At 38.8% G+C, this 119,141-nt stretch overlaps 10 protein-coding genes, 1 long non-coding RNA gene and 1 pseudogene across 16 annotated transcripts; 11 read left to right on the top strand and 1 right to left on the bottom strand.

Annotated features, from left to right (window-relative positions):
- Positions 1-4,463: 4,463 nt before the first annotated feature.
- On the top strand, positions 4,464-10,339 carry LOC144654456 (uncharacterized). The gene is made up of 3 exons (XM_078514611.1): positions 4,464-4,869; positions 6,850-6,879; positions 9,097-10,339. Exons 1-3 carry the CDS (start codon positions 4,836-4,838, stop codon positions 9,507-9,509), a joined length of 477 nt encoding a protein of 158 aa, XP_078370737.1. The 5' UTR covers positions 4,464-4,835; the 3' UTR covers positions 9,510-10,339.
- Positions 10,340-12,496: 2,157 nt separating this feature from the next.
- LOC144654411 (uncharacterized) lies at positions 12,497-26,412 on the top strand. Of its 2 annotated transcripts, none has more exons than XM_078514556.1 (4): positions 12,497-12,846; positions 13,760-13,789; positions 20,480-20,650; positions 25,354-26,412. In XM_078514556.1, exons 1-4 carry the CDS (start codon positions 12,813-12,815, stop codon positions 25,929-25,931), a joined length of 813 nt encoding a protein of 270 aa, XP_078370682.1. In that variant the 5' UTR covers positions 12,497-12,812; the 3' UTR covers positions 25,932-26,412. The 2 variants fall into 2 exon arrangements, with proteins under 2 accessions (XP_078370682.1, XP_078370681.1); XM_078514555.1 differs by having other exon boundaries at positions 12,516-12,846; positions 25,351-26,411.
- On the top strand, positions 12,744-32,725 carry LOC144654392 (uncharacterized). 2 transcript variants are annotated; one of them, XM_078514533.1, is made up of 6 exons: positions 12,744-12,762; positions 27,494-27,570; positions 28,590-28,625; positions 29,328-29,513; positions 31,875-32,063; positions 32,159-32,725. In XM_078514533.1, the coding sequence occupies exons 2-6, from the start codon at positions 27,537-27,539 to the stop codon at positions 32,665-32,667; spliced, it is 954 nt and encodes a 317-aa protein (XP_078370659.1). In that variant the 5' UTR covers positions 12,744-12,762; positions 27,494-27,536; the 3' UTR covers positions 32,668-32,725. The 2 variants fall into 2 exon arrangements, with proteins under 2 accessions (XP_078370659.1, XP_078370660.1); XM_078514534.1 differs by lacking the exon at positions 12,744-12,762 and having other exon boundaries at positions 26,523-27,570; positions 28,590-28,619.
- A 3,828-nt stretch (positions 32,726-36,553) lies between these two features.
- LOC144654477 (uncharacterized) lies at positions 36,554-41,017 on the top strand. The gene is made up of 4 exons (XR_013570902.1): positions 36,554-36,669; positions 38,086-38,115; positions 39,176-39,363; positions 40,511-41,017. It is a non-coding gene; the product is annotated as an uncharacterized LOC144654477 (long non-coding RNA).
- Positions 41,018-49,457: 8,440 nt separating this feature from the next.
- LOC144654433 (uncharacterized) lies at positions 49,458-54,412 on the top strand. The gene is made up of 3 exons (XM_078514584.1): positions 49,458-49,960; positions 51,080-51,109; positions 53,555-54,412. Exons 1-3 carry the CDS (start codon positions 49,927-49,929, stop codon positions 54,067-54,069), a joined length of 579 nt encoding a protein of 192 aa, XP_078370710.1. The 5' UTR covers positions 49,458-49,926; the 3' UTR covers positions 54,070-54,412.
- A 2,448-nt stretch (positions 54,413-56,860) lies between these two features.
- On the top strand, positions 56,861-59,424 carry LOC144655097 (uncharacterized). The gene is made up of 3 exons (XM_078515314.1): positions 56,861-57,038; positions 58,050-58,079; positions 59,003-59,424. The coding sequence occupies exons 1-3, from the start codon at positions 56,861-56,863 to the stop codon at positions 59,188-59,190; spliced, it is 396 nt and encodes a 131-aa protein (XP_078371440.1). The 3' UTR covers positions 59,191-59,424.
- A 176-nt stretch (positions 59,425-59,600) lies between these two features.
- On the top strand, positions 59,601-66,010 carry LOC144654436 (uncharacterized). Its single transcript, XM_078514588.1, has 3 exons — positions 59,601-60,611; positions 62,287-62,316; positions 63,858-66,010. The coding sequence occupies exons 1-3, from the start codon at positions 60,578-60,580 to the stop codon at positions 64,355-64,357; spliced, it is 564 nt and encodes a 187-aa protein (XP_078370714.1). The 5' UTR covers positions 59,601-60,577; the 3' UTR covers positions 64,358-66,010.
- Positions 66,011-72,653: 6,643 nt separating this feature from the next.
- On the top strand, positions 72,654-79,129 carry LOC144654440 (uncharacterized). Its single transcript, XM_078514594.1, has 3 exons — positions 72,654-73,137; positions 74,719-74,748; positions 78,011-79,129. The coding sequence occupies exons 1-3, from the start codon at positions 73,104-73,106 to the stop codon at positions 78,484-78,486; spliced, it is 540 nt and encodes a 179-aa protein (XP_078370720.1). The 5' UTR covers positions 72,654-73,103; the 3' UTR covers positions 78,487-79,129.
- A 2,031-nt stretch (positions 79,130-81,160) lies between these two features.
- Positions 81,161-87,358, top strand: LOC144654439 (uncharacterized). Of its 3 annotated transcripts, XM_078514593.1 has the most exons (4): positions 81,161-81,334; positions 82,921-82,950; positions 86,248-86,652; positions 86,683-87,358. In XM_078514593.1, exons 1-4 carry the CDS (start codon positions 81,301-81,303, stop codon positions 86,721-86,723), a joined length of 510 nt encoding a protein of 169 aa, XP_078370719.1. In that variant the 5' UTR covers positions 81,161-81,300; the 3' UTR covers positions 86,724-87,358. The 3 variants fall into 3 exon arrangements, with proteins under 3 accessions (XP_078370719.1, XP_078370717.1, XP_078370718.1); XM_078514591.1 differs by having other exon boundaries at positions 81,166-81,334; positions 86,248-87,358; XM_078514592.1 differs by lacking the exon at positions 82,921-82,950 and having other exon boundaries at positions 81,166-81,334; positions 86,248-87,358.
- A 1,940-nt stretch (positions 87,359-89,298) lies between these two features.
- Positions 89,299-98,002, top strand: LOC144654431 (uncharacterized). 2 transcript variants are annotated; one of them, XM_078514582.1, is made up of 4 exons: positions 89,299-89,682; positions 91,398-91,427; positions 92,593-93,930; positions 94,675-98,002. In XM_078514582.1, the coding sequence occupies exons 1-3, from the start codon at positions 89,649-89,651 to the stop codon at positions 93,138-93,140; spliced, it is 612 nt and encodes a 203-aa protein (XP_078370708.1). In that variant the 5' UTR covers positions 89,299-89,648; the 3' UTR covers positions 93,141-93,930; positions 94,675-98,002. The 2 variants fall into 2 exon arrangements, with proteins under 2 accessions (XP_078370708.1, XP_078370709.1); XM_078514583.1 differs by lacking the exon at positions 92,593-93,930 and having other exon boundaries at positions 96,441-98,002.
- Positions 98,003-104,066: 6,064 nt separating this feature from the next.
- On the bottom strand, positions 104,067-113,400 carry LOC144655096 (epididymal sperm-binding protein 1-like). Its single transcript, XM_078515312.1, has 8 exons — positions 112,744-113,400; positions 111,551-111,632; positions 110,549-110,578; positions 109,483-109,632; positions 108,407-108,556; positions 106,197-106,310; positions 104,725-104,982; positions 104,067-104,182 (listed from the first exon to the last, which is right to left on the bottom strand). Exons 2-8 carry the CDS (start codon positions 111,570-111,572, stop codon positions 104,067-104,069), a joined length of 840 nt encoding a protein of 279 aa, XP_078371438.1. The 5' UTR covers positions 111,573-111,632; positions 112,744-113,400.
- Positions 113,401-115,927: 2,527 nt separating this feature from the next.
- Positions 115,928-118,619, top strand: LOC144654371 (uncharacterized; annotated as a pseudogene).
- Positions 118,620-119,141: the final 522 nt, after the last annotated feature.

The raw sequence follows: 119,141 nt of genomic DNA, 5'->3' as shown, positions 1-119,141 counted from the left end.
ACAATGCGAATCATAGGGAGTTACACGTTTCAACCCTTATGGGTTTCTGAAAATAACATTTAAATTTTTATTTAGTTAAGTCCTTAGCCAGACAAACAATGATAAAAAGATCCACATCGATTATACACTTTACAAAGATCTTGAAAAGTCAGGTAACGTTACCAGCCAATCAGTAGGGTCTTTAGCATTGAAATGCGTAAATAAATACCCTGTAGTAACGTGCCGTTCGTAGATCATAGTAACGACAAGCTAAGATATTAGAACCATTAAAAAAATATCAGCTAAAGTAGATAGAAACAGTGTCTGGATGGTCATAACTGCAGGTAGAGAAGAAGGGACAGTATAAGATTGGAAAAATTTGAGACGGATAACATCATGAAGAGTTCTGATCTGCGGATCTGCCTCCCCTCCCCCCCCCCCCCCCGCCCCGCCCCATCAAACTTTTTTTAAGCTTTGTTTCCGTCACGTTCAGTAAATTTTTCCAATTGCAAGCCTTTCTCCCAAAGATAATCGGCAACTTTTCGGCAACTTTTCATCTTTCGAGCAATTTTCGAGCAACTTTTTGTGACTTCTAGCTAGACCTAAAATTTGCAAAGATGTCCGGGTGTTGCTCGATAGCCAGAATGGATTTGGACAGGTGGGACAAAATCTGCTAGGACACCGGTTCGCCCGGATTGAAGGTTTGTTTATTATGCGTCTCCTTTCTTATCTCTCTGGCGAGTTTATCGTTGCTTATTTTTTTATTATTTTATTTATTTATTTTGTTATTTTTTATTAAGATTTTTAAAACAAATATTTACAACTAAAAAAAAAGAAAAAAATTAATATATAATAAAAAAATAGTGGGAGGATAACAGTAGGGGGGAAACTGAATTCCCATGTAAAAGCGGTTATCCTTTTTGATGCCAAAAAAAAAACAAATTTCAATTCACGGTAACAACATTTGAGATCAGAGATTGACACTTGCCATTGATTAGTCTCCTTCGCAGCCGTTATTTTGGTCGTCACGCAAGGCTTGTCCCCAGGCAGCGTTGCGTGACGAGCCCAAACAACGGCTGCAAAGGAGACTACCATTGACTAGAGTAAAACACACTTCGTGTAAAGCCACATTAAACCATACGCCACACAAATTCCCTATTTGCTAAAAAAACTTGTATAATGTGGCAAAAGGTTGGATTCCACTGTGGTGCGAATACATTAACTAATTACCGGAGGTTTTTTTCGTAGTGGTGGGGCGGGGGATACTGTTTCCCTTAAAAAAAGGGTTTGAGTCCATTTCAACACTCATCAAAGAGTAGATGTAATTTAATTTACTTAGGTAAGGTAAGTTTCCGTTTGGGCCAAGTGGCCATTCAGGCCAGAGCTTACGTTAAGCGACTACAAGTACAGTAGAACCCCGGTAACTCGAACTCGGATAACCCGAACACCCCCGCTAACTGGAACTAACTTCCAGTTTCCTTGGAATTGACCCCTCTTTTCAGTCATCTTTACTCGGTCTACTCGAACTCGGATAACTCGAAAACCCTGCTAACTTGAACTAAATTTGATTTTCCTTGAACAAAATTTGGGTCAAATTTACCCCGATAACTCGAATCCCGGTTCTTGCAACTAGCCACAATTGCCCATTGAATAGAGCAACGAACAGATCACGTAGAAGAATGTATGATATCCTGTTAGAGTACCTGACAAGATAAGTTCAATTTGCACTTGACTCAGTATACTGAAGTGCTGAAAATCAGTAAACTATCAGTTATTAACTTGGCAAATTAAATATTCAATCGACCCCGATAACTCGAAACCCCACTAACTCGAACTGTTTTTCGTTTCCCTTCAAAGTTCGAGTTACCGGGTTTCTACTGTACTTCTTCTCCTACCTGGATGGGATGCTATGCCAAACCCCAGTATTAAATTTGCATGTACCAATTTATATATACCTGGGTTAAGAGAGGCACTGCGAGAGTGAAAGGTCTTGCCTAATAAGAACACAACACACCTTAACAGTTGAATACTACGTCAGTGAAATTACAAGTATCTTTCAGTTGAATGCACTTTAGCGGGTGTGCCCATGGAAACGCAGAATGTGCCAATTTCGGACCCCGATTCTGGTAAACCGTAATAGACTTGCATGTCATGTCACGTGACCCCGTGTGTGCTGGCAATTTTTTTTTTTTTAACTTGTGCAACACAAGTTGTCCCTGCGACTGTCCCTTTAACATGTTCCCTTAGGTTAACAGATCATGATTATGTCGCTATAGCAACACGTCTCTGCAACGTGAGCCCCTCCTGAAAAGAATTTTGCACATTTAAGGAGAACGGAAGGCAAAACAGCGCCGGATTGTTTTCTAAACGGATTTTTGCTACAATGTTGTGTTGTTAATCGAATGTGTTAAACTGCTGGTTTGTCTTACCCAAAATATAATCAGATTATTTCGAAGCCATAAGAGGCACACGCAATCTCAAACGCTTGTGACAACTACTAGTTGACAATTAGACCCGGCCAATAGCCGATGAGGCGAAGCCGAATTGGCTATTGATCCGTGGCCCTTTAGGGCGAAGGGTCTTATTGTTTTAGTATCACCCAACTAGCTATAGTCGGACAGAAAAAGCAATAATAAAGTTAGAAAATGCAAGTTGAAAAAAGATTTATTTGGGAACTAAACGAAAGAAAGCGTCACGCTCTATTGCGCCAAATTTGCATAAATTCACATAACTGTCACGTTTTTAAGCATTATCGAAATGCGTAGCTTGTGAAAATTCGTTCATTCAGATGTTAAGTTGGTAAAAAATCCAACCAAACTGTTCATAAAAAAGACATCTAAAAACTCCTTTAAAAATTTTTCACAAAACGCAAAGCGGTCGCCATTGTTTTGGTAGGTTTTCAGAACCGTCGAATTTCGCTACTCGATGACTATTACTACCAGGGACAACTCTCTTCCATATAAACAGGCCCTTATGGTAGGAGGGTTACCCTCCATACCGAGCCACCCCAGGCGAGAAAGCTTTTCATACGTTTTTTTATAAATAGCTGCGAACTGTTTATATGAGAAATTGCAAAGTTGGCTCGGGGGGCAGGGTGACCCTGGGTGGAGGGTCACTCGCTTTGATGGTAGGGTGACCCTGGGGAGCGAGCCAACTTTTTTCCATATAAACAGTTTGGTTATTTTTGCCTCGCCTACCAGGGACAAGTTGACACATACGGAGCATGCGCAAATGCTAGAATCGGCCAAAACAACATCGAAGTCGGCGGAAAATTTGTCTAAAATGGTCTTCGTCGATGTTCGTCGATGTTCAGCGTTCCTGATTTTAAAAAAGGCAGCCTTAATAGATATTTCAAAATAACTTTCGCCAGTCTTTTGAACCGAGAGGGCCAAGTTTTGGCTCGGTAAACAGAGACAACTTTCTCATATAAACGCTCGGTAAAAGATAGCTCGGGGGAAAGGGTTAACCTCCTACCAGGGACAACTCTCCTCCATATAAACAGGCCCTAATAGTCCTCTTGTGGCGTACCGTAATGATTCGATTTTAATTACCGCCCGAGGCGCTTATTTACTTTTGGCACCTCAAGGGAGGGCGCTTATTCGAGACAGGGCGCTTATTCGGGACAGGGCGCTTTATTATTTTTTGAGAAACAACCAAATGTTCAAAACAAAACTTAACAAATATTAAAATAACTAACAATAACAGATACTGTAACAGTAACAAATGTTGAAAGTTCAGTTACTTTTAGAAGAATTGTTCATTTTAGCAGTACCGGTATCTGGTAGGCCATGGGTTCGATTCCCATTGGGGACTCAGAATTTTTCTTTGTCCTATGCTCGTGTCATTGTTAAAAAATTCATTTTCATTAAATATATACCTGTACGGTAGAGTAAGTATTCATGAGTTTATCTATTCGACGTCAATGACTTCAGTAGGGAAAGTTATCCACGATAGGGACGTTTATTAGAATAGGGGCGCTTATAAGAGTGGGACGCTTATTAGAATGGGGGCGCTTATTGGAATAGGGGCGCTTATTAACAAAAACACATTCGAAGGGGGGCGCTTATTCGGAAGGGGGCGCTTATTGGAAGGAGGGCGTTAAATCGAATTATTACGGTAACCAATCAAAATGCAGGATTTGCATTAGCATACTAGTTGGGTGATACTAATTTATATTATCAGGGCGAAACCAATCGATGAAAGTCGATGATCGGGAACGAGGTTAAGCTTAAACCTGGTGAAAGAGAGGTCGTTTATTAAGAAAATGCAAAACTGAAGAGACTAATGTAACCGTTCAACAATAAATACAAGCTAGATGGTTAAAGGTAAGCTCGGTCGTATACGTAGTGTAGTTTGTTAGACCATTAGACAAGCAAGCAATCAAGCAAGCAAGCAACTTTTTGTCGACGACAAAAGAAAGTAAGAAGTATTTCATTTATGAAAATTAAAAATATATAAACAAATTAATAAAAGAAGCAACATATATTCCAACTTTATATATGATATGGAACGGGAACTTAAAATTTGCAGTTACAGTTTAATAAAGCAAAGGAGTACAAGTTACATCCATGATGTATTGAAATGTAGTCGAATCAAGTCAGTGATATCAGCGACGTCTCTGCGGCATGGATTACATGCGACCCACTTAAAATGCGGTATCTAAATTTGGCCTAATTAGAACTTCCCGAGTATGCCACGCCCTGGTGATTTGGTGGTAAAAGTCTCAAAACAATATAATATTCAAACTGATCACAACTAGCTAGCACAGAACTTAACCCAGTAACTTCCTTGTACGACAGTCGCGATAATTCTGCTTCCCTGCTCATTTGATTTACCGAAGAACATTCATTATAACTATGAACAAAAACACTTTGAACTTCGTTTTGCTGGGTAAGTTTTGTTTGTTATTCACTCTAGATTTAAGAGCTATTTTGTACTTGGCACTGACCAAACAGATCTAGATAATGAACTGTATGATGACTACGAGAGGCAAACGTTTACTTTTTGCTGGTTAATTAAGTAATCTGCACCTCATCACAAATTTTCCATAAGTGGAAAACACTGCAAGTAGCGATTACCTCAATCATGTACAAATGTTATGGGTAAAGATAGATGAGTAAACGGATCAACTATGCAATCGCATGCTATCGCGCGTAATTCTTTCCCAACGCGATCGTTGACTATTCGATCGTTTGTCCTGGGAATACGGCCAGGTCTCAACTGGGTTATTGCTAATCTGATACGTGTTTCTGGGTTTTGTACAAAGCAAGGCGTTTCAGATAACGCTGACTGCATGGATCGCGTAGACGCGGAGCTGAGTTAAATGGGCTGAAAGGAACTGCGTATTTAGACCTAAGGAATATGCCTCGGCTAGCATGATATTCTAGGGCTTATTTTTCAAGAGGCTGCTTGTTTTCCATATATTCGTTTTCGAATCGCTTGAAAACGCTGGAATATCGAGGGATAATGGATTGTCTTCGTTAAACTTGTCGTAGGCGTGCCAAATCGATCTCTGACTTTTTTCAGTTCCTTAAAAGTGAATCGCCCATCATGATCATTTTGTATCTTGGTCTCGTTTGTTCTTATTTCTTCTCCTATTTTTTTTGTAGTTAAGAAATCACAGACCTTTTAACTCAGAAACAATTTGTGCAGCCTTTAATGTGTTTATTCTAGCCGCCTACATCCTTATTGCCTATCTGCTAATTAAATACTTTCCCGCCGCGGCGGATCCGATCAAACATGTAAACAACCGGCCCATAGCTGTGAATCTGTTTTACCGGGTGGATGCGTAATAGCCTGCAGGCAGGGGTAGTTCGGATGAGCAAGCAATGAACATTCCATCGTGTTAAGATGGCTAGAGCGGGTGAAAAAACGGACATGAGAGCGGGAGTCAGGCAAAAAAGTGAAGATGAGCGTTTTTGCACTTTTTCACTAGCGTTTTTCGAACACAAAAGCTTGCCCACCAAAAGCGCCTGCACTGCAAAAGCGTAGTCTAAAGGGTCGACTCTAAATCGGTGATAAGCGTTTTTCTTTTAAAGAGAGGGAGGAAACGTGGTTTAACCATAGCCGAACTGATCACTCCCTGACGCAAAACCGGCGGGTTGACCTGTACCATTTGCAAGGCTCTTCAGTTTACCAAATATAACACTAGACAAAGAACAAAACAATGCCCCTAGCCCTTATAACAGTAGTGGTGCAGGTAGGCTTTTATAGATTGTGCTCCTAAAAGTGGCATATTATGCTACTAGCAGTGCTCAAAATTTTGCCAAATTATGCAAAAATTATGCCAGAATTCCCAAATTATGCTTCTGATTTCCGAAATTATGCTCACAAAATGACGTAGATTCTATACATAGAGGTGCGCAATAACGACACCAAATTATTTGTGTTTATGGCAGTTTACGGCCGTCAGCTGTCCAAATTAGCTGCTCGCATCTCTAAACCGTTTGTAAAATGCCTCCAACGACTTAACAATCACAATTGTATAGCTAAAACACGCATTGCAAGAACAAACTACCTAAATTTCATTTATTTCTGTAGAAAGTACACCATATTTACTACATTTTATGAATTTATGCTCCAAAAAGTGCTAAAAATTGCTAATTATGCCGTGGCAGTGCTCGTTTCACAAATTATGCTTTTTAGCTCCAATTATGCCAAAAATTATGCTAGCACAATCTATAAAAGCCTAGGTGTAGGGTAACAAGAACGAATAAAAATAGAACTTTTAAAGTGTTGCAGGTCAACTGAAACCGCGGGGTAACGCTCGCTTTTGTCAATCTGTCAGCAAACGCCCAATAACCGATCGAATTAACGCACACCTACTTTAATTTTGAATTTAACTTGGATGTGGTTTATATCTCTTTACAGTTTTGCTGACCCTTTTTCAAAGAGTTGAAGGTACCGTTTGTTGATTTGTGTTTTTTTTAATATTCCACATTATGTTTCACTGCTGGATGTCTTCTATTTATATTCCCGGCTTTTTATTCATTTATCAGTCATTATTTTAAACTCAGTTACCGTATGTACTCGATTAAGCCCCCCCCCCCCCCCGTCTGTAAACATTGGTCAAACTATTGTTAGCAAAAAGGGCAATACTGGAGGAAACAAGGATGCTTTGCCCCCCCCCCCCGAAAAAGCGCTGCCCTCGAATAAGCGCCGCATTTAGGACAAAAAACTTAATAAGCGCCGCCCGAATAAGCGCCGCAGTCCCGATGCGGCGCTTATTCCAGAAATTCCGTTTAACCAATAACAGCACTTATAAAGCAACTCTAAAACAAACTTGGACATTTCTTTCCATCAAAAGCGATGTTTTACAGTTCCAAGTGATTGTTGTACCGCTCGCCCATTAAGCCTCGCTTCTCTCTTGAGCAAGAGGCGAATACTAACAATCAAAAGACGCTATTTTCAATTACCGTACCCAAATTCGCAAGTAGCCAATCAGAAGCGCGATCTACTGTCCTGATATCCTACGATATCAAGTCACTGACCTGATATGCCACCATATCACAGTCACTTTGAAGTAAAGTAGTGTTACCGTACGATGAATTGAAAAAAGATTTTACCAATAAAACGGAACCTCGTATTTTAAATTTAGCTGGTGTTTAGTGGTCGTAAAAGGAGAAAAACTTTCCCGCCAAAACTAAACTTGAGCGCGCTCGCCAATTGCGCGATGTTTGCTGACGAGTACTGAGACATTCAGACTCAAACAACGGAGTCGGAATTTTCACATTTTTCGCTAAATTTGGATTTGGAAATTTAGAGAATGAAACTCCAAACAAACAAGTGGGCACAAAGGAAGAAGAGGAACTTGTTTAAAGTGTTGAAGACCAAAAACGTATTAATACAAGCAGGTCAACACAATTTGTCTTACGTACCTGGCAAGCATGTCTTCAACAGAGCGATAAATATAATCGGATTTTTGGCTGAATTTGGGTACGGTAAATACCTAATCGTACCTTTTTGGTACACTTCGGCTGCATATCAGGCTCGTTTGGTCTCGCCATGGGTATTTTGGCTCGACTGCGTCTCGCCAAAATACGAACCATGGCTCGACCAAACTCGCCTGATATGCCGCCAAGCGTACCAAAAAGGTACGATTAGGTATAATTACAGTAAAAGATAAGATTCTTTGTGGGTCCAAATTTTAAAATAAGCGCCGCCCTCGAATAAGCGCCGCACTTGAGGCGCGAAAAATTTGATAAGCGCCGCGGCGCGTAATCGAGTTAATACGGTATGGCTCTGTTAAGTTCTAAGCATCTAAAGGCTAACGGATGCTCGAACGCTAGATGACTCTGCATATAATTTGCTTTTAAGCAAGATTTTGAACGTTTGCATGCCATAGGAGGCGGAGCAGCCGAGCCGGGTCGGGGGGCAGGGGGCTGTAGCCCCCCCCCCCACAAACAAACATCTGGGGGGCTCAGCATCCCCACAGTGCCAAAAGCATCGCTAGCGTAGCATAAAATTGGTTTGTCAAGACACAAATCGTTTTATCAGGATCGTGCTTGGCGGGGTAATATGGCGTAGGACTTCCAACGAAACTCGTTTCCCCAAAGCGCTACTTGGAGAGGTCCGCAATCTGTTAAGATTGTATTTGACATTAGCTGTGGCATCGGCGACTTCAGAGCGTACACTTTTTGCCTTCCGACGTTTTAAGAACAACCCAAAAAGCACTATGAAGCAGGATCGTCTGAACTGCCTAGTTATGCATTGTCACAAAACGATTACGGACACACCAGATACTGTTAAAGACATTTTGGGAAATTTGAGTAGGGGAATGCCCCCCCCCGGGGGGGGGGGTGGTATGCGCTTCGCTTGGAGTACGATGGCCCCCCCCACGTTTCAAAACGTTCGGCCGCTTCTTTATGCAGTAAGCTTCACCTTCCTTGGCTGTAGTATAGATGCAGTATCGAGCTACTATAACTGCGCGCGAAAGAATCATTTTGTTTTCCAAAATTCCTTCCACATCAATCCTGTTGCGACGACCTGCGGGGTGTTGTTATATAATGTTACATATTTGGAGGCATGTTAAGTAATACGTTGTCTTATAAAAAAACGATGTTTAATAAATGTCAATCATGTGAAACAAATAGAACTTTGCCTTCTGTTTCTTTTCAGCTTCCTTCGTCGGTGTTATTATTGGCTATATCATCCTGGCACTCGTTATTTTGGGCGCCTGCGCCTGCGTCATAGCGTGCCTCTTCGGGGGATGCTGTGCATGCATCAGTGAGATGACGCGAAGCCACACAGGAACGACAACAACAAACACACTTGCGACCGTGCAAGCGGTTCATGTAGTCTGCCCTCAACAGTCAGGAGCTGCCAACCCAGACGATCTGCTGACCGTTTGCCTTCAGAGTACATCGCATCCGCAGGCACCATTTCAAGCAGTATGCATGCCCAGTACCAGAGAACGCCCATCACCAACAGCGCCTCCACTTGCCGCAGAGCCGCCACCACAATACCCTGTAATAGATCTTCCACCACCATACTCCGCAGAAGAGCCTCCGCCACCTTACTCCATTAAGTAGCATTGAAATGGCGTGGTGTATTTTAAGGGGCCATGTTCACGCTGTTTTAGGCGATTTCGAGGTGACCTTACTTGTCAGATCTATGTTGAAATGTAAAAAAAATATACATATTATGGAGCCAATAAGGAGCGTAGGTTGACGGTCGAAACTGAACAAGTCAAGCTAACGACTGAAAACGGATTGAACTTTTTGGAAGAGAGACAAACCAGATTCAATGAAATATTCACTTTATGAACATTTCATTCGTTTATTTAACAAATAAAGAAGCCTAAGCCATGTTTTATACTGTCATAAAACACGACGGGCATTTGAGAACACGAGGGAAATGTAGAAAACATGAGCCGCAGGCGAATGTTTTCTACATTTCTCGAGTGTTCTCAAATGCCCGGAGTGTTTTATGACAGTATAAAACATGGCTTAGGCTTCTTTCTTTGCTTTATGATATAGATTTTAGACACCGCGAGTGAAAAGTTTAATTAAAAATATGTACAACAAGAGCGAGTAAACAAAGATGAAAAGCAGAAAATAGTTTACGGGAAGACCAGAAAACTGACACAATTTCATTCAGTATTCGACGTAAAATAAGGCTAAGCATTTCAGGTAAGTTTGTTACCTTTTAATCTTGATCTTGTCTTTTTGAACTTCGATAAACTTCACCGACTGCACCGAGTGCAATTTCGTCTCAGCATAATATAAGCTTAGTAGTCTCGATGACATCCGTCCCTTGCTTCGTTCGACTTGAACAAGGCGTATAATTTCCAGAAAAGCTATTGCTTCAGATATTCCCGTAAACCTTAATTGTTGTCACAATCAAGTTCCAGCATGAATAGACGATTTAAGAGGAGATTGTCGAAGAAAATCTTTGAAAGAAAACTCTCTCGCTCGCTTTCCTTTCAAGTTTCATTCAACTCAAGCAGTGGACACCGCGCCACAATTTTTCCCGCCTCACTTCGTTTACATCAAAATGAAATGTCCAGTGGATTTATACTTAAAAAGGAATTTAATAAAACAATTATTCCATTCGCCCTTGTTGGATACGAGTGGTTATAGCCAACGAACAGTCAACGACGCGCGAAGCACTCGAGGAAAGCTGACGAAAAACAATAAAACATGATTTTTCTATGTTTTATACTCTGATAAAACATAGGTTTTTAGCCAATCAGAGCGCGCGTAGACTCCTATCTATATTATAAAAGGATATAAACAAGAACTGAATGATCAAAACGCAGTAAGACTTAGAAAAGAAATTATCCTAGCGCGATATATATAACTTGGTCAACTATATCATACTTTAGGACGAAGCGGTTGGCCTGGAGTAAAGTATTTAGTATAGCTATTATTTTACTGCCGCCCATATTATTATAACCAACTCGGTGATCCCCGCCTAGGTATTTTTTTTTACTAGATGTTCAATGTGCGCTCATGAGAGTAATTTTCTAAATAATTACAAAGTTGTAAAACTATCGAGCAAGATCAATAAGTAAACTAACTTCCGTGTACGATCGGCACGATCTACGTTTCGAGGCTTCTTTGATTTACTAAAAAAAATATTCAGTACAACTATGAAGTTTGCACTTTTAAAGTTTTGTTTGTTAGAAGTAGAAGAAAGTCGGCACAGTTAGTTTTCTTTGAAGACATAGCAGTTCCTGGAAACGGTGCGAGTCAATCAAGCCGTTGCTGAGAAAGACGTCAAACCAAAGTTTTGTTTTCTCAGAAAGATTTAAATATCAATGAAGGCAGGGATAACTTTAGTTTGCTATTTCAGCCATGTGACTATAGTTAGGTTTTACGCCTCGATGATTCAAAACAATTTAAAATAACTAATGCTGTACGCAGGAGGCAGAACTATCTTCACTAAAAATGTAAACGCATTGTTTTAATCCTAAAATTTCTTCGTCGTCACGTAGTTATGAAAACGCAAAATTTTGTGATTTCGCGTTACGTTTTAGCGTTGAAATGCAAATAAATATACCACGATTTTTCACGCACGTGAGGCTCACCAATGACGTAAAACGAAGAACGACCAAGTAAACAAACAACCTCAAAACAATAGAACAACGAGTAAATTTCGGTCGCTACGTTTTCATTACCATTTCTGTCGTGAATTGGTTTTACAACAAACACGACATGTTGACAACTTGAACTTTTCCGGAGACCTATTTCTCGCTTTAGAGACGCAACTGAGAAAACCTCTTTAAATGCTAAAGAAAAGGACCAAACTGTCCCACTAGCCGCCATGTTGCTGTTATTCGTTTTTTTCACGATCCCATAATACATCTTGTTTTATTTAAATAACCCCCCAAAATGTTTGCATAAGCATTGTTTTCAATTTCTCTGGGGACGATTGCACGTCACTGTAAATCCCAAGAGAAATTGAAAACAATGCTTATGCAAAAATTTTGGGGGTAAACAAGATGTATTATGGAAACGGTGAAAACAGCGAATTGCTGAAATTGTTTTGACAAGTTCAGAATGAAAGAAACTGGTCATGCGCCTTAGAGGTATCCGCTGACTACCACTCCGATAATTGCTTTGCAAAATGTGAGAACATCGCTCAGGGTCTTAAAATAACTGAGGAGAATATGCTGTCTTTGCAATAACAACTGCAAATGGTTAGATATTCTAGTCTTCTCGGATAAGGACGATAAACCGTAGGCCCCGTCTCCTGCATCTTGAGTGTTATGGTCAGCAGGGGACGTAAAAGAACCCACACACTTATCGTAAAGAGTAGGGCATGGAGTTCCCGGTGTTGTGGTCTGATCTTTGCCCATTGTGCCTCCGTACTGTTGAAATGCTCGGAGATATTAGCTATGTTAAAAGCTACTCTACAATCCGAGGGTAAATAAAGTATTCACTTCACTTCGCTCAGATTTCATTTAATAGAATGTATGGAAGGGGGGGGGGGGGGGGGAGTTAAAAAACAAAAAGTAAACAGCAATCTTTGCATCCTTTTCATTCTGCCGTCCAGCATCCTGTTCTTAATTCGAAATTTCTACCACGGTTTCCTACACGAATGTATAAAGTAATAAACAATAACCAGACAAAGCTTCCTCGGATCAGCTATGTTTACATTTTAGGGCTGTCACAAACTTTTTTCAAGTCTTATGTCATCGAAAGGCTAGTGACCGCAAAGTCGACCGCGACCACTAAGTATGACGTCATGTACTAAAGATGTGACAGAGAGAAAATACTTAGCAAAGGTACGTGACAGAACTAGAACTACTTCCGCTCACGATTGCCACGATAATTCTGTGTTCTGTTTCTCAGCTCTGTTTGATTCACCAAACGAAATGCGGTACAACTATGACAAAAAGCTGTTCTAGCCTCGTTTTCTTAGGTAGGTGATGTTTGCTACTTTCGCGTTGATTTAATACATGCGATCGCGTGCATGCATGCATGATGTCACGCCAATGTCGTTTGTCAAGGACATCGCTGACTATTCGATCGTTTATTATGAAAATACCACATTTTTAAATTGATTTCTTGCTCGTCTGAATAAAAAAGGGTTTCTGTTGACTAGTTAGCCACAAAGTACGGCATTTCATCAGGTATCGACGAGCGAATGTTATAATTAGCACAGTTCTGAATATTATTGATTGGATTGGCTGCGTATGGTTGGCGTGTTTTAAGACTGCTAGCTTTCCATATGCTCGTTACCAATCAACGGAATATTTTGATTTTTCTCAGTCAACTTGTCGTATAATTTAGCACAAAATATCTTACAACTAGCTCTACATTACTATTTCTCATTCAGTTCCCTTGAAGGCGACTAAAAGATGGTCACGCACTCGTCGCTAGCCAATCATGGCTATGGCCTCGTTTGTTTCAATCCCCTCTATGTTCCTTGAATTTTTTTGCAATTAAGAGTCCACTAGCACAAGCTATCATTACAATCACATAAACAGATGGCTAGGTATCTTTCTCTCAGTTTGTCTAGCTTTAAATGTTTTTTTTTTAAGCGATGGCGTATTAGTAAGTGTATTTTTTTCAGCAGCCTATGTTTATTTACTTTTTGCCTACTTTATAATCGATCTAATATGTAAGCTACGTGCTTTGAATCTGCTTTACTGAACACGCAGTTGCTACCCGGAAACAAACACGACTAACACTTTTTGCTGTCAAGCGACAGTGTAACGCTTATTGCTCAAAAACTGATCACGGCATCATTGCTCGAAAGACCGGGTAAAAATCTCCGATTTAAGGCAAATCAAGTTTAAAACTAAACGCATGATTTCCATATTTGTTTTCAGTTTTGCTGACTCTCTTCAAAGGAGTTGAAGGTACTGAGTAATTCAAGTGCAGCTAATGTTGTCTCGTGTTTGTTTGCTTGTTTGTTTTGTCTTTGTATTGGTCAAATAGACCTTTTTCGCTTGGGCGTTTTTTTGCCCCATTACAGACCAAGTGATGATACTCTTAAGAATTCTTGCTTTCAAATTTTTAAATAGTCGCGTGTAAATGAATGAATAAATTTTATGTGGACAAAAGGAAAATTCTCTAGAGAACATCACGTGGTCTGTAATGGAAAACAAACCGCCCAAGCGAAAAAATGTCTATTACAGAAAGTTTATGATGTATTTGTTGGGTGAACAGTTTAGAGACATTTTGTGTTCTACACTTCTACTGCTGAATACATGTTTGCCATGTCTGCTGAATATAAGTTCTATTTCCATCGATCGCTTTCAAGGGTGATCGATCCTAATGTTAAGATTTAATGATGCATTTCTTGTGTAAAGTTGCATAGATTGTATTATGTCTTGCTTGAAACAGTTTACAGTTATTTTATGTTCTCAGTGTGGTTGCCAAGGTGAAATCGTAAATCATCCGAAAAAAAAAAGTTGCCATGAGATTTTATCTTTGGCTTCATATACTAAAAACTACAGCTGAGAAAGAATTATTTTTTATAAAGTTTTAAAAAGCTCCATTTAAATCGCTTTATTGCTATATTCTTGTTTAAATGTGCAAAGCAATTTTTTTCTGTACACGCACCAGCATAATCCTTGCCCCGTGACTGACTGACAAAATAGTATGTTTATGAAGTAAGCGTATGCCAGCCCACCAGCCCGTACAGACTCAGAGGGAGGGGGGGCGTGAATCCAAAGGTAACCTAAATGGGAGGGGGGTAAATGTCATCTCTTCTTTTCCCTCCGGACGTTAACGTTAACGTTAACAGAAGCTCACATCACTTTCATATTTGATATTGGACATCCATGTTATGGTCAATTGACAGGTGTCAAAACAAGATATCCGCTGACCAGTTTCACATAACCATATCGCGCGCTTAGGTTTAGAGCTCAACGAGATAACATGTCTTTTTATTCAACCGCTGACCAGCTAATATTTTTCATTGGATCGCAGGCTCAAATTCTATACTTTTTCTGTCTAGGGTAATGACAGGATTTTAGCAGCGGAGTTTTTGTTTCGTTTCCTCAGAAACGATACGGTATTATTTTGGCTTCGATGTGAACTATTTACACAGTGGGGGCTACTATCCAATCAGAAGAACGGTCGTAACCACAAAGTAAATACGTTTGACCGATGGCAATTAATTTCGTAAAAACATGTTCTTCAAATATCGGAAAGATATTCCTCAGCATGATAAAAAAATATTGAGATTCGTTGCAAACAGAAATATCTGGCGACTGCAATGGTTTTAAGTTTGATAAAAGCGATGTATTGTAAGAAAACTAGAGAAAGCTCTCGTAGCGTTTAATTGTTAAGTAAACATTCTAGCGATTTTCTGAAACGGAAGTAAATTTCCACCAATCAGTGTTTGAAAGCGCAAACAAAAACGGGATGACTTGTCGTGTTTGCTCGCACGGGTGGCTGCTATCCAATCACAAGAACGGTCGTAACCACAAAGTAAATACGTATGACCGATGGCAATTAATTTCGTAAAAACATGTTCTTTAAATATCGGAAATATAATATTATTCCTCAGCATGACCAAAAATATTGAGATTCGTTCCAAACAGAAACATCTAACGACTGAAATTGTTTTAAGTTTGATTAAAGCGATGTATTGTAAGAAAACTAGAGAAAGCTCTCGTAGCGTTTAATATTATTCTGAAACGGAAGTAAATTTCCACCAACCAGTGTTTGCAAGCGCAAAGAAAAACGGGATGACTCGAGTTTGCTCGCACGGTAGAGCTTAAGTGCACTACAAAGAGCAAGTGCATATTTACAGGCGAGTTACAAAGTTAATTTCACTTCATGTAACAGAGGAATGTATAAATGTGGGAAATTGCCCTATTCTATTTGTACAAGAAAATTCACGGCATCGTCGACGTCACAAACAGCGCGAATACACGCAAAATTGCGTGGGTTCTCGCGTGGATGTACCCGGAATTGCGTGATCAGTGTCACGTGCGTCGCAAAAACATTCGAGTCTGCACGGAAAGTTGAGAACGAAAAAGAAGACAGTCAAGTTCTGTTCAAAGTTTAAATTTTGTATGGACAGTATCGTATAGCAAGGTGTGCAACTGCCGTGTCGAACTAAATTCGTCTCCTTAGTTGATGTAACGCTCAACATTAACTACCGTTGCAACTGCTGGAGCAGATTTCTGAGATTAAATTATTGATATAAACATTATTTGGATTATTCAAAGCCATCGCGGTCTGATCGAAACTCCACAGTATCGCCAAAAATGCAAATCGTTATTATCAGTGTTACACTGACAACAGAAGCAACTTGGCTGTGTCTTATTAGCTCTTATTCTGTGGAGATAATTTTATATTTGCCGGGAGAGCGTGCAGCGCGGATCGACCAAAATACAATCCTGGTATGACTATATATAACATATAACATAAACTTTCTTTAAACTTGAATTTTGCTTAATTAAAAATCCCGGTTAAAAATCTGTGTATGGTAGCTTTTTTACATTAATTTGCCCTTGTTGTTTACGTGTCTTTGTAAAGTGACAACAGGCATTTGATTTTGAAGAAATGGCTTCGAAACAGTGTGCTTATCTCTGTTGTTGTCGACCGGGGTTATGGTTTGTCTTGAATTTGGCATTTATTTGATTTGAGCATGTGATCAACTCAGAGAAGTATATACCTCAAGCTTTTTGTCAAAAGGTAATAATTTAATCTACGATTAAAGTGTTGTTTTGCATTTTATCAGAGATCAGTAGTCACAAAACACTTTATTTATGGGACTGATTTGTTTTAGGATTGTTTGTTTTAAAAAATAAACCATTCCCGACATTGATAGGAATATATTTAAATATTTTCTGTAAGTTATTTTTCCATTCATGTAACATTCAAAGTTATGCTATCAGGTGCCATTTTTAAGTAAAAAGTGTTCTGCAGAAATAAAAACAATCATTTTAATTTTCACTGGATGAGTAAAAACGATAAAGACAAGCTTCTTTCACTTAACTTAATTTGGAGAGAAAGACACATGCTATTTCTATAAAGAGAAATATTTGTGTGTTACTTGAACTCTTGAAAGCCAAACTGCATCAGGACGTAGTTTATGTCTCCTTTACATAAAATGGACAGTAGGTGTAAAATGAGAAGTTCTTCTTTTCATTCTTCACTCGTGCATAAATTCGGCAAATTCAACATACACTAGGACCTTCTCCAAATTAAAGTAAACCACAAACCCATCTCTCCTTAGTGTTACATTATTCTCACCCTTCCGCAATCTGGAAACGAAACACTATTTCTTTTTGAAATAGCTGCTTGTTGCGACTCGAGTTGACGATTTATTTCGGCTAGTAGACCTTTTTTGAGTAGTTGCGTTTAACCCTCGGACGTACAAGCAAATTCATACCCCCACCGTGGATGGAACCCCTCCCTAGTAGGGCTTTCCACAAGTTGCTCGAGATTTCCTAAAAAGTTGCCCGTAATTTCTCAAAAAGTTGCTGAAAAGTTGCTCCAAAAATCCAAAAAAGTTGCTTCTGACAATAAAAGTTGCTCGAAAGTTGCTCCAAAAAATCCAAAACGATTCTTCTAATCACGAGAATTTCTCTAAATATATGCTAATTTCCCTTTGAGATTGAGATTTCTAAGCAGTTTTATGTAATTTTACAGCAAAAGAAGTATCTAAATAACATATTAAGGGGAAAATTTGTTAAATAACAAAGATTTCTTTAACTGAGAAAAATCGTGAAGATATCAATGACGTCATGTTTGCTGACGAGTTTTGTAATGTTTTGATGCAAAATGAGCCGAAAGTTGAAATGTCTTCAGATGTTCCTCGAAAGTCTTCGGCAAACTTCGTAAATCTTCGGAAACGTTCGTATTGCCTTTGAACAACACTCGGATAATCTTCGGAGATCTTCGGTCTCAAAATTGCTCAAAATGCAAAAAGTTGCTCGAGAGGAAAAAAGTTGCTTGTAGGGGAAAAAGTTGCTCGAATCATGAAAAAAGTTGCCGAGCAACTTGTGGAAAGCCCTACTCCCTAGGGTTTTCGTTCAGTATAAGGCACAGCGAAATTATTTTGCACTGTGTAGAAAGCCCGTAGCTTACTCTACAAGAAGACATACTTTTTGCTGGCTGTGATGTCATATGACGTTATATGACGTCATTAGTGCCGCCATCTTGGATCCGCCATCTTGGATTTCACCATTTTCTTAGAAAGTCAGAAAATAACGAAAGTTGATGCAAAATCAAGCCAGAATGCTTATGAGATGTAACTATAAACAAATTGTACGATTTTGTTTCAAAAACATTGAAAAAATGTGACCCTCCACGGGAAAACAGTGAAAAAGGTGAACGCACGGGCACGCGTGTCATGGCACGGCACGCTACGCGTGTCACACATCGCACGGATATGCGCATATTTAATAAGTAAAACAAAGAATGGCACGGTTGATATTGTTTCGCACGCTAAATCTTTTATCTAAGAGAAGTGTGCTATTTGGCACGCTTAACGAGCGATATGACACGCGTGCGAAAGGACACGCGTGCGATATGGCACGCACGCGTGCGATAAGACAGGCTTCCCAAACCAGCCTTCGTTTGTAACTTTTACATCCGCTTAACTTCTTATGGCGCGGACGGGTCGAAGCTATCTAAAGGAAAACATGCTAGACAGAAAAAAAAATGCTTTTCAATTTTTTGTTATCATACTTAGACAAACAAGCTCGAATAACTTACGTACTTTCCCGATGAATGGCATAACAGTTAGCTAATTTCAGATCGTACGAGGCTTATGCATAAGGCGAAAATAAAATAGTGTTGAAATGTAAGCATGTATAGTTGCTGCTTGACTGGGGGGACTCAAAGTGGGGACGCAATAAACACGTGTCGATTTTGAAAGGGTGAAAGATTTGAAACCTGTTTTCCTTTTTTATAAATCCTAATTTGCTCATGGAACTGACCCTATTTTCAAACGGAACTTTGACCGAAATCGTTCAAATTAGTTACGAAATGTGACGGTTGAAAAATATATTCATCTAGGAAACTCTGGGGCTAGTGGACGGGGGAAAAAGAATCCGCGAGCGAAAAAGGTAAATGTGAAACGTTATAATATCAATTTTAATCTTTGAAACGAACGCAAAATTAAAGAACAATCGATCGCGAAGCTCGCTGCTCAAACTTCGCGCTCGATCGCTAGCTATTTCTAGAAGCTCGCCGCCCGAACTACACGCTCGATCGCTCCCTTTTTTTGCGTTCGTTCCACGGATTTAAAAGAAAAAGAGAGAATGCTCGCAGTCTAATAATCCTGTCCCGATTATCTGCCTTGGGCGGGAAGAGTAGTCATTTTCCCGTTTCCTGACCAGCCCATGCACGGCCGCGAAACACTGGGACCAAGGACTATTTTGTCAACATGGCGGGTCAGTCGGCGGATGAAACGTAGCGACAACGTTTGTGACAATAAATTTGGCTTTAGTTTCTAACGTAAGCTTTAGCTGGTTTTATCTCCGATTTTCTGTCGTTTACTTTGAATTGATACTCAATTAAAAGGCCGCGGTTCGTCGAAAATCTGCGATTCAATGTTTGATTGTTTCGAAAGTCGGCTTATACGGCTGCCGCTACAACTACGCTTATTGAGAACCGACCTTGCAAAGCTTGTACGTGTGATAGTTTTACAAGACGAGAGAACGGTAAGTATAACGTTTCTCTTGGACACGGCTAGCGTGTCATTTTGCACATTTGAATTGCGTGCTATTTGACACGCTGGCGTGCCATTTCGCACAGTACAGTGCTCGACACGGAACATTGTTCGATAAGACACGTGCCTTTGTTTTTATCGTGCGATACTAACAAAAGAAATTTTTTTAATTAGGCGTGCCTTCTGACACGCTGCTCGGAAGCCGGCGTGTCATTTTGCACACTGCCTATTGTTTAGCGTGCCATTTTGGCGTGCCCGTGCGTTCACCTTTTTCACTGTTTTCCCGTGGAGGGTCACAAATAAAGAAAAAAAAATGTTAAAAATGGCGTTTTTTGGTCAAATATCGTGGACTACTGAAAGTTTCAGCATTGTAGAGTAAATCTTCTTTTCCAAATTTCGAAAAAACCTCATGGGGGTGGCATCCACCCCCCTCCCCTCCCCCAGGATCTTACCGAAAGTGCTAGCACTTTTTTGGCATTTTTTTGCTTCGCAAGCATTTTTTTCTACATTTTGTCCCAAAAAGCACTGCTAGCATTATTTTGGATTTTCGATGCTACTGATAAAATGCTACTGAAAATCTGAAAAATGTAATACTCTGCTTAAAAAAATCGGAAAAAAGTGAGCATTTTTATGTAAACCACGAACACTTTTTAAAAAAATTAGCATTATTTTAGCACTTTTTTGGCAAAAAACGAGCACTGCTTTAAGCATTAAATGCTTTTTTACGAGTACTTTCGGTAAGAGCCTACCCCCCCCCCCAACCTTGTACATCGGAGGGTTAATTTCTTCGATGACAGTATTTTCGATAGGAATATTTTCACAAACTGTATAGAACCAGCAAAAAATGCAAATATGGAGCTCCTCGTTTAGGTTTGGCTAAATCTACATTACTCTTTTGCATTCCCTACAGCTGGTATTGATGGAGGATATTCTGAATGGAGTGAGTGGTCGGAATGTTCTTGCGCAACTAGTGTGCAGCAGCAGTCACGAACTTGCACCAACCTGAAACCAGAAGGAAATGGAACAACCTGTGAGGAAAAGGGACTTGGGCCTGCTAAGCAGTCAAGAGGTTGCATTTGCTGTAAGCGTTTCTCATCATTTGTGGGATTTTTTCCTTAACCTAAAAACTCATAGAGCTGCCTTATCGGTTGGTTTAATTGATTTTTTTTATCGTCAAAGTAAACATGTTTACTGATAATTTTTTTGGTTGAACGCCCCCATGAACGGGGAGGGTGTTTATTTAAAATCAAAGCTCTTCCAGCAACCTCATGGAAATTCGATGAAGTACCATCCTTTGCAATCTTTTTTCCAAATAAACATCCAATAATGTAACAATCTCACTTCATTCGCCTTTGAGTGTTGTAATGATAATGCCCCACTATACGGTGTAAACGTCAAGTCAAATGCCCGGGTATGCCCGGGGGGGATGGGCGGTCTTGGAATTAATTGATACATAAGTGGAGTGCAATGCACGATAGGTCAACATTATTTACTTTTCATGCAACTACAGTCGACTCCTGATAACTCGAACCCTCACTAAACTCGAATCTCGCATTTACTCGAACCAAAATCAATTTCCCCTGGATTTCCATTATGCCCTATTGTACTAATTTTCGCGATTTTAAATTAATCGCAAAATTTAATACGCGCGAAGAAAACACTGCGCGAAATTTAAACACTCGAAAATTAATATCATATTATACATCAATACAATACATATTTTAGTTGTTTGGAAATGCCAGTATCTACCTAGCCTGCGTGGCCGGCGTTCAAAGGGGAAGGAGGAGGGGAGTTCGAGCGTGATGCGCGAAGTGCGAGGAGAGAGCGCGAAGCGCAATCGGAGAAGGGGGAGGGGGGAGGGGAAGGCCTGCCATAACGCTATTGTTTTTTATACCGCCCCAAAAGTACGTGACATCTGCTTGCCCTCTGTGTTACGTCTGGCTGTCAAACTTATTCAATCCGATCTGTGCCGATTTTCGCGGGGAATAAAACCCTTCGCCGCTTGAATTGCCTATCTAATTTCCTTTCTTCTTGTCTTCTTGTCAGAAATATGACAAAACAAAACCTTTTCATGGTAGATCAGGTCAGATATATCTTCCTTGCACCCTTTCAACTGCGGATTTGTTACGAAAAGTTGCCGTTCTGAGACTGAGAGAACGTTTATTTCAATCAAGCAGCGTTTCCGGTGTTCGAGTTTATGGCGTCGGATTGCAACCGGCCGTGACCCAAACAACTTTATAACTCACAGCGTGTAGTGCTTACCGGCTGCTATAACTTGTTATTCTTTGCAAATTCAGTAGTTTGATACCAAATCTTACAACGGCCGATTTCTTTCAAAGATTCAACCGCTTCTCAGAGAAATCCCTCAAAACATTCGTCACTGGATTCATCTGCATTGAATGAAAGTTGAGAACAGACCACAGCAATCAAATTAATTGATTGAATGACATACATCTGACCGATCAGAACAATCAATTCACACATTCTATAAATTCTGACCAATCACGATTTTTGCGTCCAGAATCTGGACGTAAATCAAAGTCTCTTCGAGATATCGACGTTTCTGCGTGAAGTATGAGTCGAAGGTTTATCCTGTGCATTGTTCTTCGAACTTATCATTACAGTTTCTTTGTAGTTTAGTTTAACAATTTCCTATCTTCGCGGAGGAAATGCAGCCATTTAATTTTGTCAAAAATGGCTCGTCCGCGCCGGGTATTTATACACATATTCCTTAACATTACACAAATAAACAGTGCAAATTTCACCGAGATCTGACAATTCTATACTTTAAAATTCCAAGGACCTTTCGAGGCAGTCGATTACGGCAGCGAAATTAGCAAATGAAACAGCAAAATATGCGTTCGACGCTTTGTTTTTGCGACGCCATATTTGAATTGTTATAGGTAGACCGCTGTTCAATGTGTTCAAGGCCGTATCGTTACGATTGCTCCACGAAAAAGCACGAAAAAAAATACGGATATTTCCGACTACTGTCGGAGAAAACATTGCGCATATAATTGCGGCGTAAACAAGTCGTTACACTCAAGCTGCGTTTTGTCTAGGCTCTGCGAGGGTCGGATATCAAGACCCAGGATTAAACAAAAGCCATATATACAGTGAATGCTTTCGAATTATATTTGAAGATGAAATACGAAAGAATTTTGCTGTCTTTGACTGAAATTCCACTCGAACTGCGTAGATACGATCGCATGTTGTAAAGCCGATTCATGCAACATTTCTGTCAACGGCTCAACGCGAGGTCTCGTCCCTAACGACCTAGGCTGATGATGCATGTAGCGACCAAATTTGGCCTAATTTTTAACCGCTCCTAAGCTAAAAGAAGCCCCCATCTCTTGCATTTGTTTTAACTTCAATAATATCTTTGAAAAGAGCGAGTATTTTGGTATGGTTTATTTTTGACGTTTGTAATTTTTAAACGATGTAAGTGCTAGTGATTATTTATTCGTGTTTTAGTTACGCAATCCATTGTTTGTGCGACGCTTTTTATAGATCGCCTTTCAGACACACGTGCGTTGAGATAAGAAAGCTGACATGTCACTTTTAAAATTGTTATATAACGTTTGTAAATGTGACAAGTCGCGTTTTTTCCACGAGATCGCAAGTGATCACCCACAGCGGAAAGTAATCCCTTGAGAAATTAAAACAGTCCCTTGAAAAATTAAAAAAGTCCCTTGAGAGTTTACAAATATGTGGTTCCAAATCTTGTCCACATAACCCCTATTCTACCATTTTAGCTTGTAAACAAGCAAAAACGTCGAAAAAACGATAAAAACAATAGCGTCATGGCACATGAACGCCGGCCACGCAGGATAGTATCTACCCTTGAAAACATCTTTTCATCTTGTTTTTGACTAGCACCCTTCCTCTGATTACTGTTTTCCTCAGCTTAAAAATCCGTTAAAACCTCTTTAGAATAGCCACAAATGTTTTCGTTTGCAGGCAGTTGCAGCTAGTTACAAATTTCTAGAAAATAGAAAGAGATTTGAATAGTCAAAACAGGTTCACCATATTTAGTATACACCACACAAGCGAATGCGTGGTTTTCAAGTGACGTCATCGAAATTCTAAAATCAGAAATCGCAAGACCTTTGAGTTTTTATCCTTTACTGGCTGTTAGACATCCTTATTACATATATTGTTGAAGGTTTTTAGCTCGATAGCACCCGCCGTCTTTCCCATAGAGCATTCGGAATTTGGAGTTCCGCCCCACAGGACATCAAGATTGCCGCCAGAAGGCTGTCACGTATGCTTGAAAAAAATACCCTCATCCTGTAATTTTCAACAATCTGAACAGTTGAGGTTTGGCGAAAAGTATTTACGTGAATGCTTTTTTGTTTATTAGGCTAAACTAACAGAGTTTTAAAGCAGGTGTGAATTCCAGATGTTTTCATTGATTTCACGCGGCCATGTTGGTGCCCAATGGCTTGGACACCAACTGGCTTCTTCATACTGTGCTCTCTAAATTTGTGCGGAACATTTCGACGGATGACTAGAGTACAGAGAACCGTACAGACTTGAGACTTGTACATATAGATAATCTAGTAATTGTCTACAATTTGTTTGAATAGTTTTGGATTTATTTTCGCGGCGTGACAGTGAAAAACACCTATAGTGCTTTTTGTGCGCTCTGATTGGTTTATTTTGAGGTAATTAGCAAAGTACTATTCACCTTCAAGCAGCTGAAGGTAAAAACGTGGCTTCCGTTGTCGCTTTGGTTACCAAAAATAATGTTCTGGTCCACTAGCTTCGGTGAATTAATGTACTCAGTATAGAGTATCGTGAACTATATATGAGGGTAGTCATGTTTTTCCTTCCTTTATCTCACAGATGTAGGTAAATGACTTTCTTAAGGATTACAGGCCCGTATCCAGGATTTTGCATTGGGGTGCGCATGAGCGCATCCGGCGCGAAATCTCAAACGCCGCAGGCGCGAGAACGTAAGGGAGTGGCTGTTGTCCTCCTCCAGGAAATTGGGGAAAAATGGTTATCTGAGACAGCATTTCGTGCGTTGTGAAGATAGTTTGTTAGGAAACAAGGCAGGTAAAAGTGAAGATAGCAACGACAATAATTCTGGTACATTTTTAAATTTAAAACGTTTTTTAGAAACAGAACCTTGTAACGTGATTTACAATTTATTTAGCTAACAATTACGGCAGTTCAAGACGGCAGTACAGTATTACATCTGCAAGTCGAAAAGCCTCGAGGTTTCGAGCGGGACGAGCTAGATTTACCTTACGTATTCATTTACACCAAGATTTAACATTGATAGAAAGTCTTAAATAAACATAAGTTTTATCGAAATTTATTTAAGCTTACCTCAGATGTTTTCATTTCAATCTGGGATTTGCTGAGAAGCATATTCGGTCGCCGGAAGTTCTTCGCTCAGAGCGAAATGCGTGGCATTTTACAGACAAAGTTACTTGATCTGTTTGCCGCCTTTCTCTTTTTCTCGTTTTGTTCGAATCTACAAATGGTGGACCTTCAGTCCAAAGGACCAGAAATACCATTTCAATTTATTTATTTTGATATTTTTTTACAATGAGCGGACATACAAGGCTCGTGATTGAGGAGGGGGTATGGACGCACCCGCCTCATCCCCCCTCTCCACGGGCCTGGCCGATATTGTTATACCTTGCAACTAAGAAACAAATCACTCTGGCTTTTGACAGCATTTCAGTTGACAAGACGTCCACACGCAAGTCCAATATAATTATATTACCAGTCATAACAAATAGAAGCTGCTTTTATTTTCTTTTTCAGTAGGCCTCCTGGTAATGACATGCCTTATACTCGCCATGCTTGTGACGCCGCCTTTGGGGCTGCTTTGGTGTTGCATATGTCGCAAAAAGCAAAATCCAAGACAAACTGCAGCAACATCATTGGTATCGAGGGAATCAACTGAAGGAAGGCATCTACCAAGTTACTCCGAAGCACTAGTGCAACAACTTCATTCAGCCACGCCACAACAGTCAGGATCCATTTCAGAAACGTTGCAGGTCGTTAACCCACAAAGAACATCGCATTCACAAGCACACAGGTGGGTGCGTTTGCCTATTATTACGAGAGAGCGTTCAGTTCCAACGGCGAGTCCACCTGAACTACTTACAGTGGCACTTCCGCCATCTTACTCTGAAGAAGAATCTCCACCACCCTACTCTACAGAAGAAACTTCACCACCCTACTCTACAGAAGAAACTCCACTACCCTACTCTGGAGAAGAAACTTCTCCACCATCCTACTCAACAGATGAAACTTCACTACCCTACTCTAGAGAGGAACTTCCACCACCCTACTCTGGAGAGGAACCTCTATCACCATACGCTGTGACGACCCTGGTCTAGAATCAAGCAAAAACTTCCAAATAAAGACTTAAACATGTAGAAAGATTATATATAGTACGAATATAATAAAGAACTAACCAGTCACTCAGCGAAGCAAAGGAAAACCAAAGCAAACGCGAATTGCTTTTGACGCGCTAGCGAAAACGGACCTAAGGGACTATGCCCATAAAGGTTTAATTACAACAAGCGAATATTGAATTCGTGGATACCGAAAGTCATAAACGCTAAATTTAGAAATAATTGAGGCCATGGCATTATATTGCAACTTGTTAGTACAGCAAACTTTTGGAAAGCGGTTGCAGTAAACATAGTAGAATGTTGACATCATTTCCTTCTGTACTATAAAAGCAAGTAGTTCATTCCTCGCATATTCGATATTGGGGATTATATTACCAACTGTTAAGGGAAATGATCAAAACTATTGTACTCAGACAGGACCCACCGCTCTTCCAAAAGGCAGGTGGGTACAGTATCATAAAAATAATCGAATTGGATCAATAAGTAAACAAACTTTTGTTTACAATCCGGGGAGTCATTTTTTTCTGGGCTCATCTAATTTACTGAAGGATATTCAGGAAAAAGTATATGTTTAAAAAACCTTTTCAGCTTTTGAAGTTTGTTTGCTTAATTTTTTTTGTTTCTTCGAGATTTAAGGGTTATTTTGTGTTTGGAACAGAACAGTTTGTGATTTGTCAAATGATGGCAACGAGAAGTAATAACACTGCTTGGTTAAGTCATCTGCAGCACATCAAATCTTTGCCATGAATGCACAACTATAGAATCGGCTTCAAAATCAAAATGTCAAATGGGCGATTTTTCCGTAAACAAAACAGCAGTGAATATCGATCAAAGCACAAATTTGATGTGAACTCTAGTAGTGTGGCGTGATGTGACGTCATTTCATGTCTGACTAGATTGCGCTCGACCAATGATCATGTGATAGCTACTGCATGAAGCAAAGTAAAACACGTTACTGCCATGATGCGTTGAAAACTGGCCTAAACCAAAGCAATGAAATTAAACCTTCCTAGAGCAGTTTTCACTTGAGTGTCGAAAGTAATTCACATTTGCTATGATTTTGCGACTACTACGCTTAGTGATTGGTTTCAAAAACTCGCACCACTTTTTCAGCCAATCAAAACTTAAACTAAAACCAATCGCGACTCGCTCACGCACGTTTTCCCGCGCTTCGTGCCAGCTACAAGTATTTGATTCGAGTTTTGGTTGGCTCACTGGATTGTCTATGATTGGTTAGAGTGATTATTTTTGGTTTTGGTTTTTCGACACTCAATCGAAAACCGCCCTAGCATGACACACTCCAGTGATTGTTATTTAAGTGCATCACAGAATTACACACGTGGGGTCATATTTCTGTTTCACCTTGGCATTGCACCCATTTGTTGTTGTGTAATGTCTTGAATGACGAGCTCAAAACAATAACAAACGGCCGCAAAGTCAATTGGGCGAAACTGGGACAATTATTAGAGTTTATACATGTAACAACCCTCGGGAAAGATGGAGGAACAACTACTTCCATGCACATTGCCGCATTATAATCCTGTTTGTAAGCTCCGCTTGATTTACCGAACGTAATGTGGTACAGCTATGAAGAAAAGGTGTTCTAGACTCGTTTTATTGGGTAAGTGTTGTTTGTTACTTTAGAGTAAATTTAAGCTTTTATGTTTGTCAAGAAAAGACATAAAAAGGTTGTAATGAAATGAATAAGACGTGACAAGGAGAAGTTTACAATTATCTCTACGCTCTTTGTACCTCAGTACATTTTTACCATAAGTGCACAACACTTTATTCACAATAATGGGTATAAAGACTCTACTAACGCGTGCATGCATGATGTCACGTCGATTCCCATCGACGTTACTACTTTATCCTGAGAATTTTCAAACTGGTTACTCGCTTATCTTTAAAAACAACCGAAAAACAACATGTTTGTCTGTGACTAAAACTACAGTGACGACATTTCGGGTAGCGCTGTTGGAATATTGAAAGCATCGGATGTAACTGGGGCAGATGTGAATATTTATTGACAATGATCATATGGAAAGCTTCCAGTCCGTATGGCTGGCGTGTCTAATTACGGACTGGAAGCTTTCCATATGATCATTGTCAATCGTTAGAATATTTTGATTGTTCTCGTTAAACTTGTTGCGCAATTGAGCACAGAATATCTTACATTTAGTAGCTGTAAATCATTATTTCTCGTTATATTCCCTTGAAAGCGTTTAAAACATGGTCACGCACTCTATGAATAGTCCATCGTGGCTATGCAAAGCCTGGTTTGTTTCAATTCCTTGCAATCAAGAGTCCACAAGCATAAGCCATCATATATTTAAATCACATAATTTAAGGATGGCTAGATAAACTTCTTACCAGTTTGTTTAACTTTAAATTTTACTTTTGCCTACTTTATACTAAATCTAAAATGCAAACTACGTGCTTTGAATCTGCTTTACTGGATGAACGCGCAGTTACTACCAAAACAAACACTGCAAGAACTCGCTACAATGATAATGCTACTTTTAAGTCAAAAATTCTGAGCGTGGCAGTATTGGCTGAAAGACCGGCAACAATATAATTTCCGATTTGACGGAAGACAAGCATTGAACTAAACGTATGATTTCTATTATTATTTGTTTACAGTTTTGCTGAACCTCTTCAAGGGAGATGAAGGTACTGGTAGTTAAAGTGCAGCTTATATTATATCGTCTGATTGTTGTTTGTTTGTTTTTTGTTTTTATAGTTAGATTCCCAGCATATTCCAAAGTACTGTTTAATTTCGTTTAGTGTAAGGACAATTTTAAAAAGAGTGGAACTCGCTAAGCGTGGACCTAGAATGGAGCTCAAGTGTTAAATTTTTTAAGCGTTCTCTTTTTAAACAGATTTTAAATAATCAAATTCAAATTCTAAATTAATTGATTTCATGTTTTTAATATTTAATGTTGTACATATTTTTATTTTATTCTATTTTTACATTTTTAACATTATTATATTTCAGTTATTTTTTATTTTCTTTGTTTTTTTTTTAATACTTTTCTGAGGGCCACGAGTTCATTGTTTTTTTTTTTACTATCAATTGTTACCCTCATAACAATTTTACTTGCTTGCTTGCTTGCTTGCTTCCTTGTTTACTTGTGCGTGGCGGACCTTGTTCTGTACACTTTCACAAGCTTCTCTCGCTAATAGTTAATCATTTGGTCATTTGCGTTTTGAACGGGAGGAAGGAAAGGGAAGAGTGGAAATTGCTGTTGTGAAAATATGAAATAAATTGGAAATTGTGTGTTAGTAGTAGTATGGACAAAGGAAATGCAATCGAGGTGGAAAAACTCCTACCATTAGTATTAAGATACTTATAGGATTTTGCGTTTCCTACATATACAGCTGGTATTGATGGAGGGTATTCTGAATGGAGTGAATGGTCGGAATGTTCTAAAACTTGTGGAATTGGTGTGCGGCAGCGGTCACGAACTTGCACCAACCCTAAACCAGAGAGAAATGGAAAAACCTGTGCGGAACAGGGACTTGGGCCTGACAAGCGGTCAATAGAATGCTTCTTTGGAAATTGCAGTAAGTTGCCGTTTTTAGTCGTTTCACGTTAAAAACGTCTTTAAATGTCAAACACTCATAAAGCTCCTTCATCTGTTAACTGATTTCACTATTTTTCATGGTGAAGGTTTATTTAACACCCTAACTCATTCACGACCAATCTTCATTTTGTTAAACGACAGCCAATTTTTTTTTGTAATGAAATACCTCACGTTCACTTGAGATTGCCAAGCACCAAGCAATTAAAAAAAAAATGTTACATCTTTACTTCAATGAACTCAAGGTCCTTTAAAACTATAACAACTTCAGTGATATGATTATCTTCAATAACAAAGACATACTGATTGGTGGGAAACCTTTCTTGTTCAAAGAATGGCTTAATAAAGGAATCAGAACTATAATGCATCTTTTAGATATTAATGGCGATTTTCTTTCATTTGAGGATTTTAAATCTAAGTATTCTTTGAAAAAGACTAACTTTCTTCATTTCTATCAAGTAACCAGTGCCATATCCAATCATTTACTAGCAAAAGCAAAGAATACGAAACTCTCTTTTGGAGATCACGCGAATTTAAATTTTGACTTAGCCAATTTTTCGCTTGACGATAATACGAGTATAGATCTTTTTAAGATAAAATCAAAACAATTTTATTGGCTCTTAACTAATAAAATGTACACTAATTTGCCGGCTGGTCCTACACGTTGGACTAAGTCAATAAATCCCATTAACTCGACGTGGAAAGAGATATTTTTGTCAGGTCGGAGGTCATGTAAAGAAAATAAACTACGAGAATTTAATTTCAAATTTATTCACAGAATCATCGTAACTAGAAAAGAACTATACCGATTTAATATCAAAGATGATGGTAATTGTATTTATTGTGGTGAAGCAGACTCTATTGATCACAGCTTTATAAATTGCCAGTTCACTCGGTCCTTCTATCAGAAGGTATTGCATTGGTTTAACACAACTCACAATTCTACGTTCAGTCTTACCACTGAGAAATTTCTGTTTGGTATTCCAACCACATCCACTACACTTCGTAAAAAAATAAGCTATACTATCATGTTTCTGCGTTATTACATTTACAAAAAAAACTCCAGAATGATTCATTGTTACTTCCGGACTTTATTGATAAAATTATCTATAAATACAAAATAGAGAAATTAATGTAATGAATTATTTCGCTTATTACCTTATTCTCTTCCCCTTCCCTGCCCACACCATTGTAATTGTAACATTTCTTTATTTTGGCTTCATTTAAGTAAAGTAATTAATAAATAAGTTCATTTAAGTAATGCATTGTAACTCGAGGAATTATATTAGTTCATTTCAATTTTCTGTAGAGGGAGCGCACTGACATTTATTTTTCTTTTCTTATTTGTTATTTGTTAATTGTATTTATGTAGTGCCTTTGTTGTAAATAAAGTATTCATTAAATGCAAAAATAAAAATGTTACGTCAAGGCTTAAAGCTGTCGTTTTTTGTTGTCTATGAAAAAAAAAATAACAATTAAAACCTCGCAAAGCTGTTCCATCTGTAAGTTTCAATATTGTTTTTAGTCAAAGTTAACATGTCAGTTACCACTTTTTTGTTAGGTTGAACGGTGGAGAATTTAATTTAATACTCGACCTTCGAGACTCGATTTTTATTTAATACCATTAGTTAGTCGAGGCCCATCCATATAAAAGTAGGGTCTCATTTTACCATTTTGGGCAGACTTTGACAATGTCACTATGGTGTACGAAGAGTGCAATGCACGGCAGGTTAATATTGTTTAGTTTCATAAAGATACATGTACGTCTGTTGGCAGCTCCACATAAAAGTCGAATGACCAGTGTATTCATTTAGTGATGGGAATCATTAATGCAGAGTCGGATTTAAATAAATGCTGATAATTTGGAAAAATTGTGGTAGTTAGATCTGCCGTTTATCTGAACCGTTTAACCGGGAACCGACGTTTGATGGAGAAAATAAGGTAACACTAATATAAGATGTTCTTAACACGCTGCTTTGTTTAAAAGTTGCTTAACACTGAAAAACAACTAAAAGAATCAGTTGTTATAACCGGAAACAATATTTAGTCACTAATGTAATAAGGTCACAAATGTAATAAGGCAGGGGGGGGGGGGGGGGGGGAGTGGGGAATTATAAGAATGCTTCATACATAGCCACAAATTAATGCAACTAGAACTTATTTTGTCAGTCACCATTGCTTCAAAACTACAAAATTAATATTAATTTTGGAGAGCTTGTCAAAATGGACGTTTTTTTAATATTCAGTTTTGTTCGGTTGAAAAACGTACTTTTCTCAACTAGTGACATATTCAACTTGAATTTAAATTCGCTTATAAACTTATAGGTCTTTCGCGTTCTTACAGATGGTACTGACGGAGGGTATTCTGAATGGAGTGAATGGTCGGAATGTTCTGGATCCGGTTACGAAACTAGTTTGAAACACAGGTCACGAACATGCACCAACCCGAAACCAGAAGGAGATGGAAAAACCTGTGAAGAACAGGGACTTGGGAATGCCGAGTGGACGACAAACTGTTACCAGGAAAATTCCTGTAATTTGTTGTTGTATTTTTTTTCGTTTATGATACACTAAAACATTTGCATTGCCAGAGATGACAAAGGAAGCTTCCTTTTTTTTCTTTTTCAGTCAGCATCTTTGTATTTTTTACTTGGCCTTTGTTTCTTGTGACATTCGGTTTACCCTGCATCTTGCTTTGCGTGTTGGTGTCGGTCTGCTATTGCACCTTTTATAAAAAGCAAAGACCAAGACAATCCACAGCAACATCGTTGATAACGAGAGAAGTAACTGAAGGAAGGCATCTACCAAGTTACTCCGAAGCACGCGTGCAACAGCTTCATTCAGTCCCACCCCAACAGTCAGGATCCGATTCAGAAGTGTTGCAGATCGTTAATCTCCAAAGCACATCGCATTCACAAGCACACACGGGAGTGCGTTTGCCTATTACGAGAGAGCGTTCAGTACCAACGGCGAGTCCACCTGAACTACTTACCGTGGCACTTCCGCCACGTCACTCTGAAGAAGAACCTCCACCACCCTACTCTGCAGGAGAACCTTTACCACCCCACTCTAGAGAAGAACCTCCTCCAGCCTACTCCGAACCTCTATCACCATACGCTATGACGAGCCTGGTCTAGAATCAAGCAAAAACTACGTAATAATGACCTACACTTGTAAAAAGGTCTTTAAAAATTGGACTAAAGGTGGATTTCCACTGACGCGTAAATTTTTACGTACGTAAAACGTGCGTAAAAAAAGATACGTAGGCAAATTTCCACTGTCGCGAAAAAAGTAATAAAGAGCGTTTCCTTTTTACGCGCGTTGAACGTGCGTAAATGCCCACCATACTAAATTATCAAGTTGGTGAATAGAGTGCGTGATTGTCGGCCATATTGGAGGAGTGAAACAATAAATTGTTTTTCCTTTGGGAAAAAATCATTAACATTTTTATGCAAATATCTTGTTGTTTGACTCTTCCAACATGGCTGCCATGAAAACACTTTGTACCACACGCTAGAAAGAGAAATGCGTGAATATGACCAAGAGGCATTTTATAAATACTTTCGAAACACACCATCAAGTAAAAGAAGATTTGAGGCGACCTTCCCGGATTCCCGGTTCAAAGCCTACGTGACCTGACGCCAGGCGTTTTCTTTCACTACTGCGTTCGTGTAATTTGGTTCTGTAGCCAGTTCTATAGATTATTTCTTGAAATGTTAAGACTTTCTCGATGAGAAGTGTTTCTACATCTGAATGTTTTCCCAAGTAAATCGATGGGCGTTTTAAAACAAAATGGTTTTCCACATGGTAAGTGGTGTCATGTGACGAAATCCAAAAGTATGATTGGGTAAATCGTTGCGTAACCGCAGACAGCCGCGAAAAAAGTTGAACTCGGTTCAACTTTTTTCAAAACCCCCAAAATCGCTACGTGCGTAAACGTGCGCGTCACGTGCGCAAATACCTGAAAAAAAACGTGGCATTGGAAATTGGACAACGTAAACTCGACGCACGTAATCGCGCGCGTAAAATTTCATTTTACGTACGTTTATAATTTTTACGCGCGTTAACGTGCGTAAACAAAAACGCGACAGTGGAAATCCACCTTAAGTGAACAAATAACACAACTTGAAATCGGCCGAAATTTTAAAAAAGATAAGGAAATATAAACTTTCGAAAAGCAGCTGACTCGTTTATTGCCGCAAGACACATTAATTTTTTTTTTCTAGGAATAAAATGATGTACCGTAAACATTGGTCACTAAAAAAAGTCAGTGGCCACCAGTGGCCAGGATTTAATTCCATTTATTTGATATGACTGAGGAGGATTCTAAATACGAATTGCTTTTATTTCTGAGTTAAGTGTCTAAGATTTAACCCAGCAGTGTCAATTAAAATTAACCCTCGGACGTACAAGCAAACTCACACCCCCACCATCGTACAAGGGGGGGAGGGGGGGGGTGGATGGAACCCCTCCTCGGAGTTTTCGTTATATTAAGGCGTAGCGAAATTATTTTGGACTGATAAGAAAGCCCTTAGCTTACTCTACAAGATGAAATAGTTTTAATTGGCTGTGACATCATATGACGTCACGTGACGTCATTAGAGCCGCCATCTTGGATCCGCCATCTTGGATTTCAACATTTTCTTAGAAAGTCAGAAAATAATGGAAATTGATGCGAAATCAAGCCAGAATGCTGACCGAATGTAAAAATAAACACATCTTGCACCTGTGTTTTAAAAAAACTGGAAACAATTAAGAAAAATGGTAAAAATGACGATTTTTGGCAAGACCTGCTTGTATTTATCACGCTGCCGTGGCAACGTCAAATGGGGGGGGGGGGTGGCATCCACACACCCCCCCCTCCTTGTACGTCCGAGGGTTAAACATTTCATATGTGTAGTAAAGTGTGTTCATCAGGGTGTGATTCGTACGGCTTGAAGTCCGCAATGGAATAAATGTGGCATATACTGGGAAAATCTGACACAACTAACATAACAATTTGGAACACAAAATATATAATAAGGTTATCAAATGTGTAACACAAGTTTTAAAGGGGAAGTTCATTCCAAAATTGCACCTTTTTTTTCTTCACGCCAACGAAAATGTAATACCAAGATATGTCAGTCACCACAATTTCAGCTTCCAAAGAGAATTCAAACACTATGAAATCCTTGTTTGAAGTAGTCCGAAAATCGAAAACCCGCCGCCGCCATCTAAGAGTAACTTACCAGTCTTGCGATGTACACGGTGTGAAGTCAAAGAGCTCAACCTGAAGTTTGGCAGAAAGTGTATACATTGTTTAAATACTTGTCACTCCTTGTTTATTGCTTTTCGAAATGCATGTTTCTGCAGCATCACTTTGCACAAACTGAGCTCCAAGAGATAGAAAAAGATGGAGAAGTTTCATACTCTTTGAAAGCTGAAATTTTGGTGACTAACATATCTTGGAATTACTTTTTCGTTGACGAGAAGAAAAAAGGGCCTATTTTAAATGAACCTCTTTTTAAGCATATACTTGTAAAGGCAGTTAGTATAAAACAAGTCTATACAATAAGGCGATTTTCGATTGCGTGACGTAAGTAATCACTTTAACCAATTATAATTGCAATGGACACACAATTGCAATCCAGTAAGCAAATCAAAACTCGACGCAAATTCATTTAACTGGCAACGTAGTCGGAATGAAGCGCGAAAAAACGTGCGCAAGCGAAACACGATTGGTTTTGGTTTGGTTTTCCTTCTTATTGGTCAATCAAACTAAGCAAAGCAAATGAAAACCAAATCAAACGGAGATAATTTTCGACACCCTACACAGGAAGCTGAGGAGCCACATTCGACCTTTGTAAATATTTTAATCTGATCTACAAAATGTTCGATGTATTTCGTAGCGCATGTCATACGTTATCCCATCTTTTTGTTTACGGGACGGTTAAGCCAGCGGGAAACTCTTTCAATAATCTGTTGCGTAATCGCAGCGGGTAACGATCTTGTGGCGTCCAAGGTCATTGAGCCTGCGGCTACGCCAAGCTCAACAGGATTCCCGAGAGCCGCAGGTTCAGGAGTTTTAACCCAGGTTTAACCGTCGCGCAAACAAAAAGATCAGATAACGTCTGACAAGCGCTACGAAATAGATCGAACATTTTAATATTTACAAAGGTCGAATTAGTCTCCTCTGCTCCCTAGCTGTGCACCCGAGCAAGAATGACTCTAAGGGACTCTAACAATGCGTAATTCGTGGAGATAAGCGAAATTGATATATCAAAGTCAGAAACCTAAGTGAAGAAAGAATTAAACCCATGGCATTACATTACAACTTGAATAAGTATAACAACAGCAGACATTTGGAAAGAGGCTGTAGTGAAGCATTGATTTCAGTTTCACCTGTACAGAAGCAAATGCTTTATTCTTGCTTATTCAAGAGATTTAAGGGAATTGTTGTGCTTGGGAGAAAACGTTTGTAACATATCGAATAATACAACGATAAGTAATAAACAACTGCTTGGTTTATTCATCTACGGCTAATCACATCTTTCCCATAAGTGCACAATCTAAAAGCGGCCTTAAAATAATGTTAAAAAAAATGTCCAAAAGTCGATTTTCGCGTAAAAAACAGCGGTTTATATTGTCCAAAGTACAAATTGGATGAAAGCTGTGGCGTGATGTGACGCCTTTCAACGCCTGAATAGACGGATCTCGACCAATGAGCGCGCGAGAATTCAAAATTCTACAGTTATTGTATAAAGCAAAGTAGAACAAGCTACTACCGAGATTTATTACAGAAATTGGGCCTAAAAGGGCCTAAAACAACGCAAAAAATATAATCCCCCTAGCATGGCACAAAAGGCCAGTTTTGCCCACTTAGCTTTGCGGATATTGGTTATTGTTTTGAATGACCAGGTTGTTTAAATAAAAATAACAAACGACCGCAAAGCCAAATGGGTAAGCTTTGGCTCGCAATAATTGAAGTGTTTTATTATATACATGCCACAATATTTTGGAAAAGATGACAGAAATAGTGGGTCAATAGTACTTCTTTCGTTTCGATTGGCAAGATAATTCTGTTTCTAAGCTCCGCTTGATTTACCAAGCGACATGAGGTGTAACTATGAAGAAAAGTTGTTGTAGCCTCGTCTACTTGGGTAAGTGTTGTTTGTTATTTGCAGCGTTGATTTAAGCTTTTGTTTAGGCTTGACAAGAAAATACAGAAATGGTTGTAATGAAAGTATAATAAGAAATGACAAGGAGAAAAATAAGAACATCTCTACACTCTTTGTCCCTCAGTACATCTTTCCCAGAAGTGCACAACACTAGATTGATGGGTAAAACGAAGGAAGACTCTTTCGAGCGCGTGCGTGCATGATGTCACGCCAAAGCTGATTCCCAACGACGTCACTGACAATTCGATCGATTCATCTGAAAATACCACATCTTAAAACTGGTTGCTCATTTATCTTAATAAAAATAAAAAAGACACGTTTTTCTGTGACTATACCTACAGAGTACGGCGTCTCGGTTAGCGCTGAGGAAATATTTAAAGTATCGGATACAAATACGGCAGATGTGAATATTTATTGACTGAATAGACTGCGTATGGAGACTTGGCTGCCGTGTTTAAGAACGGACTAGGAGAAGTTTACAATCTATACTCTTTGTTCCTCAGTACGTCTTTTCCAGAAGTGCACAACACTAGATTGACAATAATGGGAAAAACAAAAGAAGACTCTCTACTAACGTATGGGATCGCGTGCATGCATGATGTCACGCCAACCCAACAACATCACTGACAATTCGATCAATTATCCTAAGAATACCTTATTTTGATTTGGCTACTCGCTTCTCTTAATAAAGTTCTTTTTGTGACTACAACTACAGAGAACGGCGTCTCGGTTAGCGCTGAGGCAATATTTAAAGTATCGGATATAAATAGGGCAGATGTGAATATTAATCGACTGAGTAACTTGAACTGCGTATGGCTGGCGTGTTTAAAGACTGCTACCTTTCCAGATGCTCGTTGTTAATCAAATGAACATTTTGATTTCTCTCGTTCAAGTTGCTGTATAATCTAGCCCAATATATCTCATATCTAGCTGAACATGATGACCTCATTCCCTTGAAAGCGACTAATAGATGGTCACGCTCCATGAAAAGTCAAATCGCGGTTTGACTTCGCTTGTTCCAATTTCCTTGCAATCAAGTGAAGGGTCCACTAGCAAAAGATATCATCCATAATTACATCAATGGATGGCAAGCTAAAATTTTTGCCATTTTGTTAAGCTATTAATGTTTTTCAGCAGCCTAATGCTTTGTTTATTTACTTTTTCCTACTTTATAATCGATCTTATATGTAAACTACGTGCTTTGAATCTGCTTTACTGGATGAACGCGCAGTTGCTTCCAAAACAAACACTGTAAGCACTCGCTACTGTCAAGTGACAATGTAACGGTTTGCTCAAAATCATCTGATCAGGCTTCACTGCTGAAAGACGAGTAACAATTTCCGATTTGACGCAAATCAAGTTTTAAACTAAAGGCATGATTTCCATATTTGTTTACAGTTTTGCTGACTCTCTTTAAAGGACTTGGAGGTACTGAGTAGGTTGACTGTTTGCTGTTTGTTTTTTGTTTTTGTAAGTTTAATTTCCCAGCATATTCCCAAGTGTTGGTCAAATTACAGTGTTTTTATCGGATGTCTTGTTTTAGATTAGTTTAAAGAGGTTTACATGCACTTGTTTGGGCTTACAGTTTACAAACACCTGCATGAGTACATGTTTGCCCAAGCTCCATTTCTACCGCAGGGTTAATCGATCCTGATGTTTACCGGGTAATAATTTTGATATCGACCCGAACAACACGTCAGACTGTTTCGCGCTCTCACCAACATAAAATATACTTTCTTCGAGCATTCCACTTTCAAGTCCATTACAGGCGGGTTCTTAGCTTCAGGCGCTTTTATGGCCGCAAAGCCGTACACTTCTTTCATTTCCTGGCCCTAGAATTCTCCAGGATTCCACTCATTCCATACCAATGTACACATATATAGAGTTATTAATGATGCCTTGCTTCGGTCAATTTACAAAGATTTTATGATGCACCTCTTGTGTATTTACAATGATTTTATGATGTCTTGCTTGGACCAGTTTACCGATACCTTATAATGTTCTCAGTGTTGTCGCCAAGTATATCATATATCATCCAAAAACAAAAATAGTTGCAGTAAGATTTTATTTTTAGCTTCGGAAGCTTCGTAGTCGAAAAAATGCAGCTGAGTGAGAACTGTTTTTTTTTTTTACTTTTAAAAAGGGTTACCTTTCAGTTTCTTTATCACTCTATTCTTGTTTACTTATGCAAGTCAAATTTTGTTCTGTACAATCTCTATCATAATCCTTGCCATACCGGTAAATTTTCATTTGGAGAATTGAAAATAGGCCGTGTCTGACTGTTCTACGTTGCAAGTTCAGGCTCTGTTGCCGACAGTTAATTATTTTGTCATTTGCGTTTTGAACGGAAGGAATGGAAAGAAAAGGGTGGAAATTGACTGGCATATGTGTTAGTATTAGTTATATTGACACGGGGAACTGTAACCTAAGTAAAACAATTCCGGCTATTTCTATTAAGATTCTAATAGGTCTTTTGCGTTTCCTACAGCTGGTATTGATGAAGGGTATTCTGAATGGAGTGAATGGTCGCATTGTTCTAAAACGTGCGGACATGGTGTGCAGCAGCAGTCACGAACTTGCACCAACCCGAAACCTGAGAGGGAAATGGAAAAACTTGTGAGGAACAGGGACTTGGCCCTACCAAGCAGAAAGCAGGCTGTTACCTTCAAGAATGTGGTAAGTTGTCGTTTGCCGTCGCTTATGAGACAATTTTTTCATTAAAAAGTCATAAAGTTGCTTCATCTGTTGGGTTCATTTTTTTTTTTATCTTGTGTAAGTGGGCATGTGTATCGTTTGTTTTTGGTTGAACGTACGGCGGAGGAGTTTCTTAAAACTTGGCCTTCGAGATTCGATTTTATTTAAAACCCTTGTTTACTCGGGGACCTTTTTTATTAATCCAGAGTTTTTACCATTATGGATAACCTTGTCATTTATTTTTTTAGGCGATGACGTATAGCCTAATGTCGTTGTGCGAATGGACAATATCTGCTTCGTTAGTTCGAACGATTAGAAGGATACGTTCGCCTTTTGAGCAATTCAAAAACTCTCTCCTCATTACACAAATCTATGTTTTGCGGGTATTTTGTAAATTTTTAGGTGGTTCTTGGGGATATTTGGGTGGAGATATTTTTTTCTCAAAGGGTTAGGTAAATTTGGAGAAATATGAAGTATTAAAGATTTAAAGTGATGTTAAAATTAGTTAAAAATTAGTAAAAAGACATTGAACAGCCCCTCTGATAACATGGGGTGCCTTGCGTGGGAATCAACTGTCTGTTGGAGTTCCAAAAATATATATAAAGAATTTCTTTCTTTTATTCCTTCTCTGTACCTCTCAAAATTTGACTCAAATTGGAATGTTCCCCTGCCTCAAGCTTGCTCGCGTGTATCGTATGTGGTTTATCGGATGTCACGCTACAATATTACGCAGCCTTTGCAACAACGGGAAGTTAAAAAATAAATAAAATATATAAAATCAAATTAAATAGTACTTGTTGTTTAACTGAGCAAATCTATAAAGACGTCATTTTATCTGCATCTTTGTGACTCCATATCTACCGTATCACATTGATATGAATCCTCGCAAAGTCAAAGCCAATTTATGCATTCACTAACATTGCGCTTTATGTCAAAAAATGTAAGCTGCAGTTGGATAATAGTCATTTTACGCAAAAGTTAATAGCTACGTTTATTTAAGTTAATTTGGCAAAATTGCTATGCTATAAGTGTTTTGTCTTATCCCGCAACTGAAAAACAAATTATTCTGGTTTTCGAAATTATTTTAGTTACCAGTCATAATAAAAGATGCTGCTACTATTTTTTTCAGATAACGATAGCTTCATCTTTCACGTATTAGTGATATTTCAAAGGAATTATGTCACGGTTCCGATAATTATAATTGGCCTATTTGTTTTGGTCTGCTGTTGTACTTATTGCAAGAAGAAAAAACCAAGACAAACCGCAGCAACATCACTGGTATCAAGGGAACAAACTGAAAGAGAACATCTACCAAGTTACTCTGAGACACATTTGCAACAGCTTCATTCAGTCCCTCCCCGACAGTCAAGATCCAATTCAGAAGTGTTGCAGATCGTTAACCTACAAAGCACATCGCATTCACAGGCACTCGGAGCCGAGTGTTTGCCTAATACGAGAGAGCGTTCAGTATCAACGGCGAATCCACCTGAACTACTGACAGTAACACTTCCGCCACTTAACCCTCAAGAAGTACCTCCACCACCCTACTCTTCAGACGAAACTTCACCACCCTACTCTAGAGAGGAACTTCCACCACCCTACTCCGGAGAGGAACTTCCACCATCCTACTCTGGAGGGGAACATACGCATGCACCATACGCTGTGACGAGTCTGGTCTAGAATCAAACAAAACCTTGAAAATAATGTACTAAACGTTTTGAAAGGTTACATATACTACGAAGTTAATATAGGCTTTGGTAGATTGTGCTAGCATAATTTTTGGCATAATTGGAGCTAAAAAGCATAATTTGTGAAACGAGCACTGCCACGGCATAATTAGCAATTTTTAGCACTTTTTGACACTTTTTCTACAGAAATAAATGAAATTTAGGTAGTTTGTTCTTGCAATGCGTGTTTTAGCTATACAATTGTGATTGTTAAGTCGTTGGAGGCATTTTACTAACGGTTCAGAGATGCGATCAGCTAATTTGGACAGCTGACGGCCGTGACAAACTGCCATAAAACACAAATAAATTTACAAGAACAGTTTATTTGAAAAACATCATAATTTGGTGTCGTTATTGCGCACCTCTATGTACAGAATCTACGTCATTTTGTGAGCATAATTTCGGAAATCAGAAGCATAATTTGGGAATTCTGGCATAATTTTTGCATATTTTGGCAAAATTTTGAGCACTGCTAGTAGCATAATATGCCACTTTTACGAGCACAATCTACCAAAGCCTAAGTTAATAATGAACTACATGAGCAAATAACACAACTTGGACCACAAAATATGTAATGAGATGCAATATATGCAGTATGGCGATTTTTCACTGAGTGAAGTAAATCCAAAACCAAAGCAATCACTCTGACAATTACAATGGACTCAATCCAATTTATTAAAACGTTTTGAAGATTTACGAAGAACCAGCAATAAAAACGTATTTCGATGAACGTTGCTGTAGCTCAATACGAAACATTTTGTTTATTTTGCTCAAGTTATACGCCTCTTCCCCCAAATATAAACTAGGCGCGCCTAAAACAACGAAGAACATGACACAAGAGGCCCATGTTGATCACTTACCTTTGCGGTTGTTGGTTATTGTTTTGAATGACGAGGTTGTTTTAAGGTAGGCACACACAAGGGGACTAATCGCAGGGACTTGCTTCGGGGACCAGTCCCCTAGTGTGTACTCGTATTTTGTATTGAAATTCTAGTCGCAGGGAGCACATTTTTAGTCCACGTCCCTGCGACTAGTCCCACGAATTAAGCTGGTTTTAAATTTCTTGGACTAGTCGCAGGGACCAATAATTCCACAAATCGGTCAATTTTTAGAGTGTACACACTAAGGGATAAGTCCCTGCGACTGTTCCCTGCGACTAGTCCCCTAGTGTGAGCCGACCTTTAAGACAATAACAAACGATCGCAAAGCCAAATGGGTAAACAGTTGAAGCGTTTTATTGTATACATGTAACACTATTTTGGATAAGCTGACAGAACTAGTACTTCTTTCGCTATGATTACCACGATAATTCTGTGTCTAACTCACCAAGCGAAATGCAGTAAAACTATGAAGAAAAGCTGTTCTAGCCTTGTTTACTTTGGTAAGTGTTGTTTGTCATTTAGCATAGATTTCAGCTTTACTTTATGCTTAATTGGCAAGGAAAGCCTTAAAAGGTTGTATTGAAATGAATATTAAGACATGACAAGGAAAAAAATTACAAACATCTTTATGCTCTTTGTCACTCAGTATATCCTTCCCATAAGTGCATAACACTTTATTGATAAAGATAAGTAAAAAAAAGTTTCTCAACTAAAGTATGCGATCGTGTGCATGCATACGTCCACGTAAAAGTCGATTCCCAACGACATCAATGTGAATTCGATCAATTATCTGCATTTTCAAATAGGTTACTCACTTATATTAAAAAAAAAAGTGTTTTGCGACTAGAACTACAGAGTACGGCGCTTTCGGGTTAGGACTGAAGCAATATTTAAAGTATCGGATATAAATAGGGCAGATGTTAAGCAATTATTGGATGAGGTTGAGCATGATATCGTGAATTATCAAAACCGAGGTCTGTGTTATCTGCCGAAGCCGAAGTCTGAGGCGGATAACACAGACATGAGGTTTTGATAATTCACGATATCATGTGAAAACCGAATTCAATAATTGTTTTATTATACGTTTTCAAACAATTTGCCATAACTTCCTTTAGCGCCGGCGTAAAACTTCGTGAAAACATTGGCCAAACCGGTTTTATCTTGTGGTTCCTCCAGGTTCATCTCCCTCAAATAATCATTCAGAATTTTTACACTTGTTTTTGTTGTTTTGTTGGTGTTTTTAGAATCTATATTCTCGAACAAAACGTTCAATTCCTCTTCGGAAACGGAGGCGAATCGCTCCGCCATATTTTTTAAAGTTTGACAGCACTACACGGACGAGCGGCTTGGAAACTAGGCAGACTTTGAACTCGACATTATAACCCAATATCTGCTGTAGATATTGGGTTATCATGTCGAGTTCACATGCTACTGTATATTGACTGAATGCTCTCGACCAATCACATGTTTCAAAGTAATTCTAATGTATAATAAAAATATATATTGGCTTAGTCAACTGCCTACGGCTAACCTTTCCATATGCTCGTTGCCAATCAAAGAGATATTTTAATTTTTCTCGTTCAAGTTGCTGTATAATTCAGCCCAAAATATCTCATAACTAGCTGAACATGATCACTTCTCATTCCTTTGAAAGCGACTGAAAAAGATGGTCACGCTCCATGAATAGTCAATCGCGTTATGGTTTTGCTTGTTTTAATTTCTTTGTAATTAAGGGTCAACTAGCAAAAGCTAACATATAATCACATAAATGGAAGGGCTGTCTATAATTTTGTACCATTCTGTTTAGTTTTAAATTGTTTTAACCAGCAGCCTAGCTAATGCTTTGATTATGTACTTTTTGCCTACTTTATAATCCATCTAATATGTAAACTAAGTGCTTTGAATCTGCTTTTTCTGCAAGCCCTCGTTACTGTCAAGTGACAATGTTACGTGTTGCTCAAAGACATCTGATCGATCACGGCATCACTATTGAAAGACCGGGTAACAATTTCTGATTTGACGTCTGAATAGACGGATCTCGACGAATGAGAGTGCAAAACTTGTTTAAAGTTATTGTATAAAGCAAAGTACAACACTCTTCTTACATGTTGCATTGCATAAACTGGGCCTAATGACAAACAATAACAAACTACCGCAAAGCCAAATGGGTAACCATGACCCGGTTGAAGTGTTTGTTATATACATGCAACAATATATTCGGGCAATATATGGCAGAACAAGAAATACTTCCGTTCACGTTTACCACGATAATCGTGCTTCTAAGCTCCGCTTTATTTACCAAAGAAGACATGTGGTATAGCTATGAAGAAAAGCCGTTCTAGCCTGGTTTTCTTGGGTAAGTATTGTTTGTTTGATGAGCGTAGATTTAGGAGTTATTTTGCTTGTCGAGAAAAGTTGTGATGACATGAACAATAATGACAATGAGAAGTTTTATAATACTATTGTTTTTATTCTTATTTTGCCTGTACCTCATTTTACTTTCCCATAAATGCCCTACACTATACATGACCAATGCCTTAGATTGACTAGGCGTCTGTATGCTTTTTTTAAGACGTATAAAAGAGTGCGCGATTGCGAGAAGGCCGTGCGAGGAAAAGGCGTCTTTTCCACTTTTTACTCGTGTGCTCATCCTCGCGCCTTTCGCGTTTTCCGCGCGCTCGAAACTACGGCGCCTGCTACGCACGCTGTAGATTGTCTTATACCTGGTTAGACGTATCTATCAATACATGTGATCTTGTAGATGCATGTATGCCGTATCACGCCAAAGAAAATTCCCAACGACATTGCAGTCTATTCTATTGTTTATCCTGGAAATGACGGATTTTTTATTATTTATTTATTTATTTATTTACAAACGTGCTTTGAATCTGCTTTTCTGGGTGAATGCGCGTACAGTTGCTATCAAAACAAACGGCCAACGGACGTCGCTACTGTCAAGTCACTGTGATAATATAACTTTTGAATGTGATCACCGAAAGACCGGGTATAACAATTCAATCTACGTATTGTAGACATAAAAAGTTGTAAAGTGAAATCAGCTTATACTCGGGTACACAGAAGCAGTAAGTTAGGGTAAAGAAAGTCGAAGAATAAAGGGGTGTTGAAATTAAAGTAGGAATGAAAGCGAGGAGCATCTGGGCATGTGACCTTGCAGCAATTGTTCCAAATGCTCTATAAATGCTGCTCCGGGGTGGGGGTGGGGGGGGGGTACTCAAAAAAGTTTTGTACGGGGAGGCTCCGCCCCGAGCTCTTAACCCTTACCCTTTTATATATCATTTTGCCAGATATTGAACCCCTTTTGTATACTTTTCAATGAGAAAAGGTTCCCCTTTCATATACCTGAAAGACATGGTATAGACTTAGAACATGACGTTTTCTTGTCATTTTCATGTAGCGTTTAATAAATTGAAATAATACAGCCATAAATTGCATCTGTTCGACATATCTTAAGTAAAGGCCCTTTGAAAAACCTAAATGAAAGATTTCCATACCCTTTCGTATACCTAGACTTGTGAAATCTCTACCCTTTTATATACCTGAAGCCTAAAAAAGGTACCCCTTTCGGGCGGAGCCTCCCCGCATAGGCCATTATAGAGAGTACCCCCTCCCCCCACGGATGCTGCTTCCTGATTTAGCAGGGAATATCCTTTACATTGTCATACCCTGGACTGCAGGTCTATAAAATTAAAGTCCGTTTCCTGTGCTCTTATACGAGATATACACAAAAGCTACTGATTTCTTGGTTATTCGTCAAGATGTTGCTCCGAAAGGGAAGCTTCGGTCACAGATTATCGATAGTAGGTCATCGCAAAGCTAGCGTGCTTTAAAAATATATGCAAGGGTATCCCCCTTTCCGATGTTGGCATTCTGGTTCTTTGATGAAAACTTATCTGCTTTTCTGTTATCAAAGGTCGCAGAAAAATATACACATTTTTTACAGACTTACCGGACAGGTATGCCGAGCGGCCGGCCAGCTATGCTTCACTGCCCTTGGGCGTCCTGAACATGTTCACGCATGGGTTGTTGATCGATTGCCCCTTTTTCTTTCGGTTCCATACATTCTGTTTGCTCGTGATGTTTACTTGACGACTGACCTTTGCGTTTCAAAGGAGCCTTATATGCTTTCATCACAGGCCTTTTTTTTCAATTTCAAGCTTCCTCATTGTCAAACATCCACCGAAACCATTTTTAAAAGCTTTGCCCAATTCGCCTGTAATGGTTTTATGTTTTTCGTCTGAGAAACAAGTGGTCACACACGGGCATATTTGATACATGGTGATGAGAGAGAATCGCAATTTGGGTATTTATTAGGCCGATTTCGTGGAAGTAAATCCATTAGTTTATATTTAACACGCAAAGATATCTTTCTTTTCTCAGGCTGACCTTTTCCTGCCTCCACACACTGACCTTAGAATTTTGAGGATGCAATCGACTAAACGTACGATTTTCATATTTCTTTGCAGTTTTCCTGACTCTCTTCAAAGGAGTTGAAGGCCTGAGTGAAACATATACGAAGTGTGCCTGGACAAAAAACATAATGACTGATCCACAAGGGAAAGCCTTTCCGTTGTCAATGACGGGGAAAGTCTGAAGTTTTTTATAGCATAACTTAAATATAGCGCGCGATCTGATTGGCCAATTTAGCATATTCGTGAACGCTGACGATTGGATGCAACATGACTCAAGCAATCAACGTAAAAAATGAAAGTGCAACTACTTCAAATTCAAAATTGCTTTTCTACGATTTTTTAAAAGTAGTTGAAGAAAATATATCCCTCTGAAGTAATGAAATACTGGCAATGTACGCCGGCCGTTTGATATCCTTCAGGGTTTTCGTCAGAAATTGCGTGAGTACTGCACGTGTTACTTCAAAGTTCAGAATGGAAACGTTAGCACGCCGTCATGTCTTAGAGAAACTATAGTAAACAATGTATAGTTATGCTATAGAACAAAATGGTAAGCACCACAGCTGCACGGGTTTTGGATGCACTTGAAAGGTTTGCTAGGCACACAAGAAGCTAGATCCGGCTCTAATCGCCTCGTGCGACTCTTACACCTCTTTCGTGCTAAGCAAATTCCCGCGTGCATCCACAACGCAAAAGTAATGAAGTGTTTTTATCTTGGAACTGTACATATAAATCATTTTGGCTTCGACAAGGCGAACATACAAATGTGCGAGTTTAGTTTTAAAACACTTGTATATCCGGTCCAGGGAGATGTAATTTGTGAGACGTGTCAAGTGGTAGTCTAAGCAAAACGTTGTTTTAGTTGCCAGGAAAAACAATGATAAGTTGTTTTCGTTTTCTTTTTCAGCTGAACATGACGAGTTTGTTTTTAAAGTTTTTATTCTTCCGTTCTCTGTTATTGGCGGCACCATTGCCGTTGTTTCCTTCGTTCTGTTCTGCTGCAGAGTATATCGATTAAGCAAAAGTTCCGAAGACAACATGCAGCAGCCTCAAACGTCACAATCCCCTAGATCTGCATCACTGGCATTGAGGGAACTAATTGAAGGAGAACATCTACCAAGTTACTCCGAAGCATATGCATGCGTGCAACAGCATCATTCAGTCCTGCCCCAACAGTCAGGATCCAATTCAGATGTGTTGCAGATCGTTAACCCACAAAGCATAGTGCATCCTGATGCGAGAGAGCGTTCAGTACTAACGGCAAATTCGCCTGATGTACTTACAGTGAGACTTCCGCCACTTCTCTCTGGAGAAGAGCCTCCTCCATCATACCCTAAAGGAGAACCTCCACCACCCTACCCTAAAGAGGAACCTTTCAGTATCACCATACGCTGTGACGACTCTCGTCTAGAATCAAGCAACAACTTCAAGAAAATTGCCCAGAACTACAAAAAGATTACAGAACCAAAGACCCATTAAACATGATTGAAAATTGAAATGAAATGAACAAATAACACAATTACCTAATTTCTGGTAGGGTGACATAAAAGAGATCGTGTTATAGCGTCCAAAAATTAATTTTGATTGCATCAACAAATGTTATTGTGCTTTAAGAAGACAGGAAATAATTGACGCAATAAAATAAATGTAATATAGTTCCTATACGAGTTAACTTTAAAAACTATTCAGCCTAACTTTTTTTTTTTTTTTTCTAAAAAACACATCGCTATCAAATTATTTTTCAATTTTTTCCAAATTTGTATCGTTTTGAATTCGGTGTTACTGAAACGTTTCTCATCAAATTAATTTTTTTATTTCACTCAATTTGATGACAATCAATCTTCTGATGTCTAAAAGTGGCTAAAACCGTGATGTCGTCTCTTTCAACAATGTATTTGGAAAGCAGTTTCCCATCTGTCGCTGCAAGAAATATTTTCTGAGTGAAACTGCGGAAATGTTTTTTCCTTTCATTCCTGGTTTTGAAGTCTTAGTTAGAACCCAGTAGTATCAATTTTACATTTGGCTTGTGTAGTAAAGTATGTTCATCCGAGTGAGAAATTATAAAAACACTTGAAGTATAAAACAAAACAGCTTTAATTTATCGACGTTTCGTTTGTTAATTTATTCATTCTAAATGTAAAGGTTAATTTGTGCTCGGAAGAGAACAGTTTGTGATGTGTCGAATAATGATTACAAGAAGTAATAAATAACACATTGCTGCTTAGTCATCTGTAGCTCATTGCATCTTAATTACCTGTAAATGCATAACACTTGGTGACCATTTCGTTTAACAAAACAGCGGCAAATATATCGAGCAAACTACAAATTTGACGCGCGCGTTTGTGTGGCGTGATGAGACGTCGGTTTCATGGCTCTCCGCCAGGAGCTGATTGTGCGAGAAATGCGACAGGTATCACATGATGCCAAGTAAAACACGTCACTGTCATGACAAATTACATAATTGGGCCTAAAACAACGCAAACAAGTGCAACCACCTTAGCATGCCACACTCCGGTGATTGCTTTAAAAGTGTATTGAAACAGTGTAGGGGCATGTTTTTTTATATCAAAGGCCCGCTTCACCAATTTGGCTTACCGGCTAATTGTCTTAGTTTTGAATGACGAGCTTGACAAGAAGTAATAATTAGTCTAATGCTGCTTGGTCTAGTAATCTGCGACTCATCGCATTTTTCCGTAAATGCACAACACTCAGGGATCTTAAAATTAAAATTTTCGCATTAACTTATCAGCGGTCATATCAACCAAAGTACAAAGTTGATGCACGCATTTGTGTGGCGTGTTGTGACGTTATTTCATGTCTGAATAGCGAAGCGCGCGATGCTTAAAAATAGAATCCAAATGATTATATCCCCTACGATTCCCAGGCAACATTAGCGTGTTCAGAGCAAAATAGAGAGAATCTTGGCGAAGTTTTTGTTCCATAAAAGTGTTTTAGGAACACCGGCTGTGTTAGAAAGTGTTTTAAGAAAAACGTTCGCCACTCCGGTCTGTTTGTCTGAGTCTTGTCTAAGTTATGATGACGTCACTCGCGCGCTTCACTTTTGACAGCTTTCGACCAAAAGTTGACTGCGCGAAAAAATGCGACAGCTACCGTATAAAGCAAAGTAAAACACATCATTGTCATGATGTATAACAATAACTGGGCCTAAAACAACGAGAACAAATCGAACCACCTAAACATGACACACTCCGGTGATTGTAAAAGTGCATTACATTTGTGAACGTTCATACTTTCATATCAAAGGCCCACTTCACTCACTTGGCTTTGCGGTTAATTAATTGTTATTGTTTTGAATGGCGAGTTTGTTTTAAAACAACAACGGCCGCAAAGTCAATTGGGTGGAACTGGATCCTTAATTATTGCAGTGACGCACGTGAAAAAATATTTGGAAAATACGATGGTTGAACTAAAGTAACTTTCTTGCACGAAATCTTTGACAATTCTGTTTCTCAACTTTGTTTCATTTACCAAAGAGAATGTGGTAAAACTATGAAGAAAAGTTGTTCTAGCCTCGTTTTCTTGGGTAAGCCGAGTTCAATTGGTCAATGTATTGTAGACTTAGGGGCTATTTTAACTTGAAGGGAACTGAACATTGCATGAAATTGAATAATGGCTACCAGTAAGAATAATCAACTCCATGCTTCTAGGAGTAATTATCTTTATTATATTTACTAGAAGTATTTAGCTTACAGTAGAGATGTCGTCGCTTCCCCAATCATTGATAATGATGGGAAAAAGAAGGAAGACGTGTTCTGTTAATGTATGCAATCGCAGTAACGCATGCACGATATCATGCATTAGTCTTTGCAGTTGGTTGTTCGATCGTTAACCTTAAAAATACCACCCTTTTTAATTCATACTGGGTTTTGCTTACAAAAAAACATTTTCTTTCATAACACTCTAGTAGGACGTTTCAGGTAGCGTTGATTAGTTCTTGTCGCATATGCAAATATCATGTTAAATATATTACAAGTAATTATAAATTTAAGTATTCCTTTGACATAACGTGCGTGACTGTTTTCGTTTAACTTGAAGTAAAATTTTAAATTATTGGAATTGAGCAAAAACTTGTTACGACAATCTATAGATGATTACATCACATTCCCTTGAAAGCGAAGCGAATCGAAGACGGTCACGCTTCAAAAATATAGTTAGAAAAATATAGCAGACGCGAATAAATTTATTTTTACACACAGTCCACACAGCCTTGCGAATTTTCACGCACTGGTAGTCACTGACTCCTTTTTCGTTTGGATACGTACTTTTTGTTTTCAAGTGAAGTTTACTTGACGACTGAACTGTTCGTTTTAAAGGTGCCTTTAATGCTTTGATCACAGGCCTTTTTTCTCATTCCAAATTTTCCTCCGAGACGGACACGAAAAAGCAAAAGCGGCAACAATCACTTGCTCCATACGACTGTTTTTATTTGTCTATTATAGTGAGCAGAGGGAACAGGGATTTGGGTATTTATTAGAATTTGGTGGAAAGAAATCCACTTGGTTACTTGATTAAATGCGTGCCGGAAATATGTTTCGGCCATAAAGCCATCTTGCTTTTCTCAGTTTTTCACTTCACTAATAACTGATCTTGGAATTTCGAGGGTGCAATCAACTAAACGTACGATTTTCTTATTTATTTGCAGTTTTCCTGACTTTGTTCAAAGGAGTTGAAGGTACTTAGTAAAAATATAAAATAGGTCACCAAGGGTGACATGAGTCTAATGCCGTATGGCATAGTGATACAGATTGCGCGGTTTTCGTAAGCCGGTTAAAATTGGTTAGAGGTTTGTGTTCGGGAGTTTAATTTAAAATGCTTATAGCAAGCTAGGGGCATCGTGGATGATTATGGATGAAAACGAAACAGTCATAAATGTTATATGCTTCACAAAATTTAAAGTATGAACAGGAGTTGATGTTACTTCTTCCGTATTGTCCGTAAAAGCAGAAACGATTAAACATTTGGACAAGATTGCGTGACGATTTACAAAAAGCATGTTCATTACAACAAGGGTTGAAGAACTTCACATCGTTTTCTTTCAGATTTTTCACCATTTTGATGATGACTCTTGAAACAGATTTTGCAATAAAAGCACTTGAAATAGTGACTGTTACTCCATTGTACTGTAAGCACTTTGTGACAGATTTTCCTAAAAACGGGTGTAAATGCTCACGTCAATATAATGATGACCTTTTGAACGCTGGAAACTAGGCAATTATTATCGAGCTACCATACACAGGAGCGAAGACTGTTTATCATGATGTACAAATTTCGCGAATCATCACTTCCATATCAATGTAACCATTTTATGATTTTTCTAGCTGTAAGAAGAACTTAAGATATCTGAGAGTCGTAAAAGCATGAAATTCGATTTCAGTGTATGTCAAAGGCCGGGACAGTGTAATACTGCAAAGCGGCCAAACAAACGCATTTTGATTTAGTCGCGTAACTTGATTTACATTTATCCATGTACATCTTTTATTTTTGAAGGTTTTTGTTTGCACTGTAAAGAAAAAAAATGGTCAAAATTCGAATGACTTAAATACAAAATACGAGGTAAAGTTTTCTATTTTTTAAAACAAAATAAATATTTGGTCGCATTGTGTAAATAAACGCGAGTCGCCGCCGAAATATTTTTTCTCAAAGACGTCTTGCTTTTTAAGCAAGACGAAAACACAAGTGCTTAACTGAACTGAAAACGAAGATTTATTTTCACAAAAAGCTTACAAATGTCTTAACTGGAAAATTATTACGTCCTGTTCAAGTGTTGAATAATCGTGACTTGAGAAAGAACTTTTAATTATGCGTGGGAACACGTGTCGCTGATTGGCTGTTTTAAATTGAAACTAATCGTGCGTGTCCGTACGGAGTCCGTTCTTGCAGCTGATCATTGTTTTCTACATTACAGCGAACGATTATCGATCCCGAACCATTCCCTTGGGATTGCTAACAGCTTTTTTCATATAACAAAGAGTCTAATGCGCATGCGCAAAGCGCACGCAAGCATTAGACTCAATAAAGTGTGCCTGAATAAAAACTTAAAACTGTATGTGAAGGAAATATATCCCTCGGAAGTAATGAAATATTGAGCACTGTACGCAAGAAGTTTAATCTACTTTGAGATTTTTGTTAGGGATTGTGTGGTACTGCACATGTTACCTCAAAGTTTAGAATGAAAACGTTAGCACGCGCAGTCATGCCTTAGAGAAACTGTAGTTAACACTTTATACTATTGACCAAATGGCCACAACAAAGGTGAATAGGTTATAAGTGCACTTGGAAGGTCTTTCTAGACACCCAAGAAGCTAGAGTTGCTCTAAGCTATCGCCTCTAGCAACTTTTACGCCTCTTTCGTGCTACAAGCAAATTCCCCATGTATCCACAACTCAACAGTGCATGCTGTGGCATTGATATTGACCTAAAGTCTTTTGTTTTTTCTTGCAACTGACATATAAACCATTCTGGTTTTCGACATCTTTTCGATTGATGAGTCGAAAATACAAATGTACGAGTTAAGTGTTGCGGTGCACTTGTATATTCCAGGGAAATGTTATTTGTGATACGTATCAACCCCGGGGGGGGGGGGGGGGTACTCCCATATGTGGCCTATATAGGTATGTGCCGCCCGATAGGGTATGGTTTTTGAAGTTCTCGGTCCTTAAATAGGGTATCATTTTTGCTACTTTTGGCAATGTGTTCCCGCTGTGATCCTTAGATAGGATACCTAAATTCTATTAGCTAAAATAAACGCCCAGCTGAACGAGAAAAAGATATCTGAAAACTGAATTTTCAGTTCAGGTATTAGAAAAGCGATTTTATAAAGATTTGTGTCTTGCCGTGCGCGGTTTGCCGTTATTTGGGTCGTCACGGAACGTTTCTCTTCCCCTTAAATAGGGTGTCATTTTTCGGTTTTGGGCCTTAAAAAGGGTATCAATTTTCGCTTTCTTTATCCTTAAATAGGGTCAGGGTTTAAAAACCTTGGCGGCACACCCCTATCCGAAATTTATGGGAGTACCCCCCCCCCCCCCCCCCCGGCGTATCAAGTGGTAGTCCAAGAAAAAAACACTGTTTTTGTGACCAGGAAAAACAATGATAAGTTGTTTTCTTTTTTTCTTTTTAGCTGACCTTGACCATGTCGATGATATTATTTATTCTGTTTTTATTACGCTCATTGTTCTTGGCGTCATCGTTGCCGTTGCTTGCTTAGCTCTGCTCTGCTGGTGCGGATATCAAATAAACAAAAGACAGACAGACAGCAGACAGCTGTCTCAAACATCACAACATATTCATTCATCCCCTTCTGGCCAGCCACAATTGTTGCAGATCGTAAACCCACAAAGCATATCGCATCCACAGGCACACGGAGCAGTGTGGTTGCCTAATGTGAGAGAGCGCTCAGTGCGAACGGCGAATACACCTGAGGTATTTATAGTAGAACTTCCACCACTTCACCCGGGAGAGGAGCCTCCACCACCCTACCCTGGAGAGGAACCTTCGCCACCCAACTATAGAGAAGAACCTCTACCACCCTACTCTAGAGAGGAACATTTGCCACCCGAATATAGCGAAGAACCTCTACCACCTTACTCTGAAGAAGAATCACTACCACCATACACTGGGGCAACAACGTTTTAGAACCAAACAATAAAAAAATGGCCCAAAACTGTAAAAAGATTAGACCCGCCACGAAGCGTAAAATGAACTAAATGAACAAAAAGCGAAATCGGCCGAAAAGTGTAACCTTTGTAAAGCAGCATTTCGTCCTTAGACACATTTTTGAGATAAAATGCCGGAAATTATATTTCTCTTTCCCACGTTTAGTGTCAAAGTCTGGACCCAGAAATAAAAGTTTTACATTTGTTACGTGTATTAAAGTGAGAGTAGTACTGCGTGAAGTCCGCAATCAGTAAACTGTGGGACATATGTGACCTCTCACGCGAAAACGTTCCTTAAATAAATGAGGAAAAACGACAACTTACTGCAACTGTCAGTATTACACTGCTGCGACCACATGGCAAGCCCAAGTCCCTGTTCCTCACAGGTTGTTCCGTTACCCTCTGGTTTAGGGTTGCTGCAAGTTCGTGACCGCTGCCGCTTTCCTCCTCCGCAAGGTTTAGAACATTCCGACCATTCACTCCATCTGTAGGAAATGCAAAAGACCCATAATGACACCTGCAATTAGTTACATATTCCAGTCCTTCTCGGATAAGGACGATAAATCGAAGGCCCCATCTCCTGCATCTTTAGTGTACTGTTATGGTTTAGCAATGGACGCTAAAGAAACCACACACTTATCGTAAAGTTTAGGGCACGAAGTTGCCAGTGTTGAGGTCTTGTCTTTGCCCGTTGTACCGTAGTAGTGTTGAAATTGCCTCGGAGATTTATCTATGTTGAAAGCTAATCTATACAATCCGAGAGTAATTCACTTCACAATAAAGAATAAATAAAGAATAAAGTATTCACAAGAGCCTTTATAGCAAATATGGCCTACTTAGATTGCATTTTTTCCCGTCCTTATAACTAATACTATCACACACATGCCAGTAACTTCCCAGTACATTCCCAAGTATTGGTCAGAACAGGGCGTTCAATAAAATCTCTGTAATTTTATCAATACTTGGGAATGTGCTGAGCATTAATTATATCACATGCAACTATAGCTGCATCTCAAATACTCAGTACCTTTAACTCCTTTGAAGAGAGTCAGCAAAACTGTAAAAAAAATGTAGAAGTCATACGTAGCTATACGTTATGTTCAAAACTTGATTTGCGTTACATCAGTGTTTGTTACCAGGTCTTTCAGCAACGCTGCGGTCAGTCTGAGTCTTTGAGCAAAACGTTACATTGTCACATGACAGTAGCAAGTGTCGGTTGTGTTTGTTTTGGTAGCAACCACGTGTTGACCAAGTTAAGCATATTCAAAGCACGTAGTTTACATTTTAGATCGATTTCAAAGTACGCAAAAAAAAATAGACTGCTGAAGAAACATTACGCTAAACAAAGTGGTGAAAATACTAGCTAGCCGTCAATTTTCGGTTTATATGATAGCCTGTGACTCTTGATTGTGAGAGAATTCAAAGAAATTGAAGGGGTTCGAAACAAACCAGATCATGGCCACGAATGATGCGTGACCATCTTGTTAAGCCTGGTTTTCACTAGCGACGCAAGGACAAGCGCAAGCGCAAGCGTGATCACGCAAAATGGGCAAGCACTAGAGAAAGCCTTAAAATGCAATGCGCTTGTGTTTTTGCTTGATTCAAAACCGTTTTCACGAAGAAATAAAAGCTGTTATCCTTGCGCTTGTGCTAGCACTTATGCTTGCGTCGCCAGTGAAAACCAGGCTTTAGTCGCTTTCAAGGAAATATAATGTACAGCGGGCTGTAAGATATTTTGTGCTCAATTATACGACAAGTTGACTGAGGAAAATCAACATATGCCGTTGATTGGTAAGGGACGTATGGAAAGCTAGCAGTCTTTTCTTTTGTTTGCATTGGCTGCGTATGGATGGAGTGTTTTTTTTTTTTTAAACACTCCAGCCATAATATTCAAAACTGTGCTAATTATAAAAAAAATACTAGAGTGATTTTACTTCAACCGTGAAATAGTTGCTACTCAAATAGATACTGTTAGACACTTATTCCATTGCTTTCTTTTGTTTAGTTTTCACTATTTAGCACTAATTGTTAGATGTTGTTTCACGGGTTAAATAAAATCACTCTAACATACGATAAAAAAAAATGTGGCTAGTTACAGAGACCCTTTTTTATTCAGAAAAGCAAGAAATCAGTTTAAAAATGTGGTATTTTCATGATAAACAATCGAATAGTCAGCGATGTCCTTGGGAAACGACATTGGCGTGACATCATGCATGGACACAATCGCATGTATTTCATGCTCCTATCAATGGTTTGCCCCAGGATGGGAGGGGGGAGCGAGCAACCCCAGGGGAATTTGAATTTTTTGGAAGCCAGAGTCAAATTCCCCACCCATGGGCACCTAGTGAATGTCAAATTTCACATATCTCCTCTTACATTTCGAGCCCAGCAGACCATTTTAGATTTCAAAATCCCTACCCTGGGAGAGCTTCACGTTGTCAAATTCCCATGGGTTGCCCCCCCCCCCCCCCCTCCCATCTTGGGACAAACCATTTAAAGGTGCATAAATATCAACGCGAAAGTAACAATTAACATCACTTACCCAAGAAAACGAGGCTAGAATAGCTTTTCATCATGGTTATACCGCATTTCGTTTTGTAAATCAAACAAAGCTCAGGAACAGAATTATCGTGGCAACCATGAACGGAAGTAGTGCTAGCCGGTTCGGCCATCTTTCGAAAATATTGGCCGTGGCGTGACATCACCGCCGTCAACTATAGTTGGTTCCGGTTAATCTTCAGATACGTGACGTCGTATTTCATGTAGTACACATGAAACAGGATCTCACTGTAGTTGACGTGACGGAGGCCATATTTGGCGAAGATGACAGAACTAGCACTACGTCCGTTCACGATTGCCACGATAATTTTGTTTTTATCCTTCGTTTGATTTACCAAAAGACATGCGGTATAACTATGAAGACAAGGTGCTCTATCCTCGTTTTTCAGGGTAAGTGATGTCGATTGTTACTCTCGCGTTTATTTTTTAATACATGCGATCGCGTGCATGCATGACGTCACGCCAATGTCGTTTCCCAACGACATCATTGGCTATTCGGTCTTTTATCGTGAAAATAACAAATCTTTACTCCGATGACATCGCCTTATCTCATAAGGGGGCGTCGGTGGGACACGTCGACCTGTACTGCATTCTGTTGCGATCGACCGATGAAAAGAACCGTAAGCCGGGACTGAGGAACTGGTAGTATCATCGTACACGGTACACGGTACACGACGATACTACCGAGAAACTTGCTACTGTTACGCGAAATCGCCGAAAAAACACGAAGCAAAATACTCCTAGAATGTTAGAGAGGACTAATATACAAAGTCTAAACGAAAGAAACAAATTACTGATGTATTCGTTGAGTCGTATTGGGCCTGTGTGGTCGGTCTGTGTCAACAATTTAATTACGCCGGACAGCTATTGACCTTCGCATGTCACACGCGAGAAGTATTGTATATCGGAAATCACGCTATTACGCTATCACGCTATTACTGCCGAGCGATCATGATCATTTAACACAGAAGTTATCAGCTTTTTTTTTATTTAGTGTAGGTTAATTTTTTGACATATTTTCTGAAAATTATTTTTGACCCTCTTGGGAAACGTCCGCCTCTGCGTGCATTGCATGCTGTTTAATCACCTACGCGCAATGAACAGGCATTCATGACCATGGGCCTGTTTTGTTTCAATTCAATCCTCTTTAATTTCCTTGAATTTTCTTGCAAACAAGAGCCTACTAGCACACGCTTTCGTGTAATCAACTTAATAGATGTCTAGGTCGCTATTCTCGCCATTTTGTTTCGCTTTAAATGTTAATTTTTTTCAACAGCTTATGTTAATTTACTTTTGCCTACGTTATAAAAGGCAGCACTTCTGAAAAGACCGTGTAACAAGTTTCCGATTGAACGAAAATCAAGTTTTTAACTATCGTATGATTTCCATATTTGTTTACAGTTTTGCTGACTCTCTTCAAAGGAGTTGAAGGTACTGAGTACTTGAAGTGCAGCTATTGTCATGTTGTCAGTCTCGTGTTTGACTGTTTTGTCTGTATGTTGAAATTACCCGTGTTCGTAAGTATTGGTCAAATAACAGAGAGTTATGATGTACTTGTTGGGGTTGACAGACATTTTGTGTGCCACTGCTGAGTAACGTTCAGTACATGTTTGCGTATGTTCGATTTCCATTCGCTTTGTTATACATGTACAGAGTAGCTGTAGTAAACACTTTATTAGAACAAATGGTCAACACCACAGCCGCACAGGTTATGGATGACATGACATGGATGCACTTCAAAAGGTTTACTTAGCACCCAGGCAGCTACACTCGCTTTAAGCTACAGTTAAAACCCGCTAGTAAGAATTGAACATTTAAGAACCTATTAGGCTGAAATTTGCAAATCAGACTCCCTTTTCAGTTATACGAACCTAATTAGCTTAAAATTTGGAAACAGAATCTTACTTTTAAACATTGATACAAGGCAGTACTGTGCATGAATATGTTATTTTTTTAAATGATTGGTGCTTCATTTGTACATAACCACTTATATGGTATGCAAATTTTATACAAGAATTAGGCCGAATATGACTACAAATTCTGTTAGTAACAATGCAAATTTTCTTCAGAAAATAAGAACCTATTGAGAACCTAAATAGTTCAAATTTGTTTTCACTGTCATTTTTGTAAGAACCTGTGTAGGCTAACCTGGAAAAATAAGGTTGGTCTCGCGGGTTTTTACTGTATCGACTCGGTCTCTTTCGTGCTTAGCAACCTCGCGCGTGCATCCACACCTCATCAGTGCATGCTGTGGCGTTTTCCCTTTGTTAAGTGACCCACCTAAAATTTAAGTTTAATTATGTTATACCTCGCAACTGAAAAACAAATCATTCTTTCTTTCGACATTCATTCAGTTGACGACGGAAATAAAGAAATGTACGAGGCCAATGTAGAAGAAATTCCACCACCCTACTCTAGAGAGGAACCTCCACCACCCTACTCTGGAGAGGAGCCTTTATCACCATACTCAAGAGAAGAACCACCGCCACCTTACTCTGGCAAGGAACCTTTATCACCATACGCTGAGACGAGCCTGGTCTAGAATCAAGAAAAAGCTTCTGGATAATGGCCTTGAAAGGTTACATAACACACGCAGATAAAGATGACAAAAGTTCAACTAAACAATATTAAAACTAGATTGAAATGAGCAAATAACACAACTTGGTGGAGCTTCACCAAAAAGATCCTAACAACGTCCAGAATTAATGTTGATTGGAACAAAAAAATGTTATTATGTCTTAACACGGAGTAAAAATACCCTGATTTTAAAAGTTCCTTTAAGGGATTAACATTGAAAACTGTTTAGCATTACAGTTTTTCAAAAATATAATTTTATAGGCAATTTGTTTTAGTCTTCCGAATTTATATCCATCCGTACTTTCTTTGGTATTTCCTGTGTTACTCAAATGTTTCAGAACTCTTTTAAGTAAATATTTAATATTTCTGTTAATTTGGAGGGAATTTTCTTCATCTAGATTTGGCTAAGACCGTGCCCCCTTCGATTTCAACAATGTATTCGGAACATAGGCTCGTCTATAGCCACCGAGAAAAATTTCCTGGGTAAAAAGTTAGAATAGTTAATTCCTTTCATTCCTGTGTTTAGTATGGAAGTTTAAACCCAGTAGTTTCAGTTTTATGTGTGGTACGCTCAGTTTAAAAGTGTGCTCATCCGAGTAAGAGTAGAACGGATCAAAGTCAACGAGTAAAATGTTAAATGCACTACCGTTATATCTTTCAAGTTCCACACAGAACTAAGCCCTTTTCTGTTTGAAGTTGGCATGATATTGTTTCGCGGCTCATTTGAGTAACCAAACAATAATCAGCAGAAGCAGCTTAAACTTTATTTTGAATTTTCCTTTGTTAATTTATTCAAAATTTAAGGGTTATTTTTTGCCTGGAAGAGAACAGTTTGTAATGTATCGAATGCTGACTGCAAGAACTAATAATTAATCCAGTGCTGCTTAGTCTAATCACATCTTTTCCGTAAATGCAAAACACATTAACATTAAACTAAAGACTTCGTGTAAACAAACAGCGGCATCGACCAAAGTACAAAATTGAGAAGCATGTCCGTGTGGCATGATGTGACGTCATTCCATGTCTGTATCGACGGCTCTCGGTCAAGAGCGGTGATTGTTAGTGCATTACTCGTTAAAAAGGTCATATTTTCATATCAACGGCCCGCTTCACCCTTTTGGTTTTGCGGTTAATTGCCATTGTTTTGAACGGCGAGCTTGTTTCAAAACAACAAGTAACGGCCGCAAAGCCAAATGGGTGAAACTGAGTAATTAATTATTGTAGTGACGCACATGTAAAAATACTCGGAAAAGATGGCTGAAGTAAAGTAACGTCCTTGGAACGAACTAGAAATCTTTGACAATTCTGTTTCTCAGATTCGTATCATTTACCAAGGGAAATGCGGTGTAACTATGAAGAAAAGTTGTTTTAGCCTCGTTTTCTGGGGTAAGTTTAATTTGTTACTGTATTGTTGATTTAAGGTTTTATATTTTAGCTTGAAGGGAAAATATTGCAATAAATTGAATGATAGCCACGAGAAAGAATAAGCATCTCTATGCTTCTAGGATAAATTATCTTAATTATATTTCCTTACAGTACTGTGCTTACAATAGAGTTGTCGTTGATTCATTGACAATGATGGGAAAAATAAAGGAAGACGTGTTCTGTTAATGTATGCAATCGCAGTAACGCATACACGATATCATGCATTAAGTCTTTCCAGTAGGTTGTTCGATCGTTAACCGTGAATATGCCACATATTTAAATTACTGGGTTGTGCTTGCCAAAAAAAAAACATGTTCCTGTCATAACTACAGAGTACGACGTTTCAGGTAGCGCTTTATAGTGGTTTTTGTCGCGGACGTGAATATTAAATATTTACCCGGCAGTAATTATAAATGACTCCTTCGAATGCGTATGATGTTCGCTGTCAATCCGGTTGAGAAATATCATTTCATTGTTTTCATTTAACTTCATGTAAAATAATGAATCATAAGAATTGAGCACAAAACATGTTACGACTTGTTGTGCATGATCACCTCTCATTCCCTTGAAAGCGAGTAGAAGACGGTCACGCTCCAAATTTATAGTTAATCGTAGCATGGTTTGTTTATTTTCCTTTAAATTTTCCTGTAATCATGGGTCAACTAGTAATAGCTATCATGTTAAACAGATGATAAGTGTTTTTTAGCTTTGTCCTGATTAAACATCAATTTTTATTTTCTGCAGCCTATGTTTGTTTACTTTTTGCCTACTTTATAATCAATGTAATATGTAAACTACGTGCTTTGAATCTGCTTTACTGGATGAACGCACAGTTGCCACCAAAACAAACACATCAAGAACTCGCTACTGTCAAGTGACAGTGTAACGGTTTGCTCAAAGACTTTGATAGCGGCAGTATTGCGTTGATACCGGGTAACAATCTATGAACTGTAGACCTTTAAAAATTTAGTAAGATCAGCTCATCTATAGATAGCCAGGGACAGTAAGTGGCCATGGGAGTGAGGGAAAGTCGGTGAAGAAAGGTTTGAGCGTGTGCTCTCTGTGTACGGAAACTTATCACACCAGTCCCAAATGGCTAAATAAATTAATGCTAATTCCTGATTGAGCAGAAAACAATGTTCCTTGCAATATCCTGTCCTGTTGGCGGGAGGCCGGTGTGCAGTAAATAAAAATTTTATAGTAGTTTCATCCAACTGCAATATTGTTCTTCAATTTCTTATTTCTTAGGTCTCACAAACACGACTGTAAATATTGACAAGCTAGATACGTTCGCCTGACAACTGATGATGTATGGGTTACAAAAGGGAGCATGTAAAATTTTGTTTTTAATTTTTGAACGTTTTGCCAAATCCGCCCGTAATGTTTCTCTTAAATTTTATTTTTGTCCAAGGCACGAAAGGACACAAACACCGGGCAACAATCATTCGCGTTACATGACCGCTTTCACCGAGGAGGGAATAAGTGATTTGGCCATGTATTTGGATTTCGCAAGGTTATATTATTTTACATGACCCTCAAGAGCCCTTGTTTTTCTCAGTTTTTCTTCTTCTGCAAACTGCCATGGGTTTTCGAGGATACGAAGAACTAATCGTACGATTTTCATATTATTTTACAGTTTTGCTGACTCTCTTCAAAGGAGTTGAAGGTACTAATGTTTGAAGTGTGCATGAATTGAGTTTTTTTTTCAGTAAGTGTCGTAATTATTTGTCATGTATAATTAGTATTGGTAATCAAATGGTGACGAGTGAAATTAGGAAATAATTTTACGCGCATTTTGTCAAAACGCTTATAATTTCCCGAGCCTTTAGGCGAGGGAAATTATTAGCATTTTGACAAAATGCAAGTGAAATTATTTCCTAATTTCACGAGTATACCATTTGATTACATTTTAATATCAAAGGTGACAAATTACGCTTGCAATCATAGGTTTTTGACTGGTATATTGCATCACGAACTCCGAGCTTTGAAAAGTTGAAAGCATACATTTTGCTCAAGTTCGCAAGGTTTTTTTAGTCTTTGAAGAAAATCTTCTTGAGATTCCTTTTTGCTGTTGACAGAAAGTTTCAAAGGTGAATCAACTGTCAATTATTTCTCACATTATGACCGTAGTTCGTCTTGAATGAACTGAAAACAGTGCCCGTGTAAAACGCTCAAAAATCCGCTCGATGCCATTCATGTAGATTGGCTTAAGTCTAGAAGTCGTTTGGACGTTTTGAAATATAAAATATCATCAAAAGTTTTATTACATGGCCAAGGCTAGCTGGCTAAGATGAAATTCAAGCGAAAATGTACAAAGTTTAAGCTTTAACTTGCCGCTAACTACGTTGCCATGGCAATTTTATAATTTCACATGTGAAATTAGAAATTAACGTTAAAATTTCGCGCCAAAATTAAGGAGTAATTTGTCACCTATTATATTAATATATTAATTAATTATAGTAAATTATCGGGAGAATATCAACCTGTTTAATCTTTTAAATAAATAAACCTTCATCATCATCATCGTAATCATCATCATCATCATCATCATCATTACCTCTCCAATGTTCAAAACAAAAATAAAGCGCAACTATTTCACGAGTTTCAATTTACGTTTTTATGATTTTTCTCCTAGAAACTTTGAAAAAAAAAAAAAATACTGAAAGACTGTGAACTGTACGCCCAAAGATTGATCTCCTTTTAGGTTGTTGTCAGGGATTGCTTGAATATTGCATGCATGCATTAGATTCAGACAGTAATCTTAGCAGGAGCAGTTGTCATACATGTATAGAGTAGCTGTAGTAAACACAGAAGAAATGCTAACCACCACAAGTGTTCAAGGAACTGTAGTCGCTCTGGGCTATGGTCCTGTGAGCAACTCTTAGCTACTCTTACGCTTCTTTCGTGCTTAGCAACTTCCAGGGTGCGCCCACAACTCATAAGTGCACGTTGTCGCGTTTACTGCCCCGAAGGGTTTTGTTATACCTCGCAACTGAGAAACAAGTCATTCTGTTTTTCGAGATCATTTTGATTGACGAGGTGAACATACAAATGTATAAGTCCATGCATCTTTGAAGGTAACGTATTTTTCAGGAAGTTGTAATTTTTTAGACGTGTCAAGAGATACGTTGTTGTCCAAGCGAAACACCCCGTTTTAGTTGCCAGTCATATTAATTACAAGTTATTTTCTTTTTTTTTTTTTTTTAGCTGATGATGACGAGAGCGGTCCTTCTTCCCTGGTTGTTTTTTTGGCGGTTATTCTAACCCTGGTTATTCCAATCCTCGTTATTTCCGTCATCGTTTTTTTCTGTTGTTTGTGCTGCTATTGTCAATCAAAGCAAAATAGACGCAAAGACAGGAGGTGGCGACATTCATTCATTCATTCACGCCCTTCTCAACACCCAGGATACAATTCATCGCATGCAGAGGCATCCGGAGCAGGGTGTGTGCCTAATACGAGAGAGCGTCAACGAGCAACGGCGAATCCAATTGAAACACTTACAGTAAGACTTCCGCCTCTTCACTCTGGAGAACAACCTTCACTACCCTTCAATGTAGAAGGAATTCCACCACCTTACTTTGGAGAGGAACCTCCGCCACCCTACTCTGGAGAGGAACATTCATCACTACCCTCTAGAGGAGAACCGCCGCCATCTTACTCTGGCGAGGAACCTCCATCACCATACGCTGTGACGAGCCTGGTCTAGAATCAAGCAAAAGCTACCAGACAATGGCCTGCAAAGGTTACATAACCCACAAAGATAACAATAACCAAAGTTCCACTAAACAATACTCAAAATGGACCCAAACGAGCAAATAACACAACTTTATTTTTGGTGGAGCTTCACGAAAAAGATCTTGATAACTTCCAGAAATGATGTTGATTGGAACAACGAATGTTATTATGTCTTAAGAATTAAGACAGACAATAATTGATGGAGTAGAAATACGCTGACTTAGATCCTTAAAGAGATTAACTTTGAAAACTGTTAAGCATTACAGTTTTTTAAAAATATATATTGCAATCTGTTTTAATCTTCCGAATTTTTATCCATCCGTACCTTCTTTTGTATTTGCTGTGTTACTCAAATATTTCAGAACTGTTTTAAGTGATTATTTTTATATTTTAGAGCGGTTTTCACTTGAGTGTCGAAAGTAAATTGCGTTTGCTTTGGTTTTGCATTACCATGCTTAGTGATTGGCTTAAAAATCTCGCGCCACTTTCTCGGCCAATCAGGAGTAAAACCAAAACCAATCGTGACTAGCTCGCGCACGTTTTTCCGCGCTTCGTGCCAGCTACATGTATTTGCTTCGAGTTTTGATTGGTTCACTGGATTGTCTGTGGCCTTTGTGATTGGCCAGAGTAGTTACTTGATTGGTTTTGGTTTTATGACACTCAATTGAAAACTGCTCTACTTAATTTGGGGGAAATTTTTGCCCAATTTTCGCCCTTCTCAACACCCAGGATTCAATACATCGCATTCAGTGGCATCCGGAGCAGGCTGTGTGCCTAACACGAGAGAGCGTCAACCGACAACGGCGAATCCACTTGAAACACTTACAGTAAGATTTCCGCCACTTCACTCTGGAGAACAACGTTCACTGCCCTACAATGTACAGGAAACTCCACCACCCTACTCTAGAGAGGAACCTTCACCACCCTACTCTGGAGAGGAACCTTCATCTCCACCCTACTCTAGAGAGGAACCTCCACCACCCTACTCTGGACCATACGCTGTGACAACCACAATGTAGAATCAAACAAAAACTTCCAAATAGTGTCCAAAACTGTAAAAAGGTTACACATAGCAAATTCATCCCTAGCTGCGAGACACATTTTTTTCATTCCTAGTTTAGTGTCAAAGTTTGAATGCAGAAATATTAGTTTTACGCCCTAGCCAAACGGTAACGGAAGTAAACGCAAGTAGTCGCAAGTTCAACTTGTGTACAGACTTGCGTTGGGTGGCCAAACGGACAAGCAAGTTTAGTCGCAAGTGCACGCAAATTTGCAAAAAGTCATTTAAATGCTACGAGGTGCAATTCAGTATTTGAAGTAAACTGCAAAAATGCGTTGACTTGCGTTGGGTGGCCAAACGGTGAAAAAATTGCATTAACTTAAGTGCAAATTTGATCTCGACCGTGAAAGTGAACGCAAGTCAACGCAAGTCCTGGCCAAACGGAGACGCAAGTGGACGCAAGTGGACGCAAGTATCTACTTGCGTTGCCGTTTGGTCAGGGCTTAAGAATTGGTTCAGTTATGCTTTGGGTTCGTATATCGAGTTTTGGATGCACGCGGGAAGTTTAAAGAGCTTCTTGAATTAGTCTCAACATGCACTCTCAATAAAGTTTGTACCTTTGAATCTTGGTCTTGTCCTTTACTACGTCAATTAAATAATGTCCTTTACTACGTCAATTAAGAGAAGAGTCTCTTAAGCCCCCCCCCCACTTAAAGTCACTAGTCAGCCCCCCCCCAGTTGGAAAAATGCTCCGCCGTCCATGCGCTAACAAGTACAATGTAAACCCTTGCTTCGTTCGACTCACACGAGGCGAATAATTATCAGAAAAGCTATTGCTTCGGATCTTTCCGTAAAACTTTATTGTTGTCGCAATTTTCCAGAATGTATAGACGACTTTGGAGGAGCTTGTTCGAGGAATTCTTCGAAAGAAAACTCTCTTGTTCGCTTTCCTCGCGGGTTCATTTAATCCAGGAGCTTGTTCGAGGAAATCTTCGAAAGAAAATTCTCTTGTTCGCTTTCCTCGCGGGTTCATTTAACTCAGGAGCTTGTTCGAGGAAATCTTCGAAAGAAAATTATCTTGTTCGCTTTCCTCGCGGGTTCATTTAACTCAGGAGCTAGTTCGAGGACGTCTTCGAAAGAAAACTCTCTTGTTCGCTTTCCTCGCCGGTTCATTTAACTCAAGAAGTGAACACCGCGCCACAAATTTTCCCGCCTCCTCGCATTATCACTCCGTTTACATTAAAATGAAATGTCCAGTCGATTTATACTTAAAGAAGAATTTTAAAATAAAACAATTTTTCCATTCACCCTTATTGTATACGAGTGATTATAGCCAACTCGGAGTAAACGATGGGAACTCGCAGCTATAACACTCGACTTAGCTTAAATGCAAATACACTCGTCATGCGATATACGCACGGTCGTGCGCAGATAGAGAAATACACCGTGATCGCTCAATAGGAACAAGAACATTGAGAAGCTTGAGAAGCTTAAAATCGGGCGCTTTGCCTTGAAAGGCAGGGTTCAGTACAGCAGAAACCACGAAGCAGTTACTTAAGTAGCACTCAGTCCGACTGTGTTTGTGTAAGTCACAGGGCTTGCATGAGCTGTATTAGTGTGCATAATATAATATCTAGAACGTTGTCGAGATTGCATTATTACTTAATGACATGATGGTTTCAATTTATAAATGTATTTCACACAATACAAATAAACGATTGAAGTAGACGACTAGAAAATGTAAAGTTTTAAGACTTAGCAAAGTGCAGTGTATTGGTAATACTGTAAGGTGCAGTTTCACCTGAAGGTCGTGTGCTTTTCGGTATTTTCCAGGCATTGCACTTTGATGGGACAGTACTACAACTGTTTACCGGGGAACTACTAATGTCAAGAAAATGATCACAACTTGTTGATGAATGATTGAACATTTGTTTCATACCATTACTGTAATAGCAATTGATGAAGGCTTTTAGTCCTGAACTAAGGACTGGGAAATACTGAAACCCATTATCAGCCACCTTAAACGGAAATATCTTGTTGGTGTTTCAAGGAATCCAAGGAAACTTCACTTATCCCATGTATCTATGTATTGCGGTATTTTGTAATTTTTTGAGTGATTTTTGGGGATGTTTGGCAGGTGATAGTTTTCTTAAAAGAATTAGTAAAATTTAGACAACTAAGAAATATTGAAAATTTAATGTGAATTTAACATTGGAATTTGAAGTTAGAAATTGGCAGACGGACACCAAACAGTCCCGTGACATCCTGGAGTGTTTTTGCATGGGGGTCAACTGTGTGATGATGTTTCCATTTTTTTCTTCAATCCCCACTGATAAAGAACTGTTGTTGGTGTTATGTTGGTGTTATCACATGTCAAGCCTTTAACAAGGTATGAAAGAACACAAGGATTGAAATTATTCTGGTGCTCAATTTTTGCGTAACTAAAATTAATGTTACTCAAATTCCTGATGGATTCTGTCTTAAACTGTTACGAGCTTAGTATTTCCAAATTATTGCATGTCAATGTAAGGCAAGACAAGACATGCCTTGGTTCTTATGTAATTCTCTTAAAAACATATAAGATATTGACTATAATTTTGTCTGTGCTATGGCAATTCACAGTGGGGTGGTCTTGATGTGTCTTTAACTTGTGTACTGGACTGGACTAGTAAAACGCGGACTAGTAAAACGCGGACTAGTAAAACGCGGACTTGTAAAACGCCTCTAGACACTTCCTTGGCCACAATCATCTTACGGCTCTCTTCAATACATAATGTCTCAAAAAAACAGTAACCTCAGAAAGAAGTCAGAAGCAAATAAGGTCGAAAGACCAAATTTGAACATATAACGGCAAATGTTCTAATGTCACGAACGTAGGAGTCGTGTAGGCCCGTCACCTTTATTTACCATTGACTGTTGATATCTGGACGGGCCCCGTTCTACCTCGTGCGAGCAATACAAACGACTGCACTCAACAAACGTCAAGTAGTGGAAAGAAAGAAACATATGCACACAACTCATAGCATCAATCCCGTTGTTTTAGTAGGGGTTTGCAGAACGAACATGTGCTATACTGCAAAAACATCTCCACGCTAAAACAGACCATAGAGTGCTCAAAAAAGCTAGAAATATGCCGTCGAAGAAACACACAAGAGCTTCAAACACAAATTGTTTCGCTCGCTAAACCGTTTAGTTTTATCCGATTTACAAGCGCTTGTTTTACAAGTCCGCGTTCTACAAGTCCGTGCTTAACAAGCCCTCGTTTTACAAGTCCGCGTTTTACAAGTCCGCGTTTTACTAGTCCGCGTTTTACTAGTCCAGTCCAGTCCTCGAAATACAGTATGCCAAAACTCCCCGCCCTCTAAAGATAAGTCCTTGACGGTTCTTGTCGTTTTTCGGTGCCTATTCATCTTAGCATCTTTCTCATCCACCTCTCGTTCTGTCCTGTGTCTGTCATCACACGAAAGAAAAGCTGATTCTCAAAAAATCTGCCACAAAAGGAAATTGATAAAAACAATATGAAAGCCATATATCGAAAGTTTCTTATTCTAAAATTTTATCATACGTCTTAATTCAGAGCTACAAAGAAGTTCCTCCTTTTGAGTTATTGATACTGTTCTTACAGTACCTCTTTCCACTAGCGAAATTTTACAAAATTCCTTCGCGGCTAAAAGGTAGCGCGAATCCAGAACAGACTCCAATCGAGAGTGGGTTAATTCTAGATTACTATTAATTAACTATTACAACATTCATTTTTAAAATAGTTTCCCATGCCGACTAAGCTAACTAAACGTCGAGTGTATCTTTCAGTAAACAAAACATGCCGTTATGACGCCGGAAATCCAGCTCACGCATACTATACCCCGTGACTCACGCAAACCTCCGACTTACGTGCTACTACAGTCATTCCTTTCTAAACATTTTTTTTGACCACCACCGTACCTTTCTACCCAAAAAACTCATGAAACCGCCCGGTTTTAACCTGTTTTAACCTTTCAAAAATTAGAGCGTTCGAAACTAAATAAGATCTGTAATCACAAACAACATACAGCCGTTTACCAGCACTCTTTAAAACTCCTGAAACCCTTCAAAATCAGGCAAAATAAATCTTTGCAAACCTTTATCAATGTTTCTTATTTTTTATTCAGTTCTACAAAATGCCTTTCATGCACTACTGGCAAACAAAAATTTCAATTTCCTCAAAGTTTCAAGACAAAAGAATAACAAATATTTCGTGCACAATGTAATTTGATTAAGCCAATATTATCACGTCTAAAAATACTTCAAGCAATTCAGTGAAAACCCGTTTTTTTTTCGTATCAACGAAAACCACTTTCGAATAATCAATACATGAAAATAACAATAAGATCAAAAGGAAGAAAGGAACCTTTCTAATTATTTGAAGACTTTCAAAGCCGTGATATTATGCATCCAATCCGCGATAAAATTTAATTACAACAAAATCCAAGTTCTCATTTTGAAGTCCATTTTTTTCAGTTGATACCTTTATCCAACTTGTGAAAAATTCCATTCAAGTTCCTATTAATACTGTACATTCCCAATGTTTTGCTCGGGTCTTCAGAAGCGTCTTACTAACCAAATCTAAAATAATTCCAAAACATGCTGTGCAAACATTCTACTCTTTGTGACAAACGACTTGACGACAAATTGTTCAGAAATGAAAATCGACACAGTTCTTGCTAAATAAAAAAAAAGTTTTACGGCGGAGTCAGGCTCAAAAAATATACCGCAAGATCACACCCCCATTCATAGTCAGAAACCAGCAAACCATCTAGTTTGCTAAAAAAAACACTGCGTGACATCAATGACGTTACCTTTTTCATTTACAAAAATAACTTTAACTTGTCAAAGTAAGTGCAATTTCACAATGGTGAATATCAGTACAGTATGGGGCCCAGTTCTCGGCCGGGTCCAGTTCTCGGCCACTTTGTGTTTAACGCGTTATTTCCTTCAAACGATAGACTGATTCATGTGCTTTAAGTATCTTGAGTTTGATCGTTCAATTTGATATAGAAAGCTCACACGTCGAGTTTACGCGGAGGTAGGTGAATTTGCATTCCCGAAAAATTTGTTTGTTTACGGCTCCATAAAATTCATGGATGTAGTTAAATTCGTATTTTATCCAAAAGCCCCCACCATACGAGCTAATTTTTGGCATGTGAAACGTAGAATAATTCAGCTTTCTGCTTTAGTTAACTTTTCGTTGAACCGTTGTATTTTTTGGTCTTAATTTACTTCGAAATTTTTTCTTGCGACGTTTGCGTATTTGCCAGTTCTCGGCCACCCTGCTCGCTATCACAGCTTAGCGCTTGGTTTTTAATATAATTTCATCTGCTGCTGCCAGAATGAAAGAAATAAATGTTTTGAAAATAAAGTTCAATCTTATTTCTAAGTTTTGAGCTGACTCTTGTCTTGTCTATTATTTCTACAACACCTAAATCTTTCAAGACCTTTTCACTGCAAAATAAACCATCTAAATGCACGGGTCACACAATGCGGTTTTGCCAGAACCTGCACATAGACAACTAGGCGCGTTTAAATCCTTCTTTTCTAAAGTAAAACAAAGCCTCATAAAAATAATTTGGGATCGATATAACATAAATAGGTTTACAGCGTGATTTTATGACTGTGAAAATTAATTGAGCATTTTTTTTACAGATAATTACGCACAAGCTTTTTAGTGGCCGAGAACTGGGCCAAGGTGGCCGAGAACTGGGCCCACAAATGGAGCTTTTATTTTTATTATTGCTCGGGCAAATTAATTTTTGACCGGTCGATAGCTTTACACCAAAAAGCTGAATAATGTAGCTAGCTCTGGGAGAAATTTCAAGTTCCTGCGGTTCTTCTGAGGTAAGAAATACAAGTTTACGTCAAAAGTGGCCGAGAACTGGGCCCCATACTGTACTTTGCCCCGTAAGCTTTTTTCTCTGTCCTTCCGCCGAAGCAAAAAAACACAACCTGATTACACATTAACCCAAAAGTCGACCAAGTGTGCCTGCAACGATTTCCTGTCAAAACTAAAATGAAAACCATTGCGGTATGCGTCACCCGTAGCGGTTTTGTAGTAACCCAAAGCTATCCCCGTCTTTTTGGCCGACAGGAGACTATGCTCTAGGACGACCAAAGGGTAAACTATAAATCGGCCACGCCCGATTAATTAGATAGGGCCAGCACGCGCGCTATGCTATAATTTACATTTGATACATATAGTAAAGTGTATTCATTCGGGTGAGAGTAGTACTGCGTGAAGTCCGCAATATTTTACTGTGTGGCATATCCGACCCAACCAAAAGTTGAGAAACACTTTCTGTACATCAGTAACAATGTAAAACACTAAATATGTGATGAAGTCGTCAAAGGACAGAACAAGTCTTTATAATTAAGCATACACTTGTAACGAAATTAAGTACAAAATAAACAAGTCTACAATAGGCAGTTTTTAATTGAGTGACGTGAAACCAAAACTAAAGAAATCACAATAGGTATACGACCCCAGTAAACCAAGCATATGCATGTAGCCGGCGGCACGAAGCGCAGGAAAATCTCAGTGAGCGAGCCACCATTGGTTTTGCCCGGTCATTGGGGCCTGTTTATATGGAGTAGAGTTGTCCCTGGTAGGAGCCGAGTTACCGCCTCTCCTGAGCTATCTTTTACCAAGCGTTTATATGAGAAAGTTGTCCCTGTTGACCGAGCCAAAAGTTGGCCCTGTCGGTTCGAAAGATTGACGAGAGTTATTTTAAAATATCTATAATGACGGCAATTTCTAAAATCAGGAACGCTGATTGCGCGAGAAATGCGACAGGCATCGTATAAAGCAAAGTAAAACACAACACTGCCATGATGTATAACAATAACTGGGCCTAAAACAACGCAAACAAATGGAATCTCCAAAGCATGCCACACTCTGGTGATTTTTTTTAAAAGTGCATTACACCTGTAAAAGTTAATTAATATTTTCATATCAAAGGCCCACTTATCACCCCCTCAGCTTTGCGGCTTATTGTCATTGCTTTGAATGACGAGCTTATTTCAAAACAACAACGGCCGCAAAGCCGAATGGGTGGAACTGGATACTTTATTATTGCAGTGACGCACGTGTAAGAATATTCGGATCGAAAAGATGGCTGAATATTGAACAAAGTACAGAATTGAGGAGCGTGTCCGTGTGGCATGATATCACGCCATCCCATGGCGGCTCTCCCATGGCCCATGGCGCCATCCCATGTTCTCCCATGCTCTCACATGGCGCCATCCCATGACGGCTCTCGGTGATTGCGCGACACAATGCGACTGGTATCGTTTAACATAATTGTTATGAAGTATTGTCGTAACTGGGTCTAAAACAACACAAATCAAAACACAAACAAATCGAACCTCCCAAACATACCACACTGGAGTGATTGTTAGTTCATTACTCGTTTAAAAGGTCATATTTTCATATCAACGGCCCGCTTCACCCATTTGGTTTTCACGGGTAATTAATATTGTTTTGAATGGCGAGTTTGTTTCAAAACAACAAGTAACGGCCGCAAAGCCAAATGGGTGAAACTGAGTAATTAATTATTGCAGTGACGCACATGTAATAATACTCGGAAAAGATGGCTGAAGTAAAGTAACGTCCTTGAACGAATTAGAAATCTTTGACAATTCTGTTTCTCAGATTCGTATCATTTACCAAGGGAAATGCGGTGTAACTATGAAGACAAGCTGTTTTAGCCTTGTTTTCTTGGGTAAGTTCAATTTGTTACTGTATTGTTGATTGAAGTTTTTTTTAGCTAATTGAGGGAAAATATTGCAATAAATTGAATGATAGCCAGGAGAAAGAATGAGCATCTCCATGCTTCTAGGATAAATTATCTTACTTATATTTCCTTGAAGTACTGTGCTTACAGTAAAGTTGTCGTTGCTTCATTGACAATGATGGGCAAAAGGAATGAAGACGTGTTCTGTTAATGTATGCAATCGCAGTAACGCATGCACGATATCATGCATTAAGTCTTTCCAGTAGGATTTCGATCGTTAACCGTGAATATGCCAAATATTTAAATTACTGGGTTTTGCTTACCAAAAAAAACATGTTCCTGTCATACCTACAGAGTACGACGTTTCAGGTAGCGCTTAGTGGTTCTTGTCGCAGACGTGAATATTAAATATTTACCAGTAATTATAAATGACTCCTTCGACTGCGTATGATGTTCGCTGTCAATCCGGCTGAGAAATACCATTTCATTGTTTTCATTTAACTTGATGTAAAATAATGAATCATAAGAATTGAGCACAAAACATGTTACGACTTGCTGTGCATGATCACCTCTCATTCCCTTGAAAGCGAGTAGAAGACAGTCACGCTCCAAATCTTTAGTTAATCGTAGGCAATGTTAGTTTAATTTCCTTCAGAATTTCCTTGCAATCCATGGTCAACTAGTAATAGCTGTCATGTTAAACGGATAAGTGTTTTTTTTTTTTAACTTTGTCCTGGTTAAACATCAATTTGTTTTTTTCGGCAGCCTATAAATTTTACTTTTTACCTACTTTATAATCAATCTTTAATGTAAACTACGTGCTTTGAATCTGCTTTACTGGATGAATGCGCAGTTGCCACCAAAACAAACACTGCCAACACTCGCAACTGTCAAGTGATAGTGTAACGGTTTGCTTGAAGTCTCTGATCACGGCAGTATGGCTGAGAGATTAGGTAAAAATCTATGAACGGTAGATCTTTAAAGTTTTAAAGTAAGATCAGCTTATCTTTGGATAGCCAGGGACAATTAGTTGGGACGAGGGATTTTAGTCGAAACCGTGAGAAAAAAGTCAGTGAAGAAAGGTTAGAGAGAAAGCGAGTGGCCCCTGTGTATAGACTAAGCCTTACCGCACCTGTCCCAAACGGCTTTATAAATTACAGTGTAATGCTAATTCCTGATGGAGCAGAATAAAATGTCCTTGCAATATCGGCTGGTTATAGGTCTACACTAAATATAAAGGGTGCATTCCGCAAAGGCCTTTTTGTTAAATTTTTAAAAGTTTTGCCAAATTCCCCCGTGATATTTCTCTTCTTTTTTGTCCAAGGCACAAAAGAACACCAATGGGAAGAATCATTTGCTCGACCTGACCGTTTTATTTAGCGAGGAGAGAATAAGTGTTTGGCCATGTATTTGAATTTCGCATATAAATCGAAAGGAAAATCCACAAATTTGTATTTTATACGACCCTAAAGAGTCCTCGTTGTTCTCAGTTTTCCTGCCTCCACTAACTGCCCTGGGTCTCTGAGGATGTGATGAACTAAACGTACGATTTTCCATATTTCTTTTCAGTTTTGCTGACTCTCTTCAAAGGAGTTGAAGGTACTAAGTATTGAAGTGTACATGAATTGAGGTTTTTGGCAGTTAGTGTATTGATTTATTATAGTATTTTTTTGGAGAATACCAACCTGGTTGATCTGTTAAATAAACCATCATCATCATCATCATCATCATTCCATTGTTAAAAAGAAAAATAAAGTACAACTACCACATGAGTTTTAATTTACATTTCTACGATTTCTACCGGAAACTTTTAAAAAAATACTGAAAGACTGTGAACTGTACGCCCGAAGATTGATCTCCTATTACGTTTTCGTCAGGGATTGCTTGAATATTGCATGCATTAGTTTAGTTTCAGAAAGTGGCCATAGTACGCGCAGTTGTAATACATGCATGTACAGAGTAGCTGAAGTAAACACTTTTCTAGAACAAATGGTAAACACAGCAGCTGCACAGGTTATGGATGCACTTGAACGGTTTATTAAGAAAAGCTAGAGTCGCTCTTAGCTATCGCCTCAAGCACCTCTTTGTTACGCCTCTTTCGTGCTTAGCAACCTCGCGCGTGCATCCACACCTCAACAGTGCACGCTGTGGCGTTTGCCCTTTGTGAAGTGACCCAACTGAAAAATAAATCATTCTGGCTTCCGACATTATTTTAATTGATGAGGGAAAAAACAAATGTACGAGTCCAATGTTGAAGCTGTTATATATTTTCCAGGGGGTTTAAATTTTTAAAAATTGTCGAGTGATACGTTGTTGCAGTAAGCAAAACACCATTTTTGTTGCCAAGTAGCTAAACAGAGGGCACAATTATAGAAGTTGTTCTCCTTTTTCGTTTCAGCTGAAGGTGAGATTATTTTTTACTTCTTTCTGCCGATCTTCTTTATTTGCCTCTTTTGTGGTTGCTCTTTCGTTCTCTGCTGTTGCATGCTCAAAAACTCTCGAGCTCGCGGAAACATCACTTGTATTGAAGGAATTAATTGAAGGAGCACTGACAGCTTCGTACAGTCCCTCCCCGACAGTCAGGATCCAATTAAGAACAGCTGTTGCAGATCATTAACCTACAAAACACATCGCATCCACGGACACCTGGAGCAGTGTGTTTGCCTGTTACGAAAGAGCGTTCAGTACCAACGGCGAATCCACCTGAACTACTAACAGTGGCACTTCCACCCCTTTATTCTGACGAGGAACCTCCACCACCCTACTTTAGAGAGTAACCTCCACTGGCTTACTCTAGAGAGGAATCACCAACCCCTTACGCTGTGACAAGCACGGTCTAGAATCAAGCAAAATCATCCAAATAATGGACTAGAATGACTTTGTAAAGGTTACATAGCTTAACAATTTTGATATTTCAGCTGTAGCAGAAATATTAAAAAAAAGAAACAGAAAAAAAAAACAAACGTAGGGGTCATGAATGGTGCATCATGATCAAAATTTTGCAGTGCTCGCAAAATTAGGCTTGTGCTCGGAATGCTAGCAATATTTAGTGTGTGCTCGTTTGCTCGTGGTCGCATATTTTTTGACAAGTGCTCGCGTGCTCGGTTTTTAGTGGAGGTAGCTTTTTGACAAGTGCTCGTTGCTCGCAACGATAACTTTTATCAGTGCTCGTGCTCGCAAAGAAAAACGCTGTGCTCGCATGCTCGCAAATGCTCGCAAATGCTCGCAAAGACCATTCGATACCCCTAAACGTTAAGGCAGATTCAAATGTTCGCAACTCTCACTTAAAGGATTGCTTTTAATTTAAAGAAACCCTCAAGATAGTAGTTTACTAAGGAAGGAAAACACAAACGGAGAAATGAAAACCTGAAAATAACCAAGGATTGTTTCGACTGACGAAGATATAGACGGATTATGAGCAATAAGCTTGAAGCAATTTGCCAATTTTTTCAAGTTGAGTTGTCCGTGAGCTTGCTTCCTTTAAAAACACCTACAAACGTAATGGCAATAACAATGAATTTATTGTATATTGGAAGGAAAATGTACAGCAGCGCTCATGGACTTTGAAGAATCGATCCGAAACATACAAATTTGCAGCTGTATTACTTCCTGTGGTCCAGGGAGACATAATTATGTGTTTGTGATAAAGCTATATTCTTTTTCATTTTGATGGCAGCCCTTTTAATATTTTACTTTTCGTTCGCATTTTTCTTTTAAAGTTGCATCGTTTTGCAATCAGCAGTGCCTTAGGATGAGAGCTTGCTTCTTTAAGTAATAAAGGAACTAGGGTCTGCACTACCCAAGACCACAATGATGTACCATTTGACAGCTTTCCTTCTCTTCAAGAAATCAAATTGGATACTCTGCAGCAAATTGCAGTTAAAAATAAAAGTACTGACATGTTTAACAGAAAGTGGAAAAACTTTATTTTAGCTCGTTTCGGCTTTTTTTAAATATTGTTTTACTCTTTTTTTGCCTTTTTCGTTGTTTTCCTTGTATACCTACCTTCCCTTTACCTTTTTACACCACTCTTTTTCTGTAATGTATTTACATAACATGCCTTAATTTGTAATGGATTGTAAATTGTGATACATTGTAAATTGTAATCAGACAGCATCCGTTTTTTTGTTTTTGCTCTTGTATTTTTTTTACTGTAATAAGTTGTATTTTGTTGTAATATTAATAAGAAAAATATTTTATAAAAATAAAAATGAAGGAACTAGGACACGCTGATATTATATCGTCAATTATTTCTATGGTCTCGTTGGTTATATGTATCAGCTCTCATCTGGCGCGTCCTCCGAGAAAAACCTGTTAAATTCACGTCTTAGGATTTAGTACCACGTAATCGGTGGGTCAAAATAAATAAATAGTCTCTTTAGGGTGGCTGGTATATTGGACAATAATCAGCCCGAAGCAGCAAGGCAGTCGGAAAATTAACAGTTGGCCGAGAAGCGAAGCTTTGAGAGAGGATAGGTATGAACTTTTGAGGACATGCTTTCAGCCAACGGAAATATCCTCCTGTATGGTCCCGTGAGCGACTTTTAGCTACTTTTACGTTTCTTTCGTGTTTAGCAACTTTCTGGGTGCGTCCACAGCTCATGAGTGCAAACTGTCGCGTTTACTGCCCCGAAGGATTTCTTTGTACCTCGCAACTGAGAAACCAATCATTTTGGTTTTTGAGATCATTTTGATTGACGAGGTGAACATACAAATGTATAATTCCATCGATGAAGCTAACGTATTTTTCATGAAGTTGTAATTATTTTAGACATGTCAAGAGATACGCTGTTGTCTAAGCGAAACACCGTTTTAGTTGCCAGTCATATTAATTACAAGTTATTTTCTTTTTCTTTTTTAGCTGACGATCACGGTCCTACCCTGTTTGTTTTTTGGTTTATTTTATTTCCAATCCTCGTTTGTTCCGTCATCGTTTTTCTCTGTTGTTTGTTCTGCTATTGCAAATTGAAGCGCAAGAGACGCAACGACTGGAGGCAGCGACATCAGGTATCACAACAGTTACATTCACGCCCTTCCCAACACCCAGGATACAATATATCACATGCACAGGCATCCAGAGCAGGGTGTATGCCTAATACGAGAGAGCGTCAAACGACAACGGCGAATCCTCTTCAAACACTTACAGTAAGACTTCCGCCACTTCACTCTGGAGAACAACGTTCACTACCCTACAATGTAGAAGAAACTCCACCACCCTACTCTAGAGAGGAACCTCCACCACCCTACTCTGGAGAGGAACCTTCATCTCCACCCTACTCTAGAGAGGAACCTCCACCACCCTACTCTGGACCATACGCTGTGACAACCACAATGTAGAATCAAACAAAAACTTCCAAATAGTGTCCAAAACTGTAAAAAGGTTACACATAGCAAATTCATCCCTAGCTGCGAGACACATTTTTTGAGATAGTCAATTTTTTTCATTCCTAGTTTAGTGTCAAAGTTTGAATGCAGAAATATTAGTTTTAAGCCCTAGCCAAACGGTAACGGAAGTAAACGCAAGTAGTCGCAAGCTCAACTTGCGTACAGACTTGCGTTGGGTGGCCAAACGGACACGCAAGTTTAGTCGCAAGTGCACGCAAATTTGCAAAAAGTCATTTAAAATGCAACGAGGTGCAATTCAGTATTTGAAGTAAACTGCAAAAATGCGTTGACTTGCGTTGGGTGGCCAAACGGTGAAAAAATTGCTTTAACTTAAGTGCAAATTTGATCTCGACCGTGAAAGTGAACGCAAGTCAACGCAAGTCCTGGCCAAACGGAGACGCAAGTGGACGCAAGTGGACGCAAGTGGACGCAAGTGGACGCAAGTATCTACTTGCGTTGCCGTTTGGTCAGGGCTTAAGAATTGGTTCAGTTATGTTTTGGGCGCGTATATCGAGTTTTGGATGCACGCGGGAAGTTTAAAGAGCTTCTTGAATTAGTCTCAACATGCACTCTCAATAAAGTTTGTACCTTTGAATCTTGGTCTTGTCCTTTACTACGTCAATTAAATAATGTCCTTTACTACGTCAATTAAGAGAAGAGTCTCTTAAGCCCCCCCCCCACTTAAAGTCACTAGTCAGCCCCCCCCCCAGTTGGAAAAATGCTCCGCCGTCCATGCGCTAACAAGTACAATGTAAACCCTTGCTTCGTTCGACTCACACAAGGCGTATAATTTTCAGAAAAGCTATTGCTTTGGATCTTTCCGTAAAACTTTATTGTTGTCGCAATTTTCCAGAATGTATAGACGACTTTGGAGGAGCTTGTTCGAGGAAATCTTCGAAAGAAAACTCTGTTGTTCGCTTTCCTCGCGGGTTCATTTAACTCAAGAAGTGAACACCGCGCCACAAATTTTCCCGCCTCCTCGCATTATCACTCCGTTTACATCAGAATTAAATGTTCAGTCGATTTATACTTAAAGAAGAATTTTAAAATCAAACAATTTTTCCATTCACCCTTAATGTATACGAGTGATTATAGCCAACTCGGAGTAAACGATGGGAACTCGCAGCTATAACACTCGACTTAGCTTAAATGCAAATACACTCGTCATGCGATATACGCACGGTCGTGCGCAGATAGAGAAATACACCGTGATCGCTCAATAGGAATTAGATAGGGCCAGCACGCGCGCTATGCTATAATTTACATTTGATACATATAGTAAAGTGTATTCATTCGGGTGAGAGTAGTACTGCGTGAAGTCCGCAATATTTTACTGTGTGGCATATCCGACCCAACCAAAAGTTGAGAAACACTTTCTGTACATCAGTAACAATGTAAAACACTAAATATGTGATGAAGTCGTCAAAAGAACAGAACAAGTCTTTATAATTAAGCATACACTTGTAACGAAATTAAGTACAAAATAAACAAGTCTACAATAGGCAGTTTTTAATTGAGTGACGTGAAACCAAAACTAAAGAAATCACAATAGGTATACGACCCCAGTAAACCAAGCATATGCATGTAGCCGGCGGCACGAAGCGCAGGAAAATCTCAGTGAGCGAGCCACCATTGGTTTTGCCCGGTCATTGGGGCCTGTTTATATGGAGTAGAGTTGTCCCTGGTAGGAGCCGAGTTACCCCCTCTCCTGAGCTATCTTTTACCAAGCGTTTATATGAGAAAGTTGTCCCTGTTGACCGAGCCAAAAGTTGGCCCTGTCGGTTCGAAAGATTGACGAGAGTTATTTTAAAATATATATAATGACGGCAGATTCTAAAATCAGGAACGCTGATTGCGCGAGAAATGCGACAGGCATCGTATAAAGCAAAGTAAAACACAACACTGCCATGATGTATAACAATAACTGGGCCTAAAACAACGCAAACAAATGGAATCTCCAAAGCATGCCACACTCTGGTGATTTTTTTTAAAAGTGCATTACACCTGTAAAAGTTAATTAATATTTTCATATCAAAGGCCCACTTATCACCCCCTCAGCTTTGCGGCTTATTGTCATTGTTTTGAATGACGAGCTTATTTCAAAACAACAACGGCCGCAAAGCCGAATGGGTGGAACTGGATACTTTATTATTGCAGTGACGCACGTGTAAGAATATTCGGATCGAAAAGATGGCTGAATATTGACCAAAGTACAGAATTGAGGAGCGTGTCCGTGTGGCATGATATCACGCCATCCCATGGCGGCTCTCCCATGGCCCATGGCGCCATCCCATGCTCTCCCATGCTCTCGCATGGCGCCATCCCATGACGGCTCTCGGTGATTGCGCGACACAATGCGACTGGTATCGTTTAACATAATTGTTATGAAGTATTGTCGTAACTGGGTCTAAAACAACACAAATCAAAACACAAACAAATCGAACCTCCCAAACATACCACACTGGAGTGATTGTTAGTTCATTACTCGTTTAAAAGGTCATATTTTCATATCAACGGCCCGCTTCACCCATTTGGTTTTCACGGGTAATTAATATTGTTTTGAATGGCGAGTTTGTTTCAAAACAACAAGTAACGGCCGCAAAGCTAAATGGGTGAAACTGAGTAATTAATTATTGCAGTGACGCACATGTAATAATACTCGAAAAAGATGGCTGAAGTAAAGTAACGTCCTTGAACGAATTAGAAATCTTTGACAATTCTGTTTCTCAGATTCGTATCATTTACCAAGGGAAATGCGGTGTAACTATGAAGAAAAGCTGTTTTAGCCTTGTTTTCTTGGGTAAGTTCAATTTGTTACTGTATTGTTGATTGAAGTTTTTTTTTTAGCTAATTGAGGGAAAATATTGCAATAAATTGAATGATAGCCAGGAGAAAGAATGAGCATCTCCATGCTTCTAGGATAAATTATCTTACTTATATTTCCTTGAAGTACTGTGCTTACAGTAAAGTTGTCGTTGCTTCATTGACAATGATGGGCAAAAGGAATGAAGACGTGTTCTGTTAATGTATGCAATCGCAGTAACGCATGCACCATATCATGCATTAAGTCTTTCCAGTAGGTTTTCGATCGTTAACCGTGAATATGCCAAATATTTAAATTACTGGGTTTTGCTTACCAAACAAAACATGTTCCTGTCATACCTACAGAGTACGACGTTTCAGGTAGCGCTTAGTGGTTCTTGTCGCAGACGTGAATATTAAATATTTACCAGTAATTATAAATGACTCCTTCGACTGCGTATGATGTTCGCTGTCAATCCGGCTGAGAAATACCATTTCATTGTTTTCATTTAACTTGATGTAAAATAATGAATCATAAGAATTGAGCACAAAACATGTTACGACTTGCTGTGCATGATCACCTCTCATTCCCTTGAAAGCGAGTAGAAGACGGTCACGCTCCAAATTTATAGTTAATCGTAGGCAATGTTAGTTTAATTTCCTTCAGAATTTCCTTGCAATCCATGGTCAACTAGTAATAGCTGTCATGTTAAACGGATAAGTGTTTTTTTTTTTTAACTTTGTCCTGGTTAAACATCAATTTGTTTTTTTCGGCAGCCTATAAATTTTACTTTACCTACTTTATAATCAATCTTAAATGTAAACTACGTGCTTTGAATCTGCTTTACTGGATGAATGCGCAGTTGCCACCAAAACGTACAAACACTGCCAACACTCGCAACTGTCAAGTGATAGTGTAACGGTTTGCTTGAAGTCTCTGATCACGGCAGTATGGCTGAGAGATTAGGTAACAATCTATGAACGGTAGATCTTTAAAGTTTTAAAGTAAGATCAGCTTATCTTTGGATAGCCAGGGACAATTAGTTGGGGCGAGGGATTTTAGTCGAAACCGTGAGAAAAAAGTCAGTGAAGAAAGGTTAGAGAGAAAGCGAGTGGCCCCTGTGTATAGACTAAGCCTTACCGCACCTGTCCCAAACGGCTTTATAAATTACAGTGTAATGCTAATTCCTGATGGAGCAGAATAAAATGTCCTTGCAATATCGGCTGGTTATAGGTCTACACTTAATAAAAAAGGGTGCATTCCTCAAAGGCCTTTTTGTTAAATTTTTATAAGTTTTGCCAAATTCCCCCGTGATATTTCTCTTCTTTTTTGTCCAAGGCACAAAAGGACACCGATGGGAAGAATCATTTGCTCGACCTGACCGTTTTATTTTGCGAGGAGAGAATAAGTGTTTGGCCATGTATTTGAATTTCGCATATAAATCGAAAGGAAAATCCACAAATTTGTATTTTATACGACCCTAAAGAGTCCTCGTTGTTCTCAGTTTTCCTGCCTCCACTAACTGCCCTGGGTCTCTGAGGATGTGATGAACTAAACGTACGATTTTCCATATTTCTTTTCAGTTTTGCTGACTCTCTTCAAAGGAGTTGAAGGTACTAAGTATTTGAAGTGTGCATGAATTGAGGTTTTTGGCAGTTAGTGTATTGATTTATTATAGTATTTTTTTGGGATAATACCAACCTGGTTGATCTGTTAAATAAACCATCATCATCATCATCATCATCATCATCATCCCCTCCATTGTTAAAAAGAAAAATAAAGTACAACTACCACATGAGTTTTAATTTACATTTCTACGATTTTTCTACCGGAAACTTTTAAAAAAAAAAATACTGAAAGACTGTGAACTGTACGCCCGAAGATTGATCTCCTATTACGTTTTCGTCAGGGATTGCTTGAATATTGCATGCATTTAGTTTAGTTTCAGAAAGTGGCCATAGTACGCGCAGTTGTAATACATGCATGTACAGAGTAGCTGAAGTAAACACTTTTCTAGAACAAATGGTAAACACAGCAGCTGCACAGGTTATGGGTGCACTTGAACGGTTTATTAAGAAAAGGGTGCTAGAGTCGCTCTTAGCTATCGCCTCAAGCGCCTCTTTGTTACGCCTCTTTCGTGCTTAGCAACCGCGCGCGTGCATCCACACCTCAACAGTGCACGCTGTGGCGTTTGCCCTTTGTGAAGTGACCCAGCTGAAAAATAAATCATTCTGGCTTCCGACATTATTTTAATTGATGAGGGAAAAAACAAATGTACGAGTCCAATGTTGAAGCCGTTATATATTTTCCAGGGGGTTTAAATCTTTAAAAAATGTCGAGTGATACGTTGTTGCAGTAAGCAAAACACCATTTTTGTTGCCAAGTAGCTAAACAGAGGGCACAATTATAGAAGTTGTTCTCCTTTTTCGTTTCAGCTGAAGGTGAGATTATTTTTTACTTCTTTCTGCCGATCTTCTTTATTTGCCTCTTTTGTGGTTGCTCTTTCGTTCTCTGCTGTTGCATGCTCAAAAACTCTCGAGCTCACGGAAACATCACTTGTATTGAAGGAATTAATTGAAGGAGCACTGACAGCTTCGTACAGTCCCTCCCCGACAGTCAGGATCCAATTAAGAACAGCTGTTGCAGATCGTTAACCTACAAAACACATCGCATTCACGGACACCTGGAGCAGTGTGTTTGCCTGTTACGAAAGAGCGTTCAGTACCAACGGCAAATCCACCTGAACTACTTACAGTGGCACTTCCACCCCTTCATTCTGACGAAGAACCTCCACCACCCTACTTTAGAGAGGAACCTCCACTGGCTTACTCTAGAGAAGAATCGCCAACCCCTTACGCTGTGACAAGCATGGTCTAGAATCAAGCAAAATCATCCAAATAATGGACTAGAATGACTTTGTAAAGGTTACATAGCTTAACAATTTTGATATTTCAGCTGTAGCAGAAATATTAAAAAAAAAAGAAACAGAAAAAAAAAAACAAACGTAGGGGTCATGAATGGTGCATCATGATCAAAATTTTGCAGTGCTCGCAAGATTAGGCTTGTGCTCGGAATGCTCGCAATATTTAGTGTGTGCTCGTTTGCTCGTGGTCGCATATTTTTTGACAAGTGCTCGCGTGCTCGGTTTTTAGTGGAGGTAGCTTTTTGACAAGTGCTCGTTGCTCGCAACGATAACTTTTATCAGTGCTCGTGCTCGCAAAGAAAAACGCTGTGCTCGCATGCTCGCAAATGCTCGCAAATGCTCGCAAAGACCATTCGATACCCCTAAACGTTAAGGCAGATTCAAATGTTCGCAACTCTCACTTAAAGGATTGCTTTTAATTTAAAGAAAACCTCAAGATAGTAGTTTACTAAGGAAGGAAAACACAAACGGAGAAATGAAAACCTGAAAATAAACAAGGATTGTTTCGACTGACGAAGATATAGACGGATTATGAGCAATAAACTTGAAGCAATTTGCCAATTTTTTCAAGTTGAGTTGTCCGTGAGCTTGCTTCCTTTAAATAAAAAAAAACATACATGTACAAACGTAATAACAATGAATTTATTGTATATTGGAAGGAAAATGTACAGCAGCGCTCATGGACTTTGAAGAATCGATCCGAAACATACAAATTTGCAGCTGTAATACTTCCTGTGGACCAGGGAGACATAATTATGTGTTTGTAATAAACCTATATTCTTTTTCATTTTGATGGCAGCCCTTTTAATATTTTACTTTTCGTTCGAATTTTTACTTTTAAGGTTGCAACGTTTTGCAATCAGCAGTGCCTTAGGATGAGAGCTTGCTTCTTTAAGTAATAAAGGAACTAGGGTCTGCACTACCCAAGACCACAATGATGTACCATTTGACAGCTTTCCTTCTCTTCTAAAAATCAAATTGGATACTCTGTAGCAAATTGCAGTTAAAAATAAAAGTACTGACATGTTTAACAGAAAGTGGAAAAACTTTATTTTAGCTCGTTTCTGCTTTTTTTAATTATATTGTTTTACTCTTTTTTTGCCTTTTTCGTTGTTTTCCTTGTATACCTACCTTCCCTTTACCTTTTTACACCACTCTTTTTCTGTAACGTATTTACATAACATGCCTTAATTTGTAATGGATTGTAAATTGTGATACATTGTAAATTGTAATCAGACAGCATCCGTTCTTTTGTTTTTGCTCTTGTATTTTTTTTACTGTAATAAGTTGTATTTTGTTGTAATATTAATAAGAAAAATATTTTATAAAAATAAAAATGAAGGAACTAGGACACGCTGATATTATATCGTCAATTATTTCTATGGTCTCGTTGGTTATATGTATCAGCTCTCATCTGGCGCGTCCTCCGAGAAAAACCTGTTAAATTCACGTCTTAGGATTTAGTACCACGTAATCGGTGGGTCAAAATAAATAAATAGTCTCTTTAGGGTGGCTGGTATATTGGACAATAATAAGCCCGAAGCAGCAAGACAGTCGGAAAATTAACAGTTGGCCGAGAAGCGAAGCTTTGAGAGAGGATAGGTATGAACTCTTGAGGACATGCTTTCAGCCAACGGAAATATCCTCCTGTATGGTCCCGTGAGCGACTTTTAGCTACTTTTACGTTTCTTTCGTGTTTAGCAACTTTCTGGGTGCGTCCACAGCTCATGAGTGCAAACTGTCGCGTTTACTGCCCCGAAGGATTTCTTTGTACCTCGCAACTGAGAAACCAATCATTTTGGTTTTTGAGATCATTTTGATTGACGAGGTGAACATACAAATGTATAATTCCATCGATGAAGCTAACGTATTTTTCATGAAGTTGTAATTATTTTAGACATGTCAAGAGATACGCTGTTGTCTAAGCGAAACACCGTTTTAGTTGCCAGTCATATTAATTACAAGTTATTTTCTTTTTCTTTTTTAGCTGACGATCACGGTCCTACCCTGTTTGTTTTTTGGTTTATTTTATTTCCAATCCTCGTTTGTTCCGTCATCGTTTTTCTCTGTTGTTTGTTCTGCTATTGCAAATTGAAGCGCAAGAGACGCAACCACTGGAGGCAGCGACATCAGGTATCACAACAGTTACATTCACGCCCTTCCCAACACCCAGGATACAATATATCACATGCACAGGCATCCAGAGCAGGGTGTATGCCTAATACGAGAGAGCGTCAAACGACAACGGCGAATCCTCTTCAAACACTTACAGTAAGACTTCCGCCACTTCACTCTGGAGAACAACGTTCACTACCCTACAATGTAGAAGAAACTCCACCACCCTACTCTAGAGAGGAACCTCCACCACCCTACTCTGGAGAGGAACCTTCATCTCCACCCTACTCTAGAGAGGAACCTCCACCACCCTACTCTGGACCATACGCTGTGACAACCACAATGTAGAATCAAACAAAAACTTCCAAATAGTGTCCAAAACTGTAAAAAGGTTACACATAGCAAATTCATCCCTAGCTGCGAGACACATTTTTTGAGATAGTCAATTTTTTTCATTCCTAGTTTAGTGTCAAAGTTTAAATGCAGAAATATTAGTTTTAAGCCCTAGCCAAACGGTAACGGAAGTAAACGCAAGTAGTCGCAAGCTCAACTTGCGTACAGACTTGCGTTGGGTGGCCAAACGGACACGCAAGTTTAGTCGCAAGTGCACGCAAATTTGCAAAAAGTCATTTAAAATGCTACGAGGTGCAATTCAGTATTTGAAGTAAACTGCAAAAATGCGTTGCGATGGGTGGCCAAACGGTGAGAAAATTGCTTTAACTTAAGTGCAAAATTGATCTCGACCGTGAAAGTGAACGCAAGTCAACGCAAGTCCTGGCTAAACAGAGACGCAAGTGGACGCAAGTGTCTACTTGCGTTGCCGATTGGTCAGTGCTTAAGAATTGGTTTATGCTTTGGATGCAAGCGGGAAGTTTGGAGAGCACGAAAGAAGCGTAAGGGTTGCTCGGGGCGATAGCCGAGAGCAACTCTAGCTTCTTGAACTAGGCTCAACATGCACTCTCAATAAAGTTTGTACCTTTGAATCTTGGTCTTGTCCTTAACTACGTCAATTAACTTGTTAGAGTCAGCACTCCGAGCTCAATTTCGTTTAAGTTTCAGCATAACATAGTAGTCTTCCTTGCAGCCGTGGAGCCGCTAACAAGTACAATGTAAACCCTTGCTTCGTTCGACTCCAAAAGGCGTAAAATTTTTAAAAAAGATATTGCTTCGGATCTTTCCGTAAAACTTTATTGTTGTCGCAATTTTCCAGAATGTATCATGATAGACGACTTTGGACGAGCTTGTTCGAGGAATTCTTCGAAAGAAAATTCTCTTGTTCGCTTTCCTCGCGGGTTCATTTAACTCAGGAGCTTGTTCGAGGAAATCTTCGAAAGAAAATTATCTTGTTCGCTTTCCTCGCGGGTTCATTTAACTCAGGAGCTTGTTCGAAGACGTCTTCGAAAGAAAACTCTCTTGTTCGCTTTCCTCGCCGGTTCATTTAACTCAAGAAGTGAACACCGCGCCACAAATTTTCCCGCCTCCTCGCATTATCACTCCGTTTACATTAAAATGAAATGTCCAGTCGATTTATACTTAAAGAAGAATTTTAAAATAAAACAATTTTTTCCATTCAGCCTTATTGTATACGAGTGATTATAGCCAACTCGGAGTAAACGATGGGAACTCGCAGCTATAACACCCGACTTAGCTTAAATGCAAATACACTCGTCATCCGATATACGCACGGTCGTGCGCAGATAGAGAAATACACCGTGATCGCTCAATAGGAATTAGATAGGGCCAGCACGCGCGCTATGCTATAATTTACATTTGATACATATAGTAAAGTGTATTCATTCGGGTGAGAGTAGTACTGCGTGAAGTCCGCAATATTTTACTGTGTGGCATATCCGACCTAACCAAAAGTTGAGAAACACTTTCTGTACATCAGTAACAATGTAAAACACTAAATATGTGATGAAGTCGTCAAAAGGACAGAACAAGTCTTTATAATTAAGCATACACTTGTAACGAAATTAAGTACAAAATAAACAAGTCTACAATAGGCAGTTTTTAATTGAGTGACGTGAAACCAAAACTAAAGAAATCACAATAGGTATACGACTCCAGTAAACCAAGCATATGCATGTAGCCGGCGGCACGAAGCGCAGGAAAATCTCAGTGAGCGAGCCACCATTGGTTTTGCCCGGTCATTGGGGCCTGTTTATATGGAGTAGAGTTGTCCCTGGTAGGAGCCGAGTTACCCCCTCTCCTGAGCTATCTTTTACCAAGCGTTTATATGAGAAAGTTGTCCCTGTTGACCGAGCCAAAAGTTGGCCCTGTCGGTTCAAAAGATTGACGAGAGTTATTTTAAAATATCTATAAGGACGGCCATTTCTAAAATCAGGAACGCTGATTGCGCGAGAAATGCGACAGGCATCGTATAAAGCAAAGTTAAACACAACACTGCCATGATGTATAACAATAACTGGGCCTAAAGCAACGCAAACAAATGGAATCTCCAAAGCATGCCACACTCTGGTGATTGTTTTTTAAAAGTGCATTACACCTGTAAAAGTTAATTAATATTTTCATATCAAAGGCCCACTTATCACCCACTCAGCTTTGCGGCTTATTGTCATTGTTTTGAATGACGAGCTTATTTCAAAACAACAACGGCCGCAAAGCCGAATGGGTGGAACTGGATACTTTATTATTGCAGTGACGCACGTGTAAAAATATTCGGATCGAAAAGATGGCTGAATATTGACCAAAGTACAGAATTGAGGAGCGTGTCCGTGTGGCATGATATCACGCCATCCCATGGCGGCTCTCCCATGGCCCATGGCGCCATCCCATGTTCTCCCATGCTCTCACATGGCGCCATCCCATGACGGCTCTCGGTGATTGCGCGACACAATGCGACTGGTATCGTTTAACATAATTGTTATGAAGTATTGTCATAACTGCGGGTCTAAAACAACACAAATCAAAACACAAACAAATCGAACCTCCCAAACATACCACACTGGAGTGATTGTTAGTTCATTACTCGTTTAAAAGGTCATATTTTCATATCAACGGCCCGCTTCACCCATTTGGTTTTCACGGATAATTAATATTGTTTTGAATGGCGAGTTTGTTTCAAAACAACAAGTAACGGCCGCAAAGCCAAATGGGTGAAACTGAGTAATTAATTATTGCAGTGACGTACATGTAAAAATACTCGGAAAAGATGGCTGAAGTAAAGTAACGTCCTTGAACGAACTAGAAATCTTTGACAATTCTGTTTCTCAGATTCGTATCATTTACCAAGGGAAATGCGGTGTAACTATGAAGAAAAGCTGTTTTGGCCTTGTTTTCTTGGGTAAGTTCAATTTGTTACTGTATTGTTGATTTAAGGTTTTATATTTTAGCTTGAAGGGAAAATATTGCAATAAATTGAATGATAGCCACGAGAAAGAATGAGCATCTCCATGCTTCTAGGATAAATTATCTTAATTATATTTCCTTGAAGTACTGTGCTTACAGTAGAGTTGTTGTTGATTCATTGACAATGATGGAAAAAATAAAGGAAGACGTGTTCTGTTAATGTATGCAATCGCAGTAACGCATACACGATATCATGCATTAAGTCTTTCCAGTAGGTTGTTCGATCGTTAACCGTGAATATGCCACATATTTAAATTACTGGGTTGTTCTTGCCAAAAAAAAAACATGTTCCTGTCATAACTACAGAGTACGACGTTTCAGGTAGCGCTTTATAGTGTTTTTTGTCGCGGACGTGAATATTAAATATTTACCCGGCAGTAATTATAAATGACTCCTTCGAATGCGTATGATGTTCGCTGTCAATCCGGTTGAGAAATAACATTTCATTGTTTTCATTTAACTTGATGCTAAAACTAATGAATCATAAGAAATTGAGCATCAAAACATGTTACGACTTGCTGTGCATTGATCGACCTCTCATTCCCTTGAAAGCGAGTAGAAGACGGTCACGCTCCAAATTTATAGTTAATCGTAGCATGGTTTGTTTATTTTCCTTTACATTTTCCTGTAATCATGGGTCAACTAGTAATAGCTATCATGTTAAACAGATGATAAGCGTTTTTAACTTTGTCCTGGTTAAACATCAATTTTATTTTCTGCAGCCTATGTTTGTTTACTTTTTGCCTACTTTATAATCAATGTAATATGTAAACTACGTGCTTTGAATCTGCTTTACTGGATGAACGCACAGTTGCCACCAAAACAAACACTGCAAGAACTCGCTACTGTCAAGTGACAGTGTAACGGTTTGCTCAAAGACTTTGATAGCGGCAGTATTGCGGTGATACCGGGTAACAATCTATGAACTGTAGACCTTTAAAGTTTTAGAGTAAGATCAGCTCATCTATACATAGCCAGGGGCAGTTAGTGGCCATGGGAGTGAGGGAAAGTCGGTGAAGAAAGGTTTGAGCGTGTGCTCTCTGTGTACGGAAACTTATCACACCAGTCTGAAATGGCTTTAGAAATTAATGCTAATTCCTGATTGAGCAGAAAAAATGACACAAGTTCCTTGCAATATCCTGTCCTGTTGGCGGGAGGCCGGTGTGCAGTAAATATATAATAGTTTCATCCAACTGCACTACTGTTCTTCAATTTTTTTTTGTTGAGGTAATTTCTTAGGTCTCACAAACACGACTGTAAATATTGACACGCTAGATACGTTCGCCTGACAACTGATGATGTATGGGTTAAAAAAGGAAGCATGTCTTTCCACATTGGCTTTTTTTGTAAAGTTTTTTTTTTAATTTTTAAACGTTTTGCCAAATCCGCCCGTAATGTTTCTCTTAAGTTTTATTTTTGTCCAAGGCACGAAAGGACACAAACACCGGGCAACAATCATTCGCGTTACATGACCGCTTTCACCGAGGAGGGAATAAGTAATTTGGCCATGTATTTGGATTTCGCAAGGTTATATTATTTTACATGACCCTCAAGAGTCCTTGTTTTTCTCAGTTTTTTTGCCTCTATTAACTGCCCTGGGTCTCCGAGGATGCGAAGAACTAATCGTACGATTTTCATATCTCTTTACAGTTTTGCTGACTCTTTTCAAAGGAGTTGAAGGTACTAAGTATTTGAAGTGTGCATGAATTTATTTTTTTTCAGTTTGTGTTATTTGTCAAGTATAATTAATATATTGATTTATTATAGTTAATTATCGGAGAATACCAACCTGGTTGAACTGTTAAATAAACCATCATCATCATCATCGCACTACTTCACGAGTTTTTATTCACGTTTCTACGATTTTTCTACTAGAAACTTTGGAAAAATACATTTCTACAAAGTACTGAAAGACTGTGAACTGTACGCCCGAAGTTTGATCAGCTTTTAGGTTTTTGTCAGGGAATTTCTTGAATATTGCATGCGTTAGTTTAAATTCGCAAAGTAACCTTAGCACGCGCAGTTGTAATACATGTACATAGTAACTGTAGTTACAGCTGCTCCGGTTATGGATGCACTTGGAAGGTTTCGGCGGCTGCTCCGAAATTATGGAACAATTAACCGCAAGAGCTGCGTAACGGAGAAATATTAATCGATTTTAATCATTGTTAAAAACACACTTTTTTAGAATAGCTTATAATTAGATTTTGTTTGACTTGATATTTACTTACCTTAGTTTCATATTTGTTTTCTTGTTAAATATTTTAATTTTTATATACTTTTTCAGCTTTTTAACAGATTTGAGAGTACATATTGTGTATTTTAGTATTTTTTAACGTAGTTTTTAGCAATTTTTTTTAAATTGTGATGCTCACTTGCTCTTTTTTTACATGTATAATTTGCGCACTATAAATATTTAATTATTTATTATTATTATTACTATTATTATTATTATTATTATTGTTTGCTAAGCACTGAAGAAGCGAGAGTCGCTCCAAGCTATCACGTCTAGCAACTTTTACGCCTCTTTCGTGTTTAGCGACCTCCTGCATGCATCCACAACTCAGCAGTGCACGTGCCATTTGTTAAGTGAGCCACCTAAATTGTAAGTTTTGTTATACCTCGCAACTGAAAAACAAATCGTTCTAGCTTTCGACATCATTTCGATTGACGAAAGGAATATACAAATGTCCGAGTCCAATGTTAAATCTGTTATATTTTACAGGGAGTTTAAATTTTTGAGACATGTCAAGTGATACGTTGTTGTCGAAACAAGACACCATTTTAGTTGCCAGGCAACTAAAAAGAGTGCACAATTAGAAATTTTTTTCCTTTTCCGTTTCAGCTGGAAGTGACGAAAATCTGTTCATTTACTACTTTATTCTGCCGTTCTTGTTTATTTTCCTCTTCTGTTGTGGCTCATTTGTGCTCTGCTGTCATATATTGAACATCAGACAGCAGCAACAAAGATCACAAGAGTCTCATTCATACCCTTCCCAACAGCCACGATCCAATTCAGTTCAATTCAATTCGACGGAAACATCACTGGTATCGAGGGAATTAATTGAAAGAGAACGTCTACCACGTTACTCTGAAGCGTGCGTGCAACAGCATCATTCAGTCCCTCCCCGACAGTCAGGATCTAATTCAGAAGTGTTGCAGATCGTTAACCTACAAAGCACATCGCATTCACAGGCACACGGAGCAGTGTGGTTGCCTATTACGAGAGAGCGTTTAGTACCAACGGCGAATCCACCTGAACTACTTACAGTGGAACTTCCACCACTTCTCTCTGGAGAAGAACCTCCACCACCCTACTTTAGAGAGGAACCTTCACCAGCCTACTCTGGCGAGGAATCATCAACGCCTTACACTGTAACGAGCCTGGTCTAGAATCAAGCAAAATCATTCAAATAATGGACTAGAATAACTGTTTAAAGGTTACATAACTTAACAATTTCGAAAATGGATCGAAATGCGCAAATAACACATTTCAGCTGTAGCAACAGAAACAAAAACATGGGGACAACGTCCAAAAATAAAGTTGATTGCATTTACAAACGTTAGGACAGATTATAGTTCTCGCAACTCTCACTTAAGGGATATGTCACGGTATTTTAAGTTATTTTTCTGATTGCTTTTAAATTAAGGAAAACCTTAAAATAGCAGTTTTCTAAGGAGGAAAAACACAAACGTACGGAGTAATGACACCCTGAAAATAACCAAGGATTGTTTCAACTGAAGAAGATTGAGACGAATTATGAGCAATAAGTTTGAAGCAATTTGCCAATTTTTTTAAGATAAGTTGTCCGTGAGCTTGCTCGTTTAAAAACGTACAAACGCAATGACAATAAAATGAATTTATTATATATTGAAGGGAACAGGAACAGCAGCGCTCATCGACTTTGAAGAGTCGATCCGAAACATTCAAATTTGCAGCTGTATTACTTCCTGCGGACCTGAGGAAGACGTAATTATGTATTTGTAATAAAGTTATATTTTTTTCATTTTGATGGCAGTCCCTTTAATACTTTTCTTTTTGGTCGATTTTTTCTTTTAAAGTTGCAACGTTTTGCAATCAGCACTGCCTTGGGATGAGAGCTTGCTTTTTTTAATAATACTTGGAGAAACTAACAAGTGTCTGTACATTTTAAGATCACTAAGAAAAGATGGATACGCGCAGGTAGAGATAGATCATCTCTTTAAGGCTATTGTTTTGACAAAGATTACGTACGCATTTCCAGTCTACGGAACCAGCTAGGCTGATTTAAACACTATACAATGTTTTCTTAAAAGGTGCTATAAGCGACGTTGCACTTCTGAGTTAACCCTCGGACGTACTAGCAAACTCATACCCCCACCATCGTACAAGGGGGGGGGGGGGGAGGGTGGATGGAACCCCTCCCCAGAGTTTCCGTTATATTAAGGCGTAGCGAAAATATTTTGCACTGAGAAGAAAGCCCTTAGCTTACTCTACAAGTTGACATAATTTTAATTGGCTGTGACGTCATATGACGTCACATGACGTCATAATAGCCGCCATATTGGATTCGCCATCTTGGATTTCAACATTTTCTTAGAAGGTCACAAAATAACCGGAAATTGATGCAAAATCAAGCCAGAATGCTTATGGAATGTAAAAATAAACAAATTTTGACCTTCTGTTTAAAAAAACTGGAAAAAATCAAGAAAAAAGTTAAAAATGACGATTTTTGTCAAGACGTGCCTGTATTTATGACGTTGCCATGGCAACGTCAAATACCATGGAGACATGGTTGACATATTAAAATTTCCGCAAAGGATAAATGAACAGCTACTGAAAGTTTCAGCATTGTAGAGTAAATCGTTTTTTTTTTTCAAAATTTGGGAAAAACCTCCCCCCCCCCCCCCCTTCCCTCCAGGTTAATTAATATTTACGGTCTTTTAGAAAAGTGTGACCGCAGATTGTTCACCAAGATCCAGAGCAATGTTGACCATCCATTGTATGCCCTTTTGCCGGAAGTCAAAGAGTCATCCAAGAGGCTAAGATCACAAGCGAGTCAATTACCAAGAATTAATACAGAACGTTTTAAAAATAGTTCTTTTTTTAATAGATTAAGGTTTAAGTATAATCTGGCTATTTAATAATTCAATATAATTTAAGTGATTTTAACATGTAGCGTTTGTTATGTATTTTAATAAGCGCAATAAAGACATTTTATTTATTTATTTATTTATTTATTTATTTATTTATTTATTTATTTATTTATTAGGTTCTGCAATATCCAAGACCACAATGATGTACAATTTGACAGCTTTCCTTCTCTTCTAAAAATCAAATTGGATACTCTGCAGCAAATTGCAGTTAAAAATAAAAGTACTGACATTTTTAACAGAAAGTGGAAAGACTTTATTTAAGCTCGTTTCTGTTTTATTTTATTGCCGTACTATTTCTTTTGCCTTCTTTATCTATTATTTTCCTCCTATTTCTACCGTCTCTTTACGTTTTTACACCACCATTTTTCTGGAACGTATTTGCTTAACATGTTTTAATTTGTACTAAATTGTAAATTGTAATCAGCCAGCACCTGTTATTTTGTATTTGCTCTTGTATTTTTTTACTGTAATAAGTTGTATTTTGTTGTAATATTAATAAGAAAAATATCTATAAAAATAACAATGAAGGAACTAGGTCACGGTGATATGTTGGTTATATGTATCAGCTCATCTCTGGCGCGTCTTCGAAGAAAAACCCGTTAAATGCGCTTCTTAGGATTTAGTACCACGAAATCGGTGGGTTTAATTAAAATAAATATATAAATAACACCTTTAAGGTGGCTGGTACATTGAAAAATAATCAGCCCGAAGCAGCAAGAAAGTCGCAAAAACGAGCAGTTGGCGGAGAAGCGAAGCTTTGACCAGATAGTTATGAATTTTTGAGGACATTTTTTCAGCCAGGGGCAATATCGTCCTGTACGGTTGAGAAAAATGCACCTTCCTTTTTTTGTCACGTTGATTTGATTAAAACGTTAGACCTGAAAATTTGTCTCTGTTAGTTTGGAGGAAAAGAAAAGTAAGCCTTTTCCTCGAGTTTTTTCAACTTTGTCTTTACTTTTTCCTACTAGCAAACTTGAAAGAAATACATCTCTCCAAGAAACTGAAAGATTTTAAACTTTCCTTTGAAGTTTAATCTCTTTTTAGGTCAGTTTTGTTGGGGATTGATTAAGTAGATTCAGAGAGTAAGCTTAGCACGCATAGTTGTGTGTCAGGGAAACTGAAGTAGTACAGTTAACACTTTGAAGTTATGGAACATATGGTAAACACCAAAGCTGCACAGGTCACGGATGCCCTTGGTACGTTTGCCAAGTGCTCAAGAAACTATAATCGCTCTGAGCTATGGTCCCGTGAGCGACTCTTAGCTACTCTTACGCCTCTTTCGTGCTTAGCAACTTTCGCTGGGTGAGTCCACAGCTCAACAGTGCACACTGTCGCGTTTACTGCCCCGAAGTGTTTTGTTATACCTCGCAACCGAGAAACAAATCATTCTGCCGTTTTCGACATCATTTTGATTGACGAGGTGAACATACAAATGTATAAGTACATCATTGAAGCTTATATATTTTCCAGGACGTTGTAATTCTTTAGACGTGTGCGAAACACAGTTTTAGTTGTCAGTCATATTAATTACAAGTTATTATCTTTTTCTTTTTTTAGCTGGTCATAACGAAAACGGTCCTCTCTTGGCAGTTTTTTGGTATATTTTACTTCCGATCCTCGTTGGTTCTGTCATCGTTTTTTTCAGTTGTTTGTACACCTATTGCCTATTAAAGCGACAGAGACGCAAAAACAGGAGGCGGCGACATTCATTCATTCATTCACGCCCTTCCCAACGCCCAGCATGCAATACATCGCATGCACGGGTATCCGGGGCAGGGTGTCTGCCTAATACGAGAGAGCGTCAACCGACAACGGCGAATCCACTTGAAACACTTACAGTAAGACTTCCGCCTCTTCACTCTGGAGAACAACCTTCACTACCCTTCAATGTAGAAGAAACTCCATCACCCTACTCTAGAGAGGAACCTCCACCACCCTACTCTGGAGAGGGACCTTCATCATCACCCTCTAGAGAAGAACCGCCGCCACCTTATTCTGGCGAGGAACCTCTATCACAATACGCTGAGACGAGCCTGGTCTAGAATCAAGCAAAGCTACCAGATAATGGCCTGGAAAGGTTACATAACCAACAAAGATAACAATAACCAAAGTTCTACTAAACAATACTAAAAATGGATCCAAACGAGCAAATAACACAACTTTATTTTTGGTGGAGCTTCACGAAAAAGATCCGGACAACGTCCAGAATAGATGTTGATTGGAACAACGAACGTTGTTGTTATATCTTAAGAAGACAGGCAATAAGTTACAGAGTAAAAATACCCTGACTTTGAAAACTGTTTAGCATTACAGTTTTTCAAAAAATGTCTATCGCAATCCGTTTGATTTTTCCGAATCTTTTCCATCTGTGCCTGTGTTACTCAAGAGCTTTTGAACTGTTTTAAGTGATTATGTTTATATTTTACTAAAAGGGACTGTGCTACGGCTGATTGAAGTTTAAGTCTTAGCCAACGGGGCATGACAAAACCATAGCTTCGTTAAAACCAACTGTGCCTCCCGGGTGCTATAACTTAAAGTTACATGAAAACGAGATTAACTTTGAAACCTGTAATCCGTTTCAATCTTCTTAACTTTTGGGCATAATTAATTTTGTATTTGCTGTGTAATCGAAATGTTCCTTCACTGTTGTTATATTGTTATTTTTATATTTCACCGATTTTGATAGTTTTTTCCATACCCAAGTTTGGCTTGAATCCGTGACACACTTTCTTTAATTTGTTGTCAATTTTTTTTTTACATCTAGATTTGATTAAGCCGTGTCCACTTCGATTTCAAAAAAATATTCAAAAAGAAGTATCTCGTAAGAAACATTTTCTGAGTAAAAAGTTAGAAAAGTTAATTCCTTTCATCCTTGCGTTTAGTATGGAACCAATATTATCAATTTTACATGTGGCTTGCGTAGTAAGGTGTGTTCACCCGAGCTTTGAGGGCAACTGTGAATTTCTGAGGACAATCTTTCAGCGAAGGGCCATTACGCTTCAATATACCAGCAAGCCGGAAAGAGATGTACATGTACTTACCTTCTCCCCTTACTATCCGATTATAATTCGCGATAATTACGGTGTAATTGCGGTTGAAATAAATAAGAATTCTTTTTACCGCTATTATTTGATTTTAAAGGGTGGAAGGGTGACTTTGTTCTGTTGTTTTTCGCTCCTCTATAAAATCGGACAAAGAATATCAAAAGGGGCGTAGGGTATATTTAGTGAATAAACGCCTTCAGGCGGCTGTGGTATTGGAGGATAATACCAGACGCTGAAAAGGTTGTCCCAACAATGAACAGTTGGCCGCGAAGCGAAGCTTCGAGCGCGAGCAACTGCGAAACGTTTAGCACAATCTTTCAGCCAAGGGCATTATCCCCAAATACACCAGCAATCGAAAAAGGGTTTATTTCTTTTACATTATCCTACGATTACGTGAATATCTCTGCCTTCTTCATCTTCATTATCCTACGATTACTTTCTACAACGCAGTGATAGTCACAGCGTAATTGCGGTTGAAATAAAACAATTTGATTGGCTTTTGATTGATTTACACGGTACGACTTTTTCGCATGCGACTAGCCTGCGTGCAGACTCTCTATTCGAGCGCCAAAAGCGCGATCCCAAGAGTGCCGAAGGCTCGAGTTTTGGCGAGCGAAGCGAGCCCTCGGCACTCGCGGGATCGCGCCTTCGGCGCTCGAAGAGATATTCACGTTGCCCCCGAATAGTGAGCCTGCTCGCAGGCTAGCGAAATACAAGCTTTCGACATGCCTACGACATGACTTAGGACCATTTACACGCGCGCGCTCTGTTTCTCTGTCGTAGGCAAAATCGTACAGTCTACTTAAACTTTGCCCCTTTCGTAACCTTTTAGCGCTATGGTTTAATTTAAAAAGTTAGACCTGAAAAGGGTGACCTTGTTTGATTGTTTTGTGCCTCTCTATAAAAACATCGGCGACGGATATCAAAACGAACCTGTATACAGTTGAATCCCGATAACTCGAACCCTCAGGAACTCCCGCTAACTCGAACGTTTTTCGATTCCCCTTCAGGTCATTGTCTTAATAATTTTTCCCTCGATAATTGGAACTCCCGATATCTTGAACCTTATTCGACTGTATTATCGTCTGATACTCGTCCTCGGATTTTATACCACGTGATGTGTTTCGTCCAATGAGAGCGCGTAAAAATTAACTGGTGGAAAATAACTGCTGTGTTTTAAAATTTACATACGTTTTATTATTGCCTTGATATGTTGTAATACACTTTATCTGTAGCCTAAGGACATTGCTTGAAGTGTTATTTTGCAAATGAAGAAAAGGGTAAATGTTTCGCTGTAATGATTATATTAAACACAGCATTATCTTGATGACTATGCTCGACATGAATAACGATATCAGTGTCTTTGGCGATTGTTATTTTCATTAAGCAGCAAGCTTAGAGTGTACTTTTTACGTTTCTTCTACGGTTGCCAAGACAACGGAACGATCACGCGTAATTCTGCAACGAAAAAAATGTTCCTATCAGATTTAAGGTAAATTTTTAAAGTTTGGTTGTTGTACCAAGTTACATGCATTACATGTGTAAATAATGTCCACGTGGACACTAACTTACTTGCGCGGGCCCTATTTGGGTTACTGTATCGTGGCATACCTCCTCCAACACCTGAATTATCTAAACATCTTCTCAAACTCATTTCAAATGTAGCAAGTTAAAACAAGGATAACCATAACCGTAAAAGAGGTTTGGATACCAGGTATTTACGACTTTTTTCACCGTTTATTCCGTAGTTTTCGATTGGGAATATATATATTAAGTGACACTCTAGTAGATATTTAATCAAAAATACTCCGCTGCACGTTGTATTTTCAACTCTCTTCTCGGTGTTTCGATATCCCAATGAAACACTGTTGCTCGTGTTTGATATATTACATCCACAACAGCATACTGGATAACTACCATGCCCACTTAAAAGACTTAAGAGGCCGTCTTTCTTAAAAACACCCACTCAAATGCGCGTCCAAAAAATAATTTTTCCTGAAACTCTGACAACTGAAAGATTTTACCGAGGCTAAAACTAAAACAGATTTGGTTTGATTCAAAATGATATTCTGGCCGCGTTAAGAGCCATTAAATATTTTGCCCCTTTTGGCCCGCCGCTACGTCTGAAAAAATAGAAAAATAGGCATTTTTCGAGCTGCTGCCAAATATTGCATATATTTTAAACGTACTGATCAGCGATTGGTGTTTAAAAGGTCTTCAGAAAAGGAATGCACTTACTTCATGGCCCATTACTGTTTGTCATAATAGTCCGGCAATATGGTGCATAAATTTGGGTGAATTGTGCGATTTTTGTTAAAAGCACCAAATTTGGCACAGTGATAGTATTTGATGAGCTGATCAATTTCAGATATAGGCCCATCCGGAATTCTTTCAGGGGGGGCATTTTTTGGACCCAGGGGGTGGGGGTGGGTGGCATTTAAGCTTTATGGCAAAATTTACTGCATCCTTTGAGTAAAAAGCACCAAATTTGGCACAGTGATAGTATTCGACGAGCTGATCAATTTCAGATATAGGCCCATCCGCAATTCTGTCAGGGGGGACATCTTTTTGACCCAGGGGGTAGGGGTGGGTGGCGTTTAAGCTTTATGGCAAAATGTACTGCATCCTTTGAGTAACAACCACCAAATTTGGCACAGTGATAGTATTTGATGAGCTGATCAATTTCAGATATAGGCCCATCCGCAATTCTGTCAGGGGGGTCACCTTTTGGATCCAGGGGGTGGGGGTATCGGGTGGCAACATTTGGGCTTTATGGCAAAATTTACTGCATCCTTTGAGTAACAACCACCAAATTTGGCACAGTGATAGTATTTGATGAGCTGATCAATTTCAGATATAGGCCCATCCGCAATTCTGTCAGGGGGGGCACCTTTTGGACCCAGGGGGTGGGGGTACCGGGTGGCAACATTTGGGCTTTATGGCAAAATTTACTGTATCCTTTGAGTAAGAAGCACCAAATTTGGTACAGTGATAGCATTCGATGAGCTGATCGATTTCAGTTATAGGCCTTTATGAAATTCTGGCAGGGGGCACCTTTTTAACCCAGGGGTTGGGGCGGGCAACATGTAAGCTTTATGGTGAAATAACTAAACCATTTTGGTTAAAGCACTAAATTTGGCAGAATTATAGTTATTAACGAGCTGATTGATTTCATCTTTGGATCTATTTGGGTTTCTTTCAGGGTTGCCTTTTTTACCCACGCGGATGGGGCGGTCTCGTTTTGAGCTTTGTGCTCAAAGCACTATTTTTGGCTCGTTTATAGCATTAAATGTGATCACCAATTTCAGTATCAATGGGCTCATCTGAAACAGTTTATGGGAAACTCCGAGAGCATACAGGGGTAGGTATGTTTTCAACTAATGGTAAATTGATTGTGCATTTAAATTTTGGTTACGAGCACCACATTGATAAGATTAGCCTTGCTCATGAGCCATTCCGGTTTTTTTCCAGCCAGGGTGAACTATTTGATCCCTGAAGAAGGATGAATATTTTTAAGCAAATTGGTGAAATGATTGGGCACGTTATGCTAAAAGAATCAAATAGGAATCCAAGAGCTTGACTATTTCAGCAATGTTAAAGGGGTATTTAACGTTTCTTCAACGGGTATTCAACGTTTCTTCAAAAAATGAAATGGAGGAATTAATGTAAAACACAAGCTAACACAACGACACCCATATTCACTGTTTCCGCTATCAGCTCTCACCATCTTGTTAGACTGCTTTCAAAAAATCTTACCCCACTTGCTTTGTAGTCTCACATCAGGTTCAACCCTTCGGGGAATTCTTACCCTGTTTCTGATCCCAGGTGCGGAGACCCTCTCCATCCAAACGAAAGAGAAACTCACACGGGCTATGCAAGGTTATCATATGTTATTAAAGGAAACCTTCGAGAGTTCTTCTTTCTGCACAGAACCGCAAGAGGCAAAACAAGTGCAGCGTGCTTAGCCAATTTCTTACATATGTGGATGTTAACATCCACATATGTACGAAACTTCTTGTGTTGTCATGAAAAGACAGACACCAGTCTTCTTCTGTATGCACCGGACTGTGATCATGACAACCAAAACTTTAACAAGTTCGTGATTAGAACAATGGACTCAAATATCTCTGATTTATATACTTCAGATCAGTGGATGGCATTGCCTTCAGAGTAAGAAAACAGTTATTTGCTATATATTATTGCACAAAACTCTTACAACCCTTGGGAAAGAAACGTCACGAGTCTTCCCTGAATTATCCAGCTGTAAACCTCAGCATCCAGAAGAAGCGCAAAGGCACTACCTGCGCAGCATAACGACATTTCCGCTAATATCGTCGTTTTTACTCACACATGTGCTGATACAAACGGTCATATTTTTTGAAATACTGAAAACTTACATGGGATTTTGCATATTTTAGCCGATAAAAGACTACACTTTTCGGCTGTGTAGAGTGGAGTTATCGGCTAGGTCCCGAAATTGAAATCATTCGCTTCAAAATCAAGGTCATTTTTCAACCTTTATTCGATACCGATCAGAAATGGTCATTATATCCTTGATTTCGCATTTGAAGAGAAATTGAAAACTTACTACTTTCTTAGAAAACTAAAATGTTTATAAACATATTAATATAAAAAATGTCAACTGTTCGATGCGAACGAAATATTTGACAGTGACCCGAAAAATGCCTATTTTTCTAATTTTCCAGATGTTGCGGCGGGCCCGAAGGGGCAAAATATTTCTTGGCTCCTAACGTGGCCAGAAAATCATTTTCAATCAAACCAAATCTGTTTTATTTCTAGCCTCGGTAAAGTCTTTCAGTACTAGTTGCCAGAGTTTAAGGTAATTTTTTGACCCGAATTTGAGTGGGTGGTTTTCAGGAAAGACAGCTTCTTAAATCTTTTTTCAGACCAAAACATACGTAACCCTGAAAGCATACCAGAAATGCCCATTGCTGAAATTGAACAATCAAGCTCAACAAATACTATAGTTGTGTCAAATTTGTCAACTCAAAGGGCGCAACAATTCCACCATAAAGCTCAAAAGGATACCATTGATCCCCATAGGCCGAAAAAATACCCCGAAAAAGCATTTTGGATTGGCCCATAGGTATAATGATCATCTCAACTAATTCTATAATCGTGGCAAAAATGGTGCGAACTCAAATGGCCCGACAGTGTAAAAACTCAAACGGAAACCACCACCTCCCCCTTGGTTCAAAAAGGACAACTCTGAAAGAATTCTGGATATAGGAAACTCAGAACTGAAATTGATCAACTCATCATGGACTATAATAGTGTCATTTTTTTTTAACCAAAAGGGTTCAGTAATTCTACCATAAAGTGCAAATGCTACCAACTACCTCTCCCTGGGTCAAAAAGTGTCTCCCTCTGGAAAAATGTCGAATGAGCCCTCAGCTGAAATCGATCAGCTTATCGAGTGCTATCACTGTGCGAAATTTGGTACTTCATACTAAAAGGATGCAGTTAATTTTGCCATAAAGCTCCAATGCTACCCCCACCCCCTGGGTCCAAAAGGTGCCCCCCCTGTCAGAATTCTGGATGGGACTATATCTGAAATCTATCAGCTTATCAAATTCTATCACTGTGGAAAATTTGGTGCTTCTTACTCAAAGGCTGCAGTAAATTTGCCATAAAGCCCAAATGTTGCCCACCCCACCCCCTAAGTCCAAAAGATGTCCCCCCTGACAGAATTGTGGATTGGCCTTTATCTGAAATGGATCAGCTCATCAAATACTATCACTGTGCCAAATTTGGTGCTTCTTACTCAAAGGATGCAGTAAGTTTTGCCATAAAGCCCAAATGTCGCCCACCCCCACCCCCCGGGTCCAAAAGATGTTCCCCCTGACAGAATTGCGGATGGGCCTATATCCGAAATCGATCAGCTCATCAAATACTATCACTGTGCCAAATTTGGTGCTTCTTACTCAAAGGATACAGTAGATTTTGCCATAAAGCTCAAATGCCACCCACCCCCACCCCCTGGGTCCAAAAGATGTCCCCCCTGACAGAATTGCGAATGGGCCTATATCTGAAATTGATCAGCTCGTCGAATACTATCACTGTGCCAAATTTGGTGCTTTTAACAAAAATCGCACAATCATTTCACCATATTGCCGGACTAAATCCCGGTTGGTGGTGAAGGGAGAATTGCGGCATCATCACTTGATACTGCGGAGGGCAGTGTCACAATCTGTGGTGGTAACGAGGGGTAGAGTTTGGCATCTTCAGGTGGAACTATAAGGAAGGGTATAATTATTAATTACGCCATCATACATGTTTGGTAACCTTCAGTGGCATATTAGTCAGTTTTGTCAAGCCATGGTTCGCATTTTGGCAAGGCGCATCCTAGCGAAACTACCCATGGCGAGACTTAAGGAGCCTGATATGCCGCTGAAGAGTACCAAAATTACTATTATGTATTTATCGTACCCAAGTTCGGCCAGAAAACCGGCGACATTAGGTATGCAAGGCTTCTGATTGGCTAATGATGAATTTGGGTATAGTAAAATGGAAAATTAATTTCATTTTTTTTTTCTATCTTGTGCCCGCTTAAATAATAATAAAATATGTAATACTTTCGTTAAAATTAATTGCATTTCCTTTTAGCATGCAGTATCATGCTGTGGGGGATTTGTAATCGGATGAAATTAGAAATTTGAATGGGGATTATTGGAATTTTTTTTTAAAAAAAAAAGGGGCTAGTGCTTGTTCAGGTGAAGAGGAGGGGTTTCAATATCGCTCATGAAAACGTTCAAGATATGCATTAATAAACTTACCAGGGTTGGGTTGGGGTGCGGCGGCCTCTTGGGTATAGGGAGGCGGTGCATGGTCTTGTTGAGGCGGTGGGTTTGGGAGAGGTATTGCTACACTGGCCTGTGATAGTGAAATGACATGTGCAGCTACTTGAAGCCGTGCCCGCTTGGCTCGTTTCCTTTGGTACATAAAGATGCCGTAAATGCCGCCAGCAAAAACTAACATGGCAACTGCGCCGACGACAATTCCAATCAAGAGGCCAGAGGTGCCACTGGTACTGGCTGTTGGAATAAAAAAAAAACGCTCAAAACTCTAGTTCTTTAATCCATTATCGCCATTAACAACATGCTCGCTCGTCTGGGCAACGTCATGGCCAGAAATCGCGGACATTGGAGTCGGCGAATTTTAAATCATCGTACATTAAGCTGTCACGAAACTTGGTAATAGCCGCTGATTCGAAAGCCTGACTTTGGGCTCATATACCTCGACGATGATACGCAAGAATGAGGCCTACATAGATGAATGTTTTGTGTAGTAGGGAAACCACTAGTCAAAAATATTGCACGATAACAAAACTGGAGCAAAAGAGCTTTCAAATGATGGCTTTTGCAGAAAAATTTGAGGAAAGACGGATGGAATATCGTAGTTCAAAGACAGTGGATTTTTTCGGATTTCAACGTGGACTGCCGCCTGATGTTTGCTTTTCGACGATTTACGGGATTTTTCAAAGCAAAAAGCAGGGCCACAAAAATTGCTTTCAAGCCAAAATTTATCGAGTAAACTGTCCGGTCGGTACACTCTTACAGACTAATTGGGCAAATTCAGATATCGCTCATAGAAGAGAGCTATCACGCTTTGAAATCTCAGATGAGGACTAAAATAGGGTTTTGTGGAGCCCCGATTACAGAAGAACACTGGATACCTGGTACGTAAAATTTTAATCGTGAAAAACAGAGCGAGTTAAAATATTTTTGAGCAGACGAAACAGGCAAATAATCAAAAAAGAAAAGTAAATCAGTATTTTTGCCGTGTAATTATTTATCTCCATACAACGCTTTGTATAGCTTTATGGACATATTGGAACTGAATTTCGCCACGAATTGTGGACGTCCGCCAATTCTGGCCATGATTTTTGAGGCGCTTATCGGTTAATTAAACTACCCTTTGCCCTCAACGTCCCCAACAGTAGTCAAAGAATACTGGTGCGCTCGTCTCCAGAGATCCATATTGTGTACCACAAGTGTTGGATCACTGAGTCAAGTGAGAAATAAGAACTTGAACTTTATCCCATTATCCGCCAGCGCTAACGAGTCCCAGGGAGGAAACAGCCGTACACTGCTACGCTTGTGGGTTACCTCAGTCTGGAGATGAGCAAAATGCACATGCCTGATTTAATTGCCGTGAGTCCATAAAACATAATGATAGTTAAGGAAATCAGAATATGGAAATCATAATAACAAGTGCTCACTATACAATCAAATTAGTGTCTCCATACCGTTTTCGCAACTTTGTCCATAAAAACCCCTGGGGCACTGACAAGTGTAACTGGCATTTCCAGTAGTTTGGCAGGATCCTTCGTTCTTGCATGGGTCACTGATACACGCATTCACTAGACAAAAAACATCGACATGAACAAAACAAATGTAGAATGTTTTTCATTAAATACAAGTGCGATATTATATATGCCAATAGCCAGCAAAAGGTAATAACTTGTGTAGATGTGTAGAGTAAAGAAATGATCCTTGCAGTTGAAGACTACAAAATCAACGTTTAAGCTACAGTAGACGGGATTTGAATGCGTGCGATGCTCAGCTTATGGGGTCATATGAAACTGGGTCAATTGTGAGTTACGTTCACATCTTCCCATGTACGCAAGATATGGAATGGCAAGCGAAGTACATGAATGGATTATTATATGAGCTGTAGCAATTCGGTGATTCATTGATATGTAGCCACATGTAATTCGCCAATCAGAAACTTTGCATGTCTACTGTTGCCGGAATTTTGGTCGAACTAGGGTACGGCAAATATCTAAAAGTCTCGGCAGAACTCGCAAAAGTAAACATAATTTTGTCTGTAAATGTCCCACCAATTACAATGATTATACAGTCAACTCTCTCTAAGACGGACACCGTCGGGACCGGTCCCAACTGTCCGTCTTAGAGAGGTGTCCGCCTTATAGAGAGTCGAGTTAACCTGACACCAAAAATTTTGAGATGATAAAGCTAAAATGCTATACACAACGAATTCACGTCTGTTTTAAGTCGCTAACTTTAGCAAAACCTAAAAAGTGGAACAAAAATAATATCAGAAATTCGTCTCATTTGCTCATTACAAACGGTAATACTGTAAGTAGAAAACTACCTCTTTGGTGCCCATACGCAGAGAAGTAATACGTAATAGCGGATTTTTTTTGGTAAGTTTGGTATTCTAAAGACGCTGACTCGATACCAAGTTTTGAAGTATTATTCACTAAAAAATAACTTCTTGTGCGTGTCCGTTAGCGGTTTCAAAGTGTCCGTCGTCCGTCTTAGAGAGGTGTGCGTCTTACAGAGAGTTTTGTTATAGTAAAATGACTGAAAAACGGCAGGGACCATAAACATGTGTCCGTCTTATAGAGGTGTCCGTTAAGAGAGAGTTGACTGTAATTATACACTGACCCCATCCCTCCACGGCGTAGAACAGCTACAGATTACAACTACAGTAGAGTCGTCGTGAATTGGAGACCGAAATTTCAATCCAGAGCAACAGTTTATATTCCCACTAAAGGACTATTAAAGGGCCTGTTTAGCATGGTAGCGGAATAACTTTCATTCTGGAACGAGTTCATTCCATCCCAATACATTTCTCTTGGATCTGTTTACATGATACCGCGACAAACATTTCGTTTCCGTACAAGCCATTCCGGAATGAAATTTTAGTTCTGAAATGACATCTCATTCTGGTAACATATATATAAAATGAAAACGAACTTCGTTCCGAGATGAAACTCCATAAAACCGCATGCGGAGGCCACAATTTGAACTCAGAGCAAAAAAAACGTGATTGATTGTCTTTCCTGTTTAGCCCAAAGAGCAGCCTCATGGTCAAATTGCTCGTTAAAATTGCAGATATGGCACAAAAACATTTTACGGGAAATTTGGGCCATCTTTGTTTTTGATCAACGTCGATTTTAAAAATATTAAAAAACGTCAAAGTTAAAAATATTAAAAAAGTTATAAATGTTTATACAGTTAGTAAATCAGCTGTACAATAAAATAATAATAATAATAATAATAATAATAATAATAACAATGATCTCTCAACAGGAGGCTCCACTCACTCATGTGGAGCAAAACGTTTTTGACTTCTCACCATTAGGGTGAATGATGGAATTATAGAAAAAACCAATGCATTAACATATGTTGGCTCGCACTAGCGACATAATGACATAACGGCAAGGTCGCTCAAAAGCCGAAAACACCTCGCGTTGTTTTATGTCACCATCGTGAACAACACGACACAACAGCACACAGCAGGAACATAATGACATGAGCATAACGACTTAAGAGGAAAAACCTGCTTTTTTCTTTCTTTATGCCATTATGTTCATGTCATTGTGTCACTTGTGTGAACAAGGCTTTACATTTCATTATTACATTGTTACGTACCTTTTGATATCATTACAATATTCTATCTTAAATCATTTTTTACTCCCATCCTTACCACAAGCAGCATAGTCTCCGTCATCAAGAGGACACCATAATATGTTGTTTTTGTTCGGAGCACAAGAGTTGTACGTCATCCCTTTATAATGGAATGGAAAAACGCAACATCGGCCGTGGGCATCATTTGTCAGTTTATCTGCCGGGCAAACTTAAAAAAAAGATAATCGAAAGACAATAATTATAGTCAAATGCAAGGTAATTTCTACAAAAACTCGATTATCAAAATTGCCGTGAGTAAATCGATTATGATGTATAATGCTGTGAACAACCAGACTCCGAATTATATATTATTTGAGTTCTCGGCTTTTCCCGCGTAATGAAGCCTTTACTTACAATATCAAGAATACTGATGGTAAGCTATCCATACCACAACCGCGCACTAATTATTGTAAACGAAGTTTTCGCTACAGCGGGGCTGTGTTATGGAAAAGCTTACAGAAATAAATAAATTAAACTATCCAGCTCTCTTAACGAATTTAAGAACAAATTGAAAAATCACACTTTCCGATAATTTTGGGTTTGAATTTTGAATACACGGCATCCTTGTAAGGCTGGTTTTTATTTGTTTGTTTGCTTGCTTGTTTGTTTTTACTAGTACTTAGCCTCTCTTAGTTTATGTAGTTAGTGTTTTAATCCTTTGTTTTTATTCTGTACCTGAATGGAATTTACCGTGTTTAAGGTGAAGGTTATTAAAGGGCCTTGCTTATGCTGTCCGAGATACGGACTTCTCTATCGGAATTCTAATTCTTAAACTACGGACTGAAGTCCACTAAAATAACTAATGTGCATGTAATTGCAAGATAGGTAAATCTTCGCAACACAGGTTCAATAAAAAAATATAATTAAAGCATACACAATTTAATTAACTGTGATGGCAGATCAGTGTAAGTTGTGTTACAAATTTCCAGTGCATTTGACTGTTTGTCAGTAGTTATAAGCATAATTGTTAAAACGTTGAGAAATGATTGGTCACTTAAAACTTCTCGCCAAGTATTAGTTGTGAGTCTTGGCCGATGACCAGTTTAAAATTTCGCCCCATCCAGACCTCTTTGCACACTCTATAGTCTTTCTTACCACAATACGCCAATCTTCCTATGAAGACAGCGTCCAATGAGCACCATCTTCTTTGAAGTACGTACGTTGTACAAGAGGCGAATGTCTTCCCTTGATATATGAAAGGAAAAACGCAACAGCGGCCACTTGTCTTCGTTCCTGCTGGACAATCTGAAAAAAGTTGCAAAACCAATCAATTTGTTGTTTGTTGCTTGGCGGGTTTGTTTTGTTTGAATTTGTTTGATTATTGGTTAGTTTACTGGTTAGTTACGTTACGTTATGTTATGGGATACCGTATCTGGGACCATGAATCGACAACGGTATTTTTTTATGTAACAAAAAATAAAATAAACTGCAGCTACAGCAGCAACACAACATCAGTAACCATGCAAGCGATAACGGTTTATCCTAACCTACAGAACACAACTTTAAAGCTATTTACATAGAAGAAACAATCCGTAGGTTCTAAAAGGTAATTACCGTATTTTCTCGATTAAACGCCGGGTCCCGAATAAACGCCGGGTCTCCGAGCTAGAGTTGTAAGTAAGCCTTCCAGGCATTTATTTGAGGTGTAATATGCTTTAGGTATGATGGCAAATTACGTTCATGCCACAAATAATGATTTAAAACCCTTGTTTAATAAACATTTTGCTCCAATAAACTGCACCATTCAAATAAACGCCGGATCCACGGCGCCAAGTTTGAAATAAACGCCGGGGGCGTTTAATTGAGAAAATACGGTAAGTTTAAACTTGATTATGTAATGAAAAGATAATGTTTACTATGTACTCATCTCAATATGCTCAATTCGACATCTGTGGTATTTTTATTATTTTTACAAAGGATATTTATTTCACGCAGGAAAAATAAATGTTTTTATGTAGCTTGTGACGCAGTAGTTCCCAGCTTCCGGTGAGGGATTACATCATTGCTTCTAACATGAAAGTGAGGCAACCTGGGAACTAGTTCGACCTTCGTTGAAGCACTATCTCAACATGGCTGTAAGTATGTTTTCATTAATTAAGAAGGAGCAAGATACATAAAAATTTATATTTTATATAAATAACATAAACCGATACCGAGTTACCTCCTTGCACAATTGCCAAAACGTACAGCCCTGTAAAAAGAAATGAAAATCCCTTTAATGATTGCGAGGCATACATGCAGGTACTATAAAATGTGTTTTTTAAGTGCTGAAATGTTGTCTCGTTTTGCGAAACGTTTCGGGAATAACCCATTCTTCAGTAGCAAAGTTCAAATTGAACGTTGAGCGATTATCAAACGGTTATCGATTATTTTTTTCTAGCGTACATGCAGGTGCAGTTTGAAACTAAGTCCACATAACTTTGTCGTAGACCTAATAGTTAATCATTTTGATATTTGCGTAGATGAGCGTGTTGAAAACTTGATACAATTCATTCAGACACTTAATTTCAGAAAACAGTCACTGTTGAAGGAAGCATTGCCAAAACGTCTAGATTTTTATCCATGTTTTACAGCGTTTCATTTCAACACTTTTCATTTTCAAAAGCCACCCAATCAAGCAGCCGGCGGTAGGTACACGGTATGCCATTTTTAGAGAAGATGACTTAATCATGACGTGAGTAAAATTTTCTTGGGCCATCCCAATAAAATGTTTCATTTCCCATCGCCCGACCGACCCATTTTTTCGAAAAGTAAAAAAAAAATCCAGATTCACTAGTCCAAGTAGCAAGTACTTCAATTTAAAAGAACACGATCGTTTTTTATTAACAACAATTGGTATGATGTGATGTCTTTGTCTTTAATAAACACCGATACTACTGAAGACTGTTTAGACATGTGATAAGGAATAACGAACAAAAAGACCACGTTTTCGAGTTGACTTTGTAATCAGGCATTCTTACCTAGCAGCCCGGCCTTTGCTGGAACCCAGAACCCTTCAAGTGTTCATTCTTTTTTTTCCCGACCGACCTACCCACCATCACAAGAGACGGGGCGATGGGAAACGAAACATTTTATTGGGATGGCCTTGGTTAAGCTAACGCCTGGATAAACATTGTTTTACAGAGGCTCTCGAATACATGTGGAAAAATATTAGAAATTATACCTGTTATTGGCTGAAGAATCATTTTGGTATTGCCGTGGTTACTGTTGATTGCAGTGTGGCAGTTTTGACTACTGTTTGAGTACTGAAAAAATGAACAATAAACATGATATGCAGAATGTATTTTGAGGCAGGTCATTTTACTATAAATATGAAGTAGATTATGTTTCAAGGAAAAAATAGGGAAAAAAGAGAGAGAAAGCAAAAGATCACATACCGTAAATGATCTAATAAATTCCCGGGGCGTCTATTAAATAAAAATTATTAGGGGTCCTAGGGGAGGCGTTAAATAGATATGAGGCGTTTATTAGAGAGAGGCGTTTATTTGAATTTAGCTGTAACGACGTCAACAAAACAAATAGGATGCATAGTTCGATCGCTCGCAGAGTAAGATACAAAACAGAGTTTGTGAGTAAGAGACTAATCTAATCTGCGATTATGCAAAGCCTAGACATGTCTTCCATAGTTCGATATCGACGTTTTCATCGTTATCGTGGTCAACCATGTTGGCGTTGTCAAGCACGAAACTAACTATATTGCGTGATTTTACTATATGGAGCATTTCCTTGTTTTTTTAGATGATTCTTGGAGAAGGCGTCTATTAGACACGGGGCGTTTATTTGAGGGTGGGCGTTTATTAGATCATTTACATAATTATTATAAAACTAGTAATCTTTGAGGGAGAAAATCCTCGTGCAGTCTTCCAGAAATAAACACGGTTAAAACGTTATATTGGAGAAACTTGAAATTTTTGGTTACGGTCGCTCCAGGCTCTTGATAGGAAGTTAAAGAAAACACACACAAAAAAATAGTAAAATAATGTAGGTTTTGAGAAAGAGGAAATTTTCTGTTGCCACTGGAACGTGCGACGAAGAAAAAAATCTGAGACCCTCACGGAAAACGAACACACGATCTTTTGCACACCTTCTAAACATTGAGCAGACTGGGCAGAAGAAAACGGGATAACAACGTACAAACGCAGTAAAATTGCCACAAATCATCCGGGGAATATTAAACAACACAAAATGTATTAAAATAACATTGGAAGCCTGCATTATTTTTAACAAATCATATAACTCTACCGCTGTCTGGCGTTTTTCATTGAAATGTTCAAATCAAATCAAATGATTAAATTTGGTATATTCCTAAGGATGCCTACATACATAAATATACACAGGAAGAAGTAAAGCACTCACCTTAATAATCGTCTTTGATAAATGATCAAGTTTCCCCAAAAAGTGAATTTTTTACCAACACGGAAGGTTATTTATCCTCTTCAGTTGAACGAGATCCAACCAATCACATCGCTGAGATATTTCGCAAGTTTCAGTTTCTAATGATCGAGTTGAAGAAGTAAACAAGGTTATCTAATATTGGAAAAATTGCAGTTTTTCCGTCGCAAATCTTACGTAGATACAAATGTCTACAATAAAGCGAAATGTATTCGATGAGCAAAATTCATATTTCCGTCTAGCATCTAGTAAATTACACAAAGTCTCGAAAAACGGAAGTTTGTTACTTGGAGTAGCAAATCGTCCCGGAAACCTTTTCAAACTTGAACAGAATATAACGAGAGTTATCTTGTATAAATCTGATGATTTTCTAAGTAAGAAAAATTTAAAGAATTACAGTGGAAAAAATACAAATGCTTGTTTGGCCAAAACCTATCATGTTTTCCCCTTTTTTCAGACATTGTTCGCATGCAAATTTAAATTTGAACCAGAACTAATCCCGTTGCTTAGTTTTATCGCCATTGTCTATTCGTTTTGTCGGAGCTTAATTTCGCAAAAATGCAACGACATATTTCCCATGACTCAATTTTGGCGTTTTGGCCCCCAAATAAACACATTTAAATACGTTTAAAGGTTAAAAATAAGTTTTAGCGGGAGTTAAAATCTTGAAGTTCAAGATTATAGCGGGAGTCAAAATCTTGAAGTTCAAGGTAATAGCGGGAGTTAACATCTTGAAGTTCAAGATTATAGCGGGAGTTAGGTCTTGAAGTTCAAAGTTAGAGCGAGAGTTAAAATCTTGAAGTTCAAGGTTATAGGGGGAGCTAAAGTATTGAAGTTCAAGATTATAGCGGGAGTTAAAATCTTGAAGTTCAAGATTATAGGGGGAGTTAAGTCTTGAAGTTCAAGGTTAGAGCGGGAGTTAAAATGTTGAAGTTTAAGGTTATAGCGGGAGTTAAAGTTTTGAAATTCAAGATTATAGCGCTAGCGGGAGTCAAAATCTTGAAGTTCAAGATAATAGCGGCAGTCAAAATCTTGAAGTTCAAGATAATAGCGGCAGTCAAAATCTTGAAGTTCAAGATTATAGCGGGAGTTAAAATCTTGAAGTTCAACTACTGCTGGTGTTTTTCGTACAAATTTGTACGATTGGTAGTTAAAGGGTTAATTGAATTGTGTATTTGTTTTAATCAGGAAATAGATATTAAAATTTCGCAACACCTCCTTTTTCTCGCGAGCCTCAATCGTCGCGTTCACTTAAATGGCAGATGTAAGGTTTCTCAAAAATAAGTAAGAATACAGTAGTAGGTATTTTTGTTCATTTCCGCATATGCAGCGATTCTAAGATAAATAAGAGATTAATTGATATAAGACATTTAAGGGAAGATACGCAGGATGTCTGTTCATAGAGAAAAAAAAAGCAAAGATTTTGATAGAAATTCAGTTTCTACACAAGTAAAGTTATTTATCAAGCAATCTGTCACAAAAAATAAAAGAGTAAAAGCAAAGAAATAAATGGGTATTGGACGTCGTGGTGGGGTAGGTAGGTAGGTAAAGTCTGCATACGAGCCTAGTAGCTCATCAGGCCGGAGCTTATCCCGGTTTTCGTGGCATGAAGGGACTAGGAGTATTTCTACCCCCCCCCCCCCCCCCTGGGATAGGATGCTAATCCATCGCTGGGTTACCCCCCAGCATTAAATTCGCCGGTACCCATTTATAAACCGGATGTTGTAGTGGAGGGTTCAAGATTATTATTAAGGGGTGTTATTTTTTTTTCTCAAGCATCTCAGCGGACCGGAATCCTCAATCTTTGAATCTGATTGGCTAATTGCACGCGCTCAAGCGGTCCGGATTGTTGCACATCCATGGCCATTTCCTTTTGTTTGTTTTCTGTTTCCTTTTTTCTTTATTTCCATAAAAGATTTAAAATCAAAGCATACTTTCAACACAAACATCGATTAATCGATTTGATTAAAAGATTGTCGAACAAGCTCTTAGAACATAATATAATATAACAATAGAGTTGACGTTCGCAAGCGTATTAAAATAAGTTTTTAGCCGGCCAGAAACCGCAGGCAAGGGCTACAAAAGGGCCAAAAACATATTTATACCCAATAACATCAACTTTATTGTTATACTCCTACAACTTTTTTTAATTCCTTTTCATCTAACTGAGAAGACTTAGAATTTGCTTCCTCGTTAGGGTTTTCAGCCATTTTGTCGTTATAAAACTCAACGGTAGATTGCAGTGCCTGATGGCAGCGCTCGAGTGAAATTGCGCTTGAAGTGCTGCCGGTCAGCAAGAACACGACGCGAAAAGTTGGTTAACTTCAAGTTTTGATTGGCAGGCTTTGTTATTTTCTTGTTTCTGATTGGATCAGGGCAGCGCAAAATACAATTAAACATCTTATTTTTCTGCCGATGTTAGGCTGAAAATATTCTTGTTAATATTCTTAGATTGTAAACTATGACATTTCCTTTTGTGCTGTATACCATACATATTTATTACAAGACCATTCATCAAACTGTCATTGGCAGGTTTTTATTGTTTTAAATAATTATTGGCTCGTTTTGTCGTTTACATGGTACAGAGAAATGAAGAAATGTATACAGTTTAGTTAAAAATATATAATTGTATTTACACATTTTCAACACATAAAATTATATTCTTTTCAAAATCTCAGCCTTGGGTTTATTCTTAAAATATTCTGAAAATTTCACAAATTTCAGCCTTGATATTCTTATAAAATAAATTCAAATTGAAAAATAAGAGTGTATGTTAATTGAAGTTTCCTTTGTCACCAGTAATATTTAATGACCACACCGTCTTGGTCATCGATCACGATTGTGTAAAAATTCTGACATGCCTTCGGGGGTTATATGCTTCTGCTCCGGGAGAGCAAAACTATAGATTACAGCTTTGTCTTTGTTTTTGAGTTCTTTTCAATCTTGAAACGAACAATTATTTTAGACGCATAACATTGTCACGTTATTTTGGAAAGCAAGTCAGAATTTTTGCCGTTGTGTCAAACTGGAGTGATGTGTCGAAAACTGCTCTAATAGTTGTTTCCAAGTAATCGCAGATACTGGGTAACTATTTGATTTTACCTATTCCTTACTCACGCGGTTAGCCTGCGTAGCGGATTAATTTTATTCCTGGCGCAGCTTCACTGATGTTAAGCACTTCCTCAATACCCGTGTTTAGCTAAACACTTCAGTGAAATGAAGTTAAGAGGTATATTTCTCTTTATGGTGGCCTTAAGTTCGGTTATAATTCTTGGCATGATTGCTTACATGAAAGAAACCGTTCAAGAGGTGGTCAAATTTAGTAAAGGGATAGACATTGATTCAGCAGCTGAATTCTACGCCTACAACTCGGAATTTCGCGATTATCATAATACAGCTGAAAGAAGTTCGGAATTGCCAACAAGAAAGCCATTCATTTATCTCACGGAAACCGAGCAATGCCTTCCTCCAAACTTGGCAACGTCTTCTCAAATTGGCGATCCCGAGACTTGCAACTGTGATGTGATAGTGCTGAGTTTTCGAGTCAAGTGTCAAGAAAACAATCGATCACACATCAGTTATTTGTTTGATTCAAATACCCTCTTTGCATCGGGACGAAATGTGCTCTTTTTTGCTGCAATGGATCGAAGACCGGGTTACCATTATTACATTTTTATAAACGACGACACGATTCTCAAGTACAACAGCTTTACACCCGCCAACATGACTAAGATGTCGCCGTTTCGAGCTGTGGAAAAGTGGTTGTTAGATTACGAGCCAGCGGTAGGAGTATTGGACTACGCCATTCACCATGGAGCAAACACTGTGCTTAAAAAAAGGGAAGATTTTTGTGGAATAAACAAAACATCGTTAGTTCTTCCTACTGTGTTTTTCGATGCCATATTTAACGCATTTCATCATAAAGCTGTGGAACATGTCCTTCCCTATCCGACGCAATATGAACACGGGTGTATTTATGCAAGTAACAGAGACACTATGATCGCTGTCGAGGTCAAATTTGGCGGTCAAGCACTCCTGTTTGCTCCAGTCACAGCTGGCAATCCCAAACATCGCAAGTATGATAGATCCACAACAAATTTGACGGCAATATCGCGTGAATTTGTAGAGAGGATCAAACAAGAGGCTCCTTTAAAGCTACGAAATCATGTTATATTCGAAAAGTTACACGAGAATCCGAAGTTGTATCTTAACAAACAGTCGCGGTTCGTTTTGTGTGAACGTAACTCGCCGCCAGCCGATTATTCCATACAGGCATTTGCTTAATGAGTCTTGAACCTTCCTGTCCTAAGTTAAAAATTTCCCTTTTTGGTTTGCTGTACATTCCTTTTAAGATTAATGCTGACCGTTTTTAGCCCTCCAGCTTGCACGTCATTAACGCGAAATTGAAGGAAGAGTATTTCAGTTTGCTATATTTTCCGGCCTTCAAATAAGAATTCAAATACATTGAATTTGGCGAAAACATCGCTATGTTGAATTACAAATAAGGTAATGAATTCACGAATGGATATTAGATTTCATTTTTCGTTTCAATGCTCTATCCTTAAAATGAAATTTTTACTGAATCAGTGATTGGATTGATGTCTGACGCGTGACCAGACGTCAATACCGCAGAGCAGGAGTTTTTTTTTAATAGGCACAGCATGTATATGTAAATACCGTTACTGTTTTAATTTTTTCTACTCTTCTCTCCTCCCCAGAGGCCTCTTATTTTTCGGACGCGCTGGGAAATAGAGAGAGGTGAAAAGTAAGCGCGCGGAGCCTGAGGAGATTTGAACATTGCAAAGCACTCGGCTATGTGGATGATACCAAACTCTTCCTCGGGTTCCCCTCCAACCAACTGCACGAAATCATCTCTGCTGTTAACGATGATCTTAAAGAAATTTCAAGTTGGTGCTGTAGAAATTCCCTGCTCATCAATCCTGATAAAACAAAACTTCTGTTTGTGGGAGTCCCACAACTCATGAGGACTTTACCTGCCACTCTACCATCCGCGACATTATTAGGAACAGAAATCAAGCCAGTAACTGTTGCAAAGGATTTAGGAGTGTATATTGACTCCCATCTGAATTATAATGAACATATCACTAAAACCGTTTCAGACTGCATTCATAAACTAACTAGAGTTAACAGGATAAAGCACCTTTTGGACCAGAAAACCCTGATCTTTCTCATAAATGCCTTTGTATTTAGCAAGTTGTTCTATTGTTCGACGGTTTGGAGTAACACAACCAAAGCGAATGTGGGAAAACTCCAGTCAGTTCAAAACTATGCTTGTAGGATCGTAGCTGGCTTAAGAAAGTACGATCACATTTCAGGGACCCTGAAATCCCTTCAATGGCTTAGTGTAAAAGATAAATTGCTTTTTAATGACCTAGTAATGGTAAGGAAATGTTTAAATAATGCCACTCCAAGCTATCTTCGTTTTCAGCGACGTTCAATAACACACACACGTAACACCAGGCAGAAAAACGATCTTGAGCTGCCGAAGTGTAGACTAAAGACAGGGCAGAGATCTTTTGCCTACCGTGGAGCGAAGCTCTTTAATAACTTGCCTAAGAACATTAGAGAGACAAATGACCTGAACCTTTTTAAAAAGAGAATTTTTAAACATATTTTAAATTTGTAAATGCCCCTTTAACTGTAATGTATATAATTTTAATTGCGAATTTTTTATCTCAACTATACCCCTTTTTTTCTGATTTTTTTTTTTTTTCTTTTTTCTTCTTTATTGTAAATATTTTTATCTTTTATCTTTTTAATTTCTGTATGGCGGAAGAGCCCCCAAGGGGGAGCTATGCCATAAAGTATGTATGTATGTATGTATTTGAAACGAAAGCGCGCGAGGGACACTGGGACGCTTCGCCTTTCCCGTCGTCCCCTTCGCTCCCGCTATTTTTCATTTTTCGTATTTTTCGCCTTCCCCATTGAAGGAGCATCTGCGGAGGAGAGAGTTTTCGACCAATTGAAACGACGCAAGTAATGTATTACCACAGAGCCGGGAATTCTCAGGCATTTTAATAAGGAAAATATAGCCGGCAAACTGATCCTGACGGCTAAAGCGGTCAAAAATAAACAAAGTGGATAAAAAAAAAAGAATATATTGAAAAAAACGTTGCCCTATATTTCGGTTTGCAAAACAAACCTTCCTTGGGCGGAAAAAAAAGTGAGAAAAGTAAAAGGATCAATACAAATAGAAAAATTTGAAATAAACTGTACTAAACAATGATTTGTTATACTAATTAACAAGTGTCAATGACGTGTTTCGTCACGTCTGTTTATGCCAAGAGGATGTAAAGTAGCCGTCAGAATCAGTTTGCCGTCTATATTTTTCGTTTTAACTA

Source organism: Oculina patagonica, chromosome 5 (assembly GCF_052425735.1).
Source record: "Oculina patagonica isolate OP01 chromosome 5, crgOcupat, whole genome shotgun sequence".
Lineage (NCBI taxonomy): Eukaryota > Metazoa > Cnidaria > Anthozoa > Scleractinia > Oculinidae > Oculina > Oculina patagonica.
Note: the sequence above shows the minus strand (reverse complement) of the source record. Positions and strands in the feature narration are given on the sequence as shown.

Bases quoted from the DNA above. Each gene is read 5' to 3' on its own strand.
- LOC144654456 (XM_078514611.1), top strand. From the start codon at position 4,836: ATGAACAAAAACACTTTGAACTTCGTTTTGCTGG. The intron at 4,870-6,849 runs GTAAGTTTTGTT...ATCTCTTTACAG, and splicing joins TTTGAACTTCGTTTTGCTGG to TTTTGCTGACCCTTTTTCAA. The intron at 6,880-9,096 runs GTACCGTTTGTT...GTTTCTTTTCAG, and splicing joins CCTTTTTCAAAGAGTTGAAG to CTTCCTTCGTCGGTGTTATT.
- LOC144654411 (XM_078514555.1), top strand. From the start codon at position 12,813: ATGACAAAAAGCTGTTCTAGCCTCGTTTTCTTAG. The intron at 12,847-13,759 runs GTAGGTGATGTT...ATTTGTTTTCAG, and splicing joins TTCTAGCCTCGTTTTCTTAG to TTTTGCTGACTCTCTTCAAA. The intron at 20,651-25,350 runs GTAAGCGTTTCT...TTTCTTTTTCAG, and splicing joins GTCAAGAGGTTGCATTTGCT to TAGGCCTCCTGGTAATGACA.
- LOC144654392 (XM_078514533.1), top strand. From the start codon at position 27,537: ATGAAGAAAAGGTGTTCTAGACTCGTTTTATTGG. The intron at 27,571-28,589 runs GTAAGTGTTGTT...ATTTGTTTACAG, and splicing joins TTCTAGACTCGTTTTATTGG to TTTTGCTGAACCTCTTCAAG. The intron at 29,514-31,874 runs GTAAGTTGCCGT...GCGTTCTTACAG, and splicing joins ATGCTTCTTTGGAAATTGCA to ATGGTACTGACGGAGGGTAT.
- LOC144654433 (XM_078514584.1), top strand. From the start codon at position 49,927: ATGAAGAAAAGTTGTTCTAGCCTCGTTTTCTTGG. The intron at 49,961-51,079 runs GTAAGCCGAGTT...ATTTATTTGCAG, and splicing joins TTCTAGCCTCGTTTTCTTGG to TTTTCCTGACTTTGTTCAAA. The intron at 51,110-53,554 runs GTACTTAGTAAA...TTTTCTTTTTAG, and splicing joins TTTGTTCAAAGGAGTTGAAG to CTGACCTTGACCATGTCGAT.
- LOC144655097 (XM_078515314.1), top strand. From the start codon at position 56,861: ATGAAACAGGATCTCACTGTAGTTGACGTGACGGAGGCCATATTTGGC. The intron at 57,039-58,049 runs GTAAGTGATGTC...ATTTGTTTACAG, and splicing joins CTCTATCCTCGTTTTTCAGG to TTTTGCTGACTCTCTTCAAA. The intron at 58,080-59,002 runs GTACTGAGTACT...ACATTCATTCAG, and splicing joins TCTCTTCAAAGGAGTTGAAG to TTGACGACGGAAATAAAGAA.
- LOC144654436 (XM_078514588.1), top strand. From the start codon at position 60,578: ATGAAGAAAAGTTGTTTTAGCCTCGTTTTCTGGG. The intron at 60,612-62,286 runs GTAAGTTTAATT...ATTATTTTACAG, and splicing joins TTTTAGCCTCGTTTTCTGGG to TTTTGCTGACTCTCTTCAAA. The intron at 62,317-63,857 runs GTACTAATGTTT...TTTTTTTTTTAG, and splicing joins TCTCTTCAAAGGAGTTGAAG to CTGATGATGACGAGAGCGGT.
- LOC144654440 (XM_078514594.1), top strand. From the start codon at position 73,104: ATGAAGACAAGCTGTTTTAGCCTTGTTTTCTTGG. The intron at 73,138-74,718 runs GTAAGTTCAATT...ATTTCTTTTCAG, and splicing joins TTTTAGCCTTGTTTTCTTGG to TTTTGCTGACTCTCTTCAAA. The intron at 74,749-78,010 runs GTACTAAGTATT...TTTCTTTTTTAG, and splicing joins TCTCTTCAAAGGAGTTGAAG to CTGACGATCACGGTCCTACC.
- LOC144654439 (XM_078514591.1), top strand. From the start codon at position 81,301: ATGAAGAAAAGCTGTTTTAGCCTTGTTTTCTTGG. The intron at 81,335-82,920 runs GTAAGTTCAATT...ATTTCTTTTCAG, and splicing joins TTTTAGCCTTGTTTTCTTGG to TTTTGCTGACTCTCTTCAAA. The intron at 82,951-86,247 runs GTACTAAGTATT...TTTCTTTTTTAG, and splicing joins TCTCTTCAAAGGAGTTGAAG to CTGACGATCACGGTCCTACC.
- LOC144654431 (XM_078514582.1), top strand. From the start codon at position 89,649: ATGAAGAAAAGCTGTTTTGGCCTTGTTTTCTTGG. The intron at 89,683-91,397 runs GTAAGTTCAATT...ATCTCTTTACAG, and splicing joins TTTTGGCCTTGTTTTCTTGG to TTTTGCTGACTCTTTTCAAA. The intron at 91,428-92,592 runs GTACTAAGTATT...TTTCCGTTTCAG, and splicing joins TCTTTTCAAAGGAGTTGAAG to CTGGAAGTGACGAAAATCTG.
- LOC144655096 (XM_078515312.1), bottom strand. From the start codon at position 111,572: ATGATTCTTCAGCCAATAACAG. The intron at 106,311-108,406 runs GTAAGGATGGGA...TTTTTTGTCTAG, and splicing joins CGGAGACTATGCTGCTTGTG to TGAATGCGTGTATCAGTGAC. The intron at 104,983-106,196 runs GTATGGAGACAC...TTATTCCAACAG, and splicing joins TGGACAAAGTTGCGAAAACG to CCAGTACCAGTGGCACCTCT.